Source organism: Phyllostomus discolor, chromosome 7 (assembly GCF_004126475.2).
Source record: "Phyllostomus discolor isolate MPI-MPIP mPhyDis1 chromosome 7, mPhyDis1.pri.v3, whole genome shotgun sequence".
NCBI classification, from domain to species: Eukaryota; Metazoa; Chordata; class Mammalia; order Chiroptera; family Phyllostomidae; genus Phyllostomus; species Phyllostomus discolor.
In genome coordinates this window covers 10,470,323-10,610,478 of record NC_040909.2, presented here as the reverse complement: position 1 = coordinate 10,610,478, position 140,156 = coordinate 10,470,323, and the positions used below count along the sequence as shown (strand labels likewise).

The window sequence follows — 140,156 nt, the reverse complement described above, 5'->3', positions numbered from 1 at the left end:
AACGAGGAGGCAAAAACGCTGCCCGGCATCAGGAGCCTGGCTGTCACGTGACATCTACCACTCACTGTGATCTTGGCGGAGCCCACTCCGGGCCTCGGCTTCCACATCTGTGAAGTGCTGTAATAATAATAGCAACCAACATATATTGAGGGCTCTGCCGTATGCCGGACACATGTTCCCAGCACTTTCTGTGGGCTACTTCATTTAACTGTCACAACAACCTCAGGCAGGAGGTAGGAGAAGGGTGTTCAAGAGAAGCCAGAATCTGACAGTGCTGGGCACGAGTCTGACATGCAGAGCAAGCCAGAACTGAGTAGAAGCAGGGCGGTTTTAGACGGGACCATTAGCTACAGCCCTCCCCACTCCTGCTGAACTGCTTATTTTGTTTATGGTACCTGAGTGGTTCTCGCAGCGTGTGGGTTTGTGGCTCCTGGATTAGACAGCCTCGGTGATTCCTCCTCCACACCAGAGTGTCGGTATTCTTTGCTCCATGTCACCCTGCCCAGAGTCGTCCAGCCATTCCTCAATATTCTGGCCTCAAGCAAAGGGTGCAGGACACTGGGCACTGAGGAAGGGTGCTACCGTGCCCTGTGAAATGGAGGTTCAGTGGGTACTGGGCTTTCTTCAGCCTGCCCTCCCCTGGGCCAGGAGCTTGAGTCTCATTTGAATGGGGAAAGAAAGTAGCTAAGGAATGAACAAGGAAATTCTGAAACCCCCTCGGACTGTGCCAGGACAAATGAGGGCCCTCCTAACCTAGAAGCAAGACAGAGTGTGACTCTAAGGCAAGGTTACTTAACCTCTCTGTACCTCTGTTTCCTCATCTATGGGTCAGGAATAGCCCCTACCTCATAGGGAGGTTATGAGAAACAGAGTAATAATCCCTCTGGGTTGCTAAGGACGCTGAAGTTTCTGGTTCTAGTCTCTTGGCCATCGTGACAGTCCTGTGGTTTCACGAGAGAATGACCTATCTCTACCTAAAAAAACAAAACCCCTTTCCACTTAAGCTAGCTTGTGTTGGGTTTCACCCACCAGGAAGTCAGAAACAGATTACTTGGAGATAAACTTACTCATTACAAACATCTTCAGTTCTGTGCACTTTTTCAAATGTCCTTTTTCTAAATGGGCCTCTGGTGAAGATAATGATTAGTTCATAGATTTATTCCCAGGAGAATGGGTAAAATAAAGTGCTGCTCATCGCAGTTCTAATTCTTTTTAGTCCAACTGCTTCGGGAGGGTTTCCACAGCAGCCATCCTGCTCCAAGCTCCCCCCTGCCCCCCGCCATGGGAGAAACCCTGAGTCTTGCTTTATGGCCAGCCGTCCTCCTCACTGACAGCCCTCTCGGACTGCATGCCTGCAAGTTGCATTTGCTTATTCTTCAACTGAGGCTCCTCCACCGGGTCAGCTGGACACCACCAGCTACCTCTTCCTGCCCTTCGACATCACCTTCAATCACATGAGCTCCCCCTGTTTTCCCATAATTGCAGAAAGAGTTGGTTTCCGTTGATTGCAGCCTAAGCACCCTAGCTCCGATAGGTTACCTCAGTGGTAAAGGCAAGGAAGTAGATGGTGAAACGGAGGTGTTTATATTGAGGCGTCAAGGAAGGCCTTTCTGAGAAGGTGCGATTTGTGCTGAGCACTCAACAAGGCATGGGAACAAGACGGGCAAAGGTCTGAGGCGGAGCAGGCCTGGAAGGTCACAGGAAATGCAAAGACCTTGGGGTGGGAGCATAGTCGTGGGGCAGTGGGGAAGCCAGTGTGGCCAGAGCTGAGCGTGGCAGGAGATAAGAAAGAGTGCCGGGCAGAAGCTGGAGCGTGGGGCACCTCCAGGCTACGCTGACGATTTGGGGCTTTAAGATGTGGCATTCGCCACTGGAAGGCTTGGACAGAGCAGTTAACATTGCCTGGGTTTTAAAAAATAATCTTTCATGAGAAATGATGTGGGAGACATGTGTAGGCATAGAAATACCAGTGAAGACACTATGTCAGGAGTCCAGGCAAGGGGCGACAGTGGCTTGGTCGCAGTGGAGACGGAGAAGAGCAACAGATCTGTGATAGTTTGAAGGAAAAGCTGCCTTAAAGGATTTGCTGAGGTGGGGTGTGAGAGGAAGACAAGAATGAAGGTCTGAGTCCTGGGTTTTGGACTGAACCACGGAGTAAATGGAGCTGCCAGTTTCTGCGACGGGGAAAACTTCAGGTAAAAGAGACTGGTGGTTTAAAAGTCTGTCTGAGACATCTATAGCTATGTAAGAAATGATCACAAAAGTTCATAGCTTAAAATAACAGTGAACTATTATTACTGCAGAGTTTCTGTGGGTCAGGAGTTCAGGAGTGACCCACTGGGTGCTTCTGGCTCACAGTCTCCCCCAAGGTTGAGGTCAAGATGTTGGCGGGGGCTGGAGGATCCACTTCCCAAGCGGCCCCCTCACTGGCCGGCAGGCTGTTCTGGCCGTTGGTGGGGAACTTCCACTCCTCGCCACCTGCTCGGTTCCCCAGCTGACTTGCGTGTCCTCACAACATGGCAGCTGCCTTACTCCAGACAGGTGATTGCGGAGTAAGGCAAAAGCCACAATATCCCTTACAACCTCACCTCAGAAGTCACACTCCGTTATTCCCATGACATCCTGTTGGTTGCACAGATCAGCTCTATTCAGCGTGAGAGGGAACCACGCGGGGACATGGTACCAGGAGGCAAGGATCACTAGGGGCCCTCCTGGGGGCCCCCACACTGTCCACACAGTGGCGGAAGGCAGTGCAGACAGAGCCAGCAGGCTGTCAGAGGGCACAGCCAGCAGAAAGGCGGGGGAGAGTAGGCTGGGTTGGAGCAGAATGGTCCGATTATAAGACATACGAACAGGTCAAAGGCAGTGATTCCTGATGTGTGGAATGGACTTCAGTTGGGTGTTCCCCACTGAAGGAGGAGCTGGGCGGAGCAGACCCTGCTTCTGCCATATTTGTCAAAATTCCCACAGACTTCTTCGTGGGGTTCTGAACATACGGAGGAGCCCACCAGAGTTAATGAATGGGAAAGTGATCAACAGAAGGAAGAGGAAATCCAAGCTGAAGATGTAAAAGAAATCAACCAAGGCTACTAGTCAGTGTTAAAATGCAAGCATCTCTCCTCCCTTTCTCTCACTCTCCTCCAAGTGTTGATTGGACACAGGGCTGGGGACAGGGCAAGCAGCCGGACTCAGTGGTTCTGAGTCAGGGATGAAGTGTTTTGGGAAGGAGTAAACATAGGGCAAGGAGTGATTGAAATAACCACCAAACCCGTGCAATTCTGGGGAAAAACTGACTGGAGTCCTAGCAACCCTGTGATAGTGGCACTGTGGTCCAGACTCTTGCTCCAGGCTTGCACTGAGTCTCCTGAAGCTGGGATCAACAGAGCCACTTGGCATCGTCCAGCTATGGGACCACTGCCTGCCTGGTGGTCAAGGAGGCATCCTTCCACACCTCCACATATACAGCAGGGCCAACAGAAAGGAGACACGTCCAACTGAGAAACACAAGGCTCTGCCCTCCCAGCCCCACCATACAAAACAATTTTAATGTGAAACTACCCATTAAAACATAGAGACTAATGCATGGTAAAAGAGAGGCTGGGTGCACTCCCAGGAGGATGAGAAAATTAGCATCCCAGGTATTCATCCATCCTTTCTCCCTCCTCTTCTGTTTTGTCCTCTCCTCTCTTCCCCTCTCCTTTCTTCTTCTCTCTCCCTCCCTTCCCCCATCTCTCCCTCTGCCACCCCCCCACACACACACCTGTCCTGTCTTTATAGGAGTCACTGTCACCTTGCAGAGTTGGCTGACAGCACAGGCATGCCTGAGGTCCACATTCCTAACTTATGGCTTCTTCCACAGTGACAGGGTCTCTCCCGGTGCCTGAACCCTCTCAGAGGCTCCCCAAGGAATGTGGGTGAAATAGTGAGGAAGGTAGTGATCTCCCCAAGACATTCTGAGACCCAAAAGTTGGCTCCCAAGAGTTGGCTTCACACAAAGGAAGCAGATACCTGCCCACGTAATCCAAAGGGCTGCAACTTCACCCCCAAGATGGCCCACCTGTGGAAACCAGCAACTCAGTCTGGGCACTGACACTTCAGTGAAGGCTAATTGATCCGATTTACTGAGTCTTACCTTAAAAATGCAAAGCCAAGGTGTGCTGTTGCCCCAGGCCCATCCTTGAAAAGGAGATCTCTTCACAGAGGACCATGCCCCAGCTCCAAGCACACAGGAAGCCAGCCCTGCCTGCCCGTTAGTCCACAGCCTTGCTGCCCGCCTTTGAAATGCATCCAGCCCTGGGCTGAGCCATACAGGACACTGAAGGGAGAAAGGCTCTTCCTTCCTCTGCTTATTGTCTCTCTCTCACGTTCTGAGCCTAGGCAATTTCATCGCCCCATCTCCCTGGCCAGGTGCATATCCTGTCGTCTCCATCATCAAGTTCCCGGACTACTTCACTCCTTCTTGCAGTTCTCTTCCTGTCTTGGGCAGCGGTGGCGTCCCTGCAGCTCACACTGCCCTTTGGGATCACCTTCCAGTCTCTGCCTGCCTCAGACAGGCACACCCCCCCTCACCTCTGTCCACCGTACTCTGTCTCCCCACCATCATTCTCAATACCCTCTCGCCATTTCTCCCTCCGCTGTCCCCAAGTTTCTGCCCAGCAAGAGTTCTGCCAACAGCTTGGGACTATTCTAATCCCTTATAATAAACCTCTCTGGAGTTTAATAGGACAGCTACATGAAAGATATTTTATAAGTGACAAAAATGTACCTAAAGGTTTATTTAGCTTGTAATAAATAATGTTATAAAGGAGAAAACAGAAATTTGGATGAGTTAGATGGCTCCTTCAAGGTCACACAGTCAGTGAGTGGCAAAGAATCCAAGGCAGGATTCTAGCACCTGCCAACCCCAGCTACACTTCCTAAAATATTAGGAATGAGACAATACGGTGGTGTTTAAAAACAACGGCTACATATTCTTCGGCACTATTGAGAGGTGGGGCTCTATGTCCCTTCCCTTGAATCTAGGCAGGCTTGTGGCTGCTTCCACCCATAGAGGGAGCTGGAAACGATGCTAGGGCAGAAAAGGTCTGCCTGGTTCTCTTGGGAAGCTCACCCTGGGGAAAGTCAGCCTCCATATACAGGTAAGATCACCAGATCCCCTGAGGCTGCTGTGCTAGAAAGGCCACATGTGGTGCTCTGCTCAACAGCCCCAGCTGAGCTCCCGGCTGACAGCCAATATCAACTGTTTAGCCATGTGCTGTGCAATCTGGACATCTAGCCAGGTGGACCCTTAGAAGACGCCAGTCCCCAACTTTTAAGTGACCTTGCTGCATATGTGTCCTTCCTAGCTGAGGCTCCAGACATCATGGATCATAAAAGCCATACTTTTCACTGCCCTGCCTGAATTCCTGACCTGCAGAACCCATGAATATGGTACAATGGTTGTTGGAGGACAGTTTTGGGGCGATTTGTTATGCAGCAGCAGCTGGAACAGACACATACCACCTCTGCATCTGTTTAAGTAATGAATGCCACACGGCTTCCTCTAGCAGCTTTTCGGAACTAACGGGCCATGAGAAGGTGCCAGTTTTAAAGCACGTGCTTAAAGCGAACAGCGCCTTCCCCTCCGTTCACATTCACACTCCTCACTCCAGCCAGCTCTGCTTTCCGAAAAGAAGTAGACAAGCTAGGGTTTCAACTCCAGAGCCATCTTAACCTTCCTGAACTCCAGCTCCTCCTCCATGAAATGAGAGATAGGAAGTAACCCTCACCTCGTGCATCTGATGGGCAGTCCAAGAAAGTCAAGGGGTAAACCTCCTCTGTCTGGGAACTCTTCAGCTCGCTCTAAAGATAATCATGAAGGCAGCCCCTACAGCCTGTTTCCCCCACCCTGCCCACTCCTCAGCCCCGCCCCCCACCCTTGCCTTGATGCCGGGTAGATATGGCCTGACTCTGTCCAAATGATCTTCCTGGTCCGAGCCATTAGCTTTACAGAGTCTCATACCACTGTCATCCTTCCCCTCTAGTTTGCACCTTTCCAATAAAAGCATTGCCTCTTTTGATTACAGGAGAATTCTCCACTCTAATTGACTTCCAGGCATTAAAGTTTTACTGAAATGAGCTCAGAGGCTCCCTGGGGACAGAAGTGCCGAGCACTGCCGCCCTCAGGGCTCTGATGCTGGTGGAGTTTCTAAAACTGCTCTAAATTTTGGCAAGGCACCTTCTGGAGACATAAAGAATATTTCAAAGCAAGAAAAGCACTCAATTTCTCTCTCACCAGAGGCATGAGAAGGGAAGAGCAACTGGGTCCCGGGCTCCCTGCTGTACCTCACTGACCTCTGCCACAGGGGGCAGAGCAGGCCACAGACACGGAGGCCCGGCACGTGCGTTCCTGCCCCAGCTCTCTTCCTGCGAGGCCTCTGCAGAGATGTGAAAAAGTGAGGGGTGTGGCACCTGTACACCAGCCTTAGGTGCTGAGATTAGGGATAATTGAGCAAATTTCCTACCAGAAAGGAAACAAGTGCTCGACCTTTGAGAACCATAATAATAGTAAACACATGTACCACTTTCTTTATGCCAAATCCTGCCTAAGCCCTTCATAGGCTTGAATGTATTCATTCCCCATAACGGCTCTGGGGGACAGATTCTACTTTTAATCCCCTCGGACAGATGAGAAAATCGTGGCATGAAGAGGCTGAGTAACCGAGCTAGAATTAGAGCTGGTAATAGATAGATCCGGGACATGGAGCCAGAAAGTCTGACTCAGGGTCTGTGTTCTTTGTCACTACACTGGGTGGCCTTTCGAGGCATCAGAGGCATTAATGCAAGATGAGGAGGACGAGAAAGGCCTTCTAAGCAGGAGACACTGCAGATATAAAGCGGCAAAGGTGGGCCTCTGCTCTCTGCTTGATGGCCAATCACGTCTTTCCTCTATCTGCGGAGGGCAGGGGCATACAGGGGGAAGGAAAACATGATGTATATTGTCTCATATGCTTAGAAAATTTCTGAAATGACAAGCAGAAAAATGTTATCAGAAATTACCTCTTAGAAATGGAAATGGAGGAGAGTGGAAGGGAGGGAGGGAAACTCTTTTTATTTTTATACTCTCCAAACGTTAGAAAATTTTGCCTTGAATCACTTTCAGAATTCCCTACTGTGAAACCTGAACAAAGGAAAGACTCCCCTCCTCACAGCCCACCACTGCTCCCCTAAGGGAAACATCTGTCAAGAGGGGGAAGCTGACCAAGCCAGGGACGGTCCTTGGGCTACAGAAGTGTGCAGGGGAGAAGAGCCTCTGTCTGCATCCTGCCCTCTGCCCAGGGGGAGCTGGGAACCTGCCCTCCAGCCAGCCCAAGGACCCATCCTTCAGGGCCAGGATCCAGACTCACCCCCAACCTCTCTCTTCTCTTCTCTGAGCTTCCCCAGCTTTCCACTCACCACCATGTGTTTGCAAAGATCACAGAAAGAAAACTGCAGACACGTCTTTTGCAATTTTTAAAAATTAATTGAGAATTTACAAAAATTGCAAAATTCCATATTAACATCTGGATTTCTTAGTTCTTTTGACCAAACCAAAGATGTGGGAACGCATTCTCACCAGGCAGCTTGGAAGCTGGGCTGAAGCTGCCCCTTCTGACAGGACACACACTGCCTGCCTCCATCTTTACTCCCTACACTCGCGCCCACATTAAGGTCAATGCCCTTTATATTGCTTCTATGCTGTTGCTTTCCCTACAACTGGTGGGCTTCCTTGGCTACATCACCTGCTGGGTCCTGGTGAGCAGTTGAATTTGCAGTCTGTGGTTTAGACTGCAAATAATTTCCAGCTGTCTCACAATTCTGTTCTCCCCAAGATCCTCTAGTACAGGAAGAGAATCCAACACATCCTTTGCATTCCACACATCCTTTATCAGTAAAGCTTTTCACTGATGCCTGATAAATTGATCCATCACGGTTAAATCACAGAGTAAAGACCCGGATTTCAATCTATTCAGGACTGGCTGTGGCCAAGTCCCCCACGCAGCTCAACGCTCAATCCTCCTCAAGGGTGCTCTGTGCTTTTGTGCCTCGAAACACTGACAGATAACACACTGCTCTCCCCGAGGCTTATAGTTTTACTAAATATAACTGCTGCCTTCTGTTACCTGTCTTTACAGACAACCTGCCTCTCTCTGGCTGATCTGTCTTCCCCTCTTGACAGTCAGCTTCCCACTATACCTTTCTCCTGCTCATGCACACTACATAAATGACTCATGTCTCAAGAAAAAGGGGAATCCCTTTACCTTCTACCTGATTTATTTTAAAGAGCAAAAATATCCTCGAAGTCAGTATGTTGTGTACAAATTCTTTCACACCTTTAATCCCATTTAATCTTTACAGCAACCCCCTCCCCCCCGCAGAGGGGCACAGTCACTATTTTAGAGACAAGGAGACCAGTGCACAGGTGGGTTAAGGGACTTGCCAAGCATCACACAGCCTGTGTGGAGCCTGACTCTACTTCAGCGCTTTCTCTTCATTTTCAAGGACACGTAGAGTTGACTGATTCTCAGGCCCAGTGGTTAATGATGTACATGTCCTATCCAACCTGAGAAAAGGGTTGTGATGAGAAAAGGAAAGAAGAATTCATCTCCCCAGGCAGTTCTCTGCCTCACATCACCTGTGACTGCGTTTGTTGGGGGTGATGGTGACTCCCAAGCGCTTGGGGATCTACTTTCCTGGGGTGGCCATGAGAGCAGAAGAAACCCTTCTGAGGGGCTTTGTGAGGGGCAACAGACCCCAGACCTGGGACACTCCTAGGAGTCTCACTCATGGAAGAATCCAGGACCAAGGCTACCAAAATCAGCAAAGTGAGACCTCCCAAAAGTGCATCTCAAGCGCCTCTTAGAGGCACTGAGGCAAAACTGTGTCTCGCCTGTTCTCAGCCAGGTCATGCCACGTTTAGGTGTCTCAGAGTTATGCTGACTGTTTTAACCAGTTCAGCCTGCTATAACTAATACCATAGAACTGGTGGCTTAAACAACAATTTATTTCTTACCACTCTGGAGGCTGGGAAATCCAGGGTCAAAGTCCTGGCAGATTCAGTGTCTGATGACAGCCCACTTCCTAGTTTGCAGACAGCCACCTTCTAGCTAAAGGGGAGTTGGTGGTAGGGGTGGGGAGGGAAAGTTCTCTGGTCTTTTCTTATAAGGGCACTAATCCCCTTATAAAGCCCCACCCCCATGACCTCACCTAAACTAAATTACCTCCCAAAGGCCCCACCTCCAAATACCATCATATTGGCTGTGGTTAGGGCTTCCATATACTAATTTGGAGGTAGAGAGACAATCAGTCCATAAAGATGACCTTGGCTCTTTTCCTCCCTCTAAAAGTACTAGTGTCCAATTAAATACTTTTGTACCAAAGAAGAAAGGAATTAATTTTACTAAAAGAAACAAATCATGCATTGATCATAAAACCAGGGCAACAGAAGCTTCTAGGCACTAAATGAGATTTCATTAAATTATAGGGGAGTACTATAAATCCAGAAGAAACAAAGGTCTGAAAAAATCTATACAATCAAAGAAAGAAAAACCCAGTGTAAATACCTCTTAGAACACTGGCTGTTAAACTAATAAGATTCAACAGGTAAAGGCAGGGATATGTTTGAACAGTCAGAATGGCCCCCAGGAGCACAGCAGGAAGAACAGGAGTCCACTGCAACCTCGCCGGTGACACGTGGAGTAGAGAGGGACACGGAGAAACACAGTCAAAGGGCCACGTGCAGCAGCGTCCATGTGGCATTACCCAGAGCCGGGGGTGCCTAGCAGATAGGATATTTTAATCAGCTTGGGAAGACTGTCCTTTTCAAGGATGGGTACATCTTGCTGTCAAGCTCCATGACATCAGCCACCAGTTTTCCAATGAACCCCCTTTGTAGGAATCTCGGGCTTCCTGGGTAGGTGGCTTCCAGGAAACATTTTCCCTAAAGGTGGGCTCTAACAAGCTGCCATAAAGACCCAGTTCTCTTGGCAGCTTAGTAAGTCAATATCAGCCTGGCATGGGCTTTCAGCATGAGACCTCACCTTCAAGAAAACTGAAGTACTCTTAAGAGAATTTCCCCAGAATCTCACATTACATCTACCCACCCACCTGTTGGCATCTGTGTTCACATTCACTGCCTTCTCTCCTATAGAAAGTTGCGAAGATGGCCACAAATTCTTCCCCTCCCTGAACCCATGTCCCACTGCAATGTAATTATGCAGCTTCTTCCATGAGGAGGTAGAATCTATTTCTCTAATTCCTGAATCTGGATTTGGCCTATGACTTGCTTTGGCCAGTAAGACATTAGAAAATGTGATGCAAAAGGAGACCTGAGAAATATTTGCACATTGGGGCTTGCCTTTTCTTGCTAAGCATGGAGATCTGAAACCACCACGTGAGCAAGCTCAAGTCAGCCTCTCAGCAGATAAGAGGCCATGTGGAAACACACGAGGCACCCCACTTGACAGCCAGACAATTGCCAGGTATACAAAAGACACATGAGTGCCAAAAAGATGATCTCAGATAATCCACCTTCCTGCCAATCTACCAGTTGACCACAGCAAGCCCAGGAGAGATCAGTCAGGCCTTCCCAGACAAGAACCAACCATCTAGCTGACCCACTCAGCCACTAAGTTTTAGGATGGTGTGTTATGCCCCAGAAGCTACCCAGACACCTCCTATTGCTTTGGAAGGACCTCCATGGTCCTGTCTAGAGCCAGCCCTGTACTTGCACAAGTCTCATCCCCTCTTGTAGCTTTAGAGATGCAGCTTTATCATTTCTCCCTCCTTTCTTTTGCATTTCTATTTACCAGGTCACAAACATGCTATCATTTCCTCATGTTGGAAAAACAAAACAAAACTTTCTTTTGACTCCACTTCCCCTGCCAGTTTCTGCCCCAATTCTCTACTTACCTTTGCAGCAAAAGGACTGTCTATTCTTGCTTCCCCCGATTCCTTTCCTCCTGTTCTCTCTGAAACGTATTCCAATCAGGCTTTTGCCTCCATGGTAAGCTCACCAGTGAGGCCCACGTTGCCAAACCCAATGACCACTTCCCAGTCCACATCTTTGATCATTTAGCAGCCTGTGACACAGCTGATCATTGTCTCCTTTTATATGCACTTCTTTTTCATATATGTACACCATGCTCTTCTGGCTCCCTTCCCACCTCTCTCGCAGCCATTTCTCATTCTTCACTTTTCTGTCCTGCTACTCTCCCCAAGACCTTAACATGTCCGTGCCCCTGGACTCCTTCCTGGGCCTCTTCCCTACCACCTCTGGAGATCTCATCTAGCAACTACTGTCTATCTGCTGAGGACAATCAATTTTCACTTCCAGCCTATAACTCTCACCTAATCTCTAAACTCATATTTTCAATAGCCTATTTGATATCTCCACTGAGATGTAGAGGAGACATCTTGAACTTATCCGAAGCTAAATTAAGATTTTCTCATGCTCAAACCAGAGTCTTCCTCATGTCCATTGATGGAAACTCAACCCTTTCAGTAGCCAAGAAACCAAGAATCATCCCTTATTCCTCTTTTTTTCAAATCACATATCCAATGCATCAAGGGAAACATTGAGTCTAGTTTCAAAGACAATCAATCTTAACACTTCCTTTGCTTCCTCCTCGGTGTAAGTGACCACCAATCCCTCCTGTTATTGCAATGCCTCCTAACTGATCTCCTGCTTCCACCCTTGCCACCCAATTTATAAAATAAATATATTAAATATGTATAAATTAGGGATAAAGAGAAAAGGGTTATCCTAATCTTGTTCCAAAAAAGGAGGGATTCTTTGCTTCAACAACCTCCTCCCATAAAAGAGGGAGTTTCACTGTGATTACTATGAACTTCCACACTTTTAAAGATGATTCGGACTTCCGGCCAAGATGGAGGCATAGGTAGACACATTGTGCTTCCCCACACAACCAAAAGAAGGACAACAACAAATTTAAAAAAACAAAACAAAATCAGAACTGACAGAAAACTGAACTATGTGGAAGTCTAGCAACCAAGGAGTGAAAGAAGAAACATTCATCCAGACTGGTAGGAGGGGCAGAGACGGGCATCTGAGTGGAGAGGACGCACAGCAAGGCAGCAGCTGGTGGACTGGGCAGTCCCACATCCTCCCATGGATAAGCTGGGAGGAACAAATGGGGAGCAAGACAGACCTTGCAACCCAGGGTTCCAGCACCAATAAAGCCTCAAATCTCTGACTGAAAACACCTGTAGGGGTTGAGGTGCTAGGAGATACTCCCAGACTCAAAGGAGAGTTCGTTGGAGAAACCCACAGGGTCCTAGAATGTACACAAACCCACCCACCTGGGAATCAGCACCAGAAAGGCTCAGTTTGCTTGTGGGTAGCGAGAGAAATGACTGAAAACCAGCAGAAAGTAGAGCAGGTGGCATTGTTCCCTCTTGGACCCATCCCCCACATAGTCACAACACAGCGACATGGGTTGCCCTGGTCTGGTGAACACCTAAGGCTCTGCCCCTCACTACATAACAGGCGCACCTGAGGGGAAAAAAATGGCCCAAATGAAAGAACAGATCAAAGCTCCAGAAAAAAATACAACTAAGCAACAAAGATAGCTAACCTATCAGATGTACAGTTCAAAACACTGGTAATCAGGATGCTTACAGAACTGATTAAGCTTGGTCGCAAAATGAAGGAACAAATGAAGGCTACCCAAAGTGAAATAAAACAAAATATACAGGGAACCAACAGTGATGGGAAGGAAACCGGGACTCAAATCAACAGTTTGGAATGGAAGGAAGAAAGAAACATTCAACCAGAACAGAATGAAAAAACAAGAATTAAAAAAAAAAAATGAGGAGACGCTTAGGAACCTCCAGGACATCTTTAAACATTCCAATATCCAAATCATAGGGGTGCCAGGAGGAGAAGAGGAAGAGCAAGAAATTGAAAGCTTATTTGAAAAAAATAATGAAGGAGAACTTCCCCAATCTGGCAAAGGAAATGGTCTTCCAGGAAGTCCAGAAAGCTCAGAGAGTCCCAAAGAAGTTGGACCCAAGGAGGAACACACCAAGGCACATCATAATTACATTACCCAAGATAAAAGATAAGGAGAAAATCCTAGAAGCAGCAAGAGAAAAGGAGACAGTTACCTACAAAGGAGTTCCCATAAGACTGTCAGCTGATTTCTCAAAAGAGACCTTACAGGCAAGAAGGGGCTAGAAAGAAGTATTCCAAGTCATGAAAAGCAAGGGCCTACATCCAAGATTGCTCTGTCCAGCAAAGCTTTCATTTAGAATGGAAGGGCAGATAAAGTGCTTCCCAGATAAGGTCAACTTGAAGGAGTTCATCATCACCCAATCCTTATTATATGAAATGTTAAAGGGCGAAGAAGATCAAAAATATGAACAGTAAAATGACAACAAACTCAGTTATTAACAACCGAACCTAAAAAACAAAAACAAATTAAGCAAACAACTAGAACAGGAACAGAATCACAGAAATGGAGATCACATGGAGGGTTATCAGCGGGGCAGTAGGAAGAGGAGAAAGTGAGATAAGATACAGAGAACAAGTAACATAAATAGTAGGTAGAAAATAGACAGGGGTGGGGGGAGGTTAAGAATAGTATAGGAAATATAGAAGCCAAAGACCTTATATGTACGACCCATGGACATGAACTGAAAGGAATGCAGGTGGGAGGGGGTATGCAGGGTGGAGGGGAATAAAGGGGGGAAAATGGGACAACTGTAATAGCATAATCAATAAAATATATATTTTTTAAAAGAATTGATTCACTTTATAAATTGATTCACTTTAAGAAATGTGGCTGCAGTGTTAAAGGAAGGAAGAACAGCCAGTCACATAGCAGCTGAATTCCTCATGAAGCCCAGAGAGTAGCTTCTGTGAGCCAACCCAGCATGTCCATGATTCAAGTCCGAGACCAGCAGAGGCAGCTCTCTTAAGGAAACCTCACCCTCTTGTAGAAGGAACTGGGCCAGTGATCTGGAGCCGGGTTTGCAATCTCCACTAACCAAAAACTCAGCACCTTCACAATGCTTTCACCCCTAGTGAGGCCCTATAAGCTCTTATAGGATAGAAGTAAGGAGTGCTTCGGAAAAAAAGCTTTTTGAGGATAATGGGTCCTGGGAAAAGGTCACTTGAAGTGAATCCACTTAAATGGGAAGCAAGATTTTATAGTAAAGAGTAGGAGTTAGGGGGAGTGTGAATCGGGGCTTTATCTTTAAAAGAACTAAAAATTATGATAGTAAATTTATTTTACGTTTAACTACATTTTGATTGTGACCACAACTATAGACTAATCCTTAGAACAAAAAAGGGAATCATGACCTGTTTTGGGCATGCTTTGTTCTGGAAAAAAATTTGTGACATAGCAAAACATGACACATCACTTCTCATTTGACATTCACAGCAAGGTTTTAAAGAAAGCAAATTTTGCAAAATCATCAAAGGCTTTATCACTTTTCCCCAGGAACCTCTCCCAACTTTCTGAATTTCTGATCATCCCTTTCTGAAGCCTCCAGCATGTCATCATCTTTGTTGATTTTCTCTTTCTCATTTGTAACCAAACAAACCCCGCCAGTCCTTCATTGCTTGGAGACTTTCTAGTCATTATTGAATCAGCCCTCCACCATCCCTTTTATTATCATAGTAAAATCCTACATCTTTGAAAGACTGGCAATTTCCCTTGGCAACTGGCTGGTGCAGCAACCACAGTGAAGAGATCTGACGTTATTGCTGGAGGAAGACGGATGCCAGTGTTAAACCCCAGGGAGGTGTGCAGGGGGGACTAGCTTATAAGGATTTGTTTGTTCCTGCACGTTTCATGCTGGGGTGACCTTTATTTTGGGGTGTCCCTAGAGTAAATACTCTGGTAATGAGGTTCCCTTGCACTCAAAAACAGGAGTTGGCATCCCAGTTTCTGAGTGAAAGGACTCCACCTGGAGAAGTCTGAATGGTCCACCCTGCTAAAGGCGGTCAGCTGCAACCTGTGCGGTGCTGGCTGAGGGACTAAGGCCCATCCAGGCTGTGGGCTCCAGACCCTGTGTGTTTAAACCCTAAGGCCGTGTTCAACACCTAAACCTAAAGCACTGGGGGGGAGGAGGGAACCCCACAAATATCTACTTTGTGAGCACTGCCATCTACTGAAGATAAGCTTCACTTCCAATTCTACTGTTGTTTACATTACAGCCGACTTAGGGGGCACTGCAGGTGCTGCTGACTTGGATAGGTCTGTCATTCACAACAAGCCTCTTTTAATCACACCTGAGTTTACACGAATGGGGTGACTTTTAGAAATCCCCTAGTAGCCTCAGGATGGGGGCTGGTTGCCAGGGACCAACAACCTTGTGATTAGAGAGTTGGAACTTTCGGCCCCACCCTCTGACCTCCAGATAGGGGAGAGAGCCTGGAGTATGGGTCATCACTAATGGCCAAAGATTTAATCAATCATGCCTACATAATGAAGCCTCCATAAAAACTCAGAAGGATAGGGTTCACCCCTGGCTGGTGTGGCTCAGTGGATTGAGTGCCAGCCTGTGAACCAAAGGGTCACGGTTCAATTTCCAGTCAGGGTACACGCCTGGGTTGCAGGTCAGGTCCCCAGAAGGGGGCACGTGAGAGGCAACCACACATTGATATTTCTCTCCCTCTCTTTCTCCTTCCTTTCCCCTCTCTACAAAAATATAAATAAATAAATAAATAAATGATTTTTTTAAAAAGGACAGGGTTCAGAGGTCTTCTAGGTTGTCATCAATCTGGAGGTGCTAGGAAGGCAGTGTACCTGGAGAGGGCATGAAAACTCCATGCCCCTCCCCCCACACCTTGTCCTATGCCTCTCTTTCATCTGGCGGTTCCTGAGTCGTATCCTTTATAATAAACCAGTAACAGTAAGTGAACTGTTTTCCTGAGTTCTGTGGGCTGCTCTAGCAGATTAATGGAACCCAAGGAGGGTGCTGAGGGAGCCTTCAATTTATAGCTTATTGGAAGCAAGGGTGACGACTTGGACTTGTGATTGTTGTTTTGTGGAATGAGCCCTTAACCTGTGGGATCTGACATTATCTCCAGGCAGACAGAGTCAGAAGTGAGTTAAACCATAGGATACCTATCGACATAAGAAGATCCAAACCTGTAGAGAATTTTTATAAGGATTTATTTGAGCCAAACTGACAACATTGCTAGAAAGCAAGATCTGAGAAATGCTATAGAGCAAGACAGTTTTGCTGTTTCTAGTCTACATTTGGAATTTGGGCGAGAACAAAAGGAAGATTACAGGAAAGTAAGAGAAAGTCAGGCAGGGACTGGATTACAGGATGGTTAACAAGATTTCGCGCTCTCTTGAGGGTGACTGCGCGGGGGACAGGACCAGGTTGTCACAGAGAGGCTGGCCAAAGGGAGGTACCTAAGTCCTCATTTCCTGCAGCAGGAAGCCAATGGATAATCACTAGCTCCGAAAAAGAAGATACAGAAATATAAGCATGTCCTTCAGAGATATGGAAGTGAAGAAGTGGAAGTGGTGGCCTCTGGGAAGTGGGAAATGGAGGAGTGGGGGCTAGTGTTTTGCTTCTAATCATGTACAATTTTGTTAAAGATAAAAATTGAAAACAGAAAAATATAATACAAGTAGGAGTTTCCGTGTTTTTTTTCTTGACCTCTACTTTGAAAACCTCTGCATTGACGACCAGCTCCTTATGGGCGAGGACCGGTGCCCCTGGGGCCCGGCCACAGTGCCTGGGGACATGCTGGGCCTGCTGCGTAGCTTTGGGAACCGAATAGATGGATGCAGAGGAACAAACAAAAACAAGGTTTCTTAAGAACAGGCATTTCAAGTTATCTTTAGATCCGAGCATACAGATGTGATCTAATTTGTTCAGAAGAGACATGTAGAAGGTACAGTATTTCCATATCTTATACGCCTATTTTTTTCTGTGTGAAAAGAACAGAATCTGCAAAATGGAATTGATTACTTCATAAGAGAGAGCAGCTTGCTTAGTCTTATGATTTGGAGACCATCATCATAGTACATTTTGGATTTTAAATTTGTATTTAAGAAGTGGAAGATTCTCAGTGGGGGGGGGACATAAAAGAATCACAGGGTAGGGCTGCTGAGGAAGAATACATGTGGTTTGAAGAAACACCACTGTTCACTTGAGAACCACTAATATTTACAGGAAGCAAAGAAGGGAGAGTCAAGAAGATGGGTTGTGGTTCTAGGTCTGCCACTTACTCATCTACCACAGCACTTGGTCTCAATTCCCTGTTAAGTTAAAGGGCTGCACTTGACGGTCACCAAGATCACAACTAAGTCTGAAGATCACTGTGCGCGCTACCAGTAACATTCTGAATGGCAAAGGCAGGCTGGACTGATCTAGACAAGGTAACTCTTTTATCTTCAACACAGAAATAAAAACATTTTGGAAATGAAAACATTTGATTTGGTTTTTTACATTTACAAATTAAATAGTACATAATCCTATTTGTTGAATTAGTGTACTGGTACAGTTTCTTTACATGCAAATGCCACGGTGTTTTTATTTGGGCTCCCTGCCAACAGCTTCCCTGCTTCATAAATTCTAAAAAGATGCATCTAAAAAGATGCTGCTTTGTCTTCCTGATCTCTATGTGGCTAGAAAAAAAGGAAGTATGCCTAAGTAATAAATGGTGATCCTCATCTCTTACTTTTGCTTAGGTTCATTCTATGGTTTCTACTGCAATTATGTTTCTTTACTAAGGATGGCTAAAAACGTATCTGCAGTAAGAGCTTGTAAATGCAAAGGTAAACGCTTGATTAGCTGCAATTATGAACACATGAAAATAAGTACCAGGTGACAGTTTGCACTACACATCAAAGAACATTAATGGAGGTGTCAGGAGCATATATTTCTCTTTTAAAAAATAACCGGGTAACAAAAACTCATCAATAATGCCACCACTTAGAGAAAACCACCTTTAAGAGACTGCATAATTAATGGTGTCCTCCAATTTTTTTTCTTGGCAGATATAGCAAATGTAGCAGTTCAAAGACACATTTCAAAGGCTTAGCACGCATACAAAGTCACATACACAAGACTTTGTAGGTACCACAGCTAAACTATGGAGGGAACAGCCCCTGCCAGAGATCCAGCAGAGAGGAAGCAAGGAGGAAGACATTCCCTGGCTCCTTCCTTCCTATTTCTCCAGTCTCCCAGTAGTGCCTCCCATTAGCTGAACCAGCCAGAGTCCAGCAGACATGAGAGTCTGGAAAATGCAGCCTGCAGGGGCCAAGCCCCAAGCAATCACGGAAGGGACGGGGTGAGGCATAAAGCACAGGGTCAGCACAGTCCACCCCTTCTTCTACTCAGCGTTTATTCTCATCCTTCCACTCATACCTAACTCTCATGAAATTACTTTGTGCTCCTACCTAACACCAAACTGTAGTGTGAGTGCCTGACATTAGGCTTTTGATTGACAAGGCATCCATTTCAAAAGACATCCGTGAACGTATTTCTAGCTACATGACACAGCTACTAGGAAAACAAACAGAAAAGGAATTAGGCCCTCCCCACCTATGAAGGTCCCTCTTTCAGAAAACCCTGGGTAACCCAGATAACTGATTGAATGAACCTGCTTCTCCCTCCCCCCCCCTTTCCTGCTCTTATGCTTTAAAATAGCCAATAAAGAGTAAACCCATGAAACCCTACACAGACTACCCTCAGACCATAATAAAGGCAGAGCCCCAGGTCCTCCCCCTCCACCCCCACCTGTGGCACTCAGATATGCCACAAGAAATGTGTGTGGAAGCTTGCTAAGAGTAATAGGGCAGGGGGAGTGCCTCAGGCATTCCTAGCTAATAGCATCACTCTCAATAAACTGGAACAAACACAACAAAAACGTTAGGCAGAAGATGTGTCCTACAAATAAAGATGCTCTCACCCTCTCCTCAACAAGGGGGGGCAAATGCTATCTAGCATCTTATCCACATCAAGTCTAGGATCTCCAAGGGATATGCAGCACCATTGGGTCTGGGTATGACTCCTCATAACCTGGTTGCCATTGAATTAATTGATAAAGGTAAGCACCACCAAAACTCTTTTTGAAAAAAAAAATACAAGCAAGGTGGGGAGGGTGGCATCACTAATTAAAAACATTAGAAGTTCTCAACTTCCTATCTGATCACAAAGCCATTGTTGGCATTTCACACGTCCTTCTTCCATGGCTACCCATGTCACGTAACCCTTGCCTCCAATCAGAATCTTGGCTGGTTAAAATTCTTTGCCCAGTGAGGCAACCCCAGCCTTCATTCTTAATGGGTTTCAATCCTCAATAATCCTTCCTTTGGGGGTTGTTATGACCCATCTCCCCCACGCTGACCTTTCCCTTTGAACATGCAAGCATTCAGAAGCGTCTCGGTGAATCCCCATTCCAGACATAGCATTATCTGTCTCCATTGTGTAGAAATGCCTCCAGTTCAATAGAACCATTGTTGTGTATCCTGATGGAAGCCTTCCACTCTTGCAAACTAAGACTTCTAGAGAAGAGGAGCCCAGGCTACAAAGATGAAAAGCCAAACTCTTGCAAGTAGGTTATTAGTTGTGATAAACCCCTCCTACTTTCACTCCTTGGTTCTCAATCTGTGTGCCCTTGCCATGTGAGAAAAGGCAATGTATATTGATTTTTGGTTCAAATCATATCCTGTAAGAGCACTCCAACTTGGCAAGGCGTTATCTCCCAGCTGGTGTGGTAACTGAGTCTTCAGCAGACCATTCCAACATCTTATCAGACCAGCTGCTTCTGAATTCTGGGACACATGGTAAGGACAGGTGGATCTCTTGCTGCATTTATTTATGATAAAATGGTTCCATGTTTGGAAGCGACACTGTGTGGGATACCTTGATGGTGAATAGGAATGCCATAAATCCATGGATAATGGTGCTGGCAGAAGCTAATGGACAGAGAAAAATAATCCATACTCAGAAAAAAATCAATGTGGACAAACTACTATCCACCTAATGATGAAGGGGCTCCAATACAGCTGACTTACTACCAGGTGTCTGAGTTTTCCCTCAAGGGAATGATGCCACATGAGGGGCTAAGCATTGGCCCTCACTGTGAGCACACTATACACTCAACAGTGACAATAGCCAGATCAATCTTAGTGTGAAAAAAAGTCCATATTCTTGTGTCCAAGCCTGACCTGCATTGCTGACGTCATGGCAGTTTTATACATGAACCCATTCAGTGAGCAACAGAGTGGCTTAAAAAAAGGACACCCAACGTACATCCACAGGACAGTCATCTTGATCACCATTCACCTGATTACTGTGTGGCTCCATTGATATGGATGTCTTTTGATCAGTCTTTATATTGGGTATAAATATCTTTATACTCAGCACCTCTGCTAGGTCAGATTTCCCAGAATTAGAGCCTGAGAGAGAGGTTCATAGACATATGATTTGTTTTTAAAGCCTTCTTAGGAGAATCTGACCAGGGAGTGAGAGAAACAGAGTAGGGAAGAGAAAGGAGCTATGCAAGAATGTGGCTTCAAGTGAAATCTAGCTTCATCCTGATCCAATGCAAAACTCTGGAAGGTAAATTGTAACAGAATTTTTCCCACCCTGAGCCAAGAGGAAAAGCTTTTGTAGCCCCATCTTAGTCACTCATTGGCTGTGGGCTTCCAGGGTAGTAAAAAAACAGCATAATTTCCAGGTACATCTGCGTAAGACAGCTTCAATTTTTCAAAGGCAATCCTCCTGGGAAAGTTGCAAGTATGAGACTTTGCCTGAGCACCCATATCAGTTCAGAGATGTGCACACAAGCTAAGCATTAAAAGATTCCATTTCTCGTGGTCTTTATCACCTCGTGTAGACCCAAATTTCCAACTGGTCATTTTCTTTTAGAATGAGGGACATCCTTTAACATTTTTTGTGTGTGACGTAATGCTGATTAATTCTTTCAGCCTTTGCAAGTCTGAAAACACCTTTATTGCATATTCATTTTTGACAGATATTTTTACTGGGTATAAAACTTTAGGATGATAGGAATTTTTTTTCTTTTTAGTATCTTAAAGATATTGTTCCATTATCTTCTCACTTGCATTGTTTTCAGCAAGAAATCTGAAGTCATCCTTACCCTTTTTCCTCAATGTGTAGCATACCTTTTTCTCTGGCTATTTTTAAGATTTTCTCTCTATCATTTGTTTTAAGCAACTTGATTGTGATAAACCTAAGTGTCATTTTTCTTAAATTTTTTTGGTGCTTGAGTATATGTGGGGCTTCTTAGATATATAGGTTTATATTTTTCCATCCGATTTGGGAAACTTTCAGCTATTATTCATTTAAATATTTTTCTGTCTTTCCCTTGCTCTCCTCTCCTTTGGGAATGCCAACTATATTTATATTAGGCTATTTGAAGTTGTCCTAGAGTCCACGTACATTTTAATTTTCATCTCTGAAAGCTTTATTTAAATCTTTGTTTTTGCTTCTTCCATGTCTCTAAGTTTTTGAACATATGTTCAGAGTTGTAATAATTGTTTTAATATTTATGTCTGCTAATTCTAATATCTGTGTCAATCCTAGGTGTTTTCAACTAAATAATCTGTCTCCTCACTATGGATCATATCTTCCTACTTCTTTGCATTGCCTGGCAATTTTTTATTAGATGGCACACATTGTAAAATTTACTTTGTTAGGTGTGGATATTTGTCTTCCTATAAATACTCCTGACCTTTGTTCTGTGATACTGTTAAGTTACTTGGAAAGAGTTTGAACTTTTTGGGTCTTGCTTTTAAGATTTGTTAGGCGGGACTTCAACAGTGCTCATTTAGGGTTAATCATTTCCCATTACCATGGCAAGCCTCTTCTGCGTGCTGTGCTCAGTGCCCTGCGAACTCTCAGGTTTCCCAGTTTGGCTTGTGGGAACAGGCACCATTCCTGGTTCTGTGTGATCACTGGGCATTGTAACCTCTCACCCTTTTGGATACTTTCCCTGACTTCAGGTTGTTTCCTCAAATACATTCACTGATCATCAGTATTGTGCTAAATACTTGAGGAGAACCCTCTCCAGGTGTCTGGGTTTCTGTCCGTGTGCAGGTCTCCCCTCTTTGCTGGGCTGTCTTGAGAACTCTAGCTTGTTTTCTTCCAGGCTCTTCTTCTCTTCAACGCAAGGAGCCTACCAGTCTCTCTCTGGGTTCCCCTTCCTGTACCGTAGCCTGGAAACTCAAAGTTGGGCTCACATCCCTCATTTCCCATCAGGGATCACTGTCCTTTGTTGCCTGACTTGAGGGTCTTATTTCATATGCTTTGTCTGGTATTTGGTTGTCCACATAGGAGGACACATTTAGTTCTGGTTAGTCCATCTGGACCTGACTTGGAAATCCTCTCTGTTGGCATTCGTATACATTCCTTATTTCCATTGCCCAAGGTTAATTTGCTGTTTTCCTAACCTTTTGAGTAAGATTTTTAAAAAGATTTTATTTATTTATCTTTAGGGAGAGGGGAAGGGAGGGAGAGAAACATCTATTTGTGAGAGATACATCGATCAGTTGCCCCTGGCACGCCCCCAACTGGGGACCTGGCTGCCACCCAGGCATGTGCCTGACTGGGAATCGAACTGGGGACCTTTCAGTTTGCAGGCTGGCACTCAATCTGTTTGAGCCACACCATCCAGGGAAGATTTTAAATTCATATAATATCACTCTTTCTTATTTATAATGATATTCCTTTTATCATAGTTTTAATCGTAATGCATAAATTTTGCCATATAAGGTTTTTCTTATTGCTTTCATTTTCTCAGTAGAGAAATTGTTTAAATCCCCAAATGTGTGGTATTGTTGGATCATTTACACTATTGTTATTATTAACTAATAGTTTTCCCATGTTATGATTAAAATCTGTTGGGAAACATACCCCATAGTGGTTAACAGCTTGTATTCTTGAGTCAGGAGGCTTGGATTTAAATCCATCCTTTTTTTTTTTCTGTTTGTTTCACCTAGGCAGAATATTTAACCTCAGAGTCAGTTTCTTCATTTGTGAAATTGAAATACAATAATACCTACCTCAGATGATTGCCCTAAGAATTAAATTAAGATACTATGTATAAACCTTTAGCACACAGTAAGTATTCAGCAAATCTTAGTTAAAATTGATATTTGGAGGACTTTATACAAGATTCTTTATGGTCAACTTTTGGTGTTCAACTGGCATTAGCAAGAATTTTTTTTAAAGCAATACTCTCTGTAGGTGTAAAGTTCAATAGAGCAGCACATGCACTTGATCCTAGCGCTCTACCTCCTCAGCCCTCTCTGAGTGTACCTGCAGCTGCAGGGGAACCGAGACATCTCAAGAACACACACATCCCTGCTTCCCTACCTGAAGCTGCCCTGCAGGGTTTCCGACTCAAAACCGTCAGAAACAATTCTCAACCAGTGAGGGACAGGGAAAGTGGTTTCCAGCTTTGCTGTTCCTTGAGAGACCAGATCTAAGGTGCATTGTACCTGTTCCTCAGAGAATCCCCAGAGGAACTGAGCTTCAGCTATGGGCAGGGGAAACCTACTCATTTGTGCATCCTGGATGGCGTTTCTCCCTTCCTATGTCGTTCCCCCTGATCTTTTTCTTGTGCATCCTGAGATTACCTCCTACATAAACCATCTGCACCAAGATTCACCTCGGAATCTGCTTTCTGGAGGAACACAGACTAACTAAATTAGATTATCCTTGCAATTGTATGGTTCACATCCTCTAAGCAGTGGTTCTCAAATCTCATTTCATATTATAATAAGCTAGAGAAAAATAATATAAAAATTTCTTGGAATTGTCAAGTTTTTTGAAATCCAGATTTAGTAAGGAGTAATCATCTTTGCAAAGATGATTGCAAAGGGGAGAGGGGTGAAAGGGACCGTTCCACCGATGCCACTAAGCAGAGGAGGACTCCTGCAGTCCGGAGAAGCCCTGACCATATGTTCTCCAGGGTTAGGCTAAAAGAATTTTTGTTTACAGAGAGGAGTAAGTGAGACTAGCAAGAACAAGGGTGACCTGGTAGGACAGGAGAGCAGAGATAGTTTAGCCCTGAGGCCAGCCTTTTCTTAGGAGAGGTTAAGTAGAAGTTAGGTAGTTGTGCACTGGCTCAGTTTGGGGGGTGGGGGGAGGCCCAACCTCAGGGTCCTGGCAGAAGGTTAACAAGGTTAACAAGCATTTTGTCCTGATTGCTCAGTGGACACATTCAGTTCAGCTGATTATTTATGAGGCTGTGCGCATGTGTGTGTTTCTTAACTGTCACTGTTTTCCAGAAACACCGGGCTCAGGTAAAATTCAACATTGTCAAGATGAAGCCAGGACAACAGTATTTTCTAGAAGCTCTCCAGGTAATGTATAGGTTATAAAAGAGAGAAACATATCAAATAATTGAAATGTATTCTGTATTCAGATCCTAATTCAAACAAAACTATTTCTAAAGATGACATTTAGGAAACAATTGGAAATTTTACCACTGACTCTGATGAAGTTAAGAAATTACCATTATTTTTTAGGTGTGATAATGACATTGTACTAATGAATTTTTTATTTAAAAAATTATCACTGTATTGTGGTTATGGTTTTTAAAGACAGTCCTTACATTTTAGAGATACTCACGGGAGGAAATACAGATTGAATAATATGATTTCTGGGATTGGCTTCAATATCAAAAGGGGGATAAGGGTGGGGAATTCGTTGCTCGTGAATTGTTAACTGTTGAAGTTGGACAGTGGGTCCTGTGAGGTCATCAGACTAGCCTGTTTTGCATATGTGTGAAATAAAAGCGCTTTTGGAAAGACGCTCCCAAACTGCTCTTGATATGCAGATCGTGTTGGAAACTGCCTTTCAGGCCGTACTTTCTGTCTGCTCAATTGTCCAAACCAGGAGGAGGTTCGGTTAAGGGCTCTCCCTGCCATGACAGCCACATTCCCACCTGTTTCTCCTATTTTGTGCAATGCTTGATTTATACATTCCGCTAGTTTATTATTTGTCACACTGAGGTTTATGAAAGATTCCCTTTTATTTTTCTTGAACAAATGATATATGCTCACGGCAAAAGTAAACAAAAAATCGAGCCGTGTACAAAGGCAGACAATGAAAAGTAGGTTTCCCTTTCATCTCAGATCCCACTCCCCAGTGCCAGCCACAATTACCCATTTCTTCTGTCCCCATCAAGGGACAGTCGGTGTGTCTGTGAACATATGCATGTACGTATGTACACACACTTGAATGTCCTTTTTTATGTGTCACTGGGACCCCAGGATTTTACAGTCTGTCGGACCCCTTGCACTTACCATGTAAGTCTTGTACAGAAACTGGTTCGGTCCATGTGCAACTCTGCACTGTAGCAGACCCTCATCCTTCCTCATCCTTCTTCTGTGAGAGCTATTTTGCAACTCAACAATCACCCATCATAGATGACAGTGCAGAATAATTCCTGTGAATTCACATGCAGATCAGTTCTGCCAGGTGGAGAGACCGCCTCACCCGCCCCATGGAAACACCAGTTTGGCCCCCGTTTGCACGCTCACTTCCACGTTCCTTTGCTCCGCGTGGACTGGTGCTTCTTTGACTTCTCCTTTGAATCAGCTGAGACATCCGCCTACTTCCTCCATTACAAGCAAAACAGAAAACCTTTACCTTGTGTTCATTTCCTACCTGCAGGAGTCGTGATTTTACCTCTCCTTCCTTTTTTCGGAACGATCCTTTAACAGTATTTAGCAGTTTGAGCATACAATTCCTTGGTTGTGAGGAAAGCCCAACCTCATTTTTGTCTCTCATTGTCCCGTGTCTGGAAGTATCAACGACTAATCCGTCCCAATCATTTGCTTCAACAAGGCTTCCATAAATATTGTTTTACTTGTGCTTTCACTCTCCAAAAAGATTATGCCAACTCACCCTCCCATTAAGGGTATAAAATCATGGGTTCTTTCAACACTGCACATGATCAGACTTTTAAAAAATGGAATCTTATTTAAATAAGTATTCCCTTCATTATAAATAAGATCAAGCATATTAATTTTTTTTCTATAAGCTGCCTATTTATGTCCTTTGCCCAATTTTTTTATTGTGTTTTGTATTTTTCACATTCATTCACAAGCTCTCCTCCTACAGGGAGGAAATTGGCCCTTTGTCGAGTGTGTGGCGAATACACTTGCCCACTGTGGGGCCAGGGCAACCGCGAAGAAATGGCGCGCGGCAAGCACAGTCCACCCCAGTGGGTTCAGAACGTGGCTGCGCTGAGAAAGGCTGCATCTCTCACAGCTCCTCTTGCCCTCCAGATGTGACTGCGTTGTTACCTTCTCATTCACAGCAGCTCGGCAATGAAGATCTAACCGGAGTGAGTGCAAGAAAAAGGGTGCATTGACGAGTCACCATGGAAACTGCCCCTCCCACAGCATTTGCCATTCAAAGGCTTCTGCAGGCATTCAAGTACAACAAATTAGCAAAGGAAGATTTCCAGACTCACAACCCTAATTTTGAATGCACTTTGAAGGTGTTTAGAGGCATAAAGAATGCCTGTGGTTTTTGCAGGAGATTATTAGGAAAAGAATTGTCTTCAGCGCCCGCTTCTGTGGAGGATAATTGGTCGACACATCAGAGTGTATTTTGTTTTTGCTGCACTTTTCCTTCCTTGCCCACCTTGTGCTGATGATTGCCAGTCCATAGTGCTCGCTGATCTCAGGAGTGGTTTGTATTACTGGGCCTTAAGCAGAAGCTCTTTAAAGACTACCCCTCCCCTGGCTGGTGTGGCTCAGTGGACAGAGTGCCAGCCTGCAAACTGAAGGGTCACCAGTTCGATTCCCAGGGCATATGCCTGGGTTGTGGGCCAGGTCCCCAGTTGGGGGCATGAAAGAGGCAACCCATTGATGTATCTCTCACACATTGATGTTTCTCTCCCTGTCTTTCTCCCTCCCATCCCCTCTCTCTAAAAATAAATAAGTAGAATCTTAAAAAAGAAATTAAATGCCTTTAAAAAAAAAAAAAGACTACCCCTGGTCTTGCCTTTAGTGAGAGCCCAAGCTCACCGAAAAAGCTGGAAAAAGTTGAGCTATGGATCTGAATGGGAAAGGGTGTGTGGGGGACAAATTCTCTTTGTAGGGCAGAGAAGTCAGCGACAGCAGCAGTTCTGCAAGAAGTGAAGGACTGTGACTACTGTTGAAAGCATACAGTAGTACGGTGGTGACAGAACCTGGCCAATGATGGCAGGTGATCTTAGGAGGGTGGGACCCTGGATAGTGGGATTTCTGGCTGTAACAACAACAATTAAAAAAAGCCCAGTCCTAATGGAAAGACCAGAAGCCTGTTCACTTTCAAAGGACACTGGGCATCTCAGCCCCAACCTTTGTGGCCTGAGAATTGCTGGTGCCTCGGTGTATGACCGTGGGATCTGCGAGTAACCTTACAGTGGATCAGGGGGCCAGGGGATCCTTCATAATGACTGAGGTTGACTTCCATCATTTTGGCTGGCTGGGAGTTCAAATCATTAATTTAATTTTGATAATCTAACATGATATCTTTATATATCAGAGTTTGTGGAATAAGATTCACACCCACTATACTTTTTTGGCCTAGAATGTAGGAGGCCTCAGCCAGTTCAGCTCCTATATAAAAGTCCCACCAAAAACATTGCATTTGTGATGTAGTTTTAATCCTTTTTCCTCACTTAGTCAATGTTCCAAAATGTATAGATTTTGCTTTATTTTCTTTTGTTTTCACAATCTATTATAGATTTTTATGGTACCAAATAGGTTTCCTGAAAAGGCCTTTGATTGTGACATTTTATCAGCAGGAAATAAGCACTTTAAGGTCTGACTTGTCACGTTACAGCCAGAAAGGTCCAAAATCAGGGATGGACTAAATGGTTCTCTACTGCCCTCCAGTGGATATAATAGACAAAGGTGGAAACATTTTGGAATGGAAAAGAGACGTTTATATTTCTAATACTGGCATGTAAGAATATAGACAGAAAGAGATAGAAAGAATTAAAGGCTATTTTTCCCAATGTGTTACAAAGTAAATGCACTGTCGAATGATGAGTCATTTAGTACCATGCCTTCTAAGACTGTATTTAAACCTGAGGATTTGCTGATAAGACAAAATAGCACACAACTTTTGATAAATATCTTAAGCATTCTGTGTCTCTATATTTACTTATAAACATGGTTTTACTTATGCATTCTTATTTAATTATAATCGTGTAGTCTATTAGATGTCATAGCACCCTTCTCAGTAGAGAATCACTAAAGAGTTACAAGGAAATTACACAGCTTCTCAGTCTCTCCATGAACCTGATAGATGCCAGGACCAGCTTGCACGAAAGTTTATTTAGCACTCCTACATTACCAACATGAGGCTTAAAGTTCTACTCTTTTTAAAGTTGATCTTTAAAGTATCCAAATTGTTGCATTAATCACTAGCAGACAGTAGCAGTCGCAAACCAAGCCTCTACATGATTTTGTGTTTTTAAACAAATTTTAAAAACATATGAATTCCTCTAAACAATTAAAACAAAGAAACTAAAAAAATCCATGTCTCCCCCATTCACCTGGTGATGGCAAGTCTGTCAGGATATACCTGGTTACCTTCACTTTTTCAGTGAAGGGACTGATTGTGGAGCCAGGAAGTACGTATTTGAGCGTGAGGACAATCTGTAAAAAGGCCTGATCATAAATCTGTTTCCAGGCTGTGGAGAAAAAGAGAGAAGGCAAGAACAAAAATGAAATGTCAAGCTCATCTGAAAACTTGAAAAAGTGATAGAGCCAGGCAGAAAACTGTACTTGAACAACAATAAAAAAAAGTTAAAAAAAATAAAATGCTAAATTAAAAAAAGAAAAGAAAGAAAGAGAAGTGATGGAGCCTATATTACATGAAACTAAAAAGAGAACCGATCCCAGGAAATTACAGCACTTTGGCGATGTTTCCTGAGCAAGATGATGATTAAAAATACTATCTAAAACATAGTGAAGATTTCCTACACACCAGGAACTGTGCTAAGATTATTTCATTTACCTTGAGAAGAACCACATGAGATCATGTTGTTATTCTACTTTACAAATAAGGAAACTGACCAACCTCCAGAACAAAATTTAATGAGAACAAATGTGGTTTATTTGGAAGCAGACACCTTTAGAACTCTTATTTGCTTTTAAATTTTACTGCATTTTCATTTAATGTGTGTGTGGATCTCTTTGCAGGATGCCAAAGTCTGCATGTTGTCTAGGATGTAAAGGTCTCGAAATCTGAGAAGAATATAATAGGTATCAAGCTTTCTTACATTTCGAATAGAGGTGCCAATCCTCCTATGCAGGAAATGCCAGGAGATTGATGAAGGAATTCTACACAGGAGAAGACGAAGAATTAAATGGAGATTGATGGGGCTGGTGGTGGGAATATCTCTGCAGAGTTGTGGAGGGGCTCTGACATCTCCCCTCTTCGTGGAGAAGGGAGGATGTCTTAGTTATCTATTGCAGCATGACAAGTTACCTCACCACCAGGACACTTTGAACAGTACATTATTGTCTCCCATGCGTCCTGCAGATCAGGAATTTGGGAGCTGCTTAGCTGAATGGTCCTGGTTCAGAGTTTCTCATAAACACTCGAGATGTCATTTAATCAATTAAGGTTACATGCACACACTTTTGCTGTAAGAAGGTTAAAAAAAGAAGTGGGTAACTGTCTTTCTCACTTTCTGTAAGCAGTGCTCACCACCACCAAGGCACACAGTGGGGAATTCCTCAGACAGGAAAAGAACTCAAATTAAACAAAACCACAGAAACAGCAAATGTAAAGTGTTGCCTTTGGCTGTTCAACATCAATATAACCACAGCTTTCCATGCTTATGTGTCAAAAACAGTTGTCACTGAAAATACTGCCACTACCCTTCATATAATCAAAGATGTACTCAACTCTGTCACCCTCCAAGGGAGTCAATCCAATGTTCCATCCGTTACCACGTCCATCCCCCCATTTCTAAGTCTAGAACTTCAAGCTGATACCCATTCCTCTGCAACTTACGGACTAAATAATGAAATTCACCAACAACAGCACACCCTATAAACAATAGTGAAAAAAGGATAAAGAATGAAAATAAGTTAAAACATAAACATAAACATGATACATCAAAAAAGGAAATACAAATAAAGATGTCAGCTCTCATTTCCTCCCTGGTCCTGAGGACTCCCCCTCCACTATGACTTAGTTTCTTTTCCAGCCCTCCCATGTTCCCGAACCTCCAACCAACACCTTCGTTTCTAAGATACCTGGGTGTGTGATGGACCTACCTGTCTATGTGTGCCAGCAAACCCATTCCTGCGCACCAGGGTTAATTACTCCCACCGATGCCGTAACCTTGCTCTTCTCCTCCTCCTCTCGACTATCCAATGACACAAGACATGCAACATGGTTAGACAGCAATCTCAGCTTCAAATCGAGGGAACCACTGTTAAGCCTTTGTTTGAAGAATTCCTTTCTTTGATGACAAACCTCTAAACCGGCAAAGCCCAGAATGTCAAAGAAAGGCTATTAACATTTTTTTAAGTGGGGGCCATTAGGCATAATATTTCTTTGTTCCTAAATCCATCCATTTTTGCTTATGGAACTGTGGTGGTTTTAAAAACATATCCACAAATCCTTTGACACTTCTCCCATAAAAGGAGCCTCCTTAGATATAACCAGCCTTATATCTAAGGATACTAAGGATATATCTAAGTCACTTCAGGACTCCCATTGTTAGTTTAGAAAAGGCATTAACTACAGTTTCCACCCAAATCTCTCTTTTCTGGGATGCTTGCTCCCAGGTGGTAAGCAACCAAACAGCAGTGTGGAAAGGCTGTGGGTAGGTGTCCTGGTACAGATTCAGCATCAGCCACCAGACAGGTGAGGGAGAGAGGGGGCCATTAGATGATTCCAGCCCCCCCAATGTTTAGCTGTCCCAACGGAAATAAGGGAAAAGCGGAACAGAGATAAACTGTCCCCATTGAGCCCCACACAAATCACATTACAGATCTGTAGGCAAAATACATGTTGTTGTTATTTTAAACCACTAGGTTCTGGGGTGGCTAAACAGCAACATAGGAACAGGAATAATGAATGCCAAATATTGGACACTAGTTCAAAGCATATACTGTATCCCATAGGGCAGCATCAAAAAGGGTTATTATCTCCCAGAAGGCACCATAACCAATAATATCAGGTGCTTCTTGGTAATAGAATATACAATTAGACCGACATATTCCATGGGCATTAACCCACGGTATTGCTTCTTTCATTGCAGAGTAGTTTCTTGGTCAGAAGCGGTATGCTGTCAGGCACAATGACACGGTAGGAAGCATTCTGCAAGTCCCCAGAGGGTGGTGCTGACAGAAGCACAGCAAGAAAGCAAATCTAAATCTACAGTAAGTGTGCTTCAGAGAGGACAAATAACTAACTGTTCCCTCAATGACCTGGAAGGGCCAATGGGATAGACTTGCCTCCAAGTGATTGGCTGATCCTCCTGGAGCATGGGGTGTATGGCCAACTCTGGATTGGTCACTGCTGCTGGCAGCCTGAGCACTCAGCAAGGGCTTGGTAATCCCAAGCACAACTCCAATCCCGTTATTGTAGCCATTTTACTCACAACTCCACTGAGCAAGCACTGAGCCTGGGAAAGGAGGCTGAATTTCATCCACAGAGACGTTCATGTTGTCTATATCATTCTTAAGATTTATTCTGCAAGGTCCAGAATATCCCTTCCCAAGTCCTCTTTACCGCTACTTCTCCAATCTTGCTCTTTCCATGTCCTTGACCAACTGGCCAAACAATCAGCCTTCAATCAGGAATTACTCCCCAAGGTCATCTCCCCTTTCAGGCAAAGTGAACTTCAAGACATACTGCTGGACATTCTGCCCATTGAAAGAACTTCACACCTTCAATGTTTTTCAGGTCCAAAGTGGGACCACAACTGCCTAACAATCCATTCCTGGCAAGTACACGCATCTTGTGCAGACTCATACCCCTGCACGGTGCCTAGCATATCTTGGGTGCTCAAATAGGTGTTTTCTAGATAATTTTTTTAACTGCAGATCATGTCCCTCCCCTGCTTACTTTCAACATCTTCTCATCAACCTAAAAGACCCTGCTGGGTGCGGCCACTGTATACTCCTTCTCTTGTTCTCTGTACTCTAAGCCTTGGTCCCTAATTCCTGAACTGTTTCAAGCTCCCTCCTGCCACAAGATCTTTGCTCAGACTGTCCCCTCTTTGCCTAGTGAAGTCCATCCTCGGAGCTTGACTCAAGGATCACTTCCTTTTAACTATCTTTCTTCACTGTGCTTATCTCCATATTCATTTATACATTTAATTAATTGTGGTCTTACCCTAGGACTCTATGACTATGTGCACTTACCAGATCCCCTGCACCCAAAATAGTGCTTGGTACTTAAGAGGTGCTAAAACATTTGTTGAATAGATGAATGAAAGTGTCTAATAAAATGCAGTATAGGTAATTTATCTGCAAATTATCATTGCCATTAAGAAGCTTTCTGCCATTAGTTTCCACTCCTCTAATTCACATTTCTTTATTAATTAAAAAAAACACTTGTCTAGACTTTCCTAAGCATTATTTCTATGCTAGCACTATGCAAAAAAAAAAAGACTGCATATGAAACTAACTATACTAAGAGCCACGCTGTAAAAAGTAAAAAAAAAATTAATCTTAGTATCTTATTTAACCCAATATACCCCAAATATTGTCATTTCAACATGTAGTCAATATGAATATTATCGAGGTGTTTTACATTCTTTTCTTCATACTAAGTTTTTGAAATTTGGAGGGTGTTTTACAGTTTCATCAAACCTCAATTTGAGCTGGCTGTTTCCAGTGCTCCCTAGCCACACGTGCCTAGTGGAGGCTGCATGGGACAGTGTGGTTCTATGGGATTCACTGTCACAAGCCCGACAGCCCTCAGCACCTATAATTAGCGTCAGCAGAACTCCGAGTCAAACCCCCAGAAGGGTCTGTCACAGTACAACAGGTGATTTAAGCCCTATTCTAGAGTGAGCCCACCTTCTTCAGCATTTCCAACTTAAAATGTTATGTCAACAATCAAAAAAAGAAATATGCATAATCGGTGTTGCAGTAGTGTAAAACCATGTATATATCTTTTTCAACAAATGAAACCCAGGTTTATATTTCAACTTAAAAAATTGCCTTGGAGAACAATTTTTACTAGTGTGTATTTTTCACCTTCCTAACACCCTTTTATGTCTTCTTTAAACCGACACTTTGCTCCTTTTTAAGACAGGAGCCACACCTCCTTTGCAATCTTCCCCTTTGAGGCCAGTCCATAATTCTCTGCATTTTGGGGCGTGCCATGGCAAAGCTGTCAGTTCTCTTGACCGTCCAGAAAATGTCGGGGAAGGATGCCTGCCCAAGCCAACCCTTATTCATCCTTTCAGCGTTTTCCTAATGCCTGCTGGGGCCTCTGGAACTGGCTGTCCGAAAAGCAGTAGAAGCCGGAGTTCACAGGCACACAGAGCTGGATACGGACTGCAACCCCGGCTCAGACCAGCTCTCTCTCCACCAGAGTTTTTTGCACGCGACAACTTTTCGGTACTTTTATCTCACCTCAGGGCCACGAGCCCCGGCGCCCCACAGCCCTTGGGGAACTACCGACAGCCTAACCTGCGCCACGCCACCTGCCCCTGGCCGAAGGGTTAGAGGCACGACTTCCGCCTGGACGGAGACACTTCCGGAAGTGACGTAGGAGTGTCAACATGCAAGATGGCGGCCCATCACCGGCAGAACACGGCAGGGCGGAGGAAAGTGCAGGTATGGGATCCTGGTTCCTCTACCTCTCGGCTGTGGCTGCCAGCCCTGGCCCACCTCCAGCGAGCAGAGGTCTCGGGCCGCGATCGGCCAGGGTAGCGGCTTGGGGCGAGTGGGATGGGGTGCGGCCGGCGGCGAGGGGTGGGGCCGCGGCTTTAATGGTTGAGGAAGGGGCTAGGGGCGGTCGACCTGAGCCCGGTGCCGGAACTGTTGGATGCTTGGTTCGGATCCTGGGGTTGTCGGTTGTCCGCTTTCTCGTGGGCTTGGGCTTGCGAGGTCGGGATAGGCTCCTTCACCGCCCACCTGCCTCCCGCTTCCCTTGTCTTTCTCCAAAGCCCTCCGCACTAGCGGCCTCGGATCGGAGGCCTCCGGGGGCTTCCCCTGCTGGCTAGCGGGGACGGGGTGAATGGGCCTGTGCGGGGGCGTGGCGGGGCGGCAGGTCGCGGGCCGGGCCGCCGGCTTTCTGCGTTTTCTGCTGGAGTTCTCTCCCTCGTGATGTGGCAACGACGGCGGAGCGTGCTGTGTTAGGGGGAGAAATACAGTCTTTACTGTTTAGGAATTTAATTTCGTCTTCATCTTTTCTTCATCTTCAGTGTTCATCCTTGAATATTCTTTTCTGTTTCTGTGTAAGGGTAAAACGTTATCTAACCCTTCCGTGTGTGCTTTATGCCCTCGTGAATCCACTCTTGTTTTATGGGTACGTTTGAGAGTTATTGTTAACCTATTTTCAGAGATGCAAAGAGTGAAAGCCTTGGTACAGGTATTTGCTGCAGGTATAGTGTATGCAGTAGTAATGGTATGGTGCCCTTTTCCATTAAATCTTACTGAGCCCTTAGTTTAGGCCTCAAAATGTGCAAACAATGGGGAGAGTATAGGAATAAATAACAAGCAGGCTGTCTTTATAAAATGGCATTATATGTGGTTCTACAGGTTGGAATCAGTGAGTGTTCCTTCAGTAACGTGACCCCAGAAAATTGCTGTAAGCCATAAAGTCTTCTGGGCAGTTCACTTTTTTGTCTTATTGATCTCATAGGTGAGTGCCATATCCTACGCACTCAGTAGATGGTGTATTGAGAGAAACATAAACATCTAAAACAGCTTACCTGTTAGGCAATTTTTAAGTGCATCAGTGACAGAATTTAAGTAACCTCAGCATGCAGTCCATGCTTTTGACTAAAATGTAACTCAAAATTGTAACTTGATTGTATGTTAGACGTTAGAATGGTACGCTCTTCAGGGTGGTCAAGAGAGTTATTAATCAGGCCTCTCAGTTTCTTGCATTTACACTTAAGAGGCAATATCGAAGTATAAGGTGGGGAAATGTAAACCTGCAGCGTGTGGAAAAACTGAGCGTTTTAATAAGCTGAATGTGAGCCACTGCATGCTGAATGACAGTGGCGATGATTCCACTCTTCTCGAATGGGAGTGCAGAACTAGAGTTTGAGGTTCAGCACTTCTCACCTTCTTCTTAAAAGGTGTAGCAATCAGACTGATAAAGTGGCTAACTGTTTCCCATGGAGAGCATTCAGAAGAACTTAGTCTGCTGAAGAGAAGATTCAATGAGTCTTGTTAGCTGCTTGCAGAATTTTTCCCCAGGGTCTGCAACCAATGTGAAAACCACAGAAATTGTTTTTATCTCGACAGGAGAGAGAACTTTTGTTTATGGAAACGTTCTTTAAACAAGTCCGTGTTCCCTGCCAAAAAAAAAAAAGCCCCACAAACAATAAAAAAGTATAAATGATAATTACCCTCCACTCTTCAAAGAACACTGGGGACAGTGTGATGTATAGTCCTAGACCAGGGTTTTTCACCCTGTTATTGACATCTTGGGCTGGATAATTCTTTACTGGGGTGGTGGGGGAAGATGCTGTCCTATGCAATGCAAGTTTTGCATCATCCTGGCTTCTGCCCTCTAGATATTAGCACCTTCCCAGTTGTGACAACCAAAAATGACTCTAGACATTTTCAAATGTCCCCTGGAAGGTAAAATTGCCACCATTTGAAAACCAGTGTTCTGTAACTCTTCTTGCATGTATATCAGACTTAACATGACATTTTACTCTAAATGGAGTCATAACATTCACTGTTTTGTGTCTTGTTGATTGTCAAAATTTTAAATATCTATTACTTTTGACCTAGAAAGTCTCCCTTTAAATATCGTTTTTCAGAAGTATATATGTATATAGCTTTCTGTGATTATGCAAAGGTATTTGTTATAGGAACTATGAAAAAAATCTCTCTATCCATAGTCAATTAGAAGATAAGTTAGGTACATTCATGTAGTGGATTAATTTGTAGTTATTAAAAAAGTAAGGTAGATCTGTATAATTAAAAAGGAAAGGCATCCAGCATTCAGAAAAGCATGGCCCCATTTCCACAAAGGAAATAACGTATTTTAAAAGTCTTTAAGGACATTAACAGTGATTATCTCAGGTGTATCAGATTGTAGGTTTATAGGTGAGGCAGAAAATGGGATTTTTTTTTTCCTTGAACATATATGAACCCTCATACTTTTAAGCTTTTTACAGTATTCTTTGCTGTTACAAATAAAATATCTTTCTATTTTGGAAAAGTATATATGGCTACATAAATACATCTTGCCTCCTTGGTTGTCTGTGTCTTGTACCAAGAGGCAGTATCCCCGGGCTCCATTGCCAAATTATAGGCCAGAAAGAACCCTTGAAACTTAGATTGATAAGTAACCAGTGGAGAGGGATACGCACATACTGCTTATTAGTTACAGACCTAATGAAGGAGCACTTGTCTGCAGTCTTCAACTTCCAAGGAGACTGACCATGAGTGAGAGGGGTAGGGGTGGATTTGTGATTGTCAGAAACATGATCAGACGATCAAATAGGTGAATCCAGACATGTGATGCACTTGTTTCCCTAGTAATCAAGGTATCAAAGCAAGTCTTCTCACTCACTCCCTGGTGGTCCCTTAGTGTTACGGTGTCCCAGCAGCCTGAGTCAGTTGGTTGACTCTGTCTCCATCTTGCTTTCAACTGTGGCCTCTCTCATTCGCTTCCGAGTTCTCAGAGGCAGGGGAGGCTGGGCAAAAGTTGATTCTTGGTTTAGGAGCAACAACCGTGCCCTCACACTCAGTGATGGTTCAAGAACATAAATAATTGGTCTTTCATAACAATTCCTTTGGTTGGAAATGGCTCAGAATCCAACTTGACCAGGCTCACATGACGAAACACAGTTTTGGCTCAGGTAAGTGAAAACTCAAGAGGTAGTGCTAGTTCTATGCAAATCTTGAAGGAGAGAGCTCACCGTGACTCTGACCCTAGGAAGTACTGTAAAGTCAGCTTTACCATCGGGCTGCCTACAATTTGCCACCTCCTATTCCTGAGCGCTTGGCTCTAGGCCTTGCCCCTTGGTGCTGCATCTAACCCAGACCTTGTGTCCTTCCACTACATTATCCAACCTAACGGAGAGTCTTAAGTGGCTCCTACACAGTTCCTCCTGGGATTTGCTTTCCTCGAGGATAAAACACAGGGAGCAGAAGTGAGGAGTGGAGAGACAGCCAACAAATGTCTATTCTGCCAGTGCTTAAGTCCTTTCCCTGCTCAATTAGTTATTCCAGACCTATTCAGAGCTCAGTGTGTTCTTGACTCCTGATTGAGTCCCAGTTCTGGGCTGGTTGATTAATCTTTGATATTTTTGTAAGGATGTAGGATGGTGCCACATCCAGGCTTCTCAAGAAAAGACCCATACAGATGAGCCATGTCTGAGCTGGTTTTTATGTAGAGTGGGTAACTAAAACTGTGGTGCCAGTGTGACATCCGTTAGAGCAGGGGTTGGCACGCTTTCTCTCAAGGGCCAGAGAGTAAGAATTTTAAACTTTGCAGGCCACTCTGTGTCAGAGCCACTGAACTCTGCCGTTACAAGGTGAGGCCATCCATAGACCTAACCGCCCGGGTGTGCCTGTGGTCCAGAAAAACTTTGTTTACAATGCAGGATGTGGCCCCTGGCAGTTTTTTACTGACCACTGGGAAAGGAGTTTTTTAGTGAAACCACTGAATAGGAGACGGCAGTCAAGACTGCTTTTCAGAATGCTTTTTAAAATTAACACCCTAGAAATACAGGTTCCGGCAGGAAAAACAGATGTGAGAATTATTGACATTTGGCCAATTTTTCTTGGCCAAATTTAACCTGATTTAGCTTGATAGCTAAAAGTAAAAGTCTTACACAAAAGAGCTGTGTGATTCCATTTATGGGATGTTATAGAACAGACAGAAATCATCTAGGGTGGAAAACATCAGGTCTAGATTGGGAGTGGGGGTAGAGGCTGGGGAAGCGGGTGGGGCAGCTCTCTAGGGCGGTATAATGTTCTGTGTGTCTTATTAGGTGTTTGTATGCACAGGTATGTACATTTGTCAGCAGTACCTGTCTGCACTTAGATTTGTACATTCCACTCAAAGTAAATTTTACCTTTAAAAAACAGGCGCCATGAATAAATAATGAACTCTGGTTAATGATATGCATGCCAAAGTATTTTAGGGGCAATTGTTATTGATGATGTACAACTTGCTTTGAAAGACATCAAAAAATAACAGGATCAAATGGATAGATGGTTATGAGGTAAAAGCAAATGTAGAAAATGTTCATCATAGAATACTTATAAGTGGTAGGTATATGAACGTGCGCTGTGTAATTCTTTCAGCTTTTGTATGTGTTTGGAATTTTCCATAATAAAGGGTGGGGAGAAAATAAGCTTTAAAGGTTAAATAATGGATGGCGATGAGCAGCAGAGGATGGGGAAGTGAACTGTCAGTTGCAGCGGCCCGAGGAGGCCTTGCTGAGAGGCCGGCGTACTAAGGATCTGCAGAAAAAGAGCTTGTCATGAGGTGGGGGAAGAGCGTTCCAGTGAGAACATCAGATGCAAAGGTCCTGGAGTGGGGCTCTCCCTGGCCTATCTGTGGAATAAAGATGCCTTTGTGGCCGGCGTGGAGTGAGTGAGGGGCAGCAGAGGAGGAGATGGGATCAGAGAGGTAACTGCAGGCCCTGGTGAGGTCTTGGGCTTTTCCTCCAGTGCGAGGTGGGGAGCAGTGGGCGGATTTCCTGCAGAGGGGTGTTCACAATGGGCACGTGTGTGAGTGAGTGCAGCCTGGCTGCTGTGTTCAGAACGGACTGCAGGCGGACGAGGACCGAGAAGGGGAGACCAGATGCTGGGTGGTAGTGGCTCCACCCAGGGCCGTGAGAAGTGGTTGAATTTTGGATGGCGATGCGCTGACAGGTCGTGAGCTGAGGGACATTGAAGTAAGGCGAGCAGCAAGGTTTGGGGCCTGCGCAGCTGGAAGAATGGAGTTACCTTGAACTCCCTCGGTGAGGAAGACCACGGGAAAAGCTGTTTCGGAGAGGACAGTCAAGAGCTTGCTTTGGGAGGTGCCACGACGAAGGTGTCTGGTAGACACCCGAGTGGAGACGAGTGAGTGCACACCTCAGGGGAGCCTCGGGGATCGGCCCAGAGGATCCCCTTGGTGCGCCTGAAATGCTTTTAACAATACCCCTTCTTTTCTCAAAGATGTGAGTTTTGTACTTACTCCATCATACAGTCACATTTGTTTTCACATAAAAAATTGTCTAGTTGCTGTGGTGGGCAGAATGCCTCTCCACCAAAAGTCTACACTCTCATCCCTAGAATTTGTGAATATGTTATGTTATATGATAAAAAGGACTTTGCAGATGTAACAGACTTCAGAGGAGGGGGATTATCCTGGATTATCCCAGTGGGTCCGATGTAATTACAGGAGCCCTTAAAAACAGAACTTTGTCCAGCTGCGGGCAGAAGTCAGAGAGGTTTGAGGCACGAGGGGGACCCTCTGTTGCAGGAGAGGGCACCTAGAAAGCATGAAAAGAGGTGCGGGCAGCCTCTGGGAGCAAGAAGACTGGGCCCTCGCACCTACAACCGCAGGGCCTGAATTCAGCCCACAACCTGATTGAGCCTGGAAGCAGGTTCTCCCAAAGCCTCCAGAAGGGGAAGATGCTTTTCAAGACTTTTGAGGATTTTGGCCGTGAGATTGACTAAGCAGAGGACTCACCCATGCTCAGCCTGACCTCTGACCTAAAGAACTGTGAAATACAATAAAAGCGAATATTGTAAGGCACCAAATTTAGGTAATTTATTATATCAGCAATAGAAAGCTAAACCAATTACCTTAAAATAATCAAAGATAGTTTTTCTCCTGACTTCTTCTACCCTTGGGCACATTACCAATAACTTGGGGGCATATAAGCTTGAAATGGAGAGACAGACCACATGGAGCTCAGTGGATCATCCCCACCATCTGATTTCTTTGTTTTGGGTCCCACATAATTGCTAGAGAAGTTGAATGATGCTTACTGAGCCAGCTACAAACACTTAAAAGTGTCACTTAACTGGATACTTGCTATCCAAGGGCTACCTTATTATTTTCTCCTTTCAAAGTTCCTTTAAAAGTGTCTTCCAGAACTCATATTCCTACTTACTGAAGGTCTCGTGCCTCATAGAGTCCGAATAGTACCTTCTGCTCCTACCCAGCCTCCTCTTTTTTTAAAGCAAATTAGGACAATCAGGTGGCAGTCCTCTCCTGCCTTCTCTGCCTTCAGTGAAGTTGTTCCAGGGCTTCGTTCACTCATTTATTGCTTCTGTCTCCAGCACCTTCTGCTTTTCTCTTTATTTTACTTCCATGTTTTCTGCCCGCAAAGGTCACCTTTATCTTGGGGAATGAAACTTTATTTAACTTGCTCTCACTACTAGTGATGTTCTTTCCCTCACTGGGATGAAAAAGCTGCAGGAGGACTTTCAGACTCACTACTGTATGTATCCTCAGCATTTAGAGTACAGCCTGGCAACTGATGGGTAATCAACATTTGTTGAAAGAAATGAGTCCTGTTTTCCTTTTCTCTAGAGCCAGTTTTTTTCCTTTACTAAGATTTTAATGTAATATATCTAGGAACTTATCACGGTATATAGTTTACCTTTGTTCTGTAGTGACCACATACAATGGATGTACCATGATTTATCGAGCCATTTCCTTGTTGGAGATGCTATTTCTGTTTTGTCCATCATATTAAAATTTACCAAAAAAACAGAGAGAAGAGTTATAAAATAGTGTGAAAGTCTTCTAAGAGTCCACAAAAGGACAATGATAGATGATATAATATAGAATGCATAAAAGATGAAAGCGCAGTTTGAAAGTTCCAACATCTGACTGATGGGAGTTTTAAGAAGTACACACACACACAAAACACAGAGTTACTAATGAATTGTTACAAGAAAAGTTCCCAGAAAGATCCTAAGAGCGTGTGCGGGGTGGGGGTGGAGGTGGGTACTGGTGGTGACGCAGGAGAGAACGAAAGTGGGGTCGCTTGCCTGTGAATGGAACAGAATGACGTTGAGTTCAGTGGCCACACGGGATGCTGGAGGGAGTTAGAGCAGTGCCGTCAAAAGCCGAGGGGAGTTTTTCTACGTGGCCTTGTCTGCCCCACCAAATCGAGTGTAAAGGTGAAGACCTTCCCAGGCAGGCAAGGGCTAAGTCACCTCCCGTACCTTTTCCTGTGTCAGTCTCTTAAGGTCCGGGGATGTACTTCAGCAGCACGGGGAGCGAACAAACAAAGGGGACATTGGGATTCAGGAAACAATGGCTCTAGCCGGGAAAAGCAGTGAAAGGAAGCACAGAAGGTGACAGCTGTGTCAGCGGACCTAGAGGGCAGCCAGCACAGGCTGGAGCGGAAGGTGGAGGACACTGGGCGGACACCTTTTGGGGAAAGGGGGTGGGTGGGTTCTTGCTCTAATGTCTAATATGGTACGGCAGTTAAACAAAATTGAAGTTAGAGGAAACCATCGAAGAAGAGAAGAAAGAACTCTAGGGAAAACAAAAAACTCTGAAGAAGGAAATGTATTCATCACGTAGTACTTAGCTAGTCAGTAGATGGGAATTACGAAGTCAGCCACTGTAGTACTGATTGTTCCTTCAACCAAAAGTAGCAGTAGAGTAGAGGGAGGAGTTACTGGGGTAGTTTCAGAATTACAGCCTAATCCGTCGTAGCCTGAGTAGGTAGGTAAATCTGACATGGATAAACCAGAAAGCTGTAGAATAAGGACAATATTTCAAGAAATTCAACAACTGTCCAGAAGAAACAGAGTGGACATTAGTTCCCTCTAGGGATTAAGATCGGTAAGGGGAGTATTACACAGACAGTAGGTAGGTGGGTTTTCATTACAGTCTTTCAGTACTGTTTGACTTTCTGAACACAGACAAAAATTGGATAAAAATTAAATTATGAATTCAAAATACTAAGTAACATATGCCCATTGTGAAATACCATGTAGAAAAGACGTGAGTGACAGTCACCATAACTCCATTACTCGGGAATAACTACTGGTGGTTTTATATGTGTAGGTCCTTCCAAACTTGTATATTTATTTTTAAATATATATTTAATATTCGGAACATTTTACAGTAATGATTATTATACATGGCTGTGTTGGACCACACAAATTTCACTTAAATATAGCATGGCTTTCTTCCCATGCTAATCAGTCTACATCTACGTCAATATTTTTAATGATTAAATAGTATTGTTTTGTGGATGTGCCAAATTTTATCCAATTAGGAATTTCTAATTCTTTACCATTTTTTCAAAAAGATTTTGTCTATTTTATATTTAGAGAGAGGGAAAAGGAGAGAGAAAGAGAGGAAGAGAAACATCAGTGTGAGAGAGAAACATGGATGGGTTGCCTCTCATACGCACCCTGGCAGGAACTACCCGAAGCCCAGGCCTGTGTTGTGACTGGAAATCAAACCAGCGACCTTCTGGTTCACAGGCGGGTGCCTAGTCCGCTGAACCACACCAGCCAGGGCTCTTTGCCGTTTTTAATCACACATCTGTGATGGGTACCTTTAAAGAGGTGGCCCAGACTTGTTTAGCTAAGAATTACTTTCCACCAGGAAGGAGGACTGACAGTCATGTTATTCTCTGACCCTTTCCCACTGGACCAATCAGGTAATCTCCCAGGAATTTGAAAATTAAGATTCATATATGCAACATAGTCTCTGTTAAAGAAAGGGAATGTGTTCCGAGAAGCAGATCAGGGGCCATAAAGCCCCAGAGAAAGAGATAGAAAGAAACTGAAATTGACATTGAAGCCAGCTTGGTTTCTGATGGCTAATACGTGATTCATGCAACAAATATTTATCAAATGTCATTTATGCTGGACATTATAATGAGGGGTGGGAGGAACAAGGTAGACAAGTTCCTTGCTCTCTCGGAACTTTTACTTTAATGAAGAAGCTGTGACAAAAAAGATAAATATGGAGTATGGTACAAATGTGAAAGAAGTAAGTAGGGTGAGTGAGAGGGGGTGGAGATCAGGAAAGGCCCTTGAGAGGAGGGGACATCTCCACCAAGACCTGAAGGGCGAAGGTGGCCAGACAAGGTAGAAGCTGGGGGACGCATTCCGGTGGGGGCTGGAGAAGTGGCACCGGGAACAGTAAGCGTGAAGGGTGAGGAGAAGAAAGAGCTTGATGTGTCTGAGGAGCCGACAGGAGTTTGGAGTGACGGCCTTTGGAAAAGCTGGGGCAGGTCAACTGGAGGTGAGCGGGAGGATGCAGGGTGGAACCAGAGCGCGTGAGGAACTTGAACTTTAAATGTAGTGAAAGCTTTTGGAAGGCTTCAGCAGAGACGTGCCATGATTTTATTTTAAAATGTCTTTTATGAGTCATAACTGTGTTTCCTGCCCTTGGGCTTTTAGAGATCTTGTATCCTTATGTTAAATTCTTCTTTCTTTCTTTTTTTATTTAAGCTGGTTTGAGTGGATTTCAATTACAGTTACTTGTATCCAAGGACTCACCCCTGTTGCCTATGTATACAACCTTCTCACTTCACTGATTATTTATGTCCATTGGCCATTTTCTTGTTAAGAAATGTCCTCCTCACGATGACTTGTTCTTATGGCTTTGTAAGGAATCTTGGTATGGTGTCAAGAGTAAACTTTTGTCTTTTGTATTTATTTCATTATTTTTTCCAGTTAGATGTTTGCCTTTTAATCTTGCCCATACTATTCTTTGATATTAAGAAGGCATTTTTTAAAAAATAACAGCTTTACTGAGGTAAAATTAATATAATATAAAGTCACCCTGTTAAACTATACAACTCAGTGATTTTTAATATACTCACGAGTTTGAGTATTGGTCACCTAATTCCAGAACATTGTCATCACCCCACAAAGAAACCCCATACCCATTAACAGTCACTCCCCATTCCCTTCTCCTCCAAGCCTCTGGCAGCCACTAATCTACTTTCAGTCTCTGTGCATTTACATGTCTGGACATTTAGAATAAATAGAATCATAAAATATGTGGCATTTTATCCTTGGATAAAACCCTTTTCACTCAGCATGTTTTTAAGGCTCGCTCATGTTGTGGCATCTGTCAGCACTCACCCCTTTTATGGCTGAACGAGACTGCACTGCATGCGGAGACCGCGTTTGGTTCCTCCTTTGTCCGCCGCAGGACGACGAGTCGTTTCCACTTTTCGGCTCCAGTGAATGGTGCTGCGGAGAACGTTTGTGTACTTAGAAAAGGTTCTGACTTGTATTTGGTCTGAACAGTGTTGCTCTTTTCCTTTGTGAAGATTGCTGTCTTTCGTGTTGTGTTAGCAGAGCCTTCTCAATATAGTCCATGTAATACTCACCTCTCTTATTTTAAGTACTTTATGATTAAATTATTCATTTTCAATCTTTAGTCCACATGAAAATTCATTTTGGTTAAGATTTGGGAAAAGCATATATAATTTTTCCCAATAGAATCACTGGATGCTCCTAGATAATTTCTAAATAATTTATCATGCCTTCATTGATTTGAAACACTATGTTTACATCAAAATAAAAAATTTATAATAGGAAAATATGTTTCTGAATTTCGTTTTATTCCATTGATTCTTTTATATATTCCTATTGTGGTACTCCATTGTAATTATGGTAGCTTTAGATTTATGATATCTTTTAAGATGTTTAAAGAATATGCTTTTATTTAAAAAAATAACTGGGAATTCCCTAAAAAAAAACTGTATATTTTGCCAACTTCTAGAAAGAAATCCAGTGGGATTCTGGCCAAAGTTTGATTGAATTCACAAATTTAGAAAGCAGTTGTTAATTTTGAGTCTTCCTGTGCTGCAATATGGTACCTCCTTATTCAAGTTTTCTTCCATGTACCTTGTTCTGTCAGTTGTTTTAGGTGTATATTCTTGTTGCTATTGTGAATAGGTCTCCCCACTCCCTCTCCCTCCTCCACACCTCCTGTTATAGTCTTAATTGTTTCATTAAATTAGAAGGTTTTGCTTTTGGCTGCCAGCCAGCTTGTTGACTTTTTCATAAGTGTAATTGCTTTTGGTTGATTCTCTTGAGTTTCACGTGAAGTAGACAGAACTTACCTGTAAAAACACCTAGTGTAAAGTCCTCTGAAGGAAAGGTTTAGTGTGTTAGAGGAACACAAAACCTCATTTGCTTGCCGGGTGAGAGAAGGCATTTTTGAGGAAGCATTATTTAAACAGAAACCTGAAGACTGCAGTAGGCTTGGCCAGGCAGAGGGGAAGAAGAACCTCCAGACAGAGGGGATTTGCACGTGTGACTATTGCGCTGGAGGCCCCGTGGGTACAAGGAACAGGGCATGGTGAGCCCAGAGGAGCGGCAGGAGAGGTGAGCAAGGCCCTTGAGGCCGCCGTGTTGAGTTCAGATCAAATCACGACTCCAGCCGAGTAAGCACTGGAGGGGGCTTGGGGCAGGAGTGAAACGCATTCCAGTTTCCAGCTGCTCTGCGGGAAGTGGGTTAAAGACAAACCAGAGTGGGAGCAGAGGCCAGTTAGGAAGCGGTTATGGTAGTTTAGCATCAGACTTGCTCATCTCGGACAAGGCTGTTACTAATGTCTTTCTTCTCTCCTCAGCCCTTCAGTCTCTACAGAGTAACGTGAGATGTTTATTGGATTGAAAATAAGTTTTATATTGGAAAATGTGGGACTTTGAATTTGCGATTGACCACTAGTAGTAGGCTGTATTTTACTGCATGTCCGTAATTTCACAGAAAGCGCATTTTGATGTATTTGTCAGGTTTCCTATGTTATTCGAGATGAAGTGGAGAAGTACAATCGAAATGGAGTCAATGCCTTGCAGCTGGACCCAGCACTCAACAGGCTTTTCACAGCAGGGCGGGACTCCATCATCAGGATTTGGAGCGTCAACCAGCACAAGGTAAGGCAGGGGTCCCACTAACATTTGAAATCTGTGCTCTGTACAGTTTGCTCTGATACAGCGTACCTTTCATAGCTTCAGATGTAACCTCTGAGCACTGAGGTATTTGGCACACCCTTTACAGATAAACTGCACCCAGAATTCTGTGAGTCCTTGAGAAAAACACCCCAGGGGAGTTTCAGAAGTGTCTAGCTAAGGGAGGGCCTCCGTAAACTAGGCGTGCGATAAGAGCTGCTAGAAAGGAACGAAGAGATTTGCCTCGTAGGGGGACTATTTGTAACAATTTTTTTTCTGCTTTAAATGTATTCCCAAAAAGCTTCTTGGGGACCGTTCCCACTGCTGCTAAGAAAAGGTCGACTGTGCTTTTTTATATTTGTAACTAATCTTGAACAAATACTTGATTTCTTCATTTAAAAGTGACTAGGATGCCCACAAACCCCATAGGACCTAATTTGATATCAAGGCTGGTGTAAAAGTATGAAGGCAAAACATACTCCCCTTCCTTAGGAGACTTAAAGTCTGCCTTCTTAAAGAGGGGCCAGGATTTCAGTGTATGGAAAGATAAATGCCCTGTCAAATGGCAATGAACTCTCTCTATATTTTGTTTAAATGCCTGTATTGTGAATGGCATGGAAAGGAAGATTCAGGGAAGGAAAATGACGTTTATTGAGCTCTTGGCTGTGTACCATACACTCTTAGCACTTTCATATCCAATATGATCTTAATTTTCATGATGCTCCTTCGGGGCAGCCCTTATGTCCGTGTGCATGGATGGGGAAACAGGCCCAGAGAACCCAGGGTCAAGTAGCTACTAAGTGACAGAGACTTAGAGCCTCTCTCACTTCAGTTCTCTGGTGCCAAACCTTGTAGTTTTAAAAGTCTGTGTCTTCTTGGCAAGCTCTGCAAGTCTGATGTTCAGTCCAGACAAGACCCACTATTTTGTGCACGTGCTAGATGATGTTTCTTTAAATGGCCTTTGGTCTAGTGGGGTTTGGATTCTTTAACCAGTAGCAGTAGTGGTGGTTCAACGTCAGAAACATGGAAAGTTAAGGAAATCGTGACTTTTAAGTGCTTTTTGGAACTTATATTTAAATTGCAATGGCACCTTTTTGGGAATTAATAGTATTTCAGACAAGTTACAAAAAATATTCACAAAAACTAACCTGGAAGAATCTAGAAAGGTCCCTGTTCTGCCCTCAAACATCTTTTTTGTGGTCTTCATTTTATGACAAGATTGAATAGCATAGTTTCTCAAATAGACGTGTATGGTTCTCTTTGCCCAGGAAGTGTCTTGCACTTGCCAGTCCTGGGCGTAGGATGTAACTATAGATTCTTCTGTACAGGACCTCTCCTGGTAATTAAGAACTTACCTATAAAAGCCAGCGAGAGGCATAGAAGAATCTCCAATTACTGAGTTGAAATGGAGACCAGGCTAATACTCCTTTAGCCCTTGGCTTCCATTTCTTCTCTGAAGGACCACAGGTACCATAAGGAAAACATTTAATTCAGAAGGCGAAATCCGCAGTAGGAAGCTGAAAACGAAAGTGTTCATCTCCCTCTGTCGAAGGCCGGGCTCCTCACAGCTCCCCTCGCCTCCTTTCTGCCCCGCTGTCCACTGGGAGCCCTCACCACGCCTGGGTCGGAAGCCCCAGCCTGCAGGTGTGGCCCCTCCCCGCCCGCTCTAGCGAGCCTGTCCTGGAGCACTGTTGCCTTCTCTAGCTCAGGGCAGGAAAGCTGAGCATTTGTCACGGAGACGTAGGCTTTTGTCCAGAATGACGCCGTCCTGAGACAAAACTTCCGTTTGCACCTGCTACCTGGGAGCGCCAGTTGCTGGGGGCTCAATTTTAAGGCCTTAGAGCAGCACGCCATGCTAACTGAAGGATCTGGACAGATTTAATATTTGTAATGTATTTTACTCGCTCAGATAAACTAATGACATCCTTATGATTTTCTTTTACTTCCAGCAAGACCCGTACATAGCCTCTATGGAGCACCACACCGACTGGGTGAACGACATCGTGCTCTGCTGTAATGGGAAAACACGTGAGTGCCGCTTTGGTTATCAGGCTCAGGAAGCTTTTCATTTAGTTTGACATATTTGTCATAAAATATAACGTACGTACAGAAAAGCTTACACACCTTGACAGCACAGCTCAGTAATAGGATTTTGCAAGGTAAACACCCATACCAAGAAATGCTTTAGCAGAAGCACCGCCTTCCCCACCCCCACCCGTGCCACCTTCTCGGTCCCTACTTTTGTCCCGAGGTACCGGCTCCTCTGTCTTCTGAACACTGGCGATTGGTTTTACCTGCCTTTGAACTGCATATAAATAGATTTGTATGTATTCTTCTTTTAACCTTGTTAATATACCTTTCTTCTCTTGTTATGGTAAGATCCATTTCCTGGTTTTTCAGTCTGTCTGAGAAGAATTTCCCCAATCAAACTAGTTCAACTGGAACTTTAAAAAGAAGTTTCTCCTGCCTCTTAAAAAAAAATTTGAGACAGAAGACAGTAGGTTCTAGAAAAAGTTTTTAGATATATATGTACCATATGTGTGTGTATCAACATGAACAGATATTTGAATTAATGTTAGGAATATTATAAATATTAAAGTATGTATAATAATATGTATATGTATAATAGAAACATTAGTTTGAAACAATGTTACATTGATTTATGATGTCTTTGAAATGGTGATAAGTTATCCTACGAAGGTGTTGGTTAATTCTTTGCCTCTTCTAGTGATATCTGCTTCCTCTGACACGACAGTAAAAGTATGGAATGCACATAAGGGGTTTTGCATGTCAACATTAAGGACACATAAGGTAAAAAACTAACATAATCTTCAGTGTATTCAGCATAATATTGGGATCTCAGTACTTTATGTGGCTCACTTCCTTGTCGATCTGCAGTGTCGGTCATGGTGCATGTGTTCTGTTACAGGATTACGTAAAGGCCTTAGCGTATGCCAAGGATAAAGAACTGGTAGCGTCGGCTGGGCTGGACAGACAGATATTCCTGTGGGATGTGAATACTCTAACAGCACTGACTGCCTCAAATAACACTGTCACAAGTAAGGTGTCTGAATGCGTTTCTTTAACAGTGCTCCTAGTTGACATAATTGAAGAATGGCTTATAAAACATCTTTGATAAGCTTGCATCAGTACAGCGGTTCACATTCTAGAGAGCGCTTCTATGTATAGTGTTCTAGCCCTGGAGAGAATGTTTGAAAAGGGAGAAGCTAGTTTCTCGCTGCAGTTTAAAATGGCAGCTCCTCCAGATGTCCCCTGGCATGTTTGTGCATGTGCACGTCTCAGCTCCCTAGCTAAAGCGTAGGCTCCTGCAGGACAGGAGAGTCCGTCTCACTGCTGCACTGTCTCTCCCACAGCATTGCCTGGCCCAGAGCCGCACACTCAGCAGAGAGATGCAGGTGGTGGTTACCTGACAAAGTAGGCAGTTTCTGACTTTCAGAAGTGTTACTATATAGTAAGAACCTTTGAGTTAATGACCAAGATGGAAAATACCCAAAGCAAAGAAAGAAAAGGTTTTCAGTGCTAATTTTGCAGGGCCTTTTCTGAGCAGCCGTAAAGAATGCAGCCAATTCCAGAAGAGTTCAGGGAGGCTAGGCTGCTCCGGAGGCAATTCAGAGACGTTCACAGCAGGTTGCAGCACGAGTGCTTCCTCTGCTGGGAGGTCTCAGGTTACCAGGTCAGACGCGTGCAGGTCTAGCCTGCAAACGCAGCCTCATGCTTGGCCCGGCCCACTTGCTAGAGCCCTCTGGGCCAGGTGTCAGAAAGGTCTCTAAGAAGCACATTTTTAGCTAAGTCTGGCCTGGATATAGGCCTGAACTATCTAGATCTCAGTATTATAGATTAAATTTGGCATGACTCACATTGACATAGCTAAGGCAGTTCTCATAAAACCTAGTGTGTGCCAACAGGGGCAAGTTGGGAGGCTTTCCGCCCCAGGAAATAGGTGAAGGTCTTAAACACTGTTCTTCCCTTGTTCTTACTGATTTGTCACCTGTACACTATCTCAGTGATTCAGCAGCTGGTCCCTGCTGGGGCTGTCATGGCCTATCATTTGGCGCTCGCTCGATATAAAGAACTGTGTCAGAGAGGCACTAACAAGAGGGAACAAAGGAAAACGTGATTGCCCCAAGGTCAGAGAGCAGGCTCAGTGGACATGGATTCGGGAACAAAGGAAACCGTGATTGGCCCCAAGGTCACAGAGCAGGCTCAGTGGACATGGATTCAGCAGCGGACACGTCTTGCCTAGAATTGTTTAGAGAGGATCTCACATGAGTTTTTTATGACTATAGAAATCATACTAATAGCTAACATTTCTTGAGCACTCCCTACAAGCAGTTACTTTTCTAACTACATATATTAACTCCTTTACTTATCTCTTCTCAGTGTGTTTGTTTATATTTATTCTTTACTGTAAAGTTAGGGTCATAATATATGGTTTTATATGCAGTTTTTTCACCCCACTGGCACTTTGTTCTGAATCAAAGGGCATAAACCTGTTGTCTAGTTCCCCCAGAGGAGTTGCGCCAAGTTATCCCCCCACAAATGATGTGCGAGAGTCCTATTTTACTGTGTTTTTTGATCATTTAATAGACTTGGTAGGTGAAAATAAAGCATGTTTACTTTGATTTATATTTGAAACTAGTGAGTTTGGACGCATTTTGCATATATATATTGGCACACACATATCTGTGAAAATACATCATGTGGGCAGTTTTTAATGGCAGTGTGCTTCAATTTCACAGATGTTTATTGAGCACTTGTATTTCCTCAAGTCCAGAAAAACGTAAAACTTGATAATAACGTTGCTTAGAATTACCTCTATTACAGATTCCTTTTCTTTAGAGCACTCGTAAAGATAAGATTTTCCAAATTGAATAATTAAACTTGCAATTTTTGTAGACTAGCTACTAAACAAACACCTGATGATTTTGTTAACACTCAGCTCCGTTTGTCCTTAATAGCTTCTTCTTTAAGTGGGAACAAAGATTCCATTTATAGCCTGGCGATGAATCAGCTGGGAACAATCATTGTATCCGGATCCACTGAGAAGGTAAGGGGGAGCTTACCTGGTGTTCTCACTGGAAAGCAGAGAACCCAAAATGATTTGATCTGTGTCATTACTAAATATATAGACAGTGGTTTTGCCGGGTGGAATGCTGAAAGAAAGGCTTTATTTGGACAAATACGAGCATAACCGTAATTACTGTCCTGTGTGGGGAGGGCCAGTCAGTGGGGCGGGGAGGCCGGTGCATTTTTGACATTCAGGAGGCCGCCCGCTGCTGGGGAAGGGAGCCCTGGGCAGTGTCCTGGGACAGGAGCAGTGTTTCACTCTCGGAACTTAGTGGTTGCCATTCGATTTATAGAAGTCATCTGTCACTTAAATTTGCTCGTGTGTACTCAGTTTGTGTGATATTTTGTCAAAATCTACAGGTTTTGAGAGTGTGGGATCCAAGAACGTGTGCAAAACTGATGAAGCTTAAAGGGCACACAGACAACGTGAAAGCGTTGCTGTTGAACAGAGACGGCACCCAGGTACACAACTCCGGGCGGGCACGGCCCCGAGAGGCCGCCAGGGGCTCCGCACCGCCGAGACTCCCCTCAGGGCACCGCTGCACCCGCCGGTCCGACCCAAGCCACACGTGCTGTGAACCGTGGACTAGGCTTAAGTCCCTAAAATACAACATTGTCCATGTAATAGCGCCAGTTTTGAAATTGCATCGCTTTAAAATAAAGGCCAAACAAGGAATTTCCTCCGAATAATTCTAATGCAAATGAGTAAAAGTAATTATGATACGTGTAGGCTAAAATAATTTAAAATGTTACCATGTCTAAAGTAGAAAAAACTGGTATCGAATGCTTTCTGCCAGCGAATTACGTGGAAAACTCCCTCACAGTCGGTCTGACTTCGGGGCAGATCTTGTCAGGTGACTGTTGTAGATACAATCTATAGTTTTAGTTCTCTAACAGGATACTTAGAGTCAACATTTCCAAGAAAGACACTTCGGTAATGTTTGCACATGTATTCTGTGGGCTACAGAACGTGCGAGTTATAAATCACAGTTCTGTTTGTTCTGTAGCAGTGCAGAAATGACCTTTCAGCCATGTAGATAATGACAAACTGAGCACCGTTTTGTGTTACGATGTAGCACGACCCTGTACCCCTGCCCCCACCCCCCTGGGCTGTTGTTTGCAAGGAGCAGGGATAAGTCCACAGCACGTGGGACAGTCTGGTCATGACGGGCTTAGAAAAGCTCCTCAGAGTGGGAAGGTGACGAGACGACAAACACCGTCATGCTTTTACTCCTGTGGAAATTTCGTCACACAAATTGCCTCCCACGTGAGATGGAGAAAACTTTTTGTCTCCAAAGGTGAAAGGAAGGTTTGAAAACCTAGCCAAACGAAGGAAATCATTTTCCAGAACCAGGCGAAGGCAGGCTTGGAGACGCCCATGAAGTCTTGGGCAGTGCGGGAGGCGCTCAGGGTTACTGAGCGGTGGCCTGCAGGAGAAGACTCCCTTTACCGGTCCTTCATTTGCTCATCTGCACGGTGGGGATCGTGACACTTAGTTTGGGTCGTTGGTGAGAAGATCAGAAGTAACGAGTGCATTCCTGTCTGCAATCCACTCGTTGTTTAGGGCTCTTGAGACCTTCGCAGCCTCCCTGGCCTGTGAGTCTAGGAGGCCTGGTGCAGCCCACTTCTCGCTGCCTCGCTGTGCAGCTGCCAGGCTGCACGTGAGATGGGCGCCCGTGCCCTGCCCTCCTGGCCGTGTCCAGGTTGCACGGGATCACGTCGTCTGCACGGGACCGCCCCTCAGCACAGGCTGTAGACGGGACGGTTTCCAGAAGGGGACTCTGGGCCCGGCAGACTTCTGGAGCTCCTCCTGGTGACTGCACTCCATGCCTTGTTTCCTATGTGGACATTTGTGCGTGTGCTTTCGCCCAAGGTGATTTAAATAGCAAGTAAATGCGCGTTGCCTGAAGTCAGCTAATTTGCTACCAGCAGAGATAGTGGTGAGGGGACTGCTTTAAAAGCTGCTTGTCAGCCTCAGAGTACATAATTAAGTGGATATCATTCCTTCTCTAGTTCCTCCTCCATCCCTTTTCCTTATCAACCCCTGTACACTAAATGTAAATTTATTTAACGACCAACACACAGCAGTTTTATCAGTACCTCAGGGAATTGACCAACAAAACAACTCTAACTACCCGTTTGGGAAAAAGGGGGGCGAGAGACCTTTACTTAGTGATGCTCAGACTCCTGTGATACAGAAGAGACGGTTCACTGGGCCAGAGTTTACGTTGCCCCCTGCAGAACTGCCCTGCAAGCTCCTATCATAGGGTCCCTGGAGGCCTCGTAGTTCAAGGACTTAATGATGTGTGCACTGGGCCCGTGAACCCCGTGGGTGTCAGCCTGTGGCCCCTTTCCTTTGTTGTAGAGTAAGATTCTTACGTAGCAAATCTTGAAGTTTGAGCTCTGTCACCATTGCCGTTGCTTTGATCGGTACCAGCATTACTGGTCCAAACCATTTTTCAGAGGCAGAAATACGGGTTGTTAGGAGCGTGCTTGACAGTGTGGGGTCTGGAGAGAAGCCCCTTGCAAAGCACAGGAAAACAGGAGTTTTCGGGCAGGTTCCTAACCTCACCTTTCTCCGTTCCCAGTGCCTTTCCGGCAGCTCTGATGGGACCATCCGCCTTTGGTCCCTGGGTCAGCAGAGGTGTATAGCGACGTACCGAGTCCACGACGAAGGCGTTTGGGCTCTGCAAGTCAATGACGCCTTCACACACGTGTATTCCGGGGGAAGGGACCGGAAGATTTACTGCACAGACCTAAGGAACCCTGACATCCGAGTGCTGATCTGTGAAGAAAAAGCACCCGTTCTCAAGGTAGATCGCACGTTTCAGTTTTTTATAATTAAGGTCGTTACACGTGCTAGCCAAATGCTGCAAAGTCTATGGTGAAACATGAGTCAGTTGTGGGATTTAAAAAAGATATTTTAACATTTTTGTTAGTCATCTGGAGAAGAGCTGGTGGCTTCTTGGGTCCCGCAGGGACGCCTGGCCCTCCCGGTGGCGTGTCCTAGAGGGACTACCCCGCACTCACACAGCTCCTGAGACCCCCTGGCTCCCCGAACACGCGTGGGGGGAGGAGTTTGAGGAGTTCAGGTATCCGTGAGCAGAGGGCCAAGCAGAAATGTGTCCCCTGCCTCAAGAGGAGGGTTGTGGAAGAGCGCCCCTGAGGAGGAGGGGCGAGCCGGCGCGTCCTCCGCACGGTGACCGCCTCACCGCGGTCCTGGCAGGGTCTGGGGTGGGCCTGAGGGTGCTGGGGAGCATCGCTGCTGACACCTGCCACAAGCGAAGCCTAGGCCGACCGTGGCCAGTCGTCCTACGACAGAGTGTTCAGCCTCACCGATACTCACAGAATTGCACATTAGAACAACTGGGAGGACATTTCCGGATTTGAAATGGAGGCATAGAGACAGCATTACCCCTCCTCCCGGAAATCATCTGGAAACACCAGGGAAAACAAGAAACAACAGCAAATTCCCGTCATCTGTGAAACTAAGTGACATCTGAACCCCAGAGCACGGTATCAGAGGGAGGGCTGGAAAGGGGAATGGAGGTCAGATGAGGGGTGAGGGGATGCCTGCGGTCTAGGAGCTCACGCAAAACTGGCGGAGCACACCTCTTTAAAACAGATGGCACGGCCCTGGCTGGTGCGGCTCAGTGGATTGAGTGCCAGCCTGTGAACCAAAGGGCCGCCAGTTCGATTCCCAGTCAGGGCACGTGCCTGGGTTACATAGGTCCCCAGTTGGGGGATGCAAGAGGCAACCACACATTCATGTTTCTCTCTCTCTCTTTCTCCCTCCTTTCCCCTCTCTATAAGCAAATAAAATCTTTAAAAAAAATAAAATAGATGGCACACCCTCATGGACAAACCAGTAGTACTTGAGGGAAGCAAGGGAGGCAGGGCTGAAAGCACAGGCGCAGCACGTGCACAGGAGGCGGGCTGAGCGGGCGCAGGCGGGGAGGGGAAGCACTGCATGGGAGTCCTGCAGCTGCCGGGATCCCAGGGCCGTGGAGAAAAACCACTTAGCACAGGCATAACTATACGTCACAGGGGATGTCACTTTGAACTGCAGAGCCTGGCCCGGTCCCCACGGCTCCAGGAAGAACATCCCAGTACAGGAAGAAGAGTGGACGAATGTAGCGTGGTTGCACTGGCACAGTATATGGGCGTTTGTGTATTTCATGCATCTAGTATTTTAAAAATCCAGAGTTAGGGGGCAGAGGGATTGGGCAAAAAGGGAAAAGGACTCATGGACACACAGACGTATGTGTGGGACAACAGTGTGGGGTTGTGGGGCAGCAGGGGCACATAAGGGGGATAAAGGGTAATGGAAAAAATATGATTAAAAAACTCCAGAAGACACACAGTAAACCCTTCACAAGTATACTGTCCTTAGGCGAGGGTAGATTGTCTGGGGTTGCTTTTCACTTGTGCTGTGTTTTTATTAAAAAAAAAATGTTTCTTTGTTATTAAGAATGGAAAAACAAAAGGGCGGCAAAAACAAAAAAATTACACTAAGTCATCCTTTGCACGGTCCCCATTTAGGTCCCTTACACTCACCACACTTTGACTTGCAGCCCCTGTTTTCAGTGAGAAGTCAGCCCTGCTACCCTTGTAGGGCTGTGCATTTCTTTTTTTTTTTTTTAATATTTCATTTATTTATTTTTAGAGAGGGAAGGGAGGGAGAAAGAGAGAGAGAGAGAGAGAGAGAGAGAAACATCAATGTGCGGTTGCTGGGGGTCATGGCCTGCAACCCAGGCACGTGCCCTGACTGGGAATCGAACCTGCGACACTTTGGTTCGCAGCCTGAGCTTAATCCACTGAGCTACGCCAGCCAGGGCTAGGGCCGTGCATTTCTTTAGCACAGACTCCCTCATTCATCTGTTGGACCCCTAGCCTTTCAGGCCTGCGTGGTGTAGTAAACACACAAATGTTGAGTGGAGGGGCTATTTAACAATGTGTACCTAGTCCTGGTGGCTCACACAAGTCAACATTTCCCAAAGCAGTATATTTGTGTGTTGGTTTCAGATGGAGCTTGATAGATCAGCTGATCCCCCTCCTGCAATCTGGGTGGCGACAACTAAATCTACAGTAAATAAGTGGGTAAGTAAGCCGTTGTATGCTTGGCAAAGGATTAGAAACACGTGGTTTGTTATTACGGACCTGCCAGATACCAGTCGAAATGCTCAATGTGAAACTGGCTGTCGGCAAAAATCTGAAAGCTCTGACGAATGCAGGTGTAAATCCAAGGGTCGTACAAAAATGAAGGTAGTAGTCAAAATAAAGCTTCAGACATGTTTGTCAGGAGCCGAGGAATGCATTTGATGTGCTTAGCACAGGCGCTGCGGCCTGGCACAGCCAGTAGAGATTAGTGAAACCGGGCAGCCCAGGTATCAGCACAGCAGGGAGGCTCGTTAGACTTCTGTTTTTCTAAATGTGGAGAAAACTGAAAATTGTGCTTTCACGTTCATTTCCTTTTTCTTGGTAGTATGAAGAATGGGGGTGGAAATAGAGGAGGATCAGAGAGAAGCCATCAAAAGCACGATTCATTCTTAAATCTTAACTAAAGAAGATTTTAAGTTTTCTGACCAGGCTGTTTGTGACTATCAAAAGAGAAAGTGTTTATTTACATCTGTTCCTGTTTATATGCAGCTCAAGTGGCCTTGCTCTGTACTTGTAGCAAACATTACACGTCTTATCTAAGTTTCTTTGCTCCAATTTGAGATCTGCATAGTCTGCCTGGAAGAGAGCCTAGTGTTCTCTCGAAAAAGACATCCCCTTCTTAATAGTCGTTTTGGTTTTTTTAACTGTGGTAGATAATTATACTTTGCACTATGTATTTTTTGGTTGATGTAGTTATTGGGTTTTCATTTGTTTGCTCTTTGTTTTTCTTGCCATTTTAAATAGATTGGTCACGTTTACAAAGCATAAAATGATTAAATAATGAATTTTGTTCCTTCAGACATTGAAGGGAATTCACAACTTCAGAGCCTCCGGAGATTACGACAACGACTGCACAAACCCTATAACTCCCCTTTGTACACAGCCTGACCAGGTCATTAAAGGTAAGGGAGCGGGAAGGTGTCGTATGATGTTCCTCCTGCTGGCTGGCGTGGTTTGTGCTCTGTTACAGACCAGTTAACAACCGCTGCCGCACTGTTCATTTAAGTGTAGCACAATAGAAGGATTGTTTTTGCTAATTGTGTGGGTTTTTCTCCTTCAGGTGGTGCTAGTATTATTCAGTGCCACATTCTGAATGATAAGAGACATATATTAACCAAAGATACCAATAATAATGTGGCGTATTGGGATGTATTGAAGGTGAGTATCTTTTTGTATTAAACAGAGGTTACTGGATCACATATCCCATTTATTTTTTATTGTTAAATATATAGAAATATATAACAGTGGTATAAAGCTCAAGATAATACATATATACATTAAGGTTTAGTTTCAGTAATACTTTATGTGGGTAGATAGTTCTTACGTGAATATTGGATAAGGCTTGGGTTCCTCTTTTAAGCAGCTCAGATTTGAAAGGAACCATTTTCTCTGTTTAGTATATAACAAATTGTGTTATAGGCTGCCTTACCCTCAAGTGAATCCAGTACAAGCGCTTCCTGTCTTTGACACTGTTGTCGTCATTTTGGGCCGATAAGTCTTTGCTGCAGGTGAGGGGCGTGGGATCTGTCCTGTGTGTTGGACGGTGGTCAGCAGCACCCCAGCCTCTGTCTTCCAAACGCCTGCCAGTAACCTCCTTGTCCTCGCCCAAGTCCGTGGTAACGGCCCATAGTGTCTCCAGGCATTGCCAGGTGCCTAGAGAGGGACAAAGGCGCAGTGACTCTCGGTTGAGACCTGCTGGAGGGCGTGGAGTAACGCGGCCGTTGTTGGGGTTTGCCGCCGTCCCGGGGACGCCAGTTACAGCTGTGGGCACGCCGCGGCAGCACCCTCTGGGATGGTTGGGGTGTGTTGAGCTGTTCAGTCACATCTAAATAGCCCTGAGGAATTTATAGGCGGTTTGAAAAGTTTGCTTTTCGAGCTCTGACAAATGTGCCCCTTCTTGGTGGTGTTGGTATTTTCATTGAACAGGTATTTCCTGGTTTGAGTGAATATTGTGAGCAGAGAGAACTGTGTTAGGAGTCACAGATAACAGAAAAGCCTGTACCATGATCCCCTCTGGTACCAGGAACAAGAGTTGGGGAATGGGAGAGCCTTATAGATAAAATAAACAGATCACAGGACATGGCAGCTTACGCTCAAGGGCAATTACTTAGAACTAGAAAGGAATTGGAGAGCTTCGTGGTGGAAGCACACTTGAACAGGGACTTGAAGGATTCCAGCAGGTGAAGAGTGGCAGGACATGTTAGGAAGAGGGAGCGAAGGACAAAGACACAGAAGAGGGAAGGTACCTGCCTGTTCAGAGCAAGGTGAGCAGCTCTGTGCAGTTGGGGACTAGGCGAGTTCAAGGGAGTCGTAAGGGTATCAGGATGAAAGATGAGACTCAGGTCATTTCCCAGAGTCTTGCATTACAGGCCCTAGAGTTGGCCTTTCTTTGGTACTCCCTAAGGAATCTTAATCTTAGAAGGTTTGTTTTTTTAAGATTTTATTTATTTTTTAGAGAGAGGGGAAGAGAGGGAGAAAGAGAGAGAGAAACATCATTTGTGAAAGAAACATCAATTGGCTGCTCTGGGGCTCCTGCAGTGGGAAACTTGGCCCGCAACCCAGGCACTGCCCCAAGGAATCGAACCGGCAACCAAACAAGTTCCTTTCTGGGGAAAAGGGATGGTCTCTGAATAGAAACTGTGGCCTAACACTGTCCCTCCCTGTGGGGCAGCTGGGTGGGAAGTCACATTACAAATCAATTGCTGGGTGAGCATGGCTTCAGAACAAGAGGCCTTACTTCGGTGGAAAACTGAATTGCATTGCGGCAGCCTGCCCCAGTCTTTTCTCTACAGCAGAGATGTGCTTATCAGGGGACGAGAACTCGTGTTTGGTTCCGAGTGGGGTCCTGCAGAGACGGGAGGATTCAGAGCAGCCCCAAGGACTTCTTCAGCGGGAACTCAGACACTCCACCTCTCATGTGGCCCCGGCTCGCGCTGCCCCGGGGCCAGGCCTCACCCCGTGCTGCCGAGCACGTGATGCTGTCCCGAAGAGCCGACAAAATCTAACCAGGCAGCTAGTCTCTGAGGGTTGACTTGCTGATTTTCTGCCCATGGGTCTGATGTCCTCCCTTGGCCTGGTTAGCTGAAGTCTTAGTAGAGGCCTGCCGTCTGAATGGGAGGTGGTTCTGCTTAGATGGGGCACCAAGCTGGCATTTACCCTGACTGGCATTTCTGTGTCTCTGGCAGCTTCCCACACCCGGACACTAGACCTTGAAGTTTAGAGAGCAAGTGATTGGGTGTGATGAGCATGACATGAAACAAAAGAAGGGAAGTCAGGAGTAGTTTGGAAGAGAGGCCCAAAGTCGGACAGAACGGCGTTCTAATCTTGGCTCTGCCAGCTACTAGACAGAGTGATCTCCAGAACAGGCTAAACCTCTCTCAGCCTCTGTCTTTACTCCTCAAATGTGGTGGTACCTATTTCCTGGTGACGTTAAGAGGATGTTCAAGAAGTATTTATCAAAATTCAAATTCTTGGTTCCGGCCAAGATGGAGGCGTAGGTAGAAAAGCTTCACTTCCTCACACAACAAAAGAAGGATACCAGTTAAAAACAAAAACAACCAGAACTGCCAAAAAATGAAACTGCGTGGAAGTCCAACACCGAGGAGTTAAAGAGACATTCATCCAGACCAGCAGGAGGGGTGGTGGAGACAGGCAGCCTGGGCAGAGAGGACATGCAGCAAGACGGCAGACTGCGTAGGCAAGGTGGGGGCTGGCTGATGGGGCGGTCCCACATTTGCTCCAATAAGCTAGGAGGAACAACTGGGAAGCAAGATAGACCTCGAAACCCAGGGTTCCAGTGCAGGGAAACTAAAGACTCAAAAGCTCTGCCTGTTAAAAGCCTGTGGCAGTGGGAGAAACTCCCAGTCTCGCCGGAGAGTCCGTTGGAGAGGCCCACAGGATCCTAGAGTGTACACAAGTCAACCCACCTGGGAGTCAGCACCTGAAAGGGTACATTTCGCTTGTGGGAAGTGAGGGAAGTGACAAAGTGGGGCAAAAGCTGAGCAAGTGGGCAAGTGGCATTGTTCCCTTTCTGACCCCTCCCACAGACAGCACCACAATGCAGCATGTGGGTTGCCCGACCCTGGCAAATACCTAAGGCTCCACCCCTACAACGTAACAGTTGAGTCAAGATAAGGAAATATGGCACAAATGAAAGAACAGATCAAAACTCCAGAAAAAGAACTGAGCAATGAGGAGATAGCCAACCTATCAGATGCAGAGTTCAAAACACTGGTAATCAGGATGCTCACAGAATTGGTTGATTACGGTTGCAAAATGAAGGAAGAAGGGAAGGCTATGCAAAATGAAATAAAGGAAAATATACAAGGAACCAACAGTGAAGAGAAGGAAACTAAGACTCAATGATTGGACCAAAAGGAAGAAATAAACGTCCAACTGGAACAGAATGAAGAAACAAGAATTCAAAAAATGAGGAGAGGCTTAGAAACCTCTGGGACAACTTGAATCATTCCAATATCCAAATTATAAGGGTGTCAAAAGAAGAAGGACAAGAGCAAGAAATTGAAAACTCGTTTGAACAAATAATGAAGGAAAACTCCCCCAATCTGGCAAAGAAAATAGATTTCTACGAAGTCCAGGAAGCTCAGAGAGTCCCCAAAAAATTGGGTACAAGAAGACACACATCAAGACATAATTACCCAAGATTAAAGATAAGGAGAGACTCTTGAAAGGAGCAAAAGAAAAGGAGAGAGTTACCTACAAAGAAGTTCCCATAAGACTATCAGCTGATTTCTTAAAAGAACCCTTAATGGCAAGAAGGTGCTGGAAAGGAGTATTGAAAGTCTTGAAAGGCAAGGACCTACCTCCAAGATTACTCTATCCAGCAAAGCTTTCATTTAGAATGGAAGGACAGATAAAGTCAAGGTAAAGGAGTTCATCATCACCAACCCCTTGTTATATGAAATGTTAAAGGAATCTAAGAAAAAGAAGATCAAAAATATGAACAGTAAAATGACAACAAACTCAGTTATTAACAACTGAACCTAAAAAAAAAAAAAAAAAAAAAACTAAGCAAACAACTAGAACAGGAACAGAAACACAGCAATGGAGATCACATGGAGGGTTATCAATGGGGAGGTGGAGGGGGAGAATGGGGGAAAAGGTACAGGGAATAAGAAGTATAAATGGTAGGTACAAAATTGATGGGGGGAGGTTAAGAATAGTACGGGAAATGAAGAAGCTAAAGAACTTATATGTACGACCCATGGACATAAACTAAGGCGGGAGGGTACAGGGCAGAAGAGGAGAAGGAGTAGAAAAAATGAGACAACTGTAATAGCATAATCAATAAATAATACTTAAAAAAGAAGCATTCATCATAGTGGCTGGCACGTAGTACTTAGGAAGCTGTTGCACTAACACAGGTGAAATATCATCAGGTACGTGACTGGGTAGCAAGAAGAGACCTGCAGATAAGAGTGATGCTTGAAGAAAAGGAAGATGAATCCTGGGCTTCTGGATTAGATAGCTTGGTGAGTGGAAGTAATAGAAGGAATGCGAGGGTGGGGAATGGGTTGTTGGGGGAAGGGACATGCTGAGAAAGACAGTGCGTTTCTGTGGGGCGTCTGAGTAGAGGCGTCTGCTGGGCAGACAGCCGCAGAGCCCAGGGCACAGATGAAAGAGCTGGGCTGGAGAAACAGGGCCAGCAGTCACCGGCCCATGGATTATCATCGGAGTCATGGAAAATGGCCCAGTTTCCATGTGGTGCGTCTGTGCTGAAAAGAGAAGAGACCAAGTCATCCCCCTTTCAGGAATTGTTAAGAAAAGAGGAAGCCACAAAAGAGTATAATAAAAAGTGTAAGAAGACCAAGAGTCAGTGGCAGTTCAAGAATTACTGAAGCACTTTGGAAAGGAGCTCGGGGTTAGCAGCACTGGCCTGTGGAGACATCCTGCAGAATACGGAATGTGACGTGCGCGTGGATTTCATCAAGAAGAGGGTGGTGTCTGGGGAGAGCAGTCTCTAGCGAGTCCTAGGGCAAAAGCCAGGCGGAGTGGGCTGAGTAGTGCTTGGGAGGTGAGGAAACAGAATGTGAGTGCTGGCAGTCCTGGACATAGTTTTACTCTGCTGCAGTGAAGAGGAGTAGCTGGGAGGATTTAGGGATGAAAGGGCCAACAAAGGTTTTGTTTTGGTGTGCAGGTATTTTTCCGATGGGAGAAATTTCAGGCATGGTTCACTGCTCAGGAGGACAGGCCAATGGAGACAGAAGGTAGATGGTGGGACAGGCCCCCAGAAAGCGAGAGGTGAGGGGATCCAGAGCATGGCAATAAGGGACACCCTCTCCTTGCACCAGGAAGGGTGGGAGCAGAAATTTAAGGGGATTTTGACCATGCTTCTCTTTTTTGAGGAGTAGAGGTCAGGGTCATGTGCTGAGGGTAGTGAGGAAGGGCAGTGAGGTCAAAAATAGAGTAAAGATGAGGATGTGGAGAACTGACTCTGAAGCAGAAGAGATCCCAGGTAGCATGTGGGTGAACTGTGGTGGAGATTGTACATTCATAGCAGGAACACTGTCAAGGATTTGAGAGGTCAGCATGTCCTTTGATTGTCCATGTGGTTGCTGCTGTTGTCCAGGACGAAAGCAAGAACTCAAGACGGACAAGACATTGAACCAGAGCTCAAGTCTTGAGTGAGAGAGTAACCAGAGAGGCTGCTAGACGGCAGCGAGGAAAGGGGTACAGGTGACTGCAGCTCAGTTACATGGGAGTGGTTATGAAGAGGCGATGGACCGTGGTCTCTGTGCCACAGGAGGCATGGGATGCAGGAGAAGCAGCACAGCCGCCCTCTGAGAAGGTGCCTGAAGGACTGGGACCCCGAGGAAAGTCGGTGCTGTCAGGGCGAAGCGTGGGAAGGAGCACTCTGATACGCTTCGGGACTAGGATGGGCTGTTCGGGACTGAATGCTCCGTGGCACCGAGGGCGTTCAGGACAAGTTTGGGGGATAAGGGAGGATTATCGTGGTCCAGAAAGAGAAACCTAAAATCGCCACCTGTGTCTTAGCTGTTGTTACCTGAAGGTAGCTTCAGAGTTCTCTTAAGGGGTTTAGTAAGTGTTGTTTGTTCCTTGAAGATTTTTTCCTTCATTTGACATTGCTTCCAGTTAAGGGTGGTAGTATATTAGTATGAACAAGATTAAATCACAGTTTCCAAAAGGAGGCTATTTTTATAAGGTTGTTTTAATTTAAAATTTAAAGATAAATGCTTTAAAATAAAAATGTTTGACCACTTCATCTTAAAATGTATTTTAGACTCCATTTTATTTAGACAAATGTGAAAATCTATAAAATTGTGGGGGGAGAAAACTGTACTTGAACAATGATTGAAATAAAAAATAAATAAAATAAAATAAAATAAGTTTGATTGGACACATGAAAAAAAAATCTATAAAATTGTCAACAGCTGAAAATCAGAATCAACTTCATTTGCCAGTTAATACTGATAATTATTGTACTTTCTTTTTGATGCCTAGGCATGTAAAGTGGAAGATCTGGGCAAAGTGGATTTTGAAGATGAAATTAAGAAAAGATTTAAGATGGTTTATGTGCCAAATTGGTTCTCAGTAGACTTAAAAACAGGGGTAAGTTATCAATTGATATTCGTGCAATTTGGCATAATGGAAACTTTTAATATAGCTCAATACTAAGTATCATTAGTTACAGAGTCCTGTGTTTTTAAGTGTGAAAGGAGAAAAATTGTTATCTCTTGCAAAATGTTTAAATGCCTTTTGGTATCCTAGTAAATTAAATTGCATTTGTACTGAATTGCATGAAACACATTTTGGCTTCTTAGCACTTTAGTTAAATAGCACAAATGAAAAAAGGTTGAGACACTTATTTGGAGAATGGATCCAGATCGCCACTGCTGACTTTTTATGTTTGACAGATGCTGACAATTACTTTGGACGAGAGCGACTGTTTCGCCGCTTGGGTGTCTGCAAAAGACGCCGGCTTCAGCAGCCCCGACGGCTCAGATCCCAAACGTGAGTTGTGTCCTTGCCTCTCTCCTCCTCGCCAAAGGGAAGGCGGCCCATGCTGCTTCTCACTGTGTGCTCGTCTCTGTGAGAGTCCGTTTGTTATATCTGGTTGGTGATGCCTTTGGTCAGGATTCCCCTAAGAACGGGACATTCTCCTGAGAATGTAACCCGATGTGTACAAAGACAGTTTCAGTGGCTTTACAGGGAAGTAGCCTTTTCAAGAATGCAGCTCCTGCTGCGTGTGTTCATCTTTGAAGAGGGGCTGTCTCTGAACAACCAGACAGACAGACAGACTGCGTTTGCTCCGCATTGCCACCGCTCTAAACATTCTAGGGTAAAAGTTTAACAGACTTGGCAAAATCTCTGAAATCTTGGTTTTAAACATCAGTGGCATTGGGTTAAGAATTTAACATCAGCCCTGGCTGGCATAGCTCAGTGGATTGAGAGCAGGCTGGGAACCAAAGTGTCCCAGGTTCAATTCCCAGCCAGGGTACATGCCTGGGTTGCAGGCCATAACCCCCAGCAACCGCACATTGATGTGTGTGTCTCTCTCTCTATCTCCCTCCCTTCCCTCTCTAAAAATAAATAAATAAATAAATAATCTAAAAAAAAAAAAAAACAAAAAGAATGTGGATTGTCGAAAAAAAAAAGAATGCGGGTTGTCATATTTGAAATAGAGACAATTTAAAAAAAAAGAATTTAACATAAGAATATGTGGAAACTTATTTATTTCTTCCCTTCTATTTTTAGGTGAAAACTAGTAACTTTTTTCCCCACTTTTTTCTTTTTAATTAACTCTTTTGCAGTGAACTTAGGAGGGCTTTTACTCCAGGCCCTCCTAGAGTATTGGCCCAGAACACATGTGAATCCCATGGATGAAGAAGAAAATGAAGTCAACCATGGTGCGTGCTTTTATATCAGGATAGTAATTTAAAAGTACTCAGAAGTTAAAGAGACTTAGACTGGTTGTTGTTTTAAGAAGCATGTCGAGCATTTGCTAAATGGTGACACAGTGTTTGTGGTGTGCTCAGTGTGTTGTTGCCTTCCCTCCCACACCCTGAAGTCAGACCATCCATCCATCCAGTCCCAGCTGCAGTTCGGAGGGACTTGCAACAAGTGAAGCTGCCCGAGACAGAAGGAGAAAACCCTGTATGTTCACACGACCTTTGTCCTTGACAGCAGGCAGCTTAGCAGGCTTCTTCCGGAGGCCGACCTAGCGCGTCCGCGGCCTGCGGGACTCGTCCTTGTGCCACCACGCGCCCTGTCGGGCTGAGGCGCTGCCATTGCCTAGTCTGATGAGCTACCTGCTCTTGGCTCTCAGTGTTTCAAAACATCAGATTCCAACTCAGAAGCGTCAGGAAGAGGGGACAGGTGTGTAGAAAGAAGTACTGTCATGGAGGACATTCAGAAGCAGCCTGTGCCCCAGGCTGTGGCAGCGCCCCTCCCTGGGCGGCAGAGGGGACCATGTTTGCAGTGTGTGAGTCTGGCTCAGCTTGAGTAGAGAAGGGGAGGGCAGGGTCTTAAAATTTGGCATCTCGTGTGTAACCTGCAGCTGGTTGAAAATTCCTTCTGTCCTGCCGACCGAGGGCTCACTCTGGTGAAGAGTCTTGGAATTCTCTGAAGGTTCCACTGACGACTGCCCACTTCCAGGGGTCAGCAGTGACCCCCTGGGGGTCAGAGGACCTCCTGTCAGAGTCTTCCTTCTGGCTGACTGGCTCATCCGTGGAGACTTGGAGTTTAAATCCCTTACAGGGATGGCATGCTTCCCTGAAAGCGAGTCTTCCGACGTACTTGCCCCAGAGAGGGCTCTGACCCCACCCACAGGGGCTGTTCTTTCAGGCCTCAGTGGACCGTGACCCAGAGAAACTCAGCACAGCGAGCCCCCCCACCACAGAGGGAGGAGAACACTAGGCTCTGTCATTCATCAGCTGGGTGGCTGTGGGCTCGTCACTTCCTGGCCTTGGCATGTCCTCTCTCCATAATGGGACAGACAAGATGCCCTCAGAGGCCCAAGTGTACAGTAAAGACTAGGTAATCAAGAAACTAGTGCAGCCAGCACCTCTTGGATCTAGGTTTTGGTTGGGGAGAACGGGGGAAGAAGTCACAGGAAACCCCAAATCATTCTTAAAGTCAGACTGCCACAGTAAAGGCTGGGCAGCCCCTCCTCACCCGCCCCACCACCTCCCCAGCCAGAGCTCTGGACACGACGCGTCCCTCCTGTCTGGTACAGTCTCCCGCTGCACCTGCTGCGCGCTCAGCGGGTGCTCGGGAGTTGCCCGATTGCACTCGTTGTGCAGCTCAAGTGTGCAGAGGCCTGCAGTGAAGCGTAGTGGGGCGGTGAAGGTCAGTGGGCCGGACCCTGTGCCGCAAGACAGGGACTGGCATTCTGGAGGGCGAAGGGCTACTTGCAGGAAGTGTTCTGAGATCCGAGAGAAGCACTGGGTGCCGGGACAGAGGTCCCACAGGTGCTGCAGGACTTGAGAGCGTGGGGTTGCTTCCCAGTTCGTTAGGGGAATGTCTATGAACAGGTTGGTGCTTCGTGGGGGTCAGCTGCTCTTGGGTCAAAAGATTACAAAGAAAAGAGTGAAATGAAATGTGCAGAGAGCAATAAAAACAAGGATTATGACCTCTTCGGGGATTTTATTTTCCACTGGTATCTCTGCCATTAGTTATGGCTGCCATTAAACATGTTTATTTTTTCTAGCCCAAGGGAGAAAAGGCCTGATCACCGTTTACAATCAGGCTGTCCAAGGCTTCCCTGTGGCTCAAAGCAGATGGCTGTGTTTTTGTTTCAAGTCTCAAATATTAATCTCTTCTCTTAAAACCCTCTAAAATGCAGTCATTTCTCATGAGGCACGTTACAAGTTGCCATATTTCTTACTTTTAGGAATTTAACTTGGTTTGTTTTTTTGCCTTTATTTCTGACACTGGCTAACTGACAGGGCTTTGACCTTAAAAGTCGTCCAGTGTTTGAAGCCTTTGTAAACAAAATGTTTAGAATCTGTGTCCGTAGCCCTACGTCTGCATCTGACGCCATGTGCACCTTTCCTAGTGAACGGGGAGCAGGAGAACCGAGTACAGAAGGGAAATGGATATTTCCAAGTGCCCCCCCACACCCCTGTGATCTTTGGTGAAGCTGGAGGCCGCACGCTGTTCAGGTACGGGCAGAGGAGGGCTGGAGGCCCTGTTCAGAAAGCATTCCTTTTGCTAAGAAATACTGATTCAAGCAGATGTTATAAATTGTTTAATCTCTAGAGGTGTCAGGGACTTGGAAGCTTTCTCATTTCCATGAGATGGTTAAGTATAGACCACCTTCTAACTGGGAGCCGAGCCTCCACTGCCGAAATGGGGTCGATACCTGCCCTTGAGGCAGCTTCCCCCGTGGGTTCTGCAGGAAGCCCTCCCTCTCCCTCACCTAGCCAGCGTGGCTGCTGGGGTCAGGGCGCAGCGGGCATCGCCAGCAGTCCCTGTCCGCAGGACAGGGTCAGAATGGGTAACAGCTCTCCCTCTGGGTCAGGCAGGATGGCCTGGGCTGCTCCTGGGAACTGTCGGGCCCCACACTGGCCTGGCTGGAGGTGCGAGGCTGACCTTCGTGAGGCCCTACAGGAAAGAGCTAGGCTGGCTTTGCCTCCGCGCTGCCAGCAGGGCCCTGGGGAGGCCGCCAGCAAGGCCCTGGGGAGTCAGGGGGGAGCTTACCAGAGTCTTCTGCGGGCCGTGAGATTGAAGAAGGCTTGTCTTGCCCTCACGAGCAGACTTGCCTCCTTTGTGATGGTTTCCTGAGGGTGTGGTCACCAGAGACGTCCTGCCCCGTCCTGCCCCGTTCGGGGTGGGGGCCTGCACCTCTGCAGGGCACTGGCAGGGACCTTTCCTAAGCGCTTTGCCATGTGCAGGTTTCCCATCATCACGCTAGGATGGGGAGAGGTAGCTCCGGTGTGTGTCCGGCCTCGGAGCCTGGGGCCCGAGCTCTAGGGCCCACACTCTATCCTGGCTGAGCGAGTCCTTCTGCCTGGCTGTGCCGTGTTTCCTCGGCCGAGTGGGGGCTGTCCTGAGTGAACTCTAAGGGTCTCGTCCCTCCCTCTAATGTTGGTAACCGCGGTTTTGTCATCTGTGCCTGCTGGGTCACTTACTGCCTGATGGATGTGTTTAGGCTGCTCTGCCGGGACTCCGGAGGGGAGACCGAGTCGATGCTCCTGAACGAGACGGTGCCGCAATGGGTAATTGACATCACTGTGGATGTAAGTGTCCTCCACTCCCACTTTGCCCTTGTACTTTTTCCAAATTGTGACGCAAGTGCGGACCTGGTTTAGACCGTATAACCTTGAACAAAAACTAGACTGAAAGAAAACACGAAGTGCCAAAAAGTTAACAGTACGAAGATGCCCCTGAATCCTCGTGCTCCAGCTTAATCAAGTCTCCACCTCCCGAGGCCCCACCAAGAAAAGTTCAGTAGGTGCAGCTTCCCGCGGCAGCCGCTGAGCCTAGGGGCCCGTGCCAGTGACGAAGCCGGAAGTCCCGTCTGTCAGCAGTGTGCCCTCTGCCACCACTGGGGCCGCTACACAGCCCTGTGCCGGCGCCAGGCTGGTGGGCGCGTCCACAGTGGCTCCGGTTTCCCTGTGAGGGAGGCCAGGTGGCGTCTGGTGAGGGCTCCCTGCTGTTCTGCCAATGGGTGCGGGAGCTGCCCTGGCCCCTGTGACGCCCTCTCAGCACCCTAAGGCCCAGGCCCCCCGTGTGCCCCAGAGACCTCTGTTTTTGTGTCTTTTTAGTTGGGGAGAGAGGAGGGAGCTCCCACTGTTTGTTTTTTTATTAAAAAGCACCCTCCCACCTGGAGGGTCCTGTGTCTCTGAGCCCCATTTCAGAGCCCCCAGGCCTCTGCCTGTGCACCTCTGACCCTCCTCTCACTTTTTTGTGAATAAATTTGTTAAGGGGGAAAAACCTAGACTGCCAGGTGAATCCTCTTCTGCTTCCCTATAGTCCCGAAGTTTCAGAAGTACTGTTGATGTTTGTTTGTGTCTTTGTTGGTTTTTAATGATAAAAACAGTATATGTGTATTAATAAAATAAATAAATACAGTGAAACTCCCATCCCTCTCTCAGTCACTCCTCTTCCATTCACTCCCTGGCCTTTCCCCAGAGCTAAGAACTATACTGGGTTGGTGTGTAGCCGTTGGTACTTTTTTCTCTGCTTACGTAAGCATATGTTATCTCTATATATGCTTGTGGTTTATTTTTTCTTGCACAGGTTCTTATTACACATTCTGTTCTTACACAACTTATTTTTGTTTTTGTTTTTCTTTTTTTTTCCACTTAAAAATAGTTCTTGAACGTTTTTTCACATCTCTACATATGGATCATTTCTTTGAAATGACTGTGTAATATTCCATTGTACAAACGTACCGTAAAATATTTAACCAGTACCCTGTTGAAGGGCATGTAGGTTGTTTCCAGTGTTTTCTGTTACAAACAGTGCTCCAGTGAACATCCTTTTTAGGGTAAACTCCTAGAAGTGGAATTACTGGGTCAAAGGGCATGCCCCTTGTGAATTCTGACAGATACTGCCAAACTGCCCCCCACACAGGCCGTACCAGGGCACGGCCTCACCAGCACTGCATGGGGGACTGTTTCCCTCACGCTCCCCAGCACTGGGTCCTTTTGATCTTTGCTAAAGATAGGCGAGTACTATCTCATTGTTTTAATACGGTTTTGGGTTTCTTGTCTTTTAAAGATTTTACTTACTTATTTTTAGAGAGAGGGGAATGGAGGGAGAGAGAGGAGAGAAACACCGATGTGTGAGAGAAACATCTACCAGTTGCCTATTACGCCTCCAGCTGGGGACCTTTTGGCTCGCAGGCCGGCGCTCGGTCCCCTGACCCACGCCAACCAGGGCTTGCTTCGGTGTTTCCTTTAAGTTTAGTAAGGCTAAGCATCTTTTCACATTGGCCGTTTGTTTCTTTTGTGAATTGCCTGTCTGTATTCTTTACTCATTTCTCTATTGGGTTATTTGTCTTTCTTATTTATAGGTGCTCTTCATGTTAAACAGTAATCCTTTGACTATTATCTATGCCTCTCAATTGAATTTTTACTTTATTCATGGTATTGTTGTCAGGTGAACAGTTTCATTTTATATAATCAGGTTGAGTCTTTATGTTCTGAGTTTCATGTCTTGCTTAGGTATCTCCCACTCCAGCACAGCAAAAATGCTCCGTATTCTCCAGTATGTTTGTGGTAATCGCTTGTGTCTAGGTCTTTAATCTGTTAGCATTTAGTTAGTTTGGTGTGAAGCAGGATGCTGACTTTCTACAGATGGACAGTGTGCCAGCCAGCACAGTGTTTCAGTAGTCAGTCCTTTTTCCACTAATTTGAAATGCTATCACATGCCAAATTTCTGTATGCACAGGGGTCTGTTTCTAGACTCTCTTCTGTACCGTTGGCCTGTTGTACACATTCCTGAAGCCGTATGAAAGGAGATTTAACCCCGAGGACTTGCAGAAAATGTGTGCTCTGTCCCAGATGGACTGTCTCCAAGCACTTGAGCCCCGGTGACCCCTTGTGGATGCTCTGTGGTCTTCCCTGAGCCCGGGCCCCCCAAACCCCCTTCCTTCCTTTGGGGGTGAGGGTCAGCTGGGGGCAGCGCTCGCTTTAGGCCTGTGGCTCGTCCCTCGGAGGAGACATCCAGCTGGGACGTGGCACGGAGGCCCGGGGGGGATTCATTAGCACCGGGAACAGACGACCAGTGAACTTCCCCCTTCGCCTGAGCACACGGTTTTCTTCACGGTGGGCGTCTAGGTGGCCGGCTGACCTTACCGTCCCCTGTAAAGCCACTCTGACGCCAGAGGGCAGGGAGGTGGGAGGGCCTGGCCGGCCTTGCAGCTGGATGGCACCCCCCCCCCCCCCCCGCCCATAGAGCGTGTGGTTTTGCTCAGGGGTGAATGCTGTGGCTTTCTCCCAAGACACGTAATTTTTAATTCCCTCTAATACCTTGAATTGTTATTTGAAAAGAGCCGTGCTGGCAAGTTCATATTGCCACTGACTTTGCCCAGTATCTTTTCCTTACACAGCCTAGCATTGTGCCTGTCTGATACAGTTTGCCTAAGGCTGACTTAGACAATTTGATAGCTTACTATAAATTCCATAGAAAGTGACTTTTAATTGTGAAACAACTATTAACTTATAAATCATGTTTTCCTGTTGACATTTAAATGTATCAGCTAATAGAAACTATGCCATTTTTTTACTTTTAATATTTCAGAAAAATATGCCCAAATTCAACAAAATTCCTTTCTACCTCCAACCTCATGCATCTTCAGGAGCAAAAACCTTAAAAAAGTAAGTAAATGTAGTGTCATATGATGCTTTGATCTGATTAATTGCCAGAGAGGTTTTTTTAAAATTCCTTATTGCTTTTATAGCAAAGGAGGCCAGTACTAGATCTAAGGCTAGCTTTGTATTAACACTTCATACAGTTTAACCTTGTGCCAAGTATCTACTGTGTAGGCTGCGGATGTTCAAAAATAAGACATGGTCTGTGTTTCTTACCATAATTCAGCATAATAATGCACAGTCTCTGTGTAGTAACTGCTTTATGGACACTAATGAGCAGAGGGGGAGAAATGAAGTTTCGACTAGCGCTTTCCAGACAGGCTTCTCGAAGGACGCGGAACGTGAGCCGGCGCGTGAGGATGGGTAGGGCTTCAGAGGAGCTAGTCCGCGGCCAGGAGAGGCGTGCTCAGGGCTGTGGGTGCGCACATGGGACACTGGAAGTTGGCGAGGGCCCCTAGAGTGGCGGCCTAGGCTGTGGGTGGTGGGGAAATAACCAGGAGGGATGTTGGAGAAGCATGTAAGAGGTTTCATTGATGTAAATCCTAGCAAATAAAACCAACAAGGCTTTAAAACCTTTTGTCGGGGAAATTTCCAAACATATAAAAAGGAGAATAGGAAAACGAAGCCCCACTGTCCCGTCCGACAGCTTTAGTAGTTCACACACGGTTGGACATTTTGTCTCACCTGCCCGCCATCCCACCCACCTGCCCGCACACGCACACGCACGTGGAGGAGCGAGTCCTAGGTGTCACTTCAGCTGGGTTTAACAGCCCTAAACTCAAGACGGCTTTCTGAGTTTGAGCCTGGGCTTGCTTGGTTTGACCATTTGCTGACATCAGGGATACAGAAGTAGGTGTGGGGGTGAGGAAATAGGTGAATCTAGATTTGGATGTGGAGTTGGAGGTTCCTGTGGAACCGCCACATGGAGACTCCCAGTCAGCTCTGGGGCGTGTGGGTTGGAGTTCAGGCAGGAGGTCGAGACTCGAGGTCTCGGCTGCAGGCAGGCAGGCTGGGAGAAGTGAGCCCTGAGGCAGCCTTCCCTTCCCTTCCCTTCCCTTCCAGGAGCATTGAGTTTGCCCATGTTCCAGGAAAGTCTTTAAGGGAATAAAACCCAGAATGCTGTTCTTTATGTGTGTCTTAAGACTTTTAAGAACATGTATGTAATCTCACTTGAGCATAATTCTGTCTTGAAAGGACACTATAAACAATCTGTTGGCAATTCCAAAAATGGATTAAGGCAGTGACTGAAAATTTTATTGCTTTTATGTTTCTGGGGTACGTTTTCATCTTTGTCAAATGCTAACACCAGGTGACGTGGAAGCGATGGTACCCAGCGATCTCCTGATGTCACAGCCTGCCCTTGCTTTTTACAGAGACAGACTCTCTGCTAGTGACATGCTCCAGGTCCGGAAGGTGATGGAACACGTTTATGAGAAAATCATCAACCTGGATAATGAGTCTCAAACCACCAGCTCTTCTAACAATGAAAAACCAGGAGAACAGGAAAAAGAGGAGGATATTGCTGTGCTGGCAGAGGAGAAAATTGAACTTTTGTGCCAGGACCAGGTACGTGGACTTCTGGACCATAGCCTGCTTTTCCAGGGCCAGTGCTCCGACAGTTACGTAACGGGGTGTGGTTATGGTCCCAAGTCTCTTGTCTCTGGGGGGGCTTCTGAGGAACTCTGAATGTCTCCCCCCTACTCCTGAGGCTCCGAACAAGATGCAGGGTCATCTTGATTTGCAGAGCGGGCTCAGCTGTGTTAGTTTAGGACGGGGTGGAGGTGGGGGAGCTGCTTTAAACCAAGGTGCACTGAAGGCCTTCCTCCAGGGGAGCGGCTGAAGACGGTGCAGCGGGCCTGGCCCCACATCTGCACCTCTGCCCGCGCCAGGTTCATGCCTGTGGGGCAGCCCTGTCGGCCAGAGAGGCCACTACGGGGCCCAGGATGAGGACACGCTGGGTCACCTGATGAGGCCCTGGGTTAACAGTAAAGGTCTTAGCTGTTGGAGGCTTTGACATTTTTATTTTTTGCTGTTCAGGTTCTGGATCCAAACATGGACCTTCGGACAGTGAAACACTTCATATGGAAGAGTGGCGGTGACCTCACCCTCCACTACCGACAGAAGTCCACGTGAAGGGCGGGTGAGCCCCCTGCATATCCCGTACTGACCTTCCTCTGGCCCTGAGAGTAGTCCTAGGAAGCCCACCGAGCCCCAGCGGGGCGACTACTACGGGCCACTTGGGTATGGACCAAGATTCTCTTTCCACTGAAGTGACTAATCGAAATGTAACATAGAAACCAGTCTCCTTGTGTAGATTAAGCTGTCCCCAGGGAGGCAGAGGACGAGAGCAGAAGAATCCCCGGCCAGCTGTGTCTTGTGAGGTGTACAGAGGACCGGTGGCAGGCCAGGCCGCGCGCACTGGGCTTCCTGCTTTTATCTCAAAGGACCATATCTCTGTCTGTTAGCACTTGTTAGAGACACACCGGTAAGGCCCTGCGTGTCACTGTGTTTCAACTTCACACATGCCGCCGTGTAGCTTTTCTGAGAGTACATTCCGTTCACGCGGTACCTAGGAAGGCTTTTCCAAGTTTGTCATTAAAAACAAACAAATTTTCACGATTTAAGACAGTTATTTGTAATAGGAACTTGCCATTGCACAATTCTAGAGCCAGCCCATTTCATAATGACCGTTGTTGGGCTAGTTTTTAACACTGTCCCCGGGACGTGCTCTCCTGGGAGCGTGCGTCGGACGTCCGGGGGCCGGAGCGCAGCGCTCGGAGCATGGGGCCCAGAGATGCCGCAGCGTCCCCAGGCCCCAGACTGGACCCCAGGGCCCGCACTGGACAGCGGCCACGGGGAGGCGGCTGTTTCACGCCGTCCTCCACTGTGTCTTTTGTTTAGGGGCAAACCTAGGCGACACCCCAGGTTCGCACTCTGGGTGAGCAGTGTGGCACCATCAGAACTTAAGACCATGGTGAAATTTAGACTTCCTTTAAATGCTGCCTAAATGTACGGTGTCAGTAGGATGTCATGGTGAGTTAATTTGGTAATTCACAGCCTGGAAATACACGTACTTGCTTTTCCGGAGTTTTATATGCAGGTTTTTTTGTTGTTGTCGTACTTATACCCAGATTTCTCTTCACTGTTCTAACCATCTAAAGCTTTCAGAGACTCATTTGGATCTTGTACAGAGTATAACTTATTGGGGATAAACACTTCAGCTTTTGGCAGAAGAACACACTTTGGACTCTCCCCGAGGCCATTTGTATTCCGACTAGAACAGTGGCCCACCGATCAGACTCCCCGAGAGAAGCCTCCTGCATGAAGCCAGAAGCACAAGTGCCTTCAGAGGGCAGTCTGTTCCAGCCCGGCAGCCTCCCCGCCGTGCACGGCTGTGCCACGGCCGAGGGCGCTGGGGAGGGGACGGGGAAGGGTCTCTTGTCTCCGCCTCCACAGGCGCAGACAGCTTGTACCTCCACAGGTGCAGTCAGCGAGCTGACGGGCCTGGGCCCGGACCTTCCTGTTCGAGATACTCTGATTCGCACAACTGCAGAGACAGGGTCCCCTCACTGCTGGGCAGCCTCCTGGGACAGTGGACGGGTCACGGCCTCTGGCTCTGTGAAGACACGGGCAAAGACACGCCCCCTTTCCACTGAGTCCTCCTCCCTTACGCAGAGCAGCCGGCTTCTTTTTTAAACAACCCTTTCTATCTGTTGGATACACCAGTGCACCTTGGGTGCACGTTTTTTAGCAATAGTTGTGAATTAATGTCAAAAAAAAAAAAAAACCCTAAAAACAGAACTCATTCGCCAGCCCTCAGCTGTGGTGGACGAGGGCCCTGGACCAGAGCCGTGGGTCCTGCCGGGCCGTCCTGCCCCTACGCGTGCGTGGAGCCCCGAGGGCGGCCGCGCTCCCCTCCCGCCGTGGACGCGGCCCCAGCATGGTTGTGCTTCCTTTCCTCCCGGTCCCACCCGCAAGTCCCCAGAAAACACGAGTCTGCCAAGGGGGTAAAATCTGTATTTCAGTTGTATAGAATAAAGGCTTTAGTTAAAATACTCCAAGTGTAGTACATGTTATTTTTTCCCACTTGTCATTGTCCTTCATAGCAGATTATAGAGAAGTTAAGAAACCTCTGGTTTCAGGCCGACCCTGGCAATAACTAGCACTGATACCCACTTTACCCTCCCACTTGGGGCAGGAGCGTGTCGAGTGGGGAAACCCCGACCCTTGGGCGGGGTGACCTTGGTGAGACTGCCAGGGAAGCTGCCCTCCGAGCAGTCCTGTGGTGATTCTGCCCCGCATCCTGGGCTCCTGCAGGCGACCTGGGCTCCCAGGCGGCCCAGGAGCCAGGCTCCGGAAGTGGCTTTGGACGCGAGGCCTCCCTGTCTTGCAAGCTCAGCTGTGCTGGTGGCCCTGACAGGGCTTCCTCTGACTGCAGTCAGAGTGCTAGACACTCCCAAGCGTTTGCTGGTGTGGGTCCCTCCTGCCATGGACTTGCTCTGGGCCCCCCAGAGCCCACAGTCCTTGTGCTGCGGGCCTGGCAGAGCTCCGAGCTCCCCTTTCAGTGCGGACGTCACAAGGGAAGCAGCAGGGAGGGTGCTTTAGATGGACAGAGACTAGAAGACAAGGCCAGAGGCAGCTCTCTCGGTAACAAGCCAGGCGTGTGGGAAGGACTCGAGCCAAGGCGGCAGAGGACGCCAGGTGATGGAAGGGCTTTCCTAGGGGGCCACCCCTCCCTGCAGGCCGAGCAGAAGGCCCGCCCCAGCCCTAGCCTCCAAGGCACCTGGGGGTGGGAGGAATGCCCCCCCCCCCACACACACACACACGATACTGTGGGAAAGAACAGAAAGGCCCTTGTCCACTCCTGCCCAAGCCTGTCCTTTCCCCTTGTGGCGGGAGCTGCGTGGAAGGACATCCATCCAGTCAGGACTGGCTCTGAGAGTCCGCTTGGGGCGGCGGGTTTAGATTTGTAACTTAGTCACCGCCGGGGCTGGCTGGGTGCCTTGTGCGTGTAGAAGAGATAGCTGTGTGAGTCTGGGGGCGGGCAGGACTCACCACTGGGATACGAGATCTGTGGGGTGCAGGCCCTGAGGAGGAAGAAACATCGGGGTCCAGGCACAGGTGAGTCTGCTGAACGGCCTGGAACCTCCCGCCCTCCTCTCCCGGCCAGGAGAGGTGGGCAAGTTCACTGCCGCTCCCCTCCCGCTGTGGCTGGCAGCTGTCAGTCGGCCCGAGCCAGCTGTGTGCAGTGTAGTACAGAGAGGGATGGGGGCATGTGACGAGAGAGACAGTACTGGGGCTTCAGGGGTCCCCAGGGCTGGGGCGTGCCTTCTGCTGCAGAGCGTGCTGGCCGAGCTGTGCAGGAGACTCAAGGCAAGCTCCACACAGCAACCCGGCAGACACCCCACAGCAGCCGCTTGCTCCCTGACCCCGTCACACGCCTGACCCTGTCCGGACCCTGCTGTCTCCTGGGAAGCCACAGTGGCCAAGCAACAGCAAGCACTGGACCTCGGGACATGGCCAAAAGATGCCCTTCCCCAAGGCCCACCCCGCCTCTCACTACCCACTGAGGCTTCAGGCCCCACACAGGCAGCAAGGAAGTCTCCCCTCGACTGCCCCAGCTCCCACACGACCGAGTCAACCTGGGGTGCTGTGCCCAGCTCCCTACCCCCGAAAGGATGTGTCTGAGATCCCCTGGCAAGTGCCCGGTTCCCCAAAGCCAGGACCATCACGCAGAATTGATGCTGGGAGGTCATTTCTTAGAGACCGGCAGGGTCTGAGTGGACACACGAGCCTCCCAGCAGCAGGAGTCCCTGCACGGCCCTCGGAACCACCGCCTAGGAAGCTGGACACGCTGGGCTGGGGTCAGGCGAGGGGCTGGGCCTGAAATGCAGCCTGAGCCGCCTCCCCACATCTGGGCCTTGCGAAACGCCATCAAGGGCCTCATCACTGCCCAGGGTGTTACTCCGGGGTAGGGAGCTGGGCCCGGCCGGCTGCCCCCTCAGCCTCAGCCCCAGCCCCGACATCTGGACTCGCCACATTTGCTGGCTCCTCCTCGGCCTGAGCTTCGAGCAGCTCAGCAGACAGCCCGTCTTCCGGCGAGGCCGCAGAGGTGAGGCTGTCGGGAAGGGTCAGCTGAGGCAGGTGGTCCTGCTGGGCCTGGGCGCCGGGGCTGTCCGGGAAGGAGACCTCAAACTCCGACCCAGACCATGTGGCCTCCCCTGAAACACACAGGATGGGGCTGTGGAGGCCTGTGGGACCCGGGGGGCCAGTGAGGCCTGGGGCAATGACCCCACTGGTCCCCCACGAGAGAGCCAGTGCACAAACTCTGGGCCGTCCCCCCAGCAGCCCTTCCCAGAGGCCTCGGAGGGTGCGGGCCACTCACCGCCACGCTCGTGAGAGCCGCTGCTGGAGCACATGTCCTCCAGCCCCGAGGCCGACGCGGCGGTGGAGGTCAGCCCCGGGAAGGAGGGCAGGCCGGGCCAGACGCCGGCACTGCTGTCCAGGACGGAGATGCCCGACACGTCCAGGAAGCCTAGGGGAAGGGCACGGCTCTGTCGGCACGAACCCTGACTGCTGAGGACCTACCGGTATCCTGGGCTGGCTCTGCCCGAGACTAACCTCAGCCGCTGGTGATGCCGCCCCCCACCCCAACCCAAAGAGTTTCCCTCTGCCTGTGTCCGAGGACAGGACGGGGCCTGGCACTGGGCACCGTGGGAGGAGCGCCGTGGCAGAGGGCCCAGACCCCCGCTCTGTCCCCAGTTTGCTGTGACCCTAAACAGCAGGGGCACCTCTCTTCTTCCCTGGACTCCAGCTCCCCATCCACACCTTAGATCGGGTCACCTGCAACCACCTTGGCATAGAGGAGGGGTCGGTAGATCTGAGGATGGTTTTGGTACTGTCGCCGAAGTCCAGCCCTGAGCCTGGGGCCCACGGCAGCGCTAGGGGCTGCCCGTTCCTCAGCCTCCCGCCGAGGGCCTGCTGACTCACCTGGGTCCATGACGCGCTGCACTGGAGGCGGGGGCTGAAGAGGAGTCTCCATGGGACGCGGAAGCCCCCCAAGGTCAGGCGCACCGTAGCTGAGACTCGCAGGCTCAGGCAGCAGTCCCTCTGCGGAGGAGGAGCCGGGTGCCTGCAGCAGGGCCTAGCGGGGCCAGGGAAGGAGAGGGGGCAGGGAGAGGGCAGCCGGGACGGGACAGTGTCGTCCAGCCCAGCCCCCAGCCCCCGCCTGCCCCAGAAGCGCTGCTCCGCCTGGAGGAGCCAACAGCCTCGGTGACCGGCCCCTTCCCTGCAGGTGAAGTAACGTCAGACAGGGCCCTGACTGGCCTGCCCTGCAGCGCCGACAGGGAGAGGGAGCACTCCTGCCGCCCTGCGGAGGAGCCCAGGTGCCATCTGCACCGATGGCCCACAGGAAGCGAGGGCCCTCCTCGAGTCCCAGCGTGCCTGGAAAGCAGGCCTCGTGTGTGGCCAGCACAGATCCCAGGCACCAGCCCAGCGCCCGAAGGCACTCGGGTGACCTGCACAATCGACAGCCATGAAGGCGCGGCCAGACCCCCTTGCACACCCAGGCAGACAACCAGCCCAGCTGGGGCTCCGGACACCCGGCCCCTGGCCCAGCTTGACCACCGACTCACTGAGGCACAGCACAGCTCTGCCGCCCTCTGAGCCTCAGGTGCCCACTCACAAAACGTAAATGACAGCGAGGGCCTCGCCACTGCCCTCACCTCCCAGCCTAAGCGGCAGGAAAACCAAAGAGGGTTTCACTGTCCCAGAATGGGTCCAAACACTCCCACTAGGTCCCAGAGGCAGAGGGGACTCCGAAGGGCCCCACAGACAGGCCCCAGTGAGAAAAGCCTCCAGAATCTTCTCTCTCCCCAGCGGACAGGCCCCTCTGTCCATGTGAAGCTCCCCACTTCCCCCAGTAGACAGGTGTGTCCCACGTACCTCCATGTAGCCACCCTGCCTGGCACCCGCATCTGGGCCAGGAGGGGCAGGAGAGTCCTGGGGGGAGGGCCCAGGTGGCAAGGTACCAGACGGCAGAGCACCTTGTGATGGGGTACCAGGTGGTGGGGCACCAGGTTGCAGGGTATCAGGTTGCAGGACACCAGGTAGTGGGGTACCAGATGGTGGGGTACCAGGTGGTGGGGTACCATGTGGTGGGGTACCGGGTGGCAGGGCACCAGGTGGCTTCTTGTGGTAGCTGGGGGGCTGGATTGGGATCCGATGCAGATATCCATAGCCGATACCACACCCCAGGCTGCCCAAATCCAGAAACGTTCAGTCCAGGAGTTGTCCTGTAGCCCTTCCCATCAATCTCTGCCACCCCCACCCACCGAGGGCAGTGAGGGGGCTGAAAGGGTGCTTCCGGGACCAACGGCCAGCCTCAGGGTCCCTGGGGCCAGGGCCCAGCCCTCCGTCCCCACGGCAGGACTCTGGGGTCCACGCCCACTGGCTAGACCCATCCAGGGCCCCACCCTGCAGCCTCCCCTCCCCCGACCCCAGGAAGTACCTGCCCTCTCCACCCCAGGCGGCATTGGGAGTAACGGACACCTCCCGGCAGGAGTCGGTCTCGGAGTTATAAACCATCAGCTTCAAGGGCTTCCCCTCGTGGGACTCGATGAGGGTGAAGAAGTCCTCAGACTGTGGCAAACACACGGCACCTGAGCCCTGCGCCCCGCACTGGCAGTGGCAGCCCCACGGCCAGCACCGCTGTCTCCACGCCCCACCCAGCGGCCGGGGGAGGGCTGGGCCTTGGGTTCCTCACCTCCTGCAGCAGCTGGTCGGAGCCGATCACATAGTCCGTGTAGGGGCGCAGGCCAGCGAGGGAGGCGGGCGAAGAGGGTTCCACATCCTGGCGGAAGAGTTGAGGACTGTCGGCCTCGCTCCTGGAGTGGCGGGGGGGGGGGGGGGGGCCGGGGAGCTGCCTCTCCAGGTAATAATCGGGAGGACACTTGTCCTCTGTCCCCAGGTCAAGGCCTTAAGCCCAGACTGTCCCGTCTTACTCCTGAATTCCCCGGCCTCCCCCAGGTGCACCACCTGCCCAGCAGAGGGCAGCACTGGGGCACAGCTCACAACACGACACAGAACCTGCCCTGGGTTCAACTCCAGACTCCACCAACTGCTTGCTAGCTTGGTGACTCTGGGCAAATACTTGACCCCCTCAGCCTCAGCTTCCCAACGATTAAACGTAGGACATGCGGTGCTTACTCACAGGGTTGCTGAGAAGGCTTTAAAAAGAATACATGCAGAGAACGAAAACCACACTCTGGCCTGCAGTAAGTGCCCAGCTGCATTGCTGCTAATGCCATAGGCGTGTGGCTGAAGACCCCTCAGCAGGGGTTGCGGGGGCGGGGGGGGGCAGCAGTGAGCAGGACTGGGAACAAGGACTGCTTTCTCCATTAGAGGGGGCCCCGGAAAACTCTATCACCCCCATCTCCTAGAGAGATGCAAAGGGCTTTGTGTCATCCCCCCCACGGGGGCCCTCAAAGACACGCTGCGGCAGGCTGAAAAAAGGCCGAGAAACCTCCCCCAAGAAGTCCGTGAGCGGAGGGGAGGCTACAAAAATCAGCCAGTTTCCAGCTAAGGGCACCTCCTTGTCACCTAACTGGAGGACCAAGCGTTCTTGAGAACTTGGGCACCATCAGTGGACGCGCATCTCACATGGGCACATGTATCTGTGACAGACACTAATGGCAACATCTGTGACAATGCAGTCACTGAGATTCATTCTCTAAGGTCAGACCCCCGGGACCTGCCAGGAAAAAACACTCTATGGCAAGACCCGGGCAGCAGCCTCAGCCACGGCATTCTGCAGTACAACCCGCCTTCCAGTAGATGGCAGCCCCACCTTTCAAAATACGGACCCGTTTAAAGCTGCGATTTTCAACCTTTGTCATCTCCCGGCACAGGTAAACAAATGACTAAAATTCTGTACCACAACGAAAAATGTATTTTTTTTGCCAATCTGAATATATATATATATATATATAATTTTGATTCATTCACACCAGGCAGCTATTGTTGGGTTGGCTGTTGTCATTTTTTTTTTTGACAATCTAAGGGAAAAGAGGCCAGTGCCCCTGACTACTCAGGTATTACAACACAAGGTAAAGTTCTTGCGGCACACTGGTTGAAAAATGTTGGTACAGAGGGTAAAAAAAAAATGCCCCAAGTCACGTGGCTAACAAGTAGCAAGGCACCTGGGCAAGTAAAGAGCTGCCCCTCTGGGACCTGGAGTGAGAGGGGCCGGACCCTGCGCTCAGGGAGTCCTCCAATAGACCCCCTGGCTCTCGGCCCTACCCCAGCTGCCCCCACACTCCACCCCCACCCAGCGACGCCCCCCACACCCACATGCCCAGCCCCATCCCCTTTCCCCTGCACGCACACCCTGCCCGTGCAGTACAGGCCCGGGAGCCCACTCGCTGCCCCGCCCACACCCACACCCACGCGCAGCCCCGCCCCCACTCACCAGCACGTGCCACACGTGCTCGTTGGCCCTGTGGAAGCTGCAGAAGCGCACGCTGGCGCCCAGCAGGCCCGGGCCGCCCCACATGTTGCTGGGCACCACCTCCACCTCGCGCACCTTCATGGTCTTCATGTTGAACACCTCCAGCTTCACGGGCTTCTCCACGTTGGCCTTCAGCAGATCCCTCAGCGTGTCCGTCTCCTTGTTCTATGGGGGCAGAGGGCTGACTCCAAGGACCCCCCCACACACCCCCCAGCCGGGCCACTCAAACACGTCTGGGACTGAGATGGGGCAAGGGCCATGGTGGCCAGCTGCCCCAGCAGAGCCCGGTGTAGGAGGGGCTGGGGTGGCGTCTGGGACCAGGTCACAGGCCATGCCTGGGCCTGCAGCCACTGTGACCACCCCCCCCACTCCCAAGCAGTGCTAAACCTGCCCCCCTCAGCCCCTTCCCCCACTGCAGAAAACACAACAAAGCAAAGAGACCCCCAGGCCCAGGGGACCCCCACAGTCCTGTCCCACTCTGAGCTGCCCCTCGGCCGGAGCCCACACGCCTCTCTTGCCCCAGGAGCCAGGCTCCTTAGGCCCTGAGGCCGCTCCAGGAGTCCTCTGGCCTCCAGCCCACCCTGGAGAGCTCAGGAGCTGAGCGCTGGCAGGGCCTCCCTCCGGAAGCAAAGGGAGGCAGGAGCTGCGCAGACACGCACATGCACACAGTGACACGGCAAGGGCAAGGCCAAGACAAGGGGAGGGGCTCACCAGCCGCGAGTGCCCGATGGTGATGATGAAGTCGAAGTAGGGCTCCAGGCCCGCCTGCTGCGCTGGTGAGTTCTCCTGCACCTGTTGCAGGGCAGGAGCCAGTCACCCACCACCAGCCCGGTGGCCTCCCAGAAGCCCCAGCCCTCAATTTCCAGGACTTTCGCCACTCCCCGAGTCCCGATGAGGAAACAGGCACTGGCATGAACTGTTCTGGAGCGGCCACCCGTGGCCACTGTCAAGGTGAATTCCATCCCCTCTCAATCCGTTCCTGGGCATAAATTTTCCTCTTTGGGGAAATGACTCTCCCCTGGGCATGAGCCGCAGGTCACGCTCCTAGAGAGGCCTCGTAGGGCTGTCCTGGGGGCCACTTGTCGGCCACGTGGAGCAGGGTGGCACAGGCCTATGGAGAAAGCCAGGAGGGTTTCCCAGCAAGGTTTAGACATGGACAGAGAGGCAGGGCCCAACATCCAGTGGAAGCGGGCAGGCCTCAGGATCACTAGAACCAGGGCTGTGTCCAGAAAGAGGCAGCGTGGAAGGCAGCCTGTGGCCAGATCCCAGAGGGCCCCAGGCCCTGTGGTGACAGGTCCAAGGTCAACCCAGCAGGTGATGGGAGCTGCCGAGGAACGGCAGCTGAGGCGAGCAGATCCCGAAGGCAGGAAGAACCTAAGCTGGACAGCCTGGTGAGCAGGGCCGGATGGGGGTGGACATCTGTGCCAGGAGCCCAGGGGTGCTCCCTCCCAGCCCCGCCCTGCACAGCCAGGGCCGCAGCAGCTCCGGCAGAAGTCCCCCTCAAAGGCCCCATTGACAGAGCCCTGCTCAAACAACGTGGCCTTTATCCCCAGGCCCCAACCCCGATGTTGGGCCCCACAGCCTCAGGCCTTTAGTTGCGCGTACTTGATGCCCTGCTGGTTCGGTACCCACCAGGCCCCAGCCCAGCAGGCACAGGGCTCACGGGGCCTCTGGTGCTGAAACCCTGCGGCTCCTGCCACCCACCAGCCCCTGCAGCCCCACCTGCCCCAAGCTGAAGGTGAGCTCACCACTGAGCCCTTGGAGCAAAGCCAATTTGCCCCTGGAATCAGGACTCCTTCGCGGCAGTGTCACCGGGTGAACCCCCGGTTGCCGCCTGCAGACACTGCCATGGCTTCCGGGAGCAGCGGCCACTCGAGCCCTAGTGAGCCTGGCTCAGAGGGCAACTGCCTGGAGGCCCTGCTCCCCACCCCTCCGGGGGAAAGCTGGCACTAGGTGGCTTTTGAAAACCAGAGGGCAATAGTCAGAGACAGCTTGGGGAGAGGTGTCCCTGCTCGGGGCCTCTCCCAAATCACTCCACCTCCCTCTGGTAAGAGGGGTGTCCAACCTTTTGGCATCTCTGGGCCACACTGGAAGAAGAAGAGTTGTCTTGGGCCACACATTCAATACAGAAACACTAATGAAAACTGATGAGCAAAAAAAAAGGTTTTAAGTAAATTTACAATTTCGTGTCGGGCTGCATGTGGCCTGTGGGCCGGGGGTTAAACACAGGACCCTGCTCCCAAAGCCGTGCCACCCAGCACCTGCCCACTACCGCTGCCCTCCAGGCATTAAGCAGGTAAAGAGGCTGCCCCCGCCGCACACAACCATGTCCAGGCCCAGCCCCCTCCCAGCCCACCAGAGCCCCGGCTTGCCCTCTCCCATGGCCTCGTCCTCTGTCTGGCTGTACTCACTGCCCTTGCCCTGGGCCCTGGCATCACGCACCACGGCTCTGCAGCGGAAATAATCTGTGCTGCTGCCCACTGCACCCCCAACACACCCCCCCCAGTCCCACAACAGGCATGGCTCTGCCTGGCTCTCCCTTGGGGGCTCCCATCACACCCAAGCCCACACCCCAGAGCCCCCACCTGTGTTCCCCATCTGGGAACCTCCTGTGATTGACAATGACAGCAGCTCACGCTCCGTGAGGGCTGGCTGGGCGCCAGGGGACAGCACCACCTGCTTTGCCCCTCATTTGACCCTTTTTCTAGCCCCTACTTACTGCTCAGTACTCTGGAATCTGACCCCAAGAACCCAGCCCACACCCCCTCCCCAGAGCCTGCTCCGACCACTTGGCATTTCCATTTCCCGCTGAGCCCCCCACTGCAGCCAGCTCCCTGAAGGCAGGGGCCTCCCCAGTGCGCTGGGCACACAGCAAAACGCCAATAGTTCTAGAAGGCAGCACGCCTGCTCTCCAGTTTTTAAACACGTGAATAAGTAATGTCGCACCTCCACTTTAAACCTCCCAATGGCTCCACGTCTCAGAATAAAATCGGAAATCTTCAGGACAGCACGCAAGGCCATGAGGTCAGGACTCACCATTCCCGCATCCTCCTCACACAGGCCTCACTGTCCCAGCACAGCGGCCTCTCCTCCGCACTCCTCCTCAAGACACAGCAAGGACACCCCCACCTCAGGGCCTCCCACCCCTCCAACTCTCCCCCCACCCCACAGAATGCTCCTCCCCCAGACACCTACATTGTGTCCTAACTTTCTTCCCAGGTACCTACCGAACGTGACCTCATCAGAGGTCTTCGTGGACCCCTCTCCCCAAAACAGCACCCACGCCCCACTCTATGTCCCTTCACCCTGCTTTGTGTCTCTCCCAGCAGTGGTCGCCCCCTACTGTACGTTTCAGTGGGACCTCAGTTCTCCAACTTAATTCGTTCTGGAAGGTTGCTGGAGCAGCGGTTTGTGCGAAAACCAAATCACATAGGGAAGATCATACAGGTATCAGCAGAAAAGTGTCGTTGGGTGGAGAACCAAAGTTCCATCACCAAGACTTTTCCCGTGAGCACCTTGGTTGAGGACGGTAGTGTCTGGGGCTGGGAGACCTTCGAGAACCGAGGTTTGACTGTTTCTTGTCTGTCTCCCTGCTGCCATGCAAAGGTAAGAACTGGATGATGCCCGCTCTGTTCACTGCCACAAAGAATGTAGCCCAGAACTACCGTATTTTGCTGTGTATAATGCGCACCCACATTTCTGGCCCAAACTTTAAATGGGGGAAAATCTTTTGTTATTTTAATTCAAAATATTTACATATTTTGAATTAACAAGTATCTACATATTTACTTATATGTAGATACTTGTCTCTGTATTATAAAGAAACAGTAGCATTTATTTCTGAACATATGGTGGTGCAAGAAATTTGATGTAACAAATAGTTACAAAACATAAGAACAGATACAAGGTGTTTCCGGTGCTACTCATGTATAACACACTTGCCCTCGGAAATGTGAGCTAAAAAAGTGTGCGTTATACACAGCAAAATACATACCTGTTCTTGTGAACGCTGACCTCCAATTCCTGAATCTCTCCACTCTGTCCCTCTCCGTGGCGACCTTCCAGTCTCCGCCCCCACCCCTCCCTTTGCCAATATCCTCAGTTCCCCCGCTTTCCATCAGACCTGTTAGAAGACTCTCCTGCTGGATGCATCCCACGGCCCACTTTTCCTGTACGGTGCCTCACCGTGATGTCCGCCAGAGAAAGCCCATCACCAAGCCCAGATCCTGTCACCTTCGGGTCCTGAAGCCAGCACTGCTCTCATTTTCGTCAACCCTTTCTTTAGCTTCCCTCCCCACCCACCCAACAGAGCCTGCCATCACAACATAGAGGCCACGCAACGCAACAGCCGCGCACCACACTGACAAGTCTGGATGGTCTCTGCAGCCATCCACGCTGCCCAAGGGAAAAGGGGTCCTTCCCCGTTCTGGGTCGGAGACCCTCCGGGTCCCCTCACCTGGGTTACAGCCCCTCCCTCTCCACAGTACAAATGCGGACCCCAAATCTCCATCGGCTGCGAGCCTCACCTTCAGACTCGAGGAACCCCACTCCATCCCCACATTCCCCAGGGCTGCTCACGCACACCTCCTTGCAGCACCTCCTTGCAGCGAGACCGAAAGGGCCTCCTTCTCAGGGCTGCCTTACCGCGCCCCTCCCTGACCTTTCACCCTGGGACCCTCCCCCTGCGGCACACGCCCTCCCCTAGTCTTCTGCGGGCTTCTCCCGCTCCCACTTGCCCTGGCTGGTTCCACTAGTCCACGAGCTCCAGAAGTCTTCCCGACCCCACCAGGGGAGTCATGTGCGCCCGCGGGCCACCAGCAGCCGGCGTCCACTTGGTTTCCCAGACCCCGTGTACCCAAGAGCGGGGACCGCCGGGGCCTCGGAGTTGCTGGCTGTCTCCCCCAGCTCGCAGCGCGGCACCCAGCGGGAGACAATAAATGTCACCTAAGTGTATACAAGTGCGTCCCGACTGGACCTGGCGCCGTCTTCACCCAGGATGAGTACTACTCCGCGCTGCCGGACCTGACCAGGAAACGCGCCCGCTTCCTGCACAGCTGGCGCTGGGACGCGTGTGGGGGCGACTGAGGCCGCAGACGCGCCGGGCGCCAGGGGTGCCGCGGGGTCGCCCCTCGCGGGCGGCTCCCACCGGGAACGGAGTGTCCCCGTCCACCCTGGCGGCCAAACTAGGGCCGGTCCCCGCCTCCACCACCGTCCGGCCGGCGATCAGGAGACCCAGCGCGTCGGTGCGGGCGCCCGCCCCGATCGCCGGCGCCACCGAGGCGACTCACCCCGTGCAGGTGGAAGCCCTCGGAAGTCTCCGCGGGCTGCTCGGTGCTAGAGCCCAGCCCCATGGCCGCGGCCCGGCCCCCGCGCCGGAGTCCCGAACCGCAGCGCGGACGCGGCGCCACCAGCGCAGACTCGCCCTCTCGGTGCTCAATTACCAGCGCCTTGTCACGTGGGCGCTTTTGCCACGCCCACCCCGGAGTCTGACGCTCTTAGCAACCGGTCGGCCGCTCCGTCTCCAAGGACGCGCGCTCCACCAACTTCCGGCCGAGAGAGGCGTGCCCCGGCCCCTAATTCAGGAATCCGCCCCGCTCAGCCCGACCGGACGCGGACTCCGAGCCGCGAGCGCCCGGAGATGAGCAGCAGTGATTCCTCCCTTATGGTGCGTGGCCCTGGCGCTGCCCCGACGCTCCTTTTGGGACTCTCCGCCCCTGGCCCGGCGACCCCCGCGCCCTGCTGTTCTCCTGCCGCCTCTTTACCCGCCCCTCGCTATCCTCTGGCGCTACAGGCGGTCCTGGCTCCTTCCTGCCTCACTCTCCCTGGCGAGTGCATCCTCTCCGGTCCTCACCCCCAAATCAGCATCCCCACGCAGTCCTGTCCGCAAGCTGTCCCAAACCAACTCACCCAAACCCACCTCCATCATCTTTTCATCATCTCCTCTTCTCCTGCCTGTGCCTCTTCCGTGTCCCCCACCTCAGTAGACGGCACCACCATTTGGCCCCCCAGCTTTCACGTTTCCTCATACATGTGCCCCTATCCTATCTATCAGCAAGAAATGTCAGCTCCCAAAAGTCTCCTGAGATCACCCACATCTTTTGTCTCCTAGTCCTAGATCACCGCCAACTCTCCCCTGGGCATCTGTAACAGTCCCCCTCCCAGCTGGTGTGCCTGCTTCAGCTCTCTTCCCGAGCAGAACCCCCTACCCAATACCCGCCCCACACACACACATAGAGCCCCCAGAGTGAGTTTTGCAAAGAACATATCTGAGTACATCCCTCCCCTGCCTAAAACCATTCCTCCTGCTGCTTATTACCCTGAGGATGATGTCTGGGCCCTTTCACATGGCCTGCAAGTCTGTTACAATTCAACCATATCTGTCTCCAACCCCAGCACCCACAAACCTTAGGGAAAGTGAGACTCATGCTTTGAAATCTCACACTCTGTTACTTTGTGACCTTTGTCAAGCCACAGTCTCCTTGGCCTTCAGCTCGCTTCACTGGGAAGGATATGTACAGAATAATACAGAAGATAACGCACGTAAAGCCCTGGGTACAGTTTCCAGCAGGTGGTTAGCCCACAATAAGTTGTAACTAACTATTGATGTCATTCTTAGTACTAGTTCCCTCTTTCCCTTAGTTCCTTCCTAAGACAGCTGGACTTGAATACTCCACATTCGAACCAGAATCTGTGGACAATTCCAAAACTAACACCTCCAAACTCCTTCCCTGGGAAGCTGCATGGAATCGCTCCTGGGGCTCGTGAAGAGGATGAGGCTTGATTGTCCTCTTTCTTTTTCTTGTACAGAAATGAGGACAAGGGACCAGGGGAGGGAGCGGGTCAAGCAGAGACAGGGAAGGGCTACTGCCACGGTGTCTTCCCTCCCACAGGCGGGGATCATTTACTACAGCCAGGAAAAGTACTTCCACCACGTGCAGCAGGCTGCGGCCAGGGGCCTGGAGAAATTCAGCAATGACCCTGTGCTGCAGTTCTTTAAAGCCTATGGCGTCTTCAGGGAAGGTAAGGACCGGTCAGTGTTGGCCTCCTGACCTGGGCACCAGTCCAGCACTAGCACCGACTCTCCCCAGGTGCCCACTTCTCCCCCAGCCATGGGAATAGTCTTATGCTCAGTGCCTAGTCCCCAGCCACAGAAGCCCATGCAGTTTATATCTAGTTGACTTTGAGACCTCACAGGGCTCGCCACTGTGGCTTTGCACCTCAGTTTCCCCGTCTGGACAGAGAGATGGCTGCATGATTATTGGACTGATCCCAGCTTGGAAGCTGAGAGCTGGTAGTGCAGGAAAAGGAGGAAGTGGTGGTTGTGGGTACCTGTAGCTGTGGTGCAGGAGCAGGGAGAGGAGTGGGGCCCGTGCGGGTGCTGACTCATTGCCATTTAGAAGGTGGTTCTGGGCTAGGGATGGACTGAGCCGCTGGTGGCCACCATCAGTGGACATGGAGGGATAAATGTAATCACTGGCTCTTGAGCAACTAGCAGGAAATACCCTGAGGTCCTTCTTCAAAACTGAGCCAAGTCGAAAACCTCAGCCTCTCAAGTATTCCTGTGAATACTCACGAGTACATCCTCAGCTCCAAGCCCTCCAGCCCCGGCAGTCTGGACCACGGTGTCACCCGCCTGCTCAGAGAGCTTCAGTCTCAGGGACCTCAGGCCACTGGGGAGCTTTAGGACCAGTTAGTCCTCTGATTCTGGGTGAAGCCAGGTGACGCCGAGCCTTGGGTCAGCCCTAATAGGAGCCCCCATGTATATGCCGTGGAGCCTAGGGCCCCAGAGCATAACCACGTGGTCTCTCTTTGCAGAGCACATCCAGGACGCCATCAGCAGTCTGGAGAGCATTCGGAATCACCCAGATGTGTCCCTGTGCTCCATCATGGCCCTCATTTATGCTCACAAGTACTGTGAAACCATCGGTGAGTGCAGCTGTGCTCCGCTGGGCCTGGTCCCACCAGGGAAAGGTGGTCCTGCTCCAGGGACCCTGCCCCTCCAGGGCTGCAGACGGCAGTGTGTGCCCTGGTGACTGGCAGGTTCTGTTGGCCCCTGAGCAGTGGCTGCTGTTCCCCTCCCCTGTGAGGCCTCCCCATGCCCAGGCCCCATTGAGAGAGCACAGCAGTGGGAGGGGTTCTCCTTCCAGATCCCAGGAGTTGGGGAGATACCCCCCTTTCCTTTGTCAAGATGTTGTCAAGAAAAATCAAGCTGATATAAATAATGCTACTGCTAATCTCCACTTCTGTAGAAAGGTTCCAAGAGACCACAGACTACTATTTTCCCACCCAGCATGCATCATGGGCCTGAGGTGGGGGATTCGGCCTTGGTTTGCCTGCGCAGCTTATTGCTGGGCACCGAGGGGAAAAGATAAACCTCAGACAGCCGGCCTGAGGTGAGGCTCGGGCCACTGGCCGTGACGCCCTCAGGTGCCTCCTGCAGGACGAGGCCCACCTCCTCGCCCTCACTGGTCCCCTTCTCCTCTCCTGGACTCGCAGACCTAGAGGCGGTTCAGGAGCTCGAGAGCAGCCTGAAGGAAATCCGCAAGACGGCCAGCGGGACTGCCCTGTACTACGCTGGCCTCTTCCTCTGGCTCATGGGCCGCCATGACAGGGCCAAGGAGTACATCGACCGCATGCTGAAGCTCTCCAGTAGCTCCAGAGAGGTACTCCCCACGGGCACTGTGGGGCCGCAGCCGGAGAAAGCAGCATCCCGACACACCCTCGTGGGGTGGCCGGTCCCCCCACAGAGGGCCGTGGGAGCGGGGGAAGGCCCCACCCCGGCACTGGCAAGACCCTGGGTCTCAAGGTGTCCCCACCCACGTTGTGTCAGGGCTCAGCTCAGTGCACAGTGGCATTTGTCCAGAGTCCCACCTGCAGGTAGATGTCCTATGGCCTGTCCTCTATATTCTAAAAATCTTGAATTCTTTGCTAACATTTAGAAATCAAAAGATTTTACCTCAAAGTCCAGGTTTCCTGGTTTTGTTTTGTTTTGTTTTGTTTTTTTAAACTAAATGAACCAAGTGCACTGGGCCTGCCTTTGCTCCGTGCAGTGACCTGCCAGATAGCAGGGTGCTGATGCACCCCAGGTCTCCCGTGCAGAGATCTGCTGAATAGCCAGGGCTGATACACCCTAGGTCTCCTATGCAGTGACCTGCTGGATAGCAGGGTGCTGATGCACCCTCCGTCTCCCGTGCAGTGATCTGCCCTAAGGACAGAAGTTGTTTTTGTTTCCTTTAGATTTTATTTCTCTATTTTTAGAGAGAGAGGAAGAGAGGGAAAAAGAGAGGGAGAGAAACATCCATCGGTTGCCTCTCATGCGCCCCCTACTGGGGACCTGGCCCACAAGTCAGGCATGTGCCCTGACTGGGAATCGGACTGGCAACTTTTTGGTTCACAGGCCAGTGCTCAGTCTACTGAGCCACACCAGCCAAGGCCTAAGGGCAGAATTTGAAGCCCCAGTCTGCGCTATGCAGGTTGACACTGCCCACACACACACACACACACATTGCCCCCTCCCCCACACACACACAGTGGAGTGGAAATTGATTATAGGAAGAGAGGGTGAAAAAATCTGCCTCTTTGTGTGTAAAACACAGATATATGTACAACACATACACAGGATGTCTATAATATTGAAATTTCTTGCACGGGAAGGGAATGAATGATTGGGGGAAATGTCTACAGAGGCTCCTGAGGAGGGCAGTGATGGGGAGCTGAGAAACACTGGTCTGGGCCGAGGGGGTGCTTCAGGGCAGGCCCTCCCCACGGCTGCTGCTGCAATCTCCCCTCCCACACTGGCCTGCCCCATCTGCCAGGAGAGGCTGGGTGATGGCTGCAGGGGAGCCAGCAAGGCCAAGGCCGGTGAGCTCAGACCGGCTCCTGCTCACCTGGTCAGAGGGCACGCCCAGCTTCACCTGCAGAGAGCAAGAGCCGCCCTATGCTCTGGCACCACCCGTGTCAGCCTCCTGAGCCCAGTGGAAAGTAAACAGGCAGTGACGAGACTAGACAGGTGGGCAAGAACACCTAAGAGAGCTTCCAGGAGTCACAGGGAGGGCCCAGCCCCAGCGCCAGCGCCAGCCTGAGAGTCAAAGACAGCCCCCTTGGCTGAGGTTTATAGACTAGTGGCAGTTAATCAGGAGAAGGGATTTGGTTTGGCAGGTGGTGCTGGGTGGGGCATTCCAGGCCAGGGAACTATGGGGATGATTGCCTGCAGCAAGAGCCACAGGGCCACCGGGATCTGCAAACAGCTGAGCTGGCAGGGCCTCGGGTGTGCAGTGACTCCTGGTGGGACAGGAGGCAGGAGGGACGGGCTGACGGGAGGTTCCGCAGGACCGTGGACTTCATCTTCCCCCCCTGCTCGCATCCCAGGGCTACGTGCTGAGAGGCTGGGTGGACCTCACCTCAGACAAGCCGCACACTGTGAAGAAATCCATCAAGTACCTGGAGCAAGGACTTCAGGACTCCAAAGATGTGCTGGGGCTGATGGGAAAGGTGGGCAGAGGGGAGGGGAGGGCAAGGAGCATCCCCGACGGGGTCTTTGGAGCCAGAGACCCACCAGGCGACCTCAGGCCCCACCCTCCGTCCGTCTCCAGGCCTCTCAGCTGGTGGGTCCCCTGGCAGCCCAGGACCCACCCCGTCTGTCTCCTCCTTCCTGCTGCGTGTCTGTCTCATCCTGTGTGGGGCCTTCAGGGTCTGTCCTTCCTTAGCTTTCTTCGTTTGCCTTCTGGCTTCTCTGATGGCCCCCTTTCTCTGCGTCTTTCTTTCCTCCTCCTCATTTCACCCTCTCTTCCCACCTGTGAAATTCACTCAGTTGGCCAGAAGAGACAGGAGGTGCTGGGTGTGGGCTGCCCCCAGGGAGGGGTGTGGCCTGGCGGCAGGCAGCTCCCTTCAGGCGGGGGCGATTCCAAAAGGGAAGCGTCCCTGGGAGCCACCCCCTACTAGCCCTCCAGGTCCTTGAAGGGGATTACACGCAGCCCCCACTCCTGGGTGGGAGCTAGTGTTATTTAATATAGTTGTCATCATACGGCAGCAAACCAGGTCACCCTTCACATCATAGGCATCTTATCACTTGGGGTAAGATGTTGTCATCAGCAAATGTCATTTCGAATGGCAACATACAGCCAATGCCCTGCTGAATGAATGGGACTAAGAATTCGCCAACCCGATCTCTCGTTTGGATATTGCGATTGTTTCCAGCTGTGCACTTAGAGATAGCGGTGTGGTAAACACGTTTATTCAACAGTCTTCATTGAGAACAATAATCCTCTTTTGAATAAGTCTCTTCGTGGGGGGTTACAGTAGGTCTACCATAAGCATTCTCTGTGATTTTTCAGGGTCGGGTTTCGAGTCTTTCAGAGCATTGCCCTCTGCCCCCAGGCCCCTCTGTCAGGGCCCACCTACTGGAAGCTGGTGGCCTCCGCTGGCGGAGGAGAGGCCCCGCAGCCTTGCTATAAACGAGGTTGCCCGCAAACCTAGCTGACACCCAGTGGCTGCCCGGGACCCCAGGGAGCAGTTTCCAGTGACGAGTTTCAGGAAAGCAAGTGGGAAGTGAATGGGCCGTTTCTGGAATTGGCAAGTGCCATGCGCTCGGGGCAGCCCTCACACGGCCTCGAGGAAGTCCAGGGCTGCTCAGGGTCCAGCTGTCACTCTGGAGCCCCTGCCTTGCCCACCCTGGAACCCAGGACTGCTGTGGGCCCCGACTGGTCACCGAGTGTCCATGTGTCAGGCTCGGCTCCGGGGCCGGTGGAGACACTGACGGTCCCACCTCCCTCTGTGGGCTCTCACGGAGGCTCCTGTCTTCGGCTCTCACAGGCAACCTACTACATGACACAGCAGAACTACTCGGGGGCCCTGGAGGTGGTGAACCAGATCACGGTCCTCTCGGGGAGCTTCCTGCCCGCCTGGGTCCTGAAGATGAAGCTGTTCTTGGCTCGGCAGGACTGGGAGCAGACGGTGGAAACAGGATACAGGTGAGGGGCAACCGCGCCACCAACATGTTCCCGTCGCACAAGGTGGGGAGATGGGAGGTACTGGGTATTTGATGGAACAAGACAACACTAAATCGTCCCTGCAGGAGCTGTGAGTACTGATATGGTCTTATCAGGAGGGGGAGGGGAGGCAGGACTGATGTGAACTCAACACCTACCTGTCACGGCTGGACCCAGCCGCTGTGGCCTATAGTGGACAAGTCAGGACAGGGGCATGTGGCTCTGGCCCGGTGGCTCGGCTGCTGGGAGCATCACCCCCGATGCAGCCAGGCTGTGGGCTCAGCCCATGGAAAAAGACACGGGCGTATCAAGAGGTATAAGCATATTTAGAGGAGAGAGGGAGGGAACTACCTAAAGCAGCAAGACCACAGGCTGAAAAGCAGTCGCCTCTGAGGAGTGGGGGTAGGGCACTAGGGACTCGTGTATTATTTGGAATCTTTTAAAATTGTGAGTGTCATTTACTTTAATATAAACTTGAGGCGGAAAAGGTCCCCGGTGACCGAGAGAAGCCGGTAGTGGGAGGCTAGCCACGTCCGTAAGACTGCGGAGGTTTCAGGAGTTCCTGGAACTCCGGGAAGCCAGCCGCCAGGTGCAGTAGGTTGACCCTGAACCATTTCCACTGTGAAGAGAAGTGCAGACAGCCTCAGGAGAGGATGTCTGATAGACCTTTTTCCAAGGATGGAATTTTCTAGATAACCAAGGCTTATCTCTTTAACATGTTAACTGTTTTTATCAAGTAACTCTAAAATGTGTGATGCTAATTTTCTCCCTAAAAAGAGCTCATGGACTATTTTTTTTTCCTGAATAGCCAAGTCATCACAATGAATTGTTAATAAATTCTGTGATAATATACAGCGTAGTTCCGAGGAAAACAAAACACAGACAAACCTCTTCCTTCCCTGCGGAGGGAGGATCATTCCCCTGGAGACCAGTGGAATCTGAGTGTCAGAGAGACGGGGGCCGGCAGGGAATGGGAAGTGGTCGCACCCTTCTCAGCCCACTGGGCCCCAGGGGCACAAGAGTGACCCTGTGGGCCCTCAGCATCCCTCTCTCTGTTGACACCTGGCCAGTGTCTTTGGCAGGAGCTAGGTCAAGAGCTGGCTTTGGATCCTTGGACCTGAGCCAACAGGTTATCTGGAAGCACCTGGCCGAACACCGCAGCCAGGGGTATATGCAGCCGCTTCACCTGGACCCTGCTGCGCCTGCCTGCGGGAAGACAGTGTTTGCTGCCGTTGGGTTGAGCCTCACACCTGACACCTTCCTTCACGGAAGTGTTCACAGCTACTGATGTTCATGGAATTCTCCCACTGTTTTTTTTTTTTTTTAAGATTTTATTTATTTATTTTCAGAGAGGGAGAAAGAGAGGAAAACATCAATGTGTGGTTGACTCTTGCATGCCCCCTATTGGGGACCTGGTCCACAACCCAGACATGTGCCCTGACTAAGAACTGAACCAATGACCCTTTGGTTCACCGGCCGGCACTCAATCCACTGAGCCACACCAGCCAGGGGAATTCTCCCACTTTCAAATTTCTGCTGGTTCTGGATGTGTTTCTCTTGTCATCCCTAATATCATTTATTTTTTCCCTTCTCTCTCATTTTTCTTCATCAGTATTAAAATAATTTGTCTCTTTTATTCGGCTTATGGAAGACCCAGCTTTGAGTTTTGTTGATGCTGTTATACCTTTGTTTTCTAATTTATTAATTTCTGCTCTTTAGTATTTCCTGGTGATGACTTCCTTTAGAGTTATTCTGTTGTTTTTTTTCTAACTCTTGACTCAGATGCCTGACTAACCCATTCTCATATTCTTTTAGAATATAATGATTTCATTTCATGACTGGCCTTGAGGTACCATTTTAGCAGTGTCTACACATCTTTATGTGGAGTAGTTTTAGTGTCATCTGGTTCTAAGAACTCTCTGATATCCATTCCAGTTCTTCAGTCCATAAATATTTTTAAAGCTTTTCAACATTTTTCTAGCCCTGGCTGGTGTAGCTCAGTGGATTGAACACAGGCCAGCAAACCGACAGGTCACTGGTTTGATTCCCAGTCTGGCCACATGCCTGAGTTGTGGGCCAGATCCCCAGTAGGGGGTGCATGAGAGGCAACCACACATTGATGTTTCACTCCCTCTCTTTCTCCCTCCCTTTCCTCTGTCTATAAAAATAAACAAAATCTTTAAAAAATAAACTAAAATTTTCTAATATGTGAGGTTCATGGTACCTTCATAGTCATTGTAAATGGTTAGAACTGCTTGAATGTGGACTGTGCCTCATCATGTTAGAATTTTCATGTTACTTAGAGTAACCCTCTATCAAACAGAAGGCCATTCTCTGACCAGACTGGAAAATAGGAAATTTCCTATAAAGGAATAGGATGTTGAAAAGTTCCGCCCTGGCTGGCGTAGCTCAGTGGATTGAGCTCTGTCTGCAAACCAAAGTGTCACAGGTTTGATTCCCAGTCAGGGCACATGCCTGGGTTGCAGGCCATGACTCCCAGCAACCGCACATTGATGTTTCTCTCTCTCTCTCTCTTTCTCCCTCCCTTCCCTCTCTAAAAATAAATAAATAAAATCTTAAAAAAAAAAAAGAAAAAAAAAGTCCCTAATGTGATCAGAAACTGCATGTTCACAGTGACACGTGACGGAGACCAAGGTGCCCTTTCTGTCTACAGCAGCACTCGTTTCTCTGCCACCCCCCCACCTAGACCCTGGTACCATGGTCATGTCCCTGTGAGCTAGGGTAGGAATTGTCTGATGTCACAGAGACATCCCAAAATAAGTGACTTAAATAACGTAAAAGGTTGTTCCCCTCTTAGGGAAAAGTGTGGGTGGTGGCCCAGGGCTGGGGTGGCAGCTTAACTCTCTAGAGTCCCAGGCCCTTTCTGTCCTGCTGCCCTACCAACCCTAGGATGTGGCTCCCAAGGTCCACCTTCCAGCCAGCAGGAAGGGGGAGGAGAAAGAGATGGAAGGCGTGCTGAAGGGGCACCACTGGGTATCACAATGGGCACTTTCATGTACATCTTATTGGCCAGAACTTAATCACATGGCCATGCCTAAACTGCCAAGGGATGCTGGGAAGTGTAGTTTTTATTCTGGGTAGCCATGTGCACCACCAGTTCTATTATTAAAAGAAGGGGAGAATGGATATTGGAAGACGATCAGAAGTTTCCACCACCACACCGTCCTAGCAGTGCCTGGGATACTCTTGATTCACATGGCTCTTCTTCCTATTTCAGAATCCTAGAAAAAGATGAAAGAAATATTGATGCCTGCCAAATTCTAGCCATGAATGAGCTTGCAAGAGAAGGAAACATAACCACAGTAAGTTCTTTCAAGACTCAGAAGTTGAGCCCTGAGGCCTGGCTGGTATAGCTCAGTGGATTGAGCTCAGGCCTGCAAACCAAAGGGTTGCTGGTTCAATTCCCAGTCAGGGCACAGGCCTGGGTTGCAGGTAGGAAGCACCCACACATTGATATTTCTCTCCCTCTCTTTCTCCTTCCCTTCCCCTCTCTCTAAAAATAAGTAAAAATCTTAAAATCTTTAAAAAAAAAGTTGAGCCTTTTGAAACAAACATAGCCCAGGAGGACCCGGAGTAGCACCTTCATCCCCTCGTGGATCAAGGCCTCGGAGGGTGCTCCCTGGATCTCCGCTCCCTCCACCCCCTCCCCCGTACTCCCTGCCAGGTTGTTCAGCTCTGGTGTGGTCTGTGGGCTATAACAGTTCCAAAGGCAGGCAGTGAGGCTGACTCTGGTTCTGCCACGTGTTCCCTGTGTGCACCTGGACGGGTCTCCTCCCAGGTAAGCCCTAGGATCGTCATTTGTAAAATGGAGATAATTCCACCACTGCGTTAAGGTTGTTCTGAGGACTAAGTGAGGTAACTAAGTGAGGGGGCAAGTGGGAGAACTTGGAACAGTGCCTGGTGCATTGTAACACCTTGATCTATGTTCACTGATAGAAGTCCTGGTTTGTGTTTCAGATTTCAGGAAATGCCTTTTTTTTTTAAACATCAATGTGTGGTTGCCCCTCGCACACCCCTTAATGGGGACCCGGCCCGCAACCCAGGCATGTGGCCTGACTGGGAATCGAACCAGTGACCCTTTAGCTCACAGGCTGGCACTCAAGCCACTGAGCCACACCAGCCTGGGCTTGCTTTTTTTTTTTTTTTTTGTAATGCCTCTTTTTTTAGGGAAGGGTTGGAACTGCTCAGATATTGACCAGGCACAACCCAGCCCCACACTTGCGCCTAAGCCTTGTAGTTTTCCAAAGAAACCCAAATAGCCCTTGAATGCGGTCAGAAACACCTGGAATTCTCCATGAAACCTCAATGCTCAGACAGGTTCCTATTTTCCAGAAGAATTTGTGTTTCCAGCCCAAACCTTGCCTTTTGAGTAAATGCATCACCTTGTGGAGAGTGTGGTGGAGCAAGAGCTTTTAAGAGGCCGTGGCAGGAAGAGGATGCTTCTGGTTCCCCCTGCACAGCGCTGGGATCGCAGATTGTGGGGTGGGATGAGGTGGAGGGGACAGTCTGTACTTGGGAGGAACCCTTGAAAAGGGACCAAGCACTGTCCCAGAATAGGAACAAGAAAACAGGCCTGTCCTCAGCTCCCTGAGACCCCAGAGCCCTGAGCAAGACCTCCGGGGCCCTGGCTTGAAGGTTAGGTTCACGGGCACCGTTAACATGTGATGCCCCTCCTTCGCCCCCACCTCAGACCCCGGGATCTGCCCTGCAGCCCAGCCCAAGCTGCCAGTTCTAATCCGGCTTGAACTGACCGAGCAGAGAGGACCCACCCCATCGGGGTTTCTTTGCTGGCCTTCCTTAGCAGCTGAGACCTCCCCGCTCCTGGGGAGGGAGTGGGCAGAGGGGTCAGTGGGAAAGAACACGGGCTTTGGAGTCAGCCACCTGGTAGGCTGGGTGACCTCGGGGAAATCCTCCAGCCCTTCTGAGCCCTACAATCGCTGGACTGGAAAGTTCAGATGGTTAACACCGTCTTACGGGGCCATTGGGAGGGTTCCCTGGAATGACAGAGATGCCAATGTGGTGACCTGTCACCATGCAGCAGGTGGTCTGCTGCTGGCCTGGTGGGCTGCAGTGTGGGCACAGTGACGGCACAGTGACAGCTGGCTCCTGGCTCTGCCCTGGGTGGGTCTGAAGGGCGGCCCCTCTTCACAGATTCAAGGGGCAGCACCAGCACTTGCTGTGGGGGGAGCCGTGTCCCTGAGAGCTCCGCCTGCAGGTCTCTGCAGCCAGGCGACGCCTGGAGCCGCCAAGTCCAGTTGAAGCGGAACCTCAGGGCGGCTCCCAGCCGTGGGTGTTTGAAGGTTTCCCAGCGGATGGGAATGTGCAGCCAGGGCCGAGAACCTCCACCCAACTCCCGTTTCACACGCCGCCTCTGACAGTCTCTGTTTTGTCGCCACAGGCTGCTGACCACGTTAAAAATCTGATTAAGGCGCTAGAGACAAGAGAACCCCAAAACCCGAACCTCCATCTTAAAAAAATTCTTGTGGTTAGCAGACTGGTAAGAAGGCCCTTTCCTGGTTTTCGAACCCCTGCTTCTCACCGTGTTCCTTGTGTGTGGGGGTAGGAGGGGGAGCTGTGGTCCCTCTGGACGCCCCCTGCGTGCCCCGCCTCTCCTCTCTCTGGCCCAGACTCGGCCTCTCAGGCTGGTGTCCCTCACACCCCGTGGCCCTGCCTGCCTCCGGCCAGTGCCTGCACCACGTGGGCTCCGTCCCCCTGGCCCAGGTGCCCCTCAGAGATGCTGAGATCAGGGGGATGAGGTCTGGCAGCACTTTTAGAGTGGGAGGCACCTTTTCAGCTGTTGTACAGCGGAGCCATGCCCAGCTCTGACCTCGGGGTACTGGGTACCCCACCCCCATATTCTTTCTGTGCAAGTGACCCGGGAAGGCTGGCCTGCCTGGGAGGCCTCCCTGACACCAGGCAAGGTGGGACAGCCCAGGCCGCTGGACAGTCTGACTCTGCCGGACCCTTCAGCCCCGGCAGGATTTACTGGGAGGACCTGCTCTAAGAACACGGGCAGCTCTTGGGCCTCGGAAACCAGGACTGTGGGGTCGAATGCCACTGGGAGGCCATCTGTCCCCCTGCATCTGTGTCCGATTCTCTCTGCCCCATTCTCCACACCTGACAGGGAAGGTGGCTGCCCACAGCCTTCAGGGCCACTTCCCAGCACTGGGACACAAAGAGCCCTGTCACCCGGCTTCAGTTTCTGATCAACCTCGTGGGGGCCCGTTGGACTAATTACTGTGGCAGGGGAATTACTGTCCCTGTGGCCGGAGGCAGGTTCCGCAGAGGTGGCCAGTGGGAGGTTCTTCAGGAGCTGAACGCAGAGCCAGCTGCCTGGATGCAGGGTGCCCCTTGGGCTCTCCTGAGCACCCCCCGGGCCTGTCAAAGCGTCCCCCAGTTCCAAGGTGTCCGGGTTCAGACAGACCGGACCGACTGGTCTCCCCGCTCCCGTGTGTCCGTTCCTTGCAGTGTGGGAAGCACCAGGTGATTGTCCGGCTGGTGTGCAACTTCATCAAGCGCACCTTCATGGCCACGCCCTCCTGCGCCCACGTGGCCGTGGAGCTGGGCTACCTCTTCATCCTGCAGGACCAGGTGAAAGAGGCGTCTCTGTGGTACTCGGAGGCCATGAAACTGGACGAGAACAGCGTGGCTGCCTTGACAGGTCTCCACAGGCTGGGCCGAGGGTGGGGCGGGAGGGCAGGTGTTGGGAGCCAAGCAGGGGGGGCCTTCGTGGGTCCAAAGAGAGGTGTGGGGAAGCATTGTCCCCGGGGGGGTGGGGCGGTAGGGGTGTGAGTTTGGGGGTGCGCCGTACGACAGGGTGCCTTTCCGTGAATCTACAAGCCTAGATGTAAGAGGCACCGGAGTTCTCAGACATGCGCTCAGAGCCGCTCTGGTCTACAACAGACCCCGAGGCCCACGGTCTGACCCCTGGACAGCCTGGCCCTTCCGCTCTGTCAGCCCCGCCCCCCTCCTCACGCCCCACAAGGCCAGTGTGGCAGGCACCCTCCCAGCACCCACTGCCCCAGAGCCTCTAGCCTCGCCTCCAGGGACCCTCCCTCCATGGCCCCGAGCCGGAAGGCCACCAGGGTGAGTCGTTCTGAGAGTTTTACTTCCCCGTCCGTGCAGACGCTTCCCCCCTTTATGAAAATGTCAAGTGAGTTTTGCAGAGCCTGATTTTCATTCTGCACATTTTTTCACGGCCTCCAGAGGCCCACGGCCCCCGGCGAAGTCAAACCAGCAGTGTTCAGTTTGGGTCAAGGGAGCCATACCGTCCAGCAGTGGAGGTGGGCCCGCTCCTTGCCCTGGTCCTGAGGAGCTCTGTCGCTTGGGGCACGTCACTTCTCTCTGTGCCCCGGGCTCCTCGTCTGGGCCACGCAGGTGTCAGGGTGGTCGGCTTTCACTTCCAGTTCAACCTGTCGGGCTGACTGCCGTCCATGCCTCCTCCTCATCCCAGATCCCATGAAAATAACGGGAGGCACCTAATAAAGATAAACGCAGCCGTAGAAATAGGGAGAGGCGTTGTCAGGGGACCAGGAACCTTGAGAACTTCCCATTTCTAGAAGTTGTAAAGCAGATGGCATCACAGACATAGTCACCCGGGCGAGTCTGGACGCCCGAGAGCCAGCAGGGGTGGAGACGGCTCAGCTGGGGTCCGAGCAGACCAGCTCTCTGCAGAGAGCTCCGGGAGAAAAACAAAAACTGAAAGCACAAGGGCCACCAGAGGCAGGGAGCAAAATACGCCGTGGGGCAGCCAGCGAGGTTACGGGCGGATTGTGGACAGGCGGGGGTGGAATCCAGAAGACTCACCAGGGAGCAGCAGAGTGGAGCCCCCTGGGCCTTCCCACCACCGCAGGGACGTGAAGGGCGCAAGGCCTTGGCTGCTCAGGGCACAGGCGAAACCCCCTAAAACACTCACTCCCCCACCAAGCTGAGCCCTTCCCCATTTCCTCATTCAAGGGGGTGCCCCGGCCGGTCAGGTCAGCCAGAAGGGAAGTCCACGGGACAGGCCCTCGCACTCCGGCCCAGGGCAAGCCCGCCCGAGCACACCCTGGACTCGCCACCTTATCTGGCCTGTCCAAGGATGTCGGTAACCTTAACAGTCCGGGAAGTCTGCCCAGCGGCTAGTACTCCTGCATCCAGTCCTTCTGTAAACCGTTGCAGCAGTTTCAATGAGGGGCTGAGCGGAACAGGCAAAGCCATGGCTCCCGAGGGGCAGCGTGAAGGCGGGTACAGAAAGGACTTTCCCCACAAAACACCTCCGGAGTCGGCTGGCGCCAGAGGCTGTGGTGTCACTGAGTACAGAGCGTGCCCATTGCAGGGGTGTGTGTGTTGGGGGGCGGGGAATAGAGAACAATAGAGGGTTGTTGAAAATTTACAAAGGGATGGCCAAGCAAAAAATTCCGCAGATGAGCCGGAGGGGGATGGGTAGAACTCAAAACCAAGATGGTCATCAGGAACACAGTCAAAAATAACGACACCAAACTGGTCAAGAAGCAGCGTCCACAGAAGAACAGCAGAGACAGAGGCGATCTGTCCTCCCTGATCCAGCACATTTCACTGGACAACAACGACAGTTAAGTCAGCCTGAGGCCAACGCTGGAGCAAACCGGTAGATGCCAACGAGCAGATAACATGGGGCCGAAACAGGTCTTCTGATGCCAAAGGTGGCATTTCAGACCAACAGAATTTCAAGAACTCGCGGTCGGACCCAGGCTGTCCGCTGAGAAAAACCTGGAGGTGACTCCCCTCTCACGCCATACTCAAAAAGGATTCCAAATGCGTTTAAGTATTTAAACATAAAAATTAACTTGGACTCAGATTCCCTGGGGGATTCTAAGCGGAACCACACACTCAAAAGCTGCGAAGGAAAATATTTTACCGATGTGACTATGCAAAAACTTAAAACTAATGGATGGCAAAAAGACACTATAAAATGGTGAAACGGTAAATGGCAAATTAACACAAAACGTGTGCTACGAAGGGTTCATATTATATGAAGAGAAGTAAAATCACCCCGAAAGAAAAACAGGCAAAAGGGGCAAACAGAACATCCCCAGTAGGAAGGGAAAAGGCCATTAAATAGGTGAGAAGATGGTTCATTCTTCCTCATTGAAATCCTGTGGATTCACACGAGTCAGACTCCACTTTTTTCAACTGGCGAAGAGCAAGGCATGCGTGCAAGGCTGTGAGGAAAGGTTACTTTCGGTTTCTTGGCAGTGATATCAGTTCAAGTATCTCTGGAGGACAGGCTGGCCTTATCTACAGGTCATTTAGAAACTCGTGCCCTTTGACCCATCCGCTCTGCTTCAGGAATTGGAACACACAGAAAACATTCACCACGGCCGTGCAATATTTAGTCGTCGAACACGAACTGAATGTGAGACGAGGCACCCGTCCATAGGGCTGTATATAGTTAAGTAAGTGCTTACACCCACAGCGGAATAGCACATCTTCATTGAAGAGAAAGGGGTAGATTTGTGTGAACCGTTGGGAAATATGTGCATACAGTAACAAGCCAATTCGTTCCTGGTGGTTGCCCCTGGAAAGAAACGTGGTTAAAGCCAGAACAGGAGCTAGGGACGTTTTTCTGCATCGCCTTGGCGTTTGAGTTCTTCACCAGGAGCATGCATCCCTCTGTAGGAGGATGCTGGAAAAGGTGCCCTGCGCTGAGACCCTTCCTTCTGCTGTCTCCCAGGCTCCTTGGCAGGCAGGACCCGCCGGTGGGGCCTCGGAGCTGGCCGCTCATCATTTTCTGTTGCCCTCCCAGGGATCATCTGGTGCCAGATCTTAGAGGGCCACCTGGAGGAGGCCGCACACCAGCTGGAATTCCTGAAGGAGGTGCAGCAGTCCCTGGGGACGTCAGAGGTCAGTACTCCCTGGGGGTGTGGGCTGCCCAGGAGTGTGTCTGCTGCCCTCCGCCCCCCCACCCCCCCACCCATCTCTAGTGGAGAACAGCCAAGGTGGCCTGGGCCTCTGCTCCCTGCCCCCCTGCCCCCGACAGCCAGCCTGCCTGCTGGTGTTGGTCCCGAGACCTGGGCCTGTCCCCACAGGTGCTGGTTTTCCTCCAAGCCCTGCTGGCCTCCAGGAAGCACAGCGGGGAGCAGGAGGTCACAGCGCTCCTGAGGGAGGCGGCGGAGCTGCACTTCTCCAGCATGCAGGGCCTGCCCCTGGGCTCTGAGTACTTGGAAAAGCTGAACCCCCTCTTCCTGGTCTGCATCGCCAAGGAGTACCTGCTCTTCTGCCCCAAGCAGGTCAGAGGAAGGTGTATCTTCATGGCGGGGAGGGGCCTGGAGTACAGGTTGGGGCAGAAGCAGGGACCTCCCGTGGCCAGCCAGCAGGCGGCTCCGAGCCCCAGGCAGCCGGGGAGCCCAGTGCTCTTCCAGCTTGCGTCACCTGGGAGTTGTCCCAGGGCAGGTATTGGCAGAAGGCCTGTCTCTCAACCAGGCCCCCAGGTAATGCCGGTGCCACTGGCCCAGGGACCTCGCTTGGAGGAGCGGGTTCCCGGGCCATGACCCAGCCTTCATCCTGGGGAAGAACAGGGCCCCCTCCTTCCAAGGAGCACACTAGTCTTTGCTTGTTGGTCCTGCTTTCCCAGCCAGTCGAGATTCCTAGTGGGCAAGGATCCTATCTGACTCGCCTAATACAGCCTCATGCCTTGCAGTGAGTCACTCCGCAAGTGTGCGCTGCGTGCCCGGCCACATGCCAGACCCCGTGCCGGGTGCTGGGGACACGGCACGGACAGAACAAAGTCCCCGTTCTCTGGGGCTCACGCTCCGGCGCTGGCTAGTACAGAGTGGACAGTAAACACGTGTGGAGTCAAGTTCCCTCTCTGGAAGGGTTTTCCTGAGCTCTCCGGGGGGCCTCTCTCAGGAGGGGGCGGAGCTCACAGCCACGCCCCCCGTGTTCTCACAGCCCCGGTCGCCAGGCCAGATCGTGTCTCCGCTTCTAAAACAAGTCGCCGCGATCTTGAGTCCTGTCGTGAAAGCAGCGCCGGCTCTGATCGACCCCCTGTATGTGATGGCTCAGGTCAAGTATCTCTCAGGTGAGCCCGCGCGGGTCCTGGTGGCCGGCCAGGTGGGGACCTGAGTCCTCCCACACCTGTTCAGCTATTCGGACATCTGGTGGGCTGATGCCCCTGAGTGAGTGTCCAGGGGCTGCCTGCTTGGGATACTTTATACACACTCACAGTCATACGCACGCTAACACAGTGACACACACACACACACACTCACACAGTCACACACACACTACCACTCACAGCCATAAACACACACACTAACCAGGCTCGCCCACGCTGTCCAGCCTCCAACCCTCCAGAACTGTTCCTCACCTCCCTCACCAGCAGGGGGCTCTCCCACCCAGCCCTTTGCCGACAGCGTGGCCAGTGCCTGGTGACAGTCCCTGAACTCTTCTGTGCAGGCACTGCCCTGAGACCAGGGGACCAGGGGACCGTAGCAGTCACAAAGGCAGAAGTTCCCTCAGGGGGGTTGTAGTCCAGTGAAGATATCGCAGCTGAGCACATTGTACTGTTTCTTAGGAGAAAACCGAAGCAGGGCAGGAGGAGACAGAATTGCCGTTTGTAACAGGCGGTCAGGAAGGCCTCACGGGGAGGCCCCCGTGACCAACGGCACATGGTCTTTCGGAGCCTCTGGGTGGCCAGGGTGGGTTCCCTCTACCATGGCAAGACCCAGATCCTAGAGAGGGGGGGAGAGAGTGGGTGCCCTCTTGTCCTCTCCCTCACTGCGGCCTTTCACCTGTCTGCCCAAGAGCCAGGCTGACCTCTGTGGTCCTGGGGGCTTCCAAAGGACCTGGACTGCTGCGGCGTGTCCGTCCTCTGGCGCTGCGTCAGGTGGGCTGCACTCCGCTGGGGGCTTCCCTGTCTCTACCCTCAGCCTTCCCGGTGTTCGTCTGGATATCGGGTTTACCCACAGCTTCAAGGCCCCCTGGGTACAAGGTGAGAGCAGAGCACTCCCTCAGGGGTGCGGGCAGCCGCCAGCAGGTTGAGGGCCAAAGCAAGGTCTCCAGCTGCTTGTGTTACCATGGTGACAGCTTCACATTTCTGCAGCACACAGGGAAGGAGCAGGGAGTTCGGGACCTGGGAGCAGGCACTACCCACCCACCAGGTTATGTGGTGGAGGGCCCTGGCTGCTGAGGAACGAGGGCTCTCCTCTCGGCTCCCTGCACCCCACCCCTCGGAGGCCACTGCCACAGTCAAGGGCCAGCCTGGCTGCAGGGAGGCCTCCCCTCCCCACTGTGCCAGGGCATTCAGAGCTCAGCCTCGGGGGCTGGAGGGCCCTGGATTTAAATGCTGGCTTTGTCCCTTCCAAGCTCCATGACTTAGATCAGCGGAGTCCCAACCTCACATCTAAATAAACAAGGATAATGGCCCTGACCCATGTGGCTCAGTGGGTTGGGCGTCATCCTGCAAAGGGAAAGGTCACCAGTTCAATTCCCGGTCAGGCACATGCCTGGGTTTCACGTTCAGTCCCCAGTTGGGGCATGTATGAGAGGCAACCAATTGATGTTTCTCTCGCACATCGATGCTTCTCTCCCTTTTTTTGTCCCTTCCCTTCTCTCTAAAAATAAATAAATAAAATAGCTTAAAAAAACAAAAGACAAGGATAATAATGCCAACCTTGCAGGGCTGGGCAGACACTAAACCAGCCTTTCTGAAGAGCTTCGCCTGTGCCAGCATTGAGCAGCAGGTGCTTTGTGAGTTGTGGCAGGACTAGTTGCTGTTGTTATTAGGGTTTGTTCTGCTCTTAGGTGTGGGAATCAAGACTTAAGTGCCCCACCTTGGCCTGTGTGGCTCAGTGGGTTGAGTGGACCAAAAAGTCGCTGGTTTGATTCCCGGTCAGGGCACGTGCCTGGGTTGCGGGCCAGGTCCCCAGTGGGGAGCGTGCAAGAGACGACCCCATATGGATGTTTCTCTCTCTCTCTTTCTCCCTCCCTTCCCCTCTCTCTCAAAATAAATAAATCTTAAAAAAAGGAAAAAAGACTTAAGTGTCCCCAGAGCTTCCAGCTGGAACAGGGGAGTGATGCGGCTGTCTCCCTGAGGGTTACAGAGAAGAGGGAGGTGTCACACTGAGGTTCAGGTGTCCTGGCTTTGCCACGGTCAAGGCCAAAACTGGGTAGTTCCCATTTTAGGAGGAGCCCTCCAAGCAAAGCAGAACAGGACTGGGTAAAATGCCCAACTTGGGTACTTCTTGCTAACGGGACATGTAAACTTCATTCTGCCTTGACCCCCTGGGTGCCTGGAATCCCCAGGGCTCCCTGGGTGCAGAGGCTGGTGTGTTGTTTCCAGGAGAATTGGAGAACGCCCAGAGCACGCTGCAGCGCTGCCTGGAACTGGACCCCACCTCCGTGGATGCCCACCTCCTCATGTCCCAGGTCTACCTGGCTCAGGGCAACTTCGCCATGTGCTCCCACTGCTTGGAGCTGGGCGTCAGCCACAACTTCCAGGTGGGGGTCCTCTGTGCCCCGTCACCCACTCGGCATCCCCGTGCCCAGCCAGCTGTTGTCCCACTCGCCGTGGGGGGAGAAGCCCCGGGAGCTACTGGCATCCCTCAGACCCTCCCGCTGACCCAGCGGGCTCCTGTGGCTCCGTCCACTCTGTGTGCTGTGGGCAGCCGCCGTGACCCGGAGCCCCGCCCTCTGCTGTGCTCATCTAGGTCCGGGACCACCCCCTGTACCACTTCATCAAGGCCAGGGCCCTCAACAAGTCCGGGGACTACCCAGAGGCCATAAAGACTCTGAAAATGATCGTGAAACTACCAACTGTGAAGACGGAAGAAGGCAAGAAGTCGCGCGGGCCCTGCGTGCCGCCCAGCGAGCGGGTGTCCATCTTGCTGGAGCTGGCAGACGCCCTCCGGATGAATGGGGAGCTGGTAAGGAAGGCCACGCTCTTCCCCCTTGGGGCTGGGGCATGGACTGGAGGTCCGGGGTAGGCCTGCGGTGCAGGCCTTCTGGTTCTGGCTGATGTGTTACTCGGGCTGTTATATGAGCCTCTGCTCATCTGAGAACGTATCTCCCTCTTGCCCAAGAGGCTTCAGTGGCTCCCAGCGCCCTCAAGATAAAGTCCGAACCGGACTGGGACCCGCCCGACCTGTCCCCTGCCCACTTCACTGTCCCTGTGGGGATCTCAGGGAGGCGGAGCCCACGGGCTGTCAGGCCCACCCCAGGTGGTTGTGCAGATCAGATCAGCCTGTGCACACCTTCCAGTGGCTGCCGCTCGCACCATAGTCTATACAAACTGTGTCCCCTCGGAGTTTGGCAGTGTGCGGCCTGTGTGAGGCAGCCCTGGCGCCCCGGGAGGTCTGGCAGGCACAGGGGTGGGGGTGGGGGGCTGGACTCGGCACGCCCCCTTGGCCTCCCCGGCCTCACCCCCTCGCCTGCTCACCAGGAAGGGGGCTGTCAGCGGAGCTCCCCAACCATCTCCGTGAGCCACCAGGGCTGCCACCTCCTGCCTCCTCCTGCGGTGACCTTGGCACAGCCAAGGAGTGAGCCCATGAGGCCTTTTGTCCTTAAAGTCAAACGTGGCCGTCCGGGCGGAGATGGGGGTGTGGAAGACTGGCTGTGGTACTCCCCTCCCTCCGATCTGCCAAAAGACACAAAAGAGTTAAAGGTAGAAAAGGAATCTCCTCCTGCAACAAAATTAGGGAACAGCCCTCTTGAAGGGTAGATGACAGTCAGTCATTTGTTCGGCTGTTGGTGGAGGCCCTGCTTCATGCCAAGCACTGGGATGGGGCTTGAGGGTAAAGGGGAGCAGGCCACGAGCCGCCCCCCTGCCCCACCCTGTCCTTTCAGAAGTTACCATGGCGACAGAGAGAAAGCAGGGTGCCGTGGAGGGGGCCCCGAGGTTCCAGCATTTGCTCAAAACTTTCTGCGCTGGGGATGTGGTCAAGCCGCAGGAAAAGCAGGGGCATTCCTGGAGGAACCTTGCACTTCCATAGAAGGGCAGGGCTGCCGAGCGAGAACTCCCTCCTGAGAAGCCCGTGGTTTTCTCTGGCCCAGATGTGTCTTCATCGGGGAAGTGGGCCAGAGGGCACGGAGGAGGGAACTGATCTGGTGTCACTGTCCCAGCTTGCTCGGTGGAGATAACAGATCTGCGAGCTGCGGGCCTCACTGGGGGCCAGCGGTTCCGTCCTGACCCGAGCCCCTCACAGAGGCTGTCCCCACAGGAGAAAGCGAAGGGGGTGGTGCCCCCAGGGCAGCTGTGCCAGCGCACTCCCCCTCCCCAGCCCAGGTCTGAGAAAAGGGCAAGGTCAGACGGGGCTGTTCCCGGTAGTGATCAGATGGGGTCCAGCGTGGAACCTACGGGTCAGAAAGGAGGGAGGGAGGGAAGGAGGGAGGAAAGAAGGAAGGAAGGAAGGAAAAAAATAGACACAAGATGTATTATACTTTAGGAGCAAGTACTATAAAAAAAGAGAAGAAATTTTTTTTTTCAAAAATTGTTCCTGCACTCCACGAAAAGGAAAAGAACGTGGAGTCTCGTAAAACGAGCTCAGGGTGGAACACGAGAGATCAAGACACGGGTCCTAATCAGGCGGAGGGTGAAAAGCCAGCTGGCAGAGTTAACGAGAGTAACCACAGAAAACAGCGATCCCGTTATAAAGTTATAATTCCATGAGAAAGAGGAGAATGTAGGTGAGCCCTTCTGAAGCTCTCTGCCTGGAGGAAAGGGCTGAGAAAACTGGGAAGATGATTGAGGGGATCCGAGAGGATGAGGGGCAAGCAAGCAGACAACAGGTCGCCCACACAGGCTCAGTCCACGTTCCTTTGGCAGAGAGCACCAGTAAGACACGGACAGCATTAGACACATAGTAGGACAGCGGTGCCTTCAGGGAAGACGTGATCACAGGGAGGCCCTCTGTACTGGAGAGACAGCAGTAAAGCATTACGACCAGGAAATAGCCTCATGGTAGTGTCTTTACGAGGCTATGGAAATCAAGGATGGACAGTGTAAGTGTAGATGAAGGTTCCTGCATGTATCCAGGTGGGGGGAAAAATTCAATGTGGCCTCAGACTCTGGAACTCAACAGTACTAAATCCAGAGAGACAATAGAACAATATTTATGAAGTGTAGAGGGGGAGAAGGATGCCCCCCAAAATGTCCTTCATGTATGGACATGTAAGAAAGGATGCTCTGAAAATGGAATGACTCAAGAATTATGGTGTTAGTTCAACTTTTCTGAAAAGTCTCCTTGTAGATATACAGGCAACCAAAACCTAAAATGAAGTGAAGGTTTTATGAGTGGGGAAAAAACTGAGGGCAAAGAGGACAGAATTAAGTCCGTTTAAACATAGAACAAATCTAAATATAACTCCATTAAAAGAATTATAGTAATTTTGACTCTAAGCCAGTACAATTGCTAAGCTCTTGAAGTGAAAGTTATTAAAGTCAAAATAACACTAATATCCCATGGAAAGATCCAGGAAGAGAGGCGGGCAGGGGTGGTGGTGAGGGAGCTATATACATGCAATTTTCCATCTCTGCACAGGACAGTATAAAATAGTAGTTTACACAAAATATTTCTCTTTTTTTTTTTGTAAGATTTTCTTTTTAGAGAGAGAGAAAGGGAGGGATAAAAAGAGGGAGCGAAACATCAATGTGTGGATGCCTCATGAGTGTCCACTCCTAGGGACTTGCCCCGCAACCCAGGCATGTACCCGCACTGGGAATTGAACCGGTGACCCTTAGGTCAGCCGATGCTCAATCCACTGACCTACCCAGCCAGGGCAGTTTACACAAAATATTTCTTGATAGAAAGAAGATTATAGTAGAATGAAAAAGATGTTTTTCACCACATCAATCAAGGTTAGGAAGAAAGGCCACATGTGGAAAGGCAGAGATGAAGCAGACCACAAGCAGCATAAAAAATAAATAAATAGCCCTGGCTGGTGTGGCTCAGTGGATTGAGCAATGGCCTGCGAACCAAGGGGTTGCTGGTTCGATTCCCGGTCAGGGCACATGCCTGGGTTGCCAGCCAGCTTCCCAGTGTGGGGTGCATGGGAAGCAACCACACATTGATGTTTTTCTCCCTCTCATTCTCCCTCCCTTCCCTTCTCTCTAAAAATAAATACATAAAATATTTTTAAATAGATAAATAAATTCACAAAAAGCCCAAGAACACATATCTGCGATAATAAAACTATAAATGAAATAAACGTGTCTACTAAGTAAAAAAAGGCACTCACCCTGGTGTAAACCGTGGAACCCCTACAGCCTCTACTCCAAAACCAAAGCCCCAGGATAAAAGTTAAACATTGGTACGAATACAACCAGGCAAACAGAAAGAAAGCAGCAGCTGAGGAAGAAATGCCGGGAAGGCCGAGTGCAAGGCAAAAAGCACCAAAGTGGGCAAAGACAGTGTCTGCGTTAATAATCAAGGGCACAGGCCCTGGCCAGGTGGCTCAGTTGGTTGGAGCATCGTCCCAATAAGCCAAGGTTGCAGGTTCGATCTCTGGTCAGGGCGCGTACAAGAAGCAACCAATGATTGCATAAATAAGTGGAACAACAAATCCTCTCTCTCTCTCTCCCCCTCCCCCCTCTCTAAAATAAATAAAAATTATTTAAAAAATAATAATTATCAAGGGTACAGATATAATGAAGATATAGTTTTGGGGGTTTTTAAATTTTTTTAAAGATTTTATTTTTAAAGAGGGAAGGGAGGGAGATAGAGAGAGAGAGAGAGAAACATCAATGTGCAGTTGCTGGGGGTTATGGCCTGCAACCCAGGCATGTACCCTGGCTGGGAATCGAACCTGGGACACTTTGGTTCCCAGCCCACGCTCAATCCACTGAGCTACACCAGCCAGGGCTATTATAGTTTTTAAGAGACCTCTATGTACACAGTACCATAACAGCAGAATATCAGTGATCGAAAGCAGGGACGTTCAAAGAGATGTATCCATCCGTCTCCCCTGGGAAGACGTTGAGGTGCTAAGGGACAGGCAGGTTCTTACAGTTGGAGGTTTCTGTACCCCCAAGCTACCTGGGCACCTTCCCCCTGCCAGAACAGTGGCCCTGGACACGAAAGCGATCTCTTTTCTTTCTGCCGCGGAAGCGTCTCCGCAGGTAGATGTGGATTGTCCTATACTTGGCTTCCGTTTAGCAGGACTGCCCCCGGCCGTCTTCATGTTTCGTTCCTCTCCCGGGCCAGGCTGGGAGAGGGGACGGCGCTAAGGTTCCCGGTAGAGGCTTTCAATGTCCTCAGGCCACCTGCGGTGGGCGGCAGCCAACGGGGGGCCTGTTGGGTTCCCATGTCTTAGCACGAGGCCACCAAGGTCATGCAAGATGCCATCAACGAGTTCAGCGGCACGCCGGAGGAGATCCGCATCACCATTGCCAACGTGGACTTGGCCTTGAGCAAGGGGAACGTGGACATGGCGCTGAGCATGCTGAGGAACATCACGCCCAAGCAGCCCTGCTACACGGAAGCCAAGGAGAAGATGGCCAACATCTACCTGCAGACTCGCAAGGACGTCGGCCTCTACATCGGATGCTACCAGTAAGCCTCGGGCAGTGCGCTGACAGGTGGCACTGACAGGTGGCACTTGATGACAGTATGAAGTTGACTGTGGACTAGAATCTGAGCGTGGTCGGTCAGGCAGGCCGGCTTGTTGCTGAGTGCGGAGGACACTGAACTGAATCGGCCCTGCCCCTTGCTTCTTCCCCCCTCACATGACTCACAGTCTGAGGGGGGAACCTTGGGAATGAACTTATGCGCCCTGGCCCCCGGCTCTGCCCGTCCTTGAGGAAATGTCCCGTGACTTGGGTGTGACTAATGGGACATGGGGGAAGGTTTGAAGCCCCAAGCCACTGTCTCTATAATGTCACACGGGGACCTGGAGGTGCCTCCCCGGTCCCTGTCCTCAGCCAAAACTCCATCCAGGCGATTCAGGTGGGAGGGCAGTGCTGCTGGGTGGAGGCGCGGTCGGGAGACTCTCCCAGCAGCAGAGGGAAACCATCCACAGTGGGGTGACATGGTCAGATGAGAGTTCTAAAAAGAGCAGTGCAGCTGCCTCATGGAGTGGGGGTCTGGGGGGCTAGTTGGAGGCTGTGGCCATGGTCCAGGTGGCAGATGAGGGGAGCCTGAGCTCAAGTAACTCCACGATTCCTCAGGCACATCGGGCTTTCAGTGAGTGTTGGCTGGCTGGATGAATGAACAAGTGAGCAAGTGATTGGATGAATGAATGACTATCAACCAGAATTAGCAGGAAGAAGAGGAGGAGATGGATTTGGGAATATAAAGGTTGCACAGCTCTGAGATAAGCTTTTGCTCACCTTTGCAGGGAGCTCTGTGAACACCTGCCTGGCCCCCAAACCAGCCTGCTACTGGGCGATGCTTTCATGAACATTCAGGAGGTGAGCAAGGGCCTCGTGGCCTTGTCAGTGGCCCCCAGTGTCACTCCTCCAGTGGGAGAAGAGAGAGAGACCCCTGGCACTTTCCCCACCAGCCCGAGAAGGCCCTGGAGGTCTATGACGAGGCCTACAGAAAGAACCCCCATGACGCCTCCCTAATCAGCAGAATCGGGCAAGCTTACGTGAAGACTCACCAGTACACCAAGGTCAGGCTGGGCTGGCGGGAAGAGGTGGGGAGGACCAGCCCGGCAGGGGGAGATGGAGGAGGGAGCCTGGGTGGGAGGGTCTGGATGGGAGGGGCGTGGCTGAGTTCCCCCCCCCCACCCCAACTCTCTGCTGGATGGGATGCAGAGGGGAGAACTTGGCACCTCTCCACCACTCCCCGCACCTGCTCAGGTGGAAGGTCGAGCCCTGCCAGCAGGGAGGGCCCTTCCGTCTTAGGCTTCTGTGTCCTGGCGAGACCCACAGGTGTGGTGGCAGCCGAGGGGAACACAGCGCGAGGTGCTCGAGCGCAGACCCAGGCCTGGTGCCAACATTCCTGTTTGCACTAAGGCCATTAATTATTATGAGGCTGCCCAGAAGATTAGCGGGCAGGACTTTCTGTGCTGCGATCTGGCCGAGCTGCTCCTGAAGTTGAAGAAGTTCAACAAAGCAGAAAAAGTTCTGAAGCAGGCCCTGGAACATGACGTAGGTGGGGCAGCATTCTCACTCAGTCCCCTGGCATTTGGAGCAGGCACGTTGCCCCCCACCCACTCTCTCTCTTCTCGTGCACTGCCCGGAGGTCCTGAACCCAGCACGCCCTCCGCCCGCGCCCGCCCCCCCCTGCCCCGCCCCCCCCCCCCCCCCCCCCCCGCCAGCTCCCCAGGGGGCAGAGAATGCTAATGTGCGTTTCCATTTGGCAGTCACAGACATCCCATCCATGATGAATGATGTCAAGTGCTTGCTCTTGCTGGCGAAGGTTTACAAGAGCCATAAAAGGAAGAGGTGCTGGAAACCTTGAACAAGGTAACTGACAAGTAGACATGGAGACGTGGACCCCTTTCTCTGCCATGTGCTGGTAGGAACTGAAGAAGGGAGGAGAGGACTGCAGGTCTGGAAGGCTCCAGGCTTGGTCCTCAAAGGAGGACGTGGCCACGCCTCTGTGCTGCACTTCCCATTTACTCCCTCACCCTTGCTCGTTAACTGTTGGTGCACCAAGGCTCCTGGAGCCTGGCTGGGCTGGAGAAGGCAGGAGCAAGGTAACACCTTTGTTACCTTGGGTGCTGGTGGTGATGGTGATAGTGCCCGTGGCTGTCTGCCTGCTGGGCTCTGTACTGAGCTGTTTGCTTTCCCACTTAATTCTCACGGTAGCCTTTTGAGAACAGCACCGTAGCATTGCTATTTAACAGGTAGGGCTCCAGGAGATTAAAAAGTGTGCCCAGCGGATTGAGCGCAGGCTGCAAACCAAAGCATCGCAGGTTCGATTCCCAGTCAGGGCACATGCCTGGGTTGCAGGCCATGGCCCCCAGCAATCGCACATTGATATTTCTCTCTCTCTCTCTTTCTCTCCCTCCCTCCCCTCTCTAAAAATAAATAAATAAAATATTTTTTAAAAAAGTGTGCCCAAAGTTGCACTGTTAGCAAGTGGTGGAACTGAGATTCAAACCCCTGCTCTTTCCCCGCCGGGATGCCCCTGATGGGCCAGCTCCTGGCCATGCCTGCCTTGCCTTCCTCTTTCTCCCTAAGGGTGTGGCCAGGCACTTGTCCCTGAGGTGCATTCTGTGGTGGTAGAGGGAGAGCCCACCCTCCGACTGCTCGGTTGGCTCCCTTGTTGTTCCCCACAGGGTTCCCACTCCTCCGTCTGGCCCCTGGGGAACCCAGTGCCGACCTGTGCCCTCTTCCCCAAACTTGACCCTGATGTCACCATTTCCTCTTGCCTGACGCTCTCTGGTTACCCACTTGGTCATTTTGTGCCGGGGACCTTTTGTGGGGCTGCCTCCAATTCCCAGCAGGGCAATTTTCAGAACAAATGCATCCATCACAACGTGGCCTGCCTCGAATCCCTCTGTGTGTTGTTCTAGCCTGTGGGACAGCACAGGAAGTGTCGAGGTGTGATGGGCCCTGGTAAACAAGGCGAGTACAATGGTGGTTTGTTTTGAGTGCCTTTGCCCTGCACCTGCCCCGGAGGCAGTGCCAGCTTGCCTCCCGAGTGCTCAGCCAGTGGCCTCGCGTGTCCACGGTGACCCAGATTTGCTCCGGGGCCCTTGAGATGCCCTCTCCGGCCCTGCAGGCTCTGCGGTGAGCGCGGGGCACGTTGTGTGAGTTGGCCTGAGGTCTGGCGCGTCGGCCCCGGGTTCCTGACCACGAGTTTACCGGTCTCCCAAGGCCCTGGACCTGCAGGTTCGGGTACTGAAGCGGGTTCCCCTGGAGCAGCCCGAGGTGATGCCCTCGCAGAAGCAGCTGGCGGCCTCCATCTGCGTCCAGTTCGGGGAGCACTACCTGGCGGAGAAGGAGTACACCAAGGCGGCACGGTCGTACAAGGACGCGCTGTCCCACGTGCCCACTGACAATAAGGTGGGGTCCTCGCAGCCAGACGCTGCTCCTGCTGGGGCACGAGGCCCTGCCAGGCTCCCTGGCAAGGGCGTCAGGGGTATGGGACCCCTGGTGTGGGGAGCCTGCTCTAGCGGACTCCAGGGCCTCCCCAACCCACAGCCCTTGGGGCAAGGCTGGCCCCCACCTTTGACAGCCATTCGTGGAGGGTAGAGTGGGGAAGACGCTGTGCAAGTCACATTAGTCTGGCATCTTCAGGTCCCCCTTGAACGTGGGGAGACCATGAGAGTGTGGCTGCCAGGGATGCCTCGGGCAGGAAGCCCAGGCAAGGCTCCCAAGGAGGTTTGGAGTCACGAGGGAGGTCTGGCTCCGGTCAGGGAGTGGCGGCTGGAGTGCACGCCGCGGGAGTAAACGAGAAGCCTAGTGACAGACGCATCCATTCACCGAGTGTGTACTCGTCTAACAGATTTCCGATAGCGCCAGCTACTACGCCAGGCCCCGGAGACACCGTGGGGCAGGGCACGGTCCCTGCCCGTAGACAAGGCAAGGGGCTATAGACAAGAACACGGGCAGCTCTCCTGCCGTGCACCCTCTGCCTGCATGTGGGTCAGGGCACAATGGGAACTCAGAAGAAGGGCACCTGTCGTCCCAGAGTCTGGGGCGCAGAAGGCTTCCCAGAAGAGGTGAAGTCAGAGTCAAAGCTGAAGGAGGAGTACGAGTTACCCAGCCCCCCGCTTTGAGAGGGTCGTTAGTGAAACGCATGGTACGGCTGGAGCACTGGTGGCAGAAGAGGGTCAGCTATCCCCGGGGAATCCGAGACGTCTTTTGAAGTCACAGCTGGTAGAACGGGGGTATGCAAGAACGAGGCATCGACCCCCGAGTTTTCCTTTCACGCTCCAGGGTAAGTTTATCATATCCAGCCTTGTTCCAGGTGGTGCTGGAGCTGGCACGGATCTCCCTGCTGCAGGGGCACCTGGACCTGTGCGAGCAGCACTGTGCCGTCCTCCTGGAGACCGAGAAGAACCAGGAGACCGCCTCCGTGGTGAGAGGCCCCCCCCGCCCCCCACGCCTCTTCCCTGCCCTCCCCAGCCTCCCTGTGACCACTTGCAGGCTGCCTCCTAGCCCCCCTAACCTTGGATGCCCAGGCCTGTCTGGCGGAGGAGACTCTCCAGGGCCTGCTGTCCTTCATTCAGGCTGGAGGGGAGGGCTGGCAGCAGGGGGCAGCATCTGCCTCCTGGGACAGTCCAGGCCTGAGTGGCTGATTTACTCCGGAGGAAACCACACCCACAGTTGTTGAAGGCAGAGGGTGGGACCTGTTCCAGGGGCTTGGGGAAGTGTGTGGGAAAAGCTCCCACCCCTCAACCCCAGCAGAAGAGGGGAGCCCCCATTCTACCTCTGCTGCCTGGAGGTGGCGAATCTCAGACGTGGGTGAAGGGGCTGGCTTTGCCAGCTGTCAGAAGGTCCCACTGGTGTCCAGCCCTGGCCTTACCTTCCCACTTCCAGCCTCACCCCAGGCCTCCACCCGCTTCCGTCAGGCAGTCCTACCTCCTGGGCTCCTTCCGTGGCTAATGCCCCCGGTGCCCAGGGAGGCTCCCCCCCCCCATGTCCTCTTTGACCTTCTCTCCCTGCCCTTCCCCCTCGGCCTCCCCCCATGCCCACGCAAGCTGCTGTCAGGAATTCTGGAGCAGTGTGCGTTTTCTGATAGATGATGGCCGACCTGATGTTCAGAAAACAGAAATACGAAGCTGCCATCAATCTGTACCACCAGGTGCTGGAGGGAGCGCCAGGTAGTTGCCTGCCTGGAGCCTGCCACCCCCCGGGACTGCCCGTACCGGCTTCCACCGAGCAAGGGCCACTCTCGCCAGAAGGGTGGGCCCTCTCCCCTCCTTCCTGACCGGGCGGAGGAAGCCCCTTCCTCTCCGATTGTTCCCAGAGAAGCAGGAAACTGATAAAGCCCCGATGGAACGTGCTGGTCCTTCCCGCGTCCAGGGGGCCAGTTCCTGGTCTCGGGCAGGGCAGTGCTTGGCAGGGGACCCAGGACAGCCTGTCTGTCCCCAGATCACAGGCACTGGGGATCGACATAAGTCCCATTCTGAGGTCACAGCCACCTGGAAGTAGCTAGAGATTCTCACCTGGTATGTGTCTCCATTGCATCTTACTATAGCGTAACCCTCCCAGTCCCCCTGCCCCGCCCCGCCCCACCCTTTCTGCTGGGGACGGTGCCAGACAGAGCCGGCTCACAGCAGTCTGCCCGGAGACGCAGCAGGTCACCACCGTTAGGGGTTTGGGTCCCGGAGCCAGAATGTCTAGGTCTGAATCCTGGTCTTCCACTCATCATTTGTGTAAACTTTGGCAGATGTCTTAGCTTCTTTGTGTCTCATTTCCTCATCTGTAAAATGGGAACAATAAGAGTAACTACTTCATTGTATAGTTAATATACAGGTTAAAAAAAAAAAAAAAAAAACAACCCTTCACGCCACGTTCAACATGACTGGCAGCAATGACCACGACCACTTGGAAGCGTCGCCGTTGTTACTGCCTCAACGCTGGGGACCAGTGGAGACGCTGATGCTGCCCGAGTGCCCCTGCCCAGCCCAGACGGGGCCACGTCTCCCGGTCCTCCTGCCTCTCCCTGCCTGGAGGTCTCTGCTCTTATTTCAGACAATTTTCCTGTGCTGAATAAACTGATCGATCTGCTCCGGAGAAGCGGCAAGCTGGAAGACGCCCCTGCCTTCTTTGAATTGGCCAGAAAGATGTCTAGCCGAGTGCTTCTGGAGCCAGGGTTCAACTACTGCACAGGCATCTACCACTGGTGAGTCGGGGTGGGTGTGCCTGCGGTTAGGGCCAGGAGGCTTTGCCCCGAGCTCGCTGGGGAAGCGGAAACTTAGCTTCCAGACCAGGAGCAGGGAGAGCAGCGATCCGGCCCCTGCCCTGAGCAGACCCACGGAGCAGCCCCTGTGTGTCCCTGCACTCCCTGGGCCTCGGTCTCCCCATCTGATTTTTGGCTGTCTCCCCTCCACTGCAGGCATATAGGGCAGCCCAACGAAGCTCTGAAGTTCCTAAATAAAGCTCGCAAGGACAGCACTTGGGGCCAGAGCGCCACCTACTACATGGTGCAAATCTGTCTGAATCCAGACAACGAGATAGTGGGAGGAGAGGCTTTCGACAACCCTGCGGCTGAGAGCAAGTAAGGGCCCAGCTGGCCCCTGGGCGCAGGGGCGGACCCCGGGAAAGGCGGAGAGAGCCCGTGGCCTCTGGGTCCGGGCCAGGTGAGGGCGGTGCGGGCAGGCCAGGAACCCCAGGCTCACCCCACGACCGCAGCTACCCCGGCAGGAAGGAGTCCGAGCAGCAGGGCGTGCGCACCGCCGAGAAGCTGCTGCGAGAGTTCTATCCACACACCGCCTGGGGCCAGGTCCAGATGCGGCTGCTGCAGGGCCTCTGCCTGCTGGCCACCAGGGAGAAGGCGAACATGGAGACTGCGCTGGGCACCTTCATCGAGATGGCGCAGGCGGAGGTGCTCCGGCCGGGCTGGTGGGGCGGGGCAGGCGGGCAGGCGGGCAGGCGGGCAGGCGGGCAGGCGGGGGAGGTTGAGGACCCCAACGCAGACTCCGGCCTCCCACTCCGTGCGCAGAAGGACAGTGTCTCCGCGCTGCTGGCCATGGCGCAGGCCTACATGCTGCTGAAGCAGGTCCCCAAGGCGCGCACGCAGCTGAAGCGCCTGGCCAAGGCTCCGTGGGCCCTGGCCGAAGCCGAGGACCTGGAGAAGAGTTGGCTCCTGCTGGCAGACATCTACTGCCAGGGCGGCAAGTTCGACCTGGCCTCCGAGCTGCTGCGGCGCTGCGTGCAGTACAACAAGGCGAGGGCTGCGCTGCGTGCGGTCAGGGCGGCCGGGTAGAGGGCAGCGGGCCCAGGCAGGCGTCCGGGGCAGAGCCGATGGGGGGCGGGTCAAGAGCAGAGTGGTAACAGGGAGCGCAGCACCAGCAAGGCAAGAAGAGGTATCCTGGGCTGGGTAGCCACCTGGAACGTGGAATCAGGAGAGAGTGTGGGAAGGGCTCAGGGCTGGAGGGGCTTGCGGGGGCCTGTCGGGGCTGCCAGGGGGGCTCGAGGGGCTGCCCCGGGACCGGATGTGGCTTCTCCTCCTCCACAGAGGCTCTGACCCGCTTTCTCTGCAGTCCTGCTGCAAGGCCTACGAGTACATGGGCTTCATCATGGAGAAGGAGCAGTCCTACAAGGACGCGGCCACCAACTACGAGCTGGCCTGGAAGTACAGTCACTATGCCAACCCCGCCATCGGTAGGGCAGCCCGTCCAGGCCCAGGCGGGTGTGGGAGGGAGGGAGTTGGCAGCTGGGCCATCACCCTGACCCCAGACCGCAAGGCCCGTGTGCCGGCCTGGCCGGCTGTGGGAACCAGAGGAGATCTTGGGTCAGGTCCCGGCAGGGCCACCCACCTGGGCTGTATTCCCCCTGGCCCTGGACAGGCTACAGGCTGGCGTTCAACTACTTGAAGGGCAAGAGGTTCCTGGAGGCCATCGAAGTCTGCCACAATGTAAGCAGCAATGGCAGGGAGGGCCTGGCTCGGGGGCGGGGAGCCCTGCCTGATGCGTTCGCACCCTTTCTCTCTTTGTCCCAGGTCCTCAGGGAGCACCCCAACTACCCCAAAATCAGAGAAGAGATTTTGGAAAAGGCCCAGGGGTCTCTGAGGCCCTAGTTGCGGTCAGTGGGAGCCGTCAGCCTACGGAGATTGCATGCGGGGTAGGGGGGGTGGGGGTCAGGGGAGAAGAGGTTCAGAAAAGGACGTACGCTTCCCCATTTCTGTAGCGTGTGATTTATTTGACCCACGCCTCCTCAGGTCTAAGGGGCATCCCGGAGCTTTATGGTTTCAAGGCACAGGAAACAGTTTTGCCCCGGGGAACAGGGACATCATCCATCAGCTTAGCTTCTGCTGAGCTCCCTGGGCACCTTCCTATGGGCCCCACTTTTGTCCCAGGCCCTGCGAGGGGGCAGGAGGGAACAAAGAGGTGGTTAAAAAAAAAAAAAAAAACACCCTACAGCTATTGTGATATTGTGATGTGAGCCTCTCCTGTCCTGCCTGGTCCCCTGCGTCCTGGAGCCAAAGGAACAATGCTCCTCCCTGCCCCTGCTGAGGTGCTCGCCAGGTCCTCCCTGGCGGCGGCGAGACGGGACCTGAGGACCAGCTGGCTGCGCCTGCGCCCCTGCCGTGCTGATGAGAGAGGGTCCTCGGCCCACTCTGCCCCATGCCTTCTGTCTGCTCCCCCCCAAGTCTGCAGCTGGCCTCCGCTGGTCCTCACCGTTTCGGGGGAAGCCCGATGACCTTGCCTAGTACAGGGGAATGCATCCCAAGAAAAACTAATTCCCACTTCAGCTTTTGTAAAGACAGACTGACTAATTCATCCTCCAGAAACCTTTTGACACCTACGGGGCCCAAAGCAAGGTCCCTATTTAGATGGATATTGTTCAGTGTAACTGCAGGGGGGGGGTGGTAGAGGTCACCTTCCCCGTGGATGCCTCTCTTCCTGTTTTTCAGGATGGCGGTAATGGGCCGGCCCGACCTGGGAGGGGGGGGTGGGAGGAACTCTGAACTGGGGGTCAGGAGGTCTGGAATCTGCCTGTGTGACCTTTCTAAGACCCTTCCTTCCCCTCTCTCGGTCTCACTGTCCCCATCTGTGGTGGGAAATTCGAGTACATCTGTGTGTTCCCAAAGCATGCTACAAACCCCTGCCGATGATACTCACCAAGCACTTTAAAGTGTAATAACTGTGCGCTCAAATATTTTTGTGTAATGGAGAAAAACAGCATAACAAACTCATGAATCCGTGGGTGCTGTCACATGGCACGGTTCTGACTTTGAAGCATCTCGATGTAATTGGTACAGAGGAAAATACCGAGCCTGAGCAGAATGTGGACACGGCACGGTCAGGAAGAGAAGTTGTTCATTGACTAGGGTTTGGGAACAGGGAACGGGGCAAGGATCTCTTTCGGATCAGCCCAGGTTGTCCTCCATGGCTACTGGGCCTTGTCTCTATGACACACCGCGCTCACGTGCGTGGCCTCTTGGTGTGAGTCTATGGTCCAGAATGCTCCCCCCCCGGGGTACTGCCATCCTCCTAGTGGGAAAACATCCCACTTTACTAGGATGTGCTGCACAACCCGGTTTCTCTGGGCGCGTTATGTTAGAGACAGGTCTGTCTGTATAGGGAACGCTGCTGTGAAGGATTGAGCATCAATCACGTTTATGTTGCTGTAAAACCTACGCTGTCTTCATTTCCCTTTAAAAAAAGAAAAGACAAATAAGTGACTCCATGGCTCCCATGGCTCTAGGTAAGGAGTGGGCAGGCACAGCCTAGCCATGCGCTGTGGCCACAAGGCGGAGCCTGTGTGGGCTTCCAGCCGGGGTGTTGGAGCTGCTGCAGGCGTCTGTCCGCCCAGGCCCCAGGCTCTCCCATCGGAGCCTCTCAGCCTTTGGAGAGACCCAGCTTTGGGCTCACGCATGCTGAAGCTATCTCTGCGGAAGGGTTCCCCGGGACCAGTGAGAGGGGAGACAGGACAGCCGTATGTCCCGGGGCAGTCCACCCTGAGAAGCCTGAGACCTGGCCATCCCCGCCTCAGCTGCCTCCAGGGGTGGCCAGACTCTAAGCATGGTCCTCTAGTGGCTGCTGACGATGTGGCCATGTGCCCGTGTCCATGCACATCTTAAAGCAAGAGACATGCCTAAAAGCTGACAAAACTGAGCCCTGGCTGGCGTAGCTCAGTGGATTGAGTGCAGGCTGCGAACCAAAGTGTTACAGGTTCGATTCCCAGTCAGGACACATGCCTGGGTTACAGGCCATGGCCCCCAGCAACCGCACACTGATGTTTCTCTTTCACCCTCCCTTCCCTCTCTAAAAATAAATAAATAAAATCTTTTAAAAAAAGCTGATAAAACTAGTAAGAACAAAAAAACAAACAGGATAAAACATAGAAGTAAGAAGCCAAAACACGGAAACAGAATGGAAGTCGCGAGGCTTGCACGTTGCAGGCTCTCTTCTGAGTGCTGCATGTGTGTATCCACTGAACAAGCTCAGGAGGTGAGCAGCGTCCTTTGCAGAGTTGAGGACTCCCAGGGCCAGTGAAGGGAAGTCATTTACATATGTAACCTCACTGGGTAGTAGAAGAGCTGGGATTCAAACCTGGCCTTCTCGGTCCAGGCTGTTGACCAGTAAACCACAAAGAGGAAGTATGGGAGGCCAGCACGGACCAACAGAGGCGGAGAATGAGAACAGGGAGAGCCGAGTCAGGCCTCCTTTTCGGGCCCCCTTCCCAGCCCTTGTCCACGGGGTCGCAGCCCCCAGAGGCTTCCAGCCAGGGTGCCAGAGCTGCTGCGGGTGTCCCCCCGGCTCCCCAAGGGGGAGGCTGGCCTTGCTCCTCAGTCCCCCAGATGGGGTGCACCAGGGCAGAGTGCAGCCTGCTCCCCTGGCCTGCAGCCCAAGCTGCCGGGGACAGGTCAGACAGGTCTGGCTGGTGCAGGTGGATGAAGTTCTACAGCTTCTGGTGTTTGGTGCTCAGGTCCCCAGGGACCTCAGTAGCTCAGCCCCACACAAGGCCTCTACCCACCCTATCCCACTGCCTCCCTCCCCCGCCTCGGGGGACAGGAGTGATGACCCCTCAGGGCCAGGCCCCAGCTCAGTGAGGGTGAGTGGTGGGGGAGTATGGCCTTACCCACCCAAGAGCATAGCTTGTCTAAGACTGTCCACCCCCGGAGACCCCTGGGAAGAGGTGGGTTCTTCCAAAGGGAAAGCTGCTCCCTGCCCCTGGCCAGCCTCCCTCAGCTGGCTTTCTGTCTCCAGGTTGGCTGCCCTGCATGGAAGGAGGCTCTGCACGTGTGTCCCCAACGCCGCCCCCCCCCCCCCCACAGCTTCTGTGCACACTGCCCTGCAGGGCTTGCCCCTCCCTCCCTACCCCTGCCTCCTGCGGGCGTACCGGGGCTCTGAGCCGTCCCACAAATGTAGACCACACCATTAAAAATAGAGCCTCTTTATTGGTACCTGTTCTGTTCAGGTACAAGGTGTTCCCACAAGCACACGGGCTGGCAAGGCTTCCTGGGCAAGAGGGCAGGCCCAGAGCCCGGGCTTCTTGGCACAGACACAGAGAAAAATGAATAAATTATAGTTCGAATATCCAGAGACAATATAGAAATTAGGATGCAAATCGCAACATCAGCAAACAGGCATAAAAGCCATAAGGCACCACCGCAGGCCCTGGCCAACCGGCCGGAGGGCACAGGCAGGTGGGCCAGGTGGGAGTGCCGTGCCCAGAAAGCCCGCAGACTGTCTGCAGGGGCGTGCTGTGGGCCGGCCCTGAGGCGCACCCCTGGCCCTCCCGCTTCCCCTTCCTACACGGATGGGCCGGAGCGGAGGCCATGGCCCTTGCGGGAGGGGAGACGGGGCAGAGGACAGGAAGTGGAGGGGGCTGAGTGGGTCGGAAGAGGGTTTTGGTCACGGTTGGTCAGGCCGGTCCCGCCCCTGCTCAGCCATCCAGAGCCAGGCAGCTGCCACAGTGGACACAGGGCTCGAATCCACACCTGGTCTGGATGTGAGACCAAGCAGGGCAGGGCAGGGCTGCAAGGCTGCGGGGCAAAAGGGATTCTCGGGGTCTGTACCCCACCCGGACCTCAGCACTGCCCACCAGCCAGGGATGAGAAGCCTGAGCCACCTAGTCTCCAAATAAATTATGGAAATAAATTATAGTCTTCACAGTCCAGAGGATTCAGCCACCCAGAGGGGCTAGGGCTCAGGGTGGCAGAAGCCAGAAGAGGCAGATGTTTCCAGCCCTGCCCTGCCATCTTTGGGCTAAGAAACATCACACCCTCCTCTTCCTGGCACGGGCCACGGAGGTGGAAGAGACTGTGGGCACTGGGGGCCCGGCAGCGGCTAAAGGGGGAAGCCCCCTCCCACCTTCTCTTCAGCACAGAAAGTTATAAAAATAAATAATAAATCCATCCAGAGTGTTGCATGAAAATTAGGAGTGCCCACGTGGGCGAGCCAGCCAATGGGAGACAGTCACACTCAGGCCTCGGAGAACCCCGACAGTATGACAGCAGCAACAGGGCCTTCGGGGCCGGGAAAAGGCACCCTGGTCCTCACACAGGCACGGGCTCCACCAGGGACGCCGGGGCAGTGTCCTCGAACAACTGGCCATCCATGAAGGGGCCCAGGCCCTCAGCCGCTGGCTCAGACAAGCCCAGGATGGATTCCAAGAAGCAGACGCTGGCGTCCGCGGGCGGGGAAAAGGCAGGTAAGGGGAAGTGGGGTGCCTCCAGGTTGTCCAGACGGTCGGACGCTTTCCGGGAGGTGTAGTGAGGCCCCAGACTGTAGTCGGGCAGGGCCTGGAGCAGCTCAAAGGAGTCACAGGAAGACAAGCTGAGGTCCACGGAGTGGCTCTGGCCAACGTCCGTGCCGGGCGGCACGGAGATGCCAGGGAGGCCTCCTTCTCCCAACCCTTCGAGGCTGCCGTTTAGGAAACAGCTGGCGTCCAGGTTGGCATTTTCATCCAGGATGCCTGATGTGAGGCTGGAGCCGTGGGCCCAGCTGGCCAGGCCACCAGGGTCTCCGGTACCGAAGATATCGGCTAGGTGGAAGCAGCTGAAGTTGTCGAGGTTCCCCACACCCGCTTCCTCCTCCTCCTCCTCCTCCCCGCCCAGGTCAGAGTCACTGAAACTCAGGATCCGCTCCAGGCTGTCATCATCCACACCAGGCTGGAAGCCAGGGCTGGGCAGGGCCGGATGGGCAGGGCCGTCGGGAGGCTCGTTAGCGCCCGACGCTGCGGAGGAATCGGTCATGTCGCTGCTGCAGCTGTGGTCTCCCAGCTCGCTGCTCACGGGGGGCTTGGCCAATGGGAAAGCGGGGGCCAGGGCCTGCCCACCGGGGCTGGGCGGGCCACCCTGGGCAGGGGCCTCCAGCTCCCCAAGGCTCTCAGCCCCCTCCTCTAGCTGCAGGCGGGTGAGCGTGTGGATAAAATGGGTCTGAACCCGCGCCTGGTTAAATTCCACGCGGCCCTTGGGGTTCTCACAGCCCTCCTTGCAGCAGCCGCAGGGGAACGACGTGTGGTCCATCTGCAGAGAAGGGAGAGGCACACGTGAGGGTGCTGAGGAGCCCAGGGAAGCCCCCCACGCTCAGGCTCCCCTTCCCAGCCCAGCCCGATCACCGCACCTGGCACTTGATGCCCGCCAGGCTGCAGCTGCAGGTCTCGGGGTCACAGACCCTGTCGCAGCGGCAGCCACAATCCTCCCGGGACTGGCGCAGAGCCTGCAGCTCCCACTTCTCCTCTCGATCGATCTTCCGCACGCCCGCAGCCCGCAGCAGGGCCCGCCGCTTCCGGGCCGGGTAGGGCTGCAGGAAGGTCAGCTCCTCCAACCGGCCACCTGCCACGGCCGCCGCCAGCTCCTCGTCCACAGAGGCGTCATCGATGGCGTCCACCGTCAGTGGCAGGCCAGCCTCTGTCTCAGGCACCCCAGCATCTGCAAGCTGCATCCAGGGGAGACAGGAGGGAGGTGAGAGGCATAGACACGTGCTCTTAGCTCCCTCTGCCACCAGTCACTGGACAAACTCTGCCCACGTGCCTACTCTAGGCTGGGCCCTGTGCATCCCAGTGACCGGGACAGCCGAGAGCACTGCCTCGGCAGGTTTGCAAAGGGGTTTCCTCTTCATGGCATTTCCCAGTTCAAGGACAAATGCCGTCCCCCAGCCAGATACACTGCCCCCCAGTGTCCATCAATTCCACACCCTCCCCCGGAGGGAGGTCAGACGGAGTCAGGCACCATGCCCCGGCCCCTGCGTAAACCCGAGTCCCTCCATGCCTCCCTCCGCCTGCAGATGATCCAGGCGACAGATCCTGATCCAGCCATTGCTGGCCCATGGGCCCCTTTCCCCAAACACATGAGGAACAAACGGCCTGCCGTTGCTGCCCTTCCCCCTCAAGGCGAGGGCGGCTTCAGGGGCTGCCCCCCTGTGGGCCCCGGAGGGCATTCCCTACCTTGCTCCGAAGCACCTCCAGCTTCTCCTCCTTCAAGCGCAGGCGGAGCTTCTCCTGCCGTGTCCGGGCCTGCTCCTTGGCGAACTCGGCCAAGGAGAAGCGGTGGCAGGCGCTGTGGCGAGGGGCCATGCCCAGAGTGCAGCCGCCACGGCTGGGCACGCTGGTGAAGCCCTGGCACCGAGGGAAGTAGAAGACGGTGATGCCATCGAAGACGACTCGGCCGGGGCGCTTCCGGGGGGCCCGCTTCAGGATGGACGGGGCTGAAAGGCAGGCGGGGAGGGGGCAGAGCCTGAGTTCTCCTCGAGGCACGGACGGCACAGCCGCCTGCAAGACGCTGCTGAACCGTCTCTCCTCACACCTTTTCCTCTGTCCTCCCTGCCCCCACCAGAGGGCATGGGCTCAAACTGAGGAGCCAGCCTGGCCGGGACGGGACTGGGTAAACCTGAACACCCCTCCTATGTCAGCACGGCTGAAATGACAGCATTTGGAAGACTGAACATCTCTATCGGCCCATTACAGGTCTCTTGTACAGTATTCTGCAGTTCTTTGGTTGTAGGAACTCTTTATATTTGATATTAGAGGCAAGAAGCGTCCCTCTAGCCTACCTATGAAAATATTTCAGTCTTTCACTTTTGTTCATGGCATTTTATGAAATTCTAAGGTTTATGTCACCAAAATTTATTGATCTTTTTTCCTTTATAGATTCCATGTTTTACAACAGTCTTAGAAAGGCCTTCCCTGAATAAGTTATTGATTATAGATATTCAATACCTATATTGGTATATTATTACTTTTTATGAGGTTGCACCATAAGAAATTATAATCAAGTAGCTGAATATTGGCAATTCCATATATCTCAACTTGATATATTCATTTGCTACACAAACTACCTGAGGGCATTCCCTTGCAAAAGGTTTTCTGTTTATCTTGTTGAATTCGCCAGGTGGGCAACCATCTGCTGGTCCCGGCAATAGTGCCTGACCCCATGCAATACGGAGGATTCTTATTCTCTCCGCAAGCCGAGTTGGCTAACACTTCCTGAGCAAGGTTAACTAACGCCGGTGACAGAGAGCACCCTCCTCTTGTTCCTGGCTCAGTGGGAGATGCTTCCAGTATTTCCTCACTAACCAGAACCAGCTTTGGGGATGAAACATATTTTTGAACATTCAAGTAGAATTCACTTATCCCTACGAACCAAGCTTCTTATCTCCAAGGAACATTATTACGTTTTATCAAATATTCCTTTGGCATTGAGCATAGCTCTTGTTATTTCCCCACCCGCCCGCAACACCATCGGTTTGTAAACGAGAAGACTGGATTTTATGATATTAAGCCATCCTTGTCTTTCCAGCACACACCCACCACCGTTTCGTCAGTTCGCGTGCTGTTGGAGCCCACGTGCCGACCAGCACCCTGTTTTACGGGTGATGCAGGCACACGCATAGCACATACATAGATGCCACGTCGGGGGTAGTGCAATATCAGGTGGGGGCGATTAGGAAAAAAATGTCTCGGAAGGCGGCTCGGGGCTGGGGGGGCGATAATACAAAGTTAGGTTGAGACCACCACTCCAGGGCCAGCTCCGCCCATCTGGGAACCTTGCGTCATGCCAGCTGGAAAGCTAACTGCGAGAAAACCTTTCCACGCTGCTCGGGCAAAGCCCAGCAGCGTTCCGGCAGGGGAGGGACCGGCCCGACAGGCTCGCAGCGGAGAAGTGCGGGCGTGGGACTCTCGCGGAGCAGTTGGAAGGAGGACAGGGCGAAAGCCGGAGAAACGAAACTGGAACAGAAGGGAGGAGCTGGGCCGGGGAGGCCTGAGGGCCACTGTCAGGAGCTCTGTTCCCAATGTCATGACTTGGCAGCAGGGGAGTCCCAAGGTCAAAGGTGACTCTAGCCCGGGCCAACTGCCTCTGGACAATGGGCATTCCTAAGTGGCCACTGCCTTCCGTGAAGTGGACGAGGCAGAGAGCCAAGCAGGGGAGCTCAAGCCATGGGGACACAGCTTCCAGAGGCCAGGATGGCTCTGTCACAAGCCTCCCCGTTTCATCTTTAGGAAAGAGGTGTGTTGTGCTTCCCAGGGGGGTGCGGGGACTCACGGGTGAAACTCCGGGCGCCGCCGGCGTTTTGGTCGGGCAGGGGCGTCTGACCCCAGGGGCCCTCCTCTTCCGAATCCCAGGCTGGGGAGACTGAGGAGCTTGGGGAGCAGGAGCCGGAGTGGCGGCCCGAGGAGGACCAAGAAGAAGAGGATGAGCAGTGCGAGGAGTCGTCCTCTTCCAGCTGGTCGAACTTCCTCTTCAGCAGCCCCGTCATGGTGGGTCCCGGGGTGCGCTGGGGGCCAGGCGCAGACAGCCTAGGATGGGAAGGAGAAAGCTCTCAGTGGCAGGCCCGAGGCCGAGAGGGGGCTCAGCTGTGCTCATCACCTCTCCCACCCACCCTTCGAGGTGCCCCAGCCCCGGGAGCTCCCCAGCAGGCTTCTCGGCACAAGACAAGGCACTAAGACCCAGGCCCTTGTCTCCTGGCGCTTGGAGGCACCCACCTCTGTACGAGAGAGCCCTCCCAGGACACTGCCAGATGCCATCCCCACTGCCTCCTACCACCCACCCACACACACACACGCGAGAGCACACACACACACACCAGCAGATGGACCGACAGACCTCTGCACGGCCTTGATCACTCCCCGACGGGAATCCTGGGGGCTGACTCACCGGCCGGGTGATTCACACAGCTCGCATCTGTGTGCCTTTGTGTGTGTGTGTGTGTGTGGCTGTGTGTGTGGCTCTCTGCGAAGCAGTGGCTCTGCTTCCTCCTCCTCCTCCCACCCGCCCCCCACTCCCAGCACACCCACAGGCGCACGGCCCCGCAGGCACCCGACAGCTGCGGGCCTTACTCCAGGGCCAGGCTAACCGGGACGCTCTGGCACACAGGCTGGCTTTGGCTCTGGCTCCGGCGTCGACGCTGGCCCTGGTTCCCAGGACTTTCCTGAGTCCCTCCTCTCCTGGGAAGGACCTGCTCAGACTTTCCCTCAGAAACCCCCGGCTCCGCAGGAGGAGAAGTCCCCTGCCTCCAGGCCTGAGGATGGCACCCGGAGCCCCCAGGCTCCATGCCTCTTTCCCGTCTTCCTGTCTGGTCTTCAAGACTCACCTACCTCTGCCTCCCACTCCAACATCTAGCCATTTGTCTGAATTAACTTCCAATGGAAATTATTTTTTCCCCTTTAAAAAAAACAACAAACTCTTCTCGTATAACCGACCTGCCACGACAATGTCCCACTCTCTCCAGTCTGTAGCTCGGGGACTCGGAGGCACGCACCCCAGGACACACCACTCATGTCCCGCCTTTGAAGGCCTCAGCCCTCCGTGGGAATGCACCCAGATTCCCTCAGCCTGTCTAGCCCTGTCCAAGTGCAGTGGAGGGGACCTGGGGTTCCTTCCCTTAAATGCCAAGGCAAGTAACAGTCCCTCCTGCTGCTTGGGAATCCCCAATGGACTCAGTCCCGAGGGCTGACCACAGCCAGCTACCTCGTCTCTGCACATCCGGTGGCACTCGGCCGGGCCCCCAGGAGGTCACCGGGAGGAAGGGGAAACGATGCAGAGGCCCCAGGGCTGGGGGGCCCCTCCCCCACGGCCATCACAGGAAATGAGAGAGAACAGGAAAAGCCAACCAGAAGGCTGGCGATGCCCCCTCCTCAGGTATCCTTCCGAATACCCCTTTCCCCCTTTGCCAAACTCCCTACAAAGTCCCTGGATCCTAGATACAGAGGGTGTGCTGTCACTCGACTCACTGGGTAAAATTCTTTCCAGGGACAGCCTCTCCCTGCAGGGACAAGAGAAACCAAAGGCAGCCCCCCTCCTTGGGCCCCGGGGAAGGAGGACACACAGGTGTTTCCGGGGGCTTCTGAGGGGGTAGTTTCTCAGGCTTGGCACCCCCCTCCCAAGGTCAAACCACAAACAAAAACAACCCAGCTCCCAGCTGACCCGCAGGCTCTCCCAGGAGATGGGAGAACTTCGCGACCCAGAGCCAGGCGTACACACACACACACACACACATGCACACTCACAGACCAGAGACTCAGACACACACGGACAGGCCACCCCCAGGCACGCTGTCCCCACCCCCGTCCCACCAGGAGAACCCACCCCTTCCCAAGCCACAGATGTGTCTGTCTACAGCGTGCTGATCCTCCCCCTCATCGCTCACCTGAGGCCGGGACCCCTCCCCGCAAAACGGAATGCCCACTTGGTATTCCTGCCTGGCTGTTCCCTAGAAACATAAAATTCTGCAGTCCCCAGATCGAACCCCTTGTCTCTGCTCCCCACCCCCCCACCGTGCCATCTGTTCCTCTTCCTGTGTTCCCCGTCTTAGTAACAGCACTGCCACCCACCCAGTTACTCAAGCCAGAAGCCTGCAGTCCTCCCCAACTCCTCCCTCCCTCTTCCCGCATCCACATCCAGCCGCACGCACGTTAGCTCGCTGGATGCGCACGAGGCCGGGGCACAGACTCCGCAGGCACCCTGGAGGCCACCCCGCACACGGTCAAGAGCCTTGGCCCCAGAGCCAGACTGCCTGCATGTCAGCCCTGGCAGCTGAGGGACCCTGGGCAAGTCCCTCAACCTTGCCACTGCAACCCCTTGTCTGAAAACCTCACAGCGCTGGGAGGCTTTACGCGAATGAATGAATGAGTGCGTATTAGTGAACAGGTCATTCTACACCATGGAAAGGAGGACGAGCTGCAGGACACACACCACACAAACGAATCCCACTGGCCACGCAGGGTGAAAGAAGCCAGACGCAGGAATACATGCGTGTGAGTGGAGCTCAAGAAAAGGCAGACCCCGTCAGCAAGCATAGGAGTCAGAATAGGGGTTCCTAGGGGGGCGGGGGCGGGGTGCAGTGGGGACAGCCATGAAAGAATCTCTGGCAGCAGGGAGGGGGGAGAAGTCTGGAGATGGTCTCAGATGCCCCGGCTGGGGTCTGTCCCATGGGTGTCTAGAACAATAAACACCCACCTAGCTGCACACGTAAGATTCAAATACTTCATGCATTTGAGGTACGTCACCTGTGATTTTAAAGGCGTATGACCCTTAGGCCTGTGTCCCCACCGCTTCGGCTCCTGCCTCTCCCCATCACCACTCTTCCCCCTGCAGCCAGCGTGACCTTCCGAAGTCCTGTATCTACCTGCCCCCACACGTTTCGAATCACTCCGGAGCTCCTCTTAGGAAAGCGCGCCCTTAGGATCGTCTAGAATTTCCTGCGAGGCTGAAGCAGGCCTAGCTGCTGCCTCTCCTCCAGGCTCGTACTCCCCGAGTCTCCCCAAAAGCCCCTCTCTCCCTTGATACCGCAGCTGACCTTGTGGTGTCCCTAATGGCCGCACCTGCTCCCCTCCCGGCCTTGGCACAAGCTGGGGCCCAGCCTCCCTCTCCTTCAGAAATCATCTCCAAGTGGGCCTCCCTGACACCCCCACTCCTCCTCGCCGACTACATGCCTCTCTGGGCCCCGAGATTCCCACATCACAGCCCTGAGCTCCCCGCTCCCCCCTGCAGTGGCCTCACTGCCCGTCTCCCTTGCAACAGGCCGGGGCCTCCCAGCCTCGCTGTCATTGTGCCTGTGCCTAGAGCAGAGGCTGGCACACGGAAGGCACCTGAGGACGACCAAAGGTAGGCAGGTGGGCGCTTTGTATCAGGTATAAACAAGATTAAGCACACGAGGCCTGGGCAGAGGGTTGGGGGGGGCGGGGCTTGGAGCAAGTGGTCAGTGCAATCTAATGTGGCTGTCAGAGTTTCGGGGTGGTGGGCGCACGCCCCTCCTCCCCCAGCCTGCAGCGGAGGGTTGAACAAGAATGGTACCCAGAGGGGGTGGCTCTGAGGGAGAAGAAAGCTCGGGTTGCAGGCAGGTGCCACGGCGGGCATCTCAAGAGGCTCCCAGTTCCCCTTGAGCAAACAAATAGAGATGTCAAGGAAGCAGGTTCCAGCCTGACACCTCGGTTCTGCCTCGGGGATATGTACTGACCGGGAGCTTAAGATGAGAGGCTACAAGTTCCAAGGCTGCAGACAGAGAAACCAGGGTACAAGGAAGCTGAGGTGGCACGCTGCAGGTTTTGTGATGAACCCCAGCAGGATCTGCAGGCCTGGAATGCAATGGGAAGGGATCTCCCCAATACTCCTTTGGGGTGAGTGGAGGGGGAGGAGCCCCCCGTCCCACCTGGGAATCCAGAGGCTGAGAGCCGCACAGGCAGGAGATAAAGACAAAAAGACTCAGGCAGAGACGAGGAGAGGCCAAGTCAGAAAAAGGAATGAAAGATAGTGGAAGAGTCCAAGAAAAGTGTCAGACAGTGAGTCAGAGGGTGGGGGAGGGGCCCCCAGCAGCTACCCAGGAATCAGGATCCCGACCGTGGCACCGTTCCCAGGGTGAGCACAGCCCCCTCCCAGGGTCCTGGAGGAAGGAAAAGCAATTCCCAGGAGCGGGCTCAGACTGAAATACCACACCCCCAGGAGCCCCGGAGACAGGCGCTGAATCAAAGAGAACCAGGCTCCTTCCGGCTCTGCCTGGGCCCTGAGAATCGTGCCGCCTTCCTGCCACCACACACAGGAGCTGACAGCCGGGCCAAGGGGGGGCGGGTACCTCCCCACCCCTCTCACCACAACTATCTACACACTCAGGCCTTACTGTGTGAATCCAGGGAAGGCCACCTCACCCTGGGAACCAAACAAACAAAGGCTACTTGGGGCGGGGCGGGGTGGGGTGGGGGCTGGGGGGTACGGCAGGAGAGACAGTCTCCGGGCCTCTGAAAAGTCACACCAACTCCTCTGTACACCTCGGCTGTCCCAACGCCCCAGCCCCCACCCAAGCTAGTGCTGGGGAGGGGGCACCTTCAGCAGCCTCCACCCAACTCCAAGAATCTGAAAAATGTGTCTTTTAAACCTCAGAGACCAGACCCCAGCCCAGGGCCAGTCAGCTTCCCCTAATACCTGAGGTCACTTGACCCCAGGCCGTCTAAGAACTACTTCCTGGGAGAAGGGGAGGGCATCTCTGAGCACCTCGGCGAGCCCCCACGGGGATGGGCTGGACAAACAGCCCGGGCAGCCCAGGGAGGGCAGACAGGAAGCCTTGGCACACCCCTCCCCCACCTCTCCCTCTGAAAGGGATGGGGGGAGGAGACAGTTCCTCAGCCTTGGCCTCCAGGGCCTGGCACTGGGTAGGTGCCAAATGTTTGCTTGGCTACGTGAGGCAATTGCTTCTGCAGCAGAGAAGCTGCACCTGACAGCGCCTGCTTCCTCCGCCGGCCAGGCCTCCTCCACTCTCATTCATTCATTCATTCATTCATTCAGCAAACGCTTATTGGGCTCCCGCGAAGTGCTGAGCGCCGTTCAGGCAGCACTCCGCTTCCCCCGGCCCCTGCCATTCGCTCCCTCGGGGGGCAAGACAGACGCCAGCGCTGCCCCTTGCAGCTCCGAGCTGAGTGGGCCGGTGTGCAATCAGAGTTTACAAGCCTCCGTGGTGCGTCGTGATGGAGGGTCGACGCAGGGACCTGTAGGGGTGCAGCCCGGGGTGAGGTCGGGTCTCTCCAAGGAAGGGATGTAGAAAACGTTCCAGGGAGGGGGCGCAGCAGGAGGGGGGGACTTGAGAAAGGGAGAGGCCGAGGGGCAAGTGGGAAGGGGGTGGGGGGTGGGCAGCAGATCCAGCCTCCCGGGGCAGGCATTAGCCTGAGGGCACAGGAAGCCACAGCAGGGTTTCAGAAAGGAGTGACAAAACCAGATTTGCATTTTAAAAAGATGGCTCACCGCCGGGACCGGAGGGGGTGTGACCGGTTCCACCGCGCAGCCCGAGCTAGGTGAGAGATGACAGCACAGGACGAGGGCCCGGGAGAAAGGGGAATGGCCTTGGTGACCTCGGGATGCGGAGACCGCAGAGGGCAGGGAGGTCAAGGGTTTGGGAGTGAGGGGATGAGTTCCGCTCCTCTGGGACTGGAGGACGTGTGCCCGGAGGTGTCGGGTGGGCCGTGGAGCAGGGGAGGGACCCTCTGTGTCAGCAGTGTGGGCTATGTGTGTGACTGTGCCAGGGAGCAGGAGTGACTAAGTGTGTGACGGCTACTGTGGAGTCGGCGTCTCCACAGTGCGAGCCGGTGGAAAAGCCCCCGGGGAGGAGAAACTGAGGACCAGGAGGAAGTACGTGCTGGGGAAGGGAGAGGCAATGCGTGGGAGACGGCCTACGTGTGCCCCAGGATGGCCGGGCCGGCTGCGCCCGTGACTCACAGTGGTGGCCTCTGCGTGTGACGGCGACTGACAAACAGGTGAGCGTACGACACAATCCCTCCTCCCTCGCTCCCTCCCGGGGTCCGTGACTCACGGAGCCTCCTCCTCCTCCTCCTCGCTCATCCCTCCACTCCCTCCCCGATCCCCGCCTCCCAGGGGCGCCGGGCACGCGCCGGCAGCCCCAGCATCCGCCCCCGGGGGGAGCCCGAGGAAGAAAACGACAAATGTCACCTGCTCCGGCCACGAGAGGAACTTCTGAAAAGTTCTCAGGCAACTGGGTCAAAAGGAAACTCACGCGCGGACACACGCACCTCGTCGCCCTGCCACCTCGAGCTGCCTCGGCTCGGCCGCCCCCAGCGCAAGGCCCGGGGCGCCGTGACTTCTCGGGGTGCCGGCGGCGGGGCCGGGGAGGGGAGCGGAAAACCTGCGCCTCTCCGTCCCTACCTCCCCGCCAAGGACCCCGGAGGTGTCACGTAGTCTGGGGCCCGATCGGGCGATCCTGGTCCCCGCTCTCACTCGAGGTGTCAGGGGGCAAATGGCAGGGGCCGAGGGGCAGCGCCACCTGCGCGGGGCGCCCCCTCCCCAAAGTCCCGTCCAGTCCGGCCGAGAGCCACCCCACCCCCCGCGCTTACCTGCCAGCTAGGCGCTCTCCAAGTACCCCGACGCGACACGCGTCCCGGCCGCGGAAGCCCTGCACACCGCGACCCCGAGCGCGCTCGGCCGGCAGCCGTCGGCCCTGCCTCCCCTGGCTCTGCGGATCCGGCAGCGGCGGCGGCGGGAGACTGTCTGCGCGGCCCCGCCCGCCGCTCCGCCCTCGTCGTCAGTGGAAAACTCCGGGGCTGGCCGCGCTGACGCACGCCCGGCTGCCGGCCAGGCCTCCCGCCGCCCCGCCCCGGAGGCGCCGCCCCCTCCCCCGCCCCAGCCGGGCGCTGCGGCCGCCGGCCGCCCCGCTCCCGCCGAGGCCTCCCCTGACCGCGGGCCAACTCTCCCAGCGTGACTGCGCAGGGGAAAGTGTGTGCACACCCCGGCCGCGAGTGCCGGCCCCGGGAGCCCACCCGCTGCCCCTCTTCCCGACCGCAGAGGCCGCCCTGCCCACCGCGCTCCCCGGGAGCGTTTTCTGCCCTCCCACCTTGGCTGCAGCCGGTCCTCTCTCCTGGAAGGCCTTTCTGCCCTCTCGCCGCTTACCAGAACCCCATCGCCTGTGAGGCCTCAGCTTGCAATGCCTCCTCCAGGGAGCCTTCGTGGAAACTGACCCTCCCTCACCCAGGCCGGCTCCCGCTGCATTCTGGGTTCTTCTATGACTGTCCTAGATGAAAGTTGTGCGTGACTAGCCCAGCCCTGAGTATTCCTTTCTACCTTCCTCCAGGTGGGGGGTGGGGTGCCCTGTGCTGCCTGGAGGGGTCTGCGGTGGCGATGATGGTGCAGGCCCCTCTTCAGCCACAGGTGTGTAAGCCCCGGGAAGAACACTTGGAGCAAAGCAGGTTGGCGGGGGCTACAGGCCCTGTCCTTCCTGGATGCTTTGAGTGCGTGGCTCGGGGGCCACCTGCAGCAGGAGGTGTGTGGACACCTGGAGCCAGGCTTCCAGTGACTTCCCAGTGCCCTCGGGTTGAAGTCTCAACGGACTCCCTGGAGCCCACGGAGCTGGAATGATTGGGCCCCTGCCCACCGTCGCAGCCTCACTGCTTTCTCTTCATACTCCTTCCCCTCACTCCCTTCCCTGCTCCTCCATGTTAACGTCTTTAATTTGTGTGCATTTCTTTTCCTTTTTACCTTGTAACGCTTGTAACGTTGGCACAGCTGCACAGAGTTGTCATTTACACGTGAAGTGTGTTCTGTTCTGCATCTCATTACGCTTCTTGCAGGCTTACCTCTGCACTCCCACCCCACACCCTTGATGGTGTTCTCGGGGTGTGTTCTGCTCATTGGCAAGAACTGGTCCGGTGAATTGAATGTCCCTAGTAAATGTGTACAAGGGGGTGGGGCTTAAGGTGAGGGCAGGGCTAGAGGTGGAGAGGGAAGCGTTATCAGCATAAGGCTGGTACATGGAAGCCCTGGGTCACTGCCGGGACAGCTCTGGGGGGAGTTTAAAGGCTACAGAGCTGGGTGTCCGTCGCCACAGGTGACTCAGCCCTTAGGGTTACGATGCCCACCACCATCCTCAGCAGACGCTCAGCCATGCTCTCCCTGTGGCTGCTGCTCCCAGAGGTTGCTGGTCCCAAGGAATTTCTTCTACTGCCCGCCCCCCCTCCTGCCCTTCCTGCCTCTAATCCCCTGGCCAGGTCCCCAAGAGAAAAGGAGTCTGTGACCTTAGAGTGGAGTTCTGGTTCTCTCTCACTCTCACTCTCTGTTTCAGTCTTCCGAGTAAAGTGGGGAGCACTGGACCAGAGAACCCCACCACTTCCAACATCCCTGCAGTTAGAAGGGCCTGCACTCTCATCAGGGCCCTGGGCTGGATTGAGCACCAGAGTTCATGGGGGTGTCAGTCTGCCTAGGTCTGCATCCTGCTAGGCTGTGTATTGGGAAAACCAGACCCATCAGAGACCAGGGCAGGGAGCTGGGAAGGACTGGATTGGGGGCTCGGAGCAGGAAGCCCAATGGGTGACGGGGTTTGGGGGCAGGGAGAGAAGGAGAGAAGAAGGGGAAGTGTAGGAGAATAGAAAGAATTCAGTAAATGGCGTGTTTTCTTCAGAAAAGCATCTCCCTCTCCTGGGATGGGCTTGCCAGATGTTGCCCAGATGTTACTGGGGCTGGAAAACATCTCCCTCTGGGATCCCAAGTGAGCTCTTCCTGTTGGTGGGGAAATGAAGGGTCTGTTCCAAGGCGAGGAGGGTGGGGTGTGGAGCGGCATCCATCTGTGACTATGGCACATCCATAGGCAGTAACATGCCCACACATCAGGGGATTGCTGAATACTTAGGGGAGTCCAAGAAGTTTCTCAAACATTCAGCGTCCGTGGACCAATTATTTTGGGTAAATAAAAAATTCCTACTTTTAATAGTTTTAACAATTCCCATTAGAAAGACTAAAATCAAAAGGACAATGAAAACAAACAGTAGCCAACGTAGCAAGATTCAGGATCAGCCAGACTCATCCTGCATCGTTGGTGGGAGAGTGAATCGACATAGTTTGGAGAACAATTTGGCAGTGCCTGCTAAGGTGCCAAGGTAACCTCTACGATGTTGTCATTCTTTTCCTCAGTATATACCCGAGAGACAAAAAGCTGTCTATGTCCACCAAAGCCACAAATGTTACTGGTACATTGACTGGTAAGTGTTACACAGCAGCTTTATTTGTAACAGCTTAAAAACTGGAAACAACCCAGATGTCCAGCAGGATGAGTAGAAACAAACTGTGGTTTACCACACAATGGAATATTGCACAGCGCTGAAAAGAACAGACAGTTGGCTCATACAAATGACAGGGGCGGATCTTTAAAACATTGTATCAAGTAGAAGAAACCAACCACAAAACGGCAATAAATAACTGTGATTCCGGTTGTTTATATGAAACTTAAAAACAGGCAGAACTGAAGTATGGTGATAGTTAATGTGACCTTGGGGAGTATTGGCTGGGAAGGGCCACACGAGGGCCTTCTGGGGTGCTGGAGATGTTGTATATTTTGATCTGGGCAGTGGCTGGACAAATATGTACACATGTAAAAAGTCAAGTTCTACACTTCAGGTTTGTTCACTGTATGTAAGTTTATCATTGATAAGAGGAGGGGGAGAAGAGGACCATTGTAATGTCATCATCGTGGAAGGGATGTCCTTGTTTTCAGCCTTCCTCCAGTAAGTCTACCTCCTGACCAATGAGGGATACCTGCGGCTCCCTGGTCAGGTTCAGCTGTTTAGGTTTCTCTCCATCTAAATGAGTGGAACAGGTAAGCATTTTATTCCACCATGACTTTTAGGTGGCAAGGAACTTCATGTTATTCTGCATCTAAGAGTTTTACAGGGTGAGCTCTTACATTTCGATCTTTTATTTAAAAGTTTAAAATTAGCCTGGCTGGTATAGCTCAGTGGATTGAGCGCAGGCTGCGAACCAAAGTGTTGCAGGTTCGATTCCTAGTCAGGACACATGCCTGGGTTGCAGGCCACGGCCCCCAGCAACTGCACATTGATGTTTCTCTCTCTCTCTCTCCCCCTCCCTTCCCTCTCTAAAAAATAAATAAATGAAATCTAAAAAGAAAAGAATTTTTAGCTATTAAAAAAAATCTGAGCTGTGAAATTCTGGGTCAAAGGATTTTGACAGATATTGCCAAATCACCCTCCCAAACATTGCACCCGCCTTGCTCAGCCGGGGGGACCCGAACATGCCAGCCTCCCAGCAGCCTCCCAGGCACTGGGTGTTATGGAGCCTACTGATCCCTGCCAATCTGATAGGAGACACAAAGATGATACCTACTGCTTTAATTGCCATTTCTCTAGTTATGAGTGAAGTGGAGACCTTTATCAGCCCTTTGTATTTCTCTTGAAATTGCTGGTTTGTATTCTTTACTTTGTTTTGGGTGGTTCTAAGTCTGAGGATTGAGGAAAGGCGCCTTCTGCCAGTCACCCCCATCACACTTACCCCCTGGTTTGTTTTTGACCTTGGTTTACAGTGTGCTTTACCAGACAGAAGTTTACAGGGTTCCTATAGTCAGTTGAGGGGTCCTGGGTCTGGTGTGCTGCATTCACTCTCCTAATATGAGAAACAAATTCACCTATTCTTTTCCCTGGTGTTGTATGATCTTACTTTTGGTATATAAATCCTGCATCTGCTTGGAATTTATTTTAACTTGAGGAATAGAATAGGGCTCCCACTTTATTCACACACCCCCAACATGATTAGTTAGTTTTTCTACCACTTTTCTCTTCCCATTTAAA

General features: G+C 51.3%; 4 protein-coding genes and 1 long non-coding RNA gene across 6 annotated transcripts; 3 read left to right on the top strand and 2 right to left on the bottom strand.

Annotated features, from left to right (window-relative positions):
• The first annotated feature begins 33,712 nt into the window (after positions 1–33,712).
• WDR48 (WD repeat domain 48) lies at positions 33,713–74,319 on the top strand. Its single transcript, XM_028518522.2, has 19 exons — positions 33,713–33,809; positions 45,900–46,040; positions 48,005–48,083; positions 48,784–48,866; positions 48,985–49,114; positions 51,035–51,123; positions 51,504–51,605; positions 53,732–53,956; positions 56,169–56,243; positions 57,103–57,205; positions 57,364–57,461; positions 63,786–63,893; positions 64,199–64,295; positions 65,096–65,191; positions 67,342–67,447; positions 68,437–68,524; positions 71,535–71,611; positions 72,979–73,171; positions 73,643–74,319. Exons 1-19 carry the CDS (start codon positions 33,762–33,764, stop codon positions 73,736–73,738), a joined length of 2,034 nt encoding a protein of 677 aa, XP_028374323.1. The 5' UTR covers positions 33,713–33,761; the 3' UTR covers positions 73,739–74,319.
• A 1,281-nt stretch (positions 74,320–75,600) lies between these two features.
• On the bottom strand, positions 75,601–87,564 carry GORASP1 (golgi reassembly stacking protein 1). Of its 2 annotated transcripts, XM_036030495.1 has the most exons (10): positions 87,401–87,554; positions 82,824–82,904; positions 82,074–82,277; positions 80,370–80,456; positions 80,115–80,245; positions 79,786–79,862; positions 79,550–79,725; positions 78,596–78,749; positions 77,991–78,140; positions 75,601–77,826 (listed from the first exon to the last, which is right to left on the bottom strand). In XM_036030495.1, exons 1-10 carry the CDS (start codon positions 87,461–87,463, stop codon positions 77,567–77,569), a joined length of 1,383 nt encoding a protein of 460 aa, XP_035886388.1. In that variant the 5' UTR covers positions 87,464–87,554; the 3' UTR covers positions 75,601–77,566. The 2 variants fall into 2 exon arrangements, with proteins under 2 accessions (XP_035886388.1, XP_028374253.1); XM_028518452.2 differs by having other exon boundaries at positions 79,550–79,862; positions 87,401–87,564.
• Positions 87,565–87,735: 171 nt separating this feature from the next.
• Positions 87,736–122,317, top strand: TTC21A (tetratricopeptide repeat domain 21A). The gene is given in 31 exon segments (XM_028518449.2): positions 87,736–87,777; positions 89,003–89,132; positions 89,928–90,038; positions 90,609–90,775; positions 92,481–92,603; positions 93,924–94,081; positions 97,338–97,422; positions 99,519–99,617; positions 100,589–100,781; positions 103,887–103,984; positions 104,170–104,370; positions 105,032–105,161; positions 107,424–107,581; positions 107,791–108,006; positions 112,391–112,629; positions 113,414–113,486; positions 113,579–113,689; positions 114,036–114,174; positions 114,386–114,454; positions 114,457–114,488; positions 115,848–116,036; positions 116,944–117,054; positions 117,718–117,799; positions 118,674–118,824; positions 119,038–119,199; positions 119,334–119,526; positions 119,644–119,868; positions 120,185–120,305; positions 120,491–120,558; positions 120,643–120,725; positions 121,558–122,317. Coding segments are annotated over 30 exon segments (3,939 nt in total). The 5' UTR covers positions 87,736–87,750; the 3' UTR covers positions 120,721–120,725; positions 121,558–122,317.
• A 1,710-nt stretch (positions 122,318–124,027) lies between these two features.
• CSRNP1 (cysteine and serine rich nuclear protein 1) lies at positions 124,028–136,091 on the bottom strand. Its single transcript, XM_028518837.2, has 5 exons — positions 135,924–136,091; positions 129,136–129,389; positions 127,041–127,300; positions 126,218–126,532; positions 124,028–126,120 (listed from the first exon to the last, which is right to left on the bottom strand). The coding sequence occupies exons 2-5, from the start codon at positions 129,347–129,349 to the stop codon at positions 125,149–125,151; spliced, it is 1,761 nt and encodes a 586-aa protein (XP_028374638.1). The 5' UTR covers positions 129,350–129,389; positions 135,924–136,091; the 3' UTR covers positions 124,028–125,148.
• Positions 136,092–136,206: 115 nt separating this feature from the next.
• LOC118501559 lies at positions 136,207–139,282 on the top strand. The gene is made up of 3 exons (XR_004904181.1): positions 136,207–136,734; positions 137,981–138,067; positions 139,070–139,282. It is a non-coding gene; the product is annotated as an uncharacterized LOC118501559 (long non-coding RNA).
• The last annotated feature ends 874 nt before the right edge of the window (positions 139,283–140,156 follow it).

Bases quoted from the DNA above. Each gene is read 5' to 3' on its own strand.
- GORASP1 (XM_028518452.2), bottom strand. From the start codon at position 87,463: ATGGGGCTGGGCTCTAGCACCGAGCAGCCCGCGGAGACTTCCGAGGGC. The intron at 82,905-87,400 runs GTGAGTCGCCTC...GCCCTGCAACAG, and splicing joins AGGGCTTCCACCTGCACGGG to GTGCAGGAGAACTCACCAGC. The intron at 80,457-82,073 runs GTGAGTGGGGGC...CTCTTCCGCCAG, and splicing joins AGCACGTGTGGCACGTGCTG to GATGTGGAACCCTCTTCGCC.
- CSRNP1 (XM_028518837.2), bottom strand. From the start codon at position 129,349: ATGACGGGGCTGCTGAAGAGGAAGTTCGACCAGCTGGAAGAGGACGAC. The intron at 126,533-127,040 runs GTAGGGAATGCC...CCCTGGATGCAG, and splicing joins TGGAGGTGCTTCGGAGCAAG to CTTGCAGATGCTGGGGTGCC. The intron at 126,121-126,217 runs GTGCGGTGATCG...CCTTCTCTGCAG, and splicing joins TGGCGGGCATCAAGTGCCAG to ATGGACCACACGTCGTTCCC.
- WDR48 (XM_028518522.2), top strand. From the start codon at position 33,762: ATGGCGGCCCATCACCGGCAGAACACGGCAGGGCGGAGGAAAGTGCAG. The intron at 48,867-48,984 runs GTAAAAAACTAA...GTTCTGTTACAG, and splicing joins CAACATTAAGGACACATAAG to GATTACGTAAAGGCCTTAGC. The intron at 57,206-57,363 runs GTAAGGGAGCGG...TTTCTCCTTCAG, and splicing joins GCCTGACCAGGTCATTAAAG to GTGGTGCTAGTATTATTCAG.